This window comes from Gopherus evgoodei, chromosome 13, assembly GCF_007399415.2.
Source record: "Gopherus evgoodei ecotype Sinaloan lineage chromosome 13, rGopEvg1_v1.p, whole genome shotgun sequence".
NCBI classification, from domain to species: domain Eukaryota; kingdom Metazoa; phylum Chordata; order Testudines; family Testudinidae; genus Gopherus; species Gopherus evgoodei.
In genome coordinates this window covers 26,499,043-26,643,221 of record NC_044334.1, presented here as the reverse complement: position 1 = coordinate 26,643,221, position 144,179 = coordinate 26,499,043, and the positions used below count along the sequence as shown (strand labels likewise).

At 47.3% G+C, this 144,179-nt stretch overlaps 1 protein-coding gene across 2 annotated transcripts; it reads right to left on the bottom strand.

Moving 5' to 3' along the window:
* Nucleotides 1–25,739: 25,739 nt before the first annotated feature.
* Nucleotides 25,740–142,352, bottom strand: RBM19 (RNA binding motif protein 19). 2 transcript variants are annotated; one of them, XM_030582731.1, is made up of 25 exons: nucleotides 142,199–142,352; nucleotides 140,668–140,850; nucleotides 139,464–139,595; nucleotides 139,202–139,240; nucleotides 138,377–138,599; nucleotides 137,026–137,297; nucleotides 135,000–135,080; nucleotides 134,564–134,642; nucleotides 133,646–133,717; nucleotides 132,247–132,447; nucleotides 130,213–130,343; nucleotides 129,576–129,697; nucleotides 129,204–129,300; nucleotides 126,145–126,255; nucleotides 124,381–124,581; nucleotides 123,662–123,779; nucleotides 115,707–115,849; nucleotides 113,864–113,924; nucleotides 111,511–111,590; nucleotides 110,979–111,034; nucleotides 109,001–109,117; nucleotides 72,150–72,255; nucleotides 61,585–61,705; nucleotides 44,295–44,415; nucleotides 25,740–26,243 (listed from the first exon to the last, which is right to left on the bottom strand). In XM_030582731.1, the coding sequence occupies exons 1-24, from the start codon at nucleotides 142,232–142,234 to the stop codon at nucleotides 44,327–44,329; spliced, it is 2,871 nt and encodes a 956-aa protein (XP_030438591.1). In that variant the 5' UTR covers nucleotides 142,235–142,352; the 3' UTR covers nucleotides 25,740–26,243; nucleotides 44,295–44,326. The 2 variants fall into 2 exon arrangements, with proteins under 2 accessions (XP_030438591.1, XP_030438592.1); XM_030582732.1 differs by having other exon boundaries at nucleotides 25,740–26,222.
* Between the last annotated feature and the right edge of the window lie 1,827 nt (nucleotides 142,353–144,179).

Sequence of the window (144,179 nt, the reverse complement as noted above, 5' to 3'; positions counted from 1 at the left end):
TTTCCCTGTTATTTTACACAAGAGGCACGATTGCAATCCTACACCAAAGGAAGTAAAATCACAGGTCCGATCCTCAACCAAAGAAAACTAGTGTGAAAATGGATCTTTGATCTATGGCAGCTGGAGCTCTGGCCCGATCTCTCCAAGAATATTGAGTTTGAGAAGCCAGTTACATTACCACAGTGTGACTGCCTCCTTCTCCCCACTCGCTGCACAGTGTTTGCTTTGGCCTCCAGATCCCACTTCGGCTGGCTGGAAAGGTTACTGTAAACTCGCAGGAAGGAGAGGGCAAAAGTAATCAACCCCCTGGCTGACCTTTCACCCCAGCCCTGGCGAAACATGCTGCCGGGGCTAATACACTTGAGCCCAGCTGCTCAGCAGCTGACCCCCCAGAGGTCCCCTTGCTGACAAAAGGCCTATCTTCTCTCCTCCTAAATGATTTAAATTCTAATCAAACATCATTTATAGTACATCTCGGAGCCGTCTCCCGGGAACTGCTCCCACGTGAGCCGTTGCCAGGGCAACCAGGGGGGCTCATTTCAGAAATGTCAGATTGCATTATTGTCTTCACACTTCTCTGATAACCTGGTGTCTCTCTCTTTCTCCACCAGCCCCACAGTTTTCGCTCACTCTCACCTTCTCCCCCATCCCAGCGCCATCCCCACCCCACCTCCCAGGAGAAAATGACTGGCTCTGTTTCATTACGTGCCCCAACCCTACAGGTCCCTGTTGGGGCTCGGCTGTGTGGTCTGGTGTCATTTTGGTAAGCTAGATATGAAAATGAGACAGATTTCTGCCCACAATGGGCTGGTACGGGAGGCCACTTTTGCCCACCCTCCTTTCCCCTGGCGGGGCTGTGTCAGGTGACATCCCTGAGCAGCACAGGGTGAGGGCTGCGGGATGCTGTCAAGCAATGTGACATTTGGATAGTGGCTCACGGCGCCCCTTGTACGACAAGAGGGAACAACAAGAGTTCAGAAGCATGTCCCCCTTTCTGGGTGGGGGGAATGGCAACAGCAGCTATTGTGTGTCCCCACCCCCCCACATAGGCACCCCCTTCTCACTCACACAAGAAGTCTGTCCTGGGGACAACCTTAGGCCTGGTGCTTGAGGCCTCTGGCTCCTGCCCTCTCTTTTCAGGCAAAAGGATGTGGAGAGGGACAAAGTGTTGAAAGAAGTGGTGTAATTGCTTTTAAAATAAATTATTATTTCTGCCCCTGCTCCGTTTTGGGGCCCGGACTGAAACCAGAGGGAGAATATTTTGCCTGGCACCGGCTGTTAATGTAATGTAAATTTTGGCGCTTCAGAGTGATCATGGAGCTGGAGACAGCCAATGAGCAACTAGCTCCTGGGTCTTCGGGGGAACGGGGAGCACGTGGAGTAGGGCAATAGCATCTAAAGGCTGCAGTCAGGGACCCCCCCATTGTGCTAGGTGCTGTACACACACAACAAAAGATGGCCCCTACCCCAACAGTATCAATAGTCATGGGCCTGATTGCTGACTGCACTGCAAGGACCACCCTTCCATGCACATGGATGTTGGAGGGCAAAGCTGATTATTGAAGGCACTTTCATGGGTTCCAAGGTCAGAAGGGACCATTGCAACCATCTAGTCTGACCTCTAATACAACACAGGCCATTGGACTTCCCTGAATTAAAACCCGTTAGAACTAGAGTGTATAGTTTAAAAACAAATCTAGTATAAGAACATAAGAACGGTCATACTGGGTCAGACCAATAGTCCATCTAGCCCAGTATCCTGTCTTCTGACAGTAACCAGTGCCAGATGCCTCCGCGGGAATGAACAGAGCAGGGAAATTATTGAGCGATCCATCCCCAGTGGTCCAATCCCAGCTTCTGGAAGTCAGACGGATACCCACAGCATGAGGCAGCATCCTTGACCATCTTGGCTAATAGCTATTGATGGACCTATCCTCCATGAACTTACTTAATTCTTCTATGAACCCAGTTACACTTTTGGCCTTCACAACATCCTCTGGAAATGAGTTCCACAGGTTGACTGTGCATCGTGTGAAGAAGTTTTTCCTGGTGTTCATTTTAAATCTGCTGCTTATTAATTTCATTGGGTGACTCCTGGTTCTGGTGTTATGTGAAAGGGTAAATAACATTGCACTGTTCATTTTCTCCATACCACTCATGATTTTATAGCCCTCTACCATATCCCCCTCTTAGTCGTCTCTTTTCTACGCTAAACAGTCCCAGTCTGTAGTATAATCTCTGCTTGTATGGAAGCTGTTCCATACCCCTAATCATTTTTGTCACCAATCTTGCGTTAAAAATTGCTCGTGATGGAGAATCCCCAACCTGTGGTAAGTTGTTCCAGCGGTTAATGACTCTCACTGTTAAAAATGTACGCTAATTCTAGTCTGAATTTGGCTTCTCGTGACTACAAACACAGCCTTGCAGCAAAGAGTATGAGGCCTGGGTAATCATACTCCCCTGGACATTTCAATTTGGGGCTAAGGAACCATTGGGGTTAGCCTATAAGCAGCACGGGGAAAGCAGAACACTTATGATCATTGCTTCCCTTCCACTAGAAAAGCTGAAGCCTGTTGGTATGGACTAGGCCAAAAGGCATTTACTAGCATTGCCAGAATCAAGGCATTTTCCACAAAGGTCCTGTCTGCACTGACCTTCGAACCACATTTGAAAAATGACTTGGAATTTGGTTTAAAGTGCTTCCAGCTAACTCAGTTTCAGAATTAGTCTGGCTCTCAGTGCAAACTATTCACCATGCTGGATCCTAAGTTCCTGCCTTTGTCACAATATAAGACATGGACCCTGCAGCGTAGTCAGCAGCCAATCACACAACAGTTTACTGTTGTCCTGTAAACTCTTGACAGCAAAACCATCTCTTCATTATGTATGTGCAGCACCTTGCACAACTGGGCCCTGATGAGAGCTCCTAGATGCTACTGCAATACCAATACAGTATGATAGTATTTAGCCCAAGCCAGGACTTAGGGAGACCCTGTGTGGGTGAAATGAGAGAGCACAGAATACATTAGTCTTTTAACGACAACCATGGGCTCTGATAAAGAACCTCCTTTATTCTCATGACAGTTGAGTACTGTCTCTTCTCAACGAGGAGAAATGCTGCAGACTAGAACCAAATCTCCTGCCCAGAACACCCCTGCACTTGGATCCAGGGGTTGGGCTTTCTCCACTGAATTCAAAATCGGTTTAACTGGAACTGTGCTTAAGTGGAATTCAAACTCATTGTTAATGGGCAGGATGGAAGCACCGAGAGGCCCCAACCAAACCCAACCCCCACTGTGCTAGACACTGCACAAACACACAGAAAGAGACAGTTGCAGTCCTGAAGAGCTCACAGTCAAATAGGTAAGACAGACAAATGGTACAAGAAAGAACAGAGAAGTGACTCACGCAAGATCTCACAGCAGACCAGTAGCAGAAACAGTGCTAGAACGGAGGTCTCCTGAGCAGAGGTGGGCAGGAAATGGAAAAAATTTGGAGATTAAAAAAAAAAATTTCTATCATGAATCAGGATGAAAAGTCAAAATCTCCAAATTTTTCACAAAAAGTTAATCCAGAAAACACCCCCCCCCCAAAAAAACCCCCCAGTTTGGATCCATCTAAATGTTTTGATAATTTTGAAACATTTCATGTCAATGTTGACTTTTATTACTATTATTATTTTTAACTATAAATTAACTTAAATTTTGAAACCAAAAGTCATTTCAAATCGAAACACTGCACTTTTCATTTTGACGATGTCAAAATGGGCTGTTTTGACAATTTCTACCCCCCACACACACCTTTTTTTTTAAATGGGAAATTCATCAAAACCGATGCTTTCCTGCAAAAACAAATCCCCCCCCCCATTTTTTATGAAATGGCATTTTTCAAATGGAGAAATGATTTGCCAAAAAAAATTCAACTTGCTCTACACCTGCATTTTAGTCGAGTGCCCAGTGCACAAGACCGCTCTGTCTCTGGTTGTTTTTCAAACACGGTTCGACAGTATAGACAGGCCTGTTGCTTACCTTTGTCTAGCAGGTATGGAATGTGGCATGAGCCCACTGGTGGGTGTTGTTTGTCTGATCAGCTTTGTATAGATCTGAGCCTTCTTCCATGGAGTTTTAGAAACATACCAGAGGCCTGGTCAGGCATGGCCAGTTTTTCACATGTAAGGTACATTGGGGTGGACGACTGAATTAGATCTTGGGCATGTACCCTTTTTGCCAACAAATGCAAGGTGTAGGGGTTGGCAAAAATGATAATTGTGTTTCAAAACTACCTGTGGCAATACTGAGATGTTCATTAATTTCCCTCTCCTGGATGAAATTTCTTTCTTTGCTTAGTGAAAAAGTCAGTGTCTTTGTTGCTGAAGCTGCAGAAAAAGTTGGTAGGATAAAAAGAAAAAGAAAAAAAGGGGGGTGGGGTGAGGTGGGGTGGGGGAGATTGCTTTTTTCCTCCTATAGCCCCAGACTTTGCAGCCGCGGCTTAAGAGCTCCTAACTAGAGTAGAATGCCTGAGTTCTAACCCCACCTTTACGCTAGATTTGGTGTATGACCTTCAGCAAGTAACTGAGAAGAATTGGTTTGGATTCAGGCCTTGTCTACACTAGAAAGACTTTTCTGGCATAGTTCTATGGGGAAACCCTTCTAGCGGTGAGGCAGCTTGTCCATTGGAAGAGTCCTTTTGCCAGAATAGTTCATACCAGGTCCCCAGATGAAATTAACTATGCTGGCAAAAGGACTGTTTTGCAGATATAGCTGCAGCTACACTAGGGCTTTTGCCAGCACTGCTAGGGGTGATTTTTTCACTCCTGACAAAACATTTAAGTAGGCCAGGCCTCAGCTTGGGACACTGTTTCTGGTTCCACAGACTTCTTCCCTTCAGTTTTGTTTGTCAGCCCTAGGTGGCCTGACCTGGTGATGCTGAGGGGACTGAACCCATAGCGTGGAGAAACGGTTATTACAATGACCCACCAGACCATGGGTGGAGCAGCCTGTTAGCTAAGCAGTGTCCTTCCTCAGCGCCATCTGGCACCAACTCAGTCCCATCACCCTCTCGTAAAAGAGGGAAGCGCCCTGACACCAAAAGCAGAAGGTGGCAGCTGCCAAGCCATGGTAACAAATTTAATCTTGTGCCAGTGGCTCAGGCCCAGGAAGCAGCCAGAGCCTGGGTAGCTCTGTGCTTTGAGCCAGTAGCCAGCTGGGATGGGTGCAGGCTGGTCCCAATGGCCATGAGAGCCTGCGACATCATCCCCAGGGCAATGTGCCACCCAAAGCAAAGGAATGGCTGAGGGAGACAGTGAGAAGTGCATTCTGGCCCCAGCACAGAGACCTGGATGTCAGCTCTAACCCCGTCTCAAGTTACGTTAGGTGCTCAGGCCTCGGCCTGGGAGGCCTCTTGAATTTGAGGTCACAGGCAACTAGCTCAGATGCCCTGATAGGAGACATCTTGGCAAATAGCCGTTTGCTGATGGGGTCTCGAAGGGGTGCAGGTCCCTCCAGAGGGAAGGCGGTCTGTGCTGTCTGTGCCTGGCTATCCACAGCCCAGTACGAAAACTCCCTTCCCAATACAATCCCCTGGGCCACCCCAAAGCATCGCGTTTCTACCCTCCTTCATCATGACAGGCCTCACATGAAGCGGAACCGGGCATCTCCTCCTCCCCCAAGGTGGTCTAGGACTACCTTAGACCAACAAATTCCTGCTACTTCCTCCTTCCACAGGTCCCTCATTTCCCCTGCACATGGGATTGGGCCAAAGATCTACTTTCCCCTTCCTCCTGCCCCTGTCTTCTCACCACACCCCATGGCCTGCAACCAATCCTTCCATGCCCCCCTGAAGCCCACCCAGCCCTCCCCCCACCCCTCCTGCCTCGGCCTGCCCAGCAGCGTCGGCCTGTTTGTGGCGAGCACGGTTCCTCATTGATCCAGCTGTCTGGCAGCGAAGCTATCTGATCAATCCAGGCGGCAGTAATGAACCTCCCAACACGTCTCTTCCCAAAGAATAAACCAGCCCTGGCCAAGGCGGTTAATATTTAACTGAATAAGGGCCATAAATATGGAAAATGGGACTTTTAATTAAATAAGCAGCTTTTAAAAGGCCCCTTGGGCTAGAGAGGCTTTTGTTTAAATATGATTGATTTGACACGTCCTTTTCCTCACGCTATCTCGCTCTCGCCCATTCCTCGGAGTCTAACAAGCAGGGACACTCGGTCCTTGTCACACCGGCTGCTGGGCTTGTTCCCAGAGGCTAGAGCCAGCCCCAGGAGGGGAGGAAGGGGAGCGACCCCACGGCTGCCTGCCTCAGGGCTTTCGCCTTTTACTTGCACCCTGATGGGGAGTTAAGCCGCAAGGAAGCAGCAGAGGAAATCTTTGGGCTTGGGACCATGGGGAGGGTGATAGGGAATGGGGAGCAGGGCCGTGCAAACTGCCCTCATGCCACTGCATCTCAGTCTTGATCCTGTCGCACCCCCTGCTAGTTCAGCCACAGCCCCCTGCTATTCCCTGGCCTCCCACACACGACTCTGCCAGTGGCTCTCAGGCCGGACCGCTGCGACTCCAGGCCAGAGAGCTTTGCTAATGCCCTGCTGCTCCCCGTGGCCTTCTAGCCCCGATCTCCAGCTGTGCACTGTCCATGTACCTGACTCCTGCCCCGAGACACTCGTGCAGTCCTGAGCAAGCTCTGCCAACGTACATCTGCCTGCAACCCGTCTTCCTGCTCCAGGACTGTTCCCACGCACTGTGCTGCTAGATCTGGAGGAGAACACTTGCTTTTCCCATTTGCTGTCCTCCAGGAGAAGGGAGTTCTGCAGTAAAGATGCAGGCCCCATTTCCAATTAGGTTCACTTACTGCTCAGGCATGCACCGTGTGGCAAAGCTTGGTTGCCCCACCCTGGCAGAGCTCAGGCCTGGGTGGCACAAGCAAATATTTGCAGAAGTTCATAGGGAAAGGTCAGATACAGAGCCCATCAGTTCTTAGATGAAAGGGGCTGGAGAAAAACTAACATTCAGTAGTTTGACTGGGGAATCTTCCCTTTATTATCCATCAGCTCCGCACCCTGCAGGCTGGATTTCCCCTCCCTCTTGCCCTCTCCTCCCTGGGTTGCCCAGCCTCTGCAGGGACTTGGGTGCTCCAGGAATTGGACAGAAAGACACCTCCATCCCCTTTGCCTAATTGCTCTGAACTTTCCCCTTCTCCTCACAACAACCTTTTGCTTCAGCCACAAACTCGGAGGGGGCAAAAGGCTAAGGCTTAGGTCCACGGAGGTATTTAGGAGCCTAACTCCCATGGATTGCAGTTGGAATCAGGCTTCTAAATACCTTGGGGAAGCTGGACCCAAGTGTCCAGGAAGGTCTTTGCCATCAGGTCGTTCCCATTGTCCATCAGAGCCCAGAAGTGCAATGTCAGGTGCTTCTTCACCCTTCCCCTTTCCCCAGGAGGGAGGATTGAGCGGGTGAACTCGCTACAGCCCACCAAGGCCCAGCACATGCTGCAGCCACTGATCCATTCCTATGGGTTGCTGCATTAGTGTTATATTGCAGTCAAGTCCAGAGGCCCAGCTGAGATTGGGGTTCACTGTGCTAGCTGCTCGAGAGACAGGCCCTGCCCTAATCAGCTCACAGCGTAAGCGGACAGGACAGACACAGGGTGCATGGGGAGACTGAGGCTCAGAGGGGAAATGATTTGTCCAAGGTCATTTCCTGACCCCCAGACCAGGGCTGTAGCCACTAGACTACACTGCAAGACACAAAATTGCATCGGAGGGGATATTGGAACGAAACCATGGATTCCCTTCATTCTAGCAGTTCTCAGATCATTGCATCAAAGGAAGGAGGGAGGGCAGCCTCTCTCCTTCCTCGCACGCTCCCCAGAGCCCTTGTTCTGTGGTGACACCCCAGCAAACCTGGAGACAACTCCATATCCCAGACCATTCTGCAGCAATGGGCTAAACCATCATAGCCAACAATGACCACAGGACAGCAGCCAGGATGCCTCAGAGACTTGCTCGTGTCATCAGAGAAGCTATAGGAGCAGTGCATGAAAGCCAAGCTGATACCGCAGCTATCCCGGCTCCCTGGGGAGTGAGAGGCAAAGTCAAGACTTGAACACTGCTCCCCATAGTGGTAGGACGCTTCCCGCAGCGCTGTGGTTACATTAAACCACATTTTCTTTAAAGTTGCTTAACATGGAGGCTCATTTAGGCTTCCGGTTGTTTCTATTTTAAAGCTATTTTGTAAATTCCAGTTTATTTCCTATTGGGTCACATTTTTTTGTCTGAAACTTTTTCCTTAAAAAATGCAGATTTGGCAGCACAGAAACATTTCGGAAGTTTATGTCTGGTTCCCAGAACTGTGCCTGCTGGGAAAAAAAAACTAAAAGTAATTTAAAAAAAATCAAAGTGTTTCATTTGGCTGTTTTCAAAACAAAATGTTGGATTTCTTAGGATAAAACTGTTTCATTTTAAAATTGTTTAATTTTTCAATAAAAGCCATCAAAACTGGTTACAAATGCTCAGCATCGAACTCAGATGTTTTGTTGGACCCCAAGCGATTCTTCCCCCAGACTTTTTGATTCGCCAAAACTTTTGAAAAATTTAGTTTTTGGTTCAACCTCAAATGATTTTTCTTTTCTGATTTTTCAGAATTGCCAGTGAATTGAGAATCTGTTATATGCACCTTGTTCTGTGTCACAGATACAGGGCAAGCTGCACCTGGGACCCCTGCTTCCAGTCTCACTGAACAAACCCCACTCAGGCTGGTCTCTGCTGTAATTCCCTGGGCATCAGCTGTGATTGCTCATCAGGATCAACCTTCCCATGAGGAGCTGGAGGTGAGCACAGGGACCTCACACCAAACTTTTCAAAACAAAGTATTTTTAATTTCAAAAGTAGGAACAAGGCATCACCAGAGCAAAGGGTTCTTAACACAATGGAAGGTCTATACACATCTCTATCTTACCTAGATGCTTAGGGAGGCCTAGCTTATCCCAGATACCCCCACCTTCTGGGACTGGGGCTCAGACTGCTTCCATGCAAGTATGTCTGCACTGCAAAACAAGGGATGTTCCTAATTTGGGTTAAAACAGCTATGAAGATACAGCAATGTGGCTTGTAAATGCAATAGGAGCTCAACTCAAGACTATAGTGGGGTTGAACTGGCATTGCTAATGTGAGTTTAAACTAGGCTGATCAGATGTCTAATATTAGGGGCTTTGTCTTATATAGGTTTGACATTCTGCATCTCTGGAGAACACCCTGCACCCCCATGTTCATCCTTATAATATGATTGTGTGGTATCCAATGCAAAGTTTGTCATGTCAGATGTCTTGATGCACAGAGCATTGTTATTGTAGTAATGTTGTAGGTTATAATTTAACGTATATAGTTATGAGGCTGAAAATGTTTCCTCATGGCTTAAAACAAGCCCAGGCAAAACTCCTCTGGAATAGAGCAGCAGTTCACACCTCATCAGGGCACGTATGGGACAAACCCAGCCCAGCCTCACAGGAACAAAGGACACTGGCCTAGCAGAAACAAAGGATCTGTTGGACTCTTGAGTGAGTCATCCCCCTTCCCTTGGTCAGTCAGGGACGACACTGAGGTAATTACTCACCTGATCCTGAAGGGAGGGGGGGGGCAAACCCAAGAGGGAAGAAAGACTATGATAAAAGGGAGAGAGGTTTGCCATGGTCTTCCTCTCTCTTCCACCTCCATCTACAGACATCACCATCAAGCGACTGAAGGGCTGATCAAAGGGGAGAGCCTGGCTGAAGGGCAACCAGCCAGCCTGTGGTGAGAGGCATCTAAGTTTGTAAGGGCACTGAAAGGGTTAAGATCAGCTTAGAATGCATTTTGCTTTTATTTCATTTGACCAAATCTGACTTCTTGTGCTTTGAGTTATAATCACTTAAAATCTGTCTTTTGTAGTTAATACATGTGTTTGTTTATTCTACTTGAAGCAGTGCATTTTGTTTTAAGCGTGTCAGAGACTCCTCTTGGGATAACGAGCCTGGTGCATATCAATTTCTTTGTTAAATTGACAAACTCATATAAACTTGCAGTGTCCAGCGGGCATAACTGGACTCGGCAAGACGGAGGTTCCTAGGGTTGTGTCTGGGACCAGAGATATTGGCTAGTGTCATTCGGCTGCACAATCCAAGCAGCTTACATGCCAGAGGCTGTGTGCAAACAGCCCAGGAGTGGAGGTTCTCACAGCAGAGGAGGGTAAGGCTGGCTCCCAGAGTCAAGGATTGGAGTGACCTTGCAGATCACTGGCCCAGATAACACCAGAAGAACGTCACAATAGGGCCCTATTATGCCACCCCACATAGGACCTTATCACCCCACCTCCCATCCCTGTTTTTCACACTTCCTATTTGGTTACTCTAGTTTAAATCCGAATTGCTGTGTCTTCACTGCTATTTTAACCCAAATTAGCTAACCCAAATGAAGAACACACCTTCGTTTTTTGCAATGAAGACATAATTTCAGTTATTGCCAACTCTCATGACTCTGCCATGGGTCTCAGAATAATCACTGTTTTCCTTAAAGCCCCAGCTCCTGGAGTGATGTGGCGATGGGACCATTTCAGCCTTGGTTCTTAGAGAAACAGTAAGCTTCTGGCTCTCGGGACTGTGGAGAAAGCATCAAAATGTGACCCCAGTGCACCCTAGAACTCAAAAAGCAGAAGGCACCCCCGCAACCCCCCCCATCTAGTATTTTTACATAATCTCACAATTTGAAAGCCAATCTCATGATTGGTGGTGAGCCTGATTCATGATTTTGGAACGTTTGGGGCTGGCAATCCTGTAACTTGACTGTCTCCCCCTGTGCTTCTCTTCCATTCCAAAGTTCTGCAGTTGCCTGCCTGGAGGCCCCCAGCCAGGCAGCCTCAGCATGGACCAAGGCAAACTCTAAGGGGAAAGACTCTTGCATTGTCCTTTAAGTATTGGGAAGCAGGGCACCGTGAAGCTAATTGTCTCCTGGACAGGTGGGCATTAACCCTTTGCACCACCATAACAATCAGACAGATGGAACATATATGATTCATGAAATATTACCAGCATCTCCTATGTCTATAGGTGCCGACTCTGTGGGTGCTCCGGGGCTGGACCACCCATGGGGGAAAAAAAAAAGGGTGCTCAATACCCACCAGCCACAGCTGTTTGGCGGGGCCTCTGATTGGTTGATTGAAGATGCCACAAACAGCTGATGGGAGATGCCACCAAGCAGCTCTTTGGAGGCTGGAAGAGCGGTTTGGGGGAGGGCAGAAAGCAGTGAGTGGGCAGGGGCCTCAAGGACAGTGCAGAATGGGGAGGGTTTGGGTCGATAGGGCCTCAGGGCAGAGCGGGGGTGGAGCACATCTAAGGAAGCTCATACAAGGAAGAAGTGGAGCCAACAGGGCATGCTCTCGCCCCTGCCAGTTTTCTGGGCTGGGGGCCATAGCTGCTGTGGGGCAATGCTTGGGGTGCAGTAGACGGGAACGATGATCCTCTGCGAGAGGCCTTGTGATTCTACCTCAGGCCTCCTGGGTGACTGGAGGCAAGTCACTTACATTTCTGGGGCCTCCACTCTTTACCTGTGAAACAGGGAGAATGATTCCTCCTTTCTGCCCCTCTTTGGCTTGTCTCTTTCAACTGTCAGCTTTTTGGGGCAGGGGTGTAGTCTGGTTGTTACTGGGCTGACCACCAGGAAACTCTGAAGAATCTAGCCTGGGCCTTTGAAGTCCATGGGAGTCCCACTCTCTGCCTTTGATGAAGCCACACTCCATCTTGCCAGTAACCATGCCTGGTTTCTATCAGCCCTCCTCCCACCCCGACATTCAGCCCCTGGAGATCTTCCAAGACAATACCACTGCTGGTGATCCACTTTGCCCCACTTGGAGACCTGGGTGGGAGGGAGGGAATCTGGGTACCAGTACGAGGGTGAGGCAAGAAATCAGGACTGAGAATGAAGCGTTGACTCAAAGAGCCAATGCATCAGGGAACGAACTGCCTTTTATGGCTACAGTCTGTTTCCAGTGTGCACTGAACAAAGGCCCTTTTCTGAATCATAAAGCATTTTACAGTAGCCCCACTTTGTTCAAACCTAGATGCATTCAAAGGGGCCCCTCTCAAGATCAAAATCCTTGATGAGAAGTAACGTCCTGAGCTGAGGCTCTGACAACACTTGCCATTACTCTAGCTCATATAATTTTTTTAATCTATATGAGGACAGAACTCTTCCATCAGCTACACACCGGTGTAGGTCAGCGTAGCTACACCAGCTTTCCCCCAACATCCCCGAGGACAGAATTTGGTCATTCACTTAATGCATACATTTACTTTGTGCATTGAACTCAGCTTGGGCAATGAAACTGGCTGGTTTCGGCACCGTTCATGAGGCATAGCACAGGAGTCCTTCTCCTCCATGCACTGTTGTAAATCAGGAGTAGCGTCGCTGAAATCGGGGGAAAAGTGCTGGCATGTGAGGGGTGTAAGGGAGAAGAGAGTCGGGCTCAGTTTCTAATCCAGTTTCTGACATGCAGTCAGCACACCCTGGGCTGTGGGGGGATGGAGGTGTGTGATTCACAACCTTGTATCAGCCCATATCCTCCTCCTCTTTCAAAGATGTTAAAAATCCTGAATGCACATTTTCATAATAGAGACTAGCACGGCTTACTTTATATACTTACAATAAAGCCTATTATTTGTAAGCATTTATATTACAGTAGCATCTAGAAGCCTTATCTGAGATAGGGGCCCGTTGGCACAGGTGCTGTACACACACAGAGTGCTATGAAAACACACAATCTAAGCAGACAAGCCAAAGGGTGCTCGGGGAAACTGAGGCACGGAGAGGAGAAGTGACTTGCCCAAGATCACCCATCAAATCTGTAGCAGGGCCAGGCATAGAATCCAGTTCTCCTCCATCCCAGATTAGTAGTTAGATGAAACTGCCTCTAAAAAACAACCTTTGAGCTGAAACTTCGGTGAACGAGCAGCGTCCCTTTGAGACACAAAGCGTTTGTGGTTTACAGTCTGCAGACAATAAAAAACAAACAGAAGAGCCCAATAGAAGTGCAGAAAATCCTACCTAACAAAGAGACCAGATTCTGGCTTTGGAGAAGAGACGGTTCCTAGAGCAACGCTCCAGGCAGATAAATGACTTTCACTCCTACAAGTTGGGAGGAAAGGGAGAGAGCAGAAGAGAAGCAGCACGAGGGAAGGAGGGGAAGCGGGAGAGCGGGGAAGGGAAGATAAAGGAGAGGGGTAGGGAATGCTATGCAGCAGGCAGGCGCAGGTCCAAGGTCAGTGCTCCTGCTCTGCTCAGTATGCAGTGCTACCTGCTGACTCCACATGAGCGCACCCTGGCAGCCTGAAGAGATGCATAGCCGTGGCCTCTGTCAAGCACACACCACCTGCAACACAGTCCCCCCCTCCTCCTCCAGCAGAGAGGATAGCGCTGTGCTTCATCTCCGTGTGCCAGCTCCAAGGGCAATTTACAGCTGCCCTCACTGCCCCGCTCCCGGATCCCATTTCATTGCAGGCCGGGCTTTACACGGAAAGCCTTGGGACATATGCTGCCGCCATAATTCACGCCGCCTGTGACACACCACAGCCGCTGCCTTGGCAACAGACTCGGGTGTTACAAGGCACCGGCGCCTCCCCTCTGTGTAAAGCTGGGGGTGGGCTTGTCTCGGGAACCGGGGAACCGTGTCTCAGCAGCCCGGTTACAAGGACCAGCCCGAGTTGTGCTAGGCACTGCCGCTTTTGGCTCTTGCCAGGCTACCTTCACGGCAACAAAACAGAACACGACCGAGCCTGCCTGTTCAGGCAGAGATCTGCAAGGTCTGAGCTGAATCCCCAGGATCGATAAGATCCCTGTCAGGATCCAGGAGGTCAAGGCACTTGCTGGCCTTTTAGCCAAGGTCGAAACATTATGCTGCAGGTCCCAGTGAAATTACCTGAGCTGAAATTTCATCCCCGGCACGTTTGTTAGTTTCATGGAAGCATGGAGTGATGGGGCAGCTGGGCATCGCTGGGACTGTAGGCCCAAGGAGAGCACTAGCAAGGGGGTATTGTAGGTCAGGGCTGAGTGACGGTGGCAGACCTGGTGCTGTGGGTCAGGATGCAGGGGCAGCTGCAGAGCTGATGTGAGACAGCAGGGCTGGGGGGACTCTATCCTGCTCAGGACCAGGCTTCCTACCTTGCTCCAACCAGAGATCACAGCCCTTGCACTGCTATGTCTGGCTCTAGCCAGCAGTTTCAGCTACTTCTCTGAGTACGTACATTTACGTACACCTCACAATAACTCAACCCTAGAGTCCGAATTAGAGGATAAACTGCAGCACTACTGTAATAGATTGCCAGGTGCCCCTTAAAGACTTGAGAGGTGCTGTGTCCTAGTGATCAGTACCTGTGCCTGGGAGTTGGGAGTCCCGCGGCCGAACTTGGTAACTTTCACCCAGCGTCATCAGGAGAGAGAAAATGTCTTGGAGGCTATGGTTACTGCTTCATGGCAGCCCCCTAGCCGCAATAACCCATACACTGCACTGCCAGGCGGTGGACTGCACCAGCTCAGATGTTTTCCATCTCTAACTTCTATGATCCTCTGAGGTGTCAAGTTCAAGGTCTCAGTCCTTCGCTTCAAGGTGCTCAGTGGCCTGGGCCCAGGATACCTAAAGGTCCAGGACAAAGTCGATGATCAACCACTCCGCTCCCCAGACACAACAGAACCTTCTACCGCCAGGGTACAGCTCGTTTTTAGACTATGCAATGATCACAAGCATTGAGGACCATCTCAAACCTGCCCACCTTCTGCTCCAAGGTGGACTTCTCTGACCTGCCTTCTCCACATGCGGAGCAATGTGTCCACTTAAAAAAAATCAAAACCAAATGCTCCACTGCACACCCAATTCTCCCCTCAGAGAAGGGCAAGAGAAAGAATGCACTGCAGGAAGTGCTCAGAGACTGTCGTGATGGGGCGTCTGCCCCACACTAGCCCATAAAGGGTTAATAGGACCCTGGGGAGGCTGCGCAACAGGCAGTCATTTGGAGAAGACCCTAGGGAGGCTGTGCAGGAGACAGCCAATTGGAGAGGGGCTGTGAGGAGCAGCCAATTAGGTCCGGGCAGGCCCATATAAGAAGAGCGCAGGGCAGAGCGGGTCAGTCACTCCCCGGAGCTCAGGGAGGGAGGAGGACTGGCTGCCTTGCAGGCAGAGGTCAGCTAGCACCTTGGACGGAGCAGTGCTGGGCAGGACCAGGGGAGCGAGAGTGAGCTCCCAGCAGACTGCTGGGACAAGAGCAGAGAAGGTGCTGGGGCTGCGGGAAAGTGGCCCAGAGAAGCAGACTAAGCGGTTGGAGGGGATGCTGCACGTGGCTGCCATCTACAGGGATGGGACCCGGAGTAGTGTGCAGGCCTGGATTCCCCCCTTTCCTCCAATCACCACCGAGGAAGTGGCTGGGCAGTGGACTGCCATTCCCCTGGAAATGGGGAGAACCGAGCAAGACACAGCTGGAGGGCTGTGCCCTGAAGAAGACGCCACAGTCCTTGGGGTGACTGGTCCAGGAGCGGAGGTGATGGTGGCAGAGACACCACCAGAAGAGGGCGTACTGACTAGCAGAGCTGATCCCTGGGACATCCAGCAGGAGGCGCCGCAGTGGTGAGCCACACCCCATCACAGGATGTATAAGAACCTACATAGAAGAACACAATAGAAGAGTGAACCTTAGGCCGATATAAGAAAGGACAGGGACATTGCTGGTGAGTTAGATGAAGTTACAATCCCAAAGCCACGGAGACAGCTGCTGCCTGGCGTCCAGGTACTGCTAGAGCCCCACCAAAGAGCATAAGCCATGTGATGATGCAAGTGCCAGTTGATTGGGGTTTGCTGAAGAAGCCATGGGGAAAAAGGTACCTTGGAATCTAGGCTGAGCCTAAGCACAAACCCAGCCAGAAACTCCTGGGCTTTGGGGGTGCATGGATCTATGTCCCATGAAAGATCTGAAGCTCACAGGATGGGCCTGTCTCTGTTGCCAGCAGGAAGAGTAGAGGGGGAGGAAACACCACTGCCAGACCTTCATGTGCCCCCATCCAGCTATGGGATGGGGCGGGAAACTCATCTGATTTCCCCTTCACAATAACTTGAGATCCCACAGACCCCAGGGCTGGCTTGAGTCAGAATCCAAGAGTGGGTTTTACCAAGGCAAGTTGCACACAGACACTGATGCGCACATGGGATACACGCAGATGGAGATGAACCATTGTATGGTGACTAGAGCTGGTTGGGAGTTTTCCAAAGAAATGGTTTTCCATCAGAAAACACAGAGTCATCCAAACCAGAACTGTTCGTGGGAAAGGGCTGGTTCTGACATTCTGTTCGACCCCATATATTTTTGACACCAGTTTCGACGTCAAGGACAGGAAAACCAACCTCATGCAGAGAAGGACCGAGAGAGACAAAGTGCCCTGTGTGGTGAGAGGACAGATGTCCCCTCCCAAGAAGGATGAACTCTGCATGTGATTAACATGGGTCTGTACTGCTCAGTTGCTTTAAAATCATGGACTCTTCCTGCAAATGAATCTAGCCAAAGGGAACGCCATTGCTCTGGCAGAAAGGAGACACACACACAGAGTCCTGCTTCAAATATGCAGTAAAAACACGACTTAATAGCTTTGTTATTGTTTGACATTTGGGTTTTACTCGCTATAGAAAGTGGCACTAATTACTTCTTAGTTACACAGGAGCTGCAGGGTTTTATGGAGTGCTGCCGACTGTAATTGCAAAGCTGTTTTGTGGGCGAGCTGCACACCTCCCAGTCCTGCAATGCACCCCCTGCCTCCAAAGTCAATGCAGTCCTAAGGGTAGCAGAGGCCTCACTGGGACTGCACGGCTGGCATTCACAATGGACACTAGGGACCAAACTCCGGGGTTTAGCTGCCTCTGACAAATACAGAAGTCCTAAGGTGAACAGAGGAGGGAGATGGCTCATACTATCCCCTCAAGCTCTCTCTGCGTGGCAGGCTGTTAACTCATGTGCACAGCTGGCTTTGGCATTTCACTGGGAAGCCACCGGAGTGAAATACAGGTGTGTGCCTGAACTGCTGAGCAAATCTGCCCAGCTCCTGAGATGTACCAATGCAGTGATGTCTGCTGTCTGGTTTGACCAGAGCTCTTCACTGTTTGTTAGGCTGGGGTGCCCCATTCATCAGAATTAAACTGCCGGGAAACAAAAGAAAACATCCCTTTGCCCACTCCTGCCTCTTACTCCGTATATGGCACCCACTGTGTGCTAGGTACTTCACAAGCCAAGTAAGATGACAGGGTCCTGGCCCAGTGCAGCTTAAAATCTAAATCCACCAGGTCCTTCTTACAGACCCATGTTCACTTTCATCCCATGAGAACCTAGCCTCGCCTTGCTTTTTAGTACTGACGGTAAGTCATTTGAAAAATGTCGCTCTCCTGTTCTGATGGTGATTCCTTTGCAAGAGAACACCTTGACTGACAGGGCTTCCAGAGCTGCTGCTCCACACTTTGGACCAGTTGTTGGTTCCCAGCCCCTTGTCTCTGTCCATAGTACTCCAACAGCCTCCTATGAAAAGCATCCAAAGTGGTATTAGTGCTAAGCATTATGACTTAATCAGCCTGGAGATCCCCACAGCCAAGATTCCTACATGCATCTTGCTTGTTTAGATATTTCTGCTGGGAGTGGCAGAGAGTGAAGTGACTTCTGGGAGGTTCCCCACAGTTAGCAGTCCTTCCTCATTCCTTATAGTGGCTTCTAGTGGAGAGGCCTTTGCTGGAGACTGTATGTTGGTGTGGTGAGGTGTGCATGTTTCACTGACGCTGAGAGCTCAGCTGGTAGCAGTTTCCATTTCTGGTAGGGTTATCCAAGCTGGACAGGTCAGAGGATAGGGAGCCAGAGAAAAGCAGCCCACTGGCCGTCCAGATTAGGGGCTGAGTGATAGGCCAACAACCTATCTTTGTGGAAAGGTTACGTTTAGAAACACAACAAACCCGCTGTACTAGCAAACAGCCTGATAGACAGGGATGGTGGAGCCTTGTTTGTGCCATAAATGACATGTGACTGGGCAGGAAGGATTCAGATTCAGTGGGAGAGGCAGAGTTGCAACCATAATACCTCTCAGAACCAACACTCCATGTCTTTGGGAGTCAGATCCAGCTCGTCTAGAAACAATCACCAGATGAAATAAAGCAGAAGAAACCTGGGAAGTGAACACACCAGAGTCAGTCCTCAGCCTGTTTAAAATACAGTTGCTAAGCTTCCTCACCCTTCTAGCCAGATGTTTTCTCAGGGACCTTCACATCTGGGAATGCAAAGCAATACAGTGCAGCACTCAAGGTAACCTCGGTTCGCCAAAGTTCTCGGAGGTGCTGATGGGGAGGAGGAAGAGACAGGGCAGCTGAAGTCTTTGGCTGAAGAAAGGAACTGTTGGAAATGTCCAGGATCTCCATTTTCCATCTCATTTAAATTCAAGCTCTTTGGGTGGGGACTATCTACTACCTTGTGTTTCGACAGTCCCCAGCATGAAGGGCCCTGTTCTAGTTCGGTCCCTAGGCACCCCCATAATAACCACGATTACTAATGTGAAAAAGAGCCTTTCTGGCAGCAGCAAGCAGCTGCACATGGGGTTAGCAGAGGCACTTCGAAGAGTCAGCAGGTCCTGTCTATCCTCCCTGCCTCCACACCTGGAGAGTTTGTGGAGGGGTGGTGAGCTTGCGGGCATAGAATTTCCAACTCATGCACCTCACCTTGTAGTAAGTGAATATGTGCCAAACACAGTGCTGAGAAATCTTGGCATTAAATGCATCTCATTTGAGTATCTCAGGTACTTATCTGGCCTGAGTTACCGCAGTATCTGAGCGCCTCACCATCTGTAATGTACCTGTGAGGCAGGGCCTTGTACAGATAGGGAACTGAGGCACAGAGAGGCTAAGTGACTTGCCCAAGGTCACACAGGAAGTCTGTGGCAGAGCAGGAATTTGAACCCAGGTCTCCCCAGTCCCAGACTAATGCCCTAACTACTGGGCATGCCTTCCTGTGTGTGGTTCAGCCCCACAGGAGAACACCACACACTAAGAAGCCTTTGGCGTGGTGAACAAACAATCAAATATTTTATAAAGGACGTGTTTGCAATTGGCATTTCTGAGGCTGGTGCTCAAGGTGGCCATCTTGCTGAGGAGCAAGGTCACATGACACAGGGCCCAAAGGGAAGGGATGAAACCAATTCACCATCTGCTTTAATACTGGGCTACATACAAGGGGGGCGGTTTTTCTCTTGTGTTGGGTTCAGAGTCCATGAACAAGGAAGGCAGGAGAGTCTGTGACTTCCCAGGGAAGACAGATGCTAGAGGTCCCGCATTAAGAGCCAGATTTCCCAGCTGGCCCCACTGGAATGAAGGAAGCCACTTGAGCACCAAGGAACCACCCAACATGACTAGGGGAGTCCACAGTGGCGATCAGCATCCAAGTGAGGAGGAAGTGTGGTACTGGTCCTCCTGTGCCCAATCCACAAAGGTTAGGATTGTTGTAGCCCCAGCTACGGAGCCTTGCCTCTGAGCTCGGGCTGTAGCAGCTCACGCTTTGGTCCGTGGTTCAATCCCCACTACTCTGGCCAAGATGGCAGCCATCACACATGTATTCTCTTTCCCACCTGACTCAGCAGGGTCTGCTTCTGAAAAGTAACCCAGTTCTGTTGAATTCTCCCATTGTCTTTTCATGACTCTGTTTACCTCCTGGGTACCCTGGTGATATGGCATTAGAAATCTGTAGATCACCCATGGGCAATTCACCTGAGCCTGTCAACCTCCAAAATCCAACAGCCTCCCAAGCACATGATCCCCCAGAAGGTCCCTCACCCACGAAGGAGCGAGGTGGCTCTTGACTGATGTGGCTCAGCCTTTGCTCTTATTGTTACATTTGCTCCATCTCTCTCTCTCCATGCTACCCCCACCTCCTCCTGCAGACAGAGGCCAAGTGAGAATGCATGTGTCCCATAGGGATTATCTTCCCTGCACAACTCCCTGCCCTTGCATTGTCTGGACAAGCCTGGGTGATTCCTAGCGGAAAAAAACCACCACAACAAACCTGGGGGAAAAAATGGTCATTCAGAAAAGCAGAAAGGAGGGGAAACCCCCCCCATCTCCTCATACACTCCCCCTTTGACTGCCTGTCTGCAGAGTGAGAATGAGACACACCTACCTTTCGAGATCCAGGGGAATTTTGCAAATTTCACACTCACTCCCAGTTTAATTTCACACTCAGAAACTGCGCAAAGCTCTCTCGACACTCCCAGCAGCCCAATCTGAATTCTTGCCTATGAAAAGCCACCTTCTCGCTGGCTGACCCCCCTTCGCATTTGCTGCCCGGCCACTAGCACACAGAGCAGGGCAAATTCACTCTGGTTCTGTTTGCCTTTTTGTTTTGCCTGGTTCTGCTCCTGCTTCTGCATGTAATAAACTCCGCTCCAGCTCTGCCTGCAGGGGGGCTGGCCAGAGGGCTCTTTGCAACCACGTTCCCAAGAGAGCTGGAGCCTCTTGCTCAATGGTTGGGCAGAAGGTGGGAGGATCAGGGAGGACAGTTGACACACGAGGAGTGTGGCTGAAGGACCCACCTTGTGCTGGGCCAAGCAGGGTCAGATCTGCCCAGTGCTGAGCTGGTTGACCTCCAAAGAACACAAAGGAGCTCAGAAAGTGGAGCTGGTGGGTTTGTAGACAGCACTATTTTCTTAAGTGATTTAAATACAATGGGACTCGCTTAATCCAGTCCGTGGTAGTAGAGGTACTTTATCCTGGTGTTGGCCATGTAGTAAGGAGGACGGCCTAGTAACGGGCAGCACCCAGCCGGGACTCAAGAAACCCAGGTTCAATTCCCAGCTAAGCCACAGGTTTCCCGTGTGTGTGACCTTGGGCAAATTGCTTGATCTACTTTGTGAGTCCTGGGGAACAATACTGAAGTACTTCACATAAATTTGCTTAGATACTATGGAACAAGAGTACCTAGACTAGACCACAGCTGAAGGGGAGGTGGCCTTGTAGACTCCTGCCAGTCACGAATGCACAGGCTCCTCTGCCCTGTGTCATGGTTCCCTCCTGTCTCGCTCTCTGCGGCAGCCCTAGTGTCACCAGGTGGCAGGTCTCGGCAAACAAAGTAGGTCCAGCTGTGCTGAACCAGCTGTTCCCATCTGGCCAATTCTGAGGGAGGGGCAGCACCTGTTGCTAAAAAGGCCTGGGCCTTCCTGATGGCAACATCGTCAGTAACATTCACCATATTCATGGTAATTGTTTAATTTCCACCTTTTCGTTATGTTTCCTCCACCTATTTACATTTAAGGAGTCCCTGCAGAGGGAGCATGCACTTAACTATCCGCATGAACAAAGCGACGCTAACTATTCCCCGGACTGTGACCTGGTCCCGAATGGAATTGTGTGCGTCCAGTTCCAAAGCAATGAGCGAGCACTAACTTGTTAACAGAGCAGGTTAGGGTTAACTTCCAGGCATTCTGCACTACAAAACCTGGAATGGCGATCCTCTCACTACACTTCCCACAATGCCCCAAGAAGCTTAAGCACACTCTTAAAAACATTTATAAGCTTTTCATTGTGACGGCAGATTGTTACACTCATTTTTCTTTTTTTATTGGAGAAGTTAGAACAATCCTTTCAGCCACGTGTATTTATTAAATAAGGTGAGACATTTAAAAAAAAAAAAAAGTCAACTTTTAAAAGTTAGCCTTACCATTTCCTGTTCCAGTAACTCCATACGCAATTAGCATCGGCTCCACTTCCTGGAAGTCCTGTCAGATGATGCCGCTGCCACACAGCAAACACAGCCCAGCATGAGGAAAAACCCGGATGTTATAACAGCGTTACTTTTTTAGACAAATGTCTGGTTAAATTAAACTGCTACAGAAGCATCAAGAGAACTTACCTTACAATTTTTAATGTCACCCACCTCTTATTAATTCAAATGCTGTCTCAAATGACATCATCAGACTGGACTTCCTGCAGGGAGGATGGCTTCCTCTTGACTTTTTGTGGGGGGGGAAGGGGAAGGGTGTATCTGAATCTGTTTTAGTGACATACTCTTTAATTCATAAACTATATTGATAAAATATATATTTCATATCACCTTGGAGTTTTCCTTTAACTATGGGTTGAAACCACCTATGCACATGTACATGCAATGACCAGTGCTTATATTCCATGTACTATCTATTGAATATAGAGTGGCCTAAATTTTCCAAACTGACTTTGGCTGCCTCAGTATTGGGGGGTGCAGAGTAAGATCTGCACATCCACACTCTGAAAACAAGGATTCTTTAACGCATCTCAAGTTGGGCACTTAACAGTGGAGACAACCGAAGTCTTTGGTCACTTTTGAAAGTTGAGACCAACATATGCCACTGTAATTCCCATCAATACCAACAAACTCCTCAGAAAAGCTCAGCTCCAGGATAGGATTACGAGGAGGTCACTGCAGAATCAAGCTCTTACCTGGTTATGTAGAAGTTGGTAAGAATAGGCTGTGAAATGGATCTAATCGTTATGTACAACTGTCTGCGACCCAAGGATTGCTTTCACTGACATGCTAGTTCACCAGAGTGCCACAGAAGATCTGTACTGAAAGCCTGTTTCACTCTGATCTGCATAATCACTGCAAGATGTAAGTACAGATAATATGTAAAGAGCTATATATATATTCACACACTGAAAACTGTGTTCTTAAGGTACGTAAAACAGGTCAGCAGACAGCAGTAAAGAGGTTCCATGGACAGGAGACATTTCTCTTCTAGGCTGACCATTCTGTACTGTGTCTTACAATAGAAGTTAATTTGCATATGCAGTCACCAGCTAATCAAGACTGCGAAGTCGATAAGAGATCACAAAATCTAGAGGAAGGAACACACAGCAAGAGGGTGACCTGTATGACCAAGATCAAGGAATGAGACTGGTGTAACCAGGAGAACGAAAGGAGATACAGGAGAGCTTTCACGTAGGCAGTAAGCTGCCAGTGGGTTTGCTTCATGAACAAAGGACCACCACAAAGCCTGGCTCTGGGGTGAGCTATGACATAATGTCGTCTTAGTTAAGTTTAGGCTCTAGCAGGCGTTATGATTTTTATTTCTGCTTCCCATCCTCTGAATCAACTCACACACGCTTTTTCTGTAAACAAATTCAGCGCTGTGTGTTAAGCCGAGCTGGGGTCGAAGGGGTAAGCGGGGCTGGTGATTCTGAGTGTGTCAGTAGCACAGGGGCTGGACACCGCAGAGGGATGCTCGGAGGGTTCAGGGGCTGTCAGGCATCTGTCACTAACCTGCAGAGAGACAGCAGAGGCTGCACAGGCTGGTGGGGGAATGCTTGTGCAGTCTTTGGCTAGGGGTGTCTGAGAGATGACAGGCGCAGACGAGGCTTCCTCGCACTAAGGGCAGGTGGTAGCGAGGTGCCTCACACGTGTGGGTATCCCCAGGAACCATAACACTGCCCCTCTCAGGGCTCCAGAGAGGGTTCATTAATGCTTTGAGATCACAGAACAAATAACGCTGGAGAAAAACAAAGCAGTTACTATGTAAGAGATTATTACACACGAGGCTTCTGAATTTGAGTGTTCCACCACCTCCCTAGGGAACCCATTCCGGTGCTTTACCACTCTCCTAGTGAAAAAGTATTTCCTAATATCCAACCTAGACCTTCCCCGCTCTGTAACTTGAGACCATTGCTCCTTGTTCTATCATCTGCCACCACTGAGAACAGTCTAGATCCATCCTCTCTGGAATCCCATTTAGGTAGTTGGAGGCTGCTATCAAATCCTCCCTCACTTTTCTCTTCTGCAGACTGAACAATCCCAGTTCCCTCAGCCTCTCCTCATAAGTCATGTGCCCCAGCCCCCTGACCATTTTTGCTGCCCTCCACTGGATGCTCTCCAATTTATCCATATCCCTTCCGTAGTGGGGGGACCAAAACTGGATGCCATGCCCCAGATGTGGCCTCACCAGTGCCGAATAGAGGGGAATAATCACTTCCCTCTATCTGCTGACAATGCTCCCACTAATGCTCCCAATATGCTGTTAGTCTTCTTGGCAACAAGGGCACACTGCTGACTCAGATCCAGCTTCTTGTCCGCTGTAATCCCCAGGTCCTTTTCTGCAGAACTGCTGCTTAGCCAGTCGGTCCCCAGCCTGTAGCAGTGCATGGGATTCTTCCTTCCTAAGTGCAGGACTCTGCATGTGTCCTTGTTGAACCTCATCAGATTTCTTTTGGTCCAATCCTCTAATTTGTCTAGGTCACTCCGGACTCTATCCCTACCCTCCAGTGTATCTACCTCTCCCTCCAGCTTAGTGTCATCTGCAAAACTACTGAAGGGGCAATTCATCCCATCATCCAGATCATTAATAAAGATGTTGAACAAAACCAGCCCCAGGACCGATCTTCTTGGACTCTACTGAAAAATCTCCACCTAGATTAATATCCACTAAGTCTTCACCACCTCTAGATTGTCTGCTGCGACCTCACTCCTGGATGTGCATCTTTTAGACCGTCAGCTCTTTGGAGCTGGCACTGGGACTTGTTTTGTGAAGTGGGCAGTGCCACATGCACGGTCAATGCTAACCACACCACTATGCCCATCTCTAGTTTAAGCTTTTCATGCCAAGAGTAAATGACCTCCACACAAGTACGACTGATCCGCCAAGCCCAAGAAGTTACCTCTGAGATGACATGGCTCTTTCTAAGATGACACAGTACCTCTGAGTAGAGACTTGGGACAGGATTTTCAAAAAGCACTTGCTCAGCGTTGGCCCAACTCGTACCACTGATTTCAATGGAAGCAAACCACCATCTAAAATTCTCCTTTTGAAACCTGAGCCACCAGCTGTAAGAGTCACCAACTTCTCCCCGGAGCATTCCCATCTAAGAGGGCAGGAAACCACACATCCTGCACTTGAGAAAGGGGCAGTGGTGGGGCTACCACCTCCTGAACTGGAGTCTGCCCTACCTGGCCCAGGTTTGTCCCTGTTCAGGGCTGGGCCATGCCTGGCGTCCTGCAGCTGCTTCCCACTTGATGCTCAGAGCGGGATTTTCAAAAGCATCGTGCATCTGCCTAATGCTGCTTCCCAGTGATCTCAATGACAAAATGCCCATTGCCTTCAATGGAAGCAGAGATAGGCCAATGCTGAGTGCATCAGAAACCCCTTCTCTACAGATGGGAACGAATTAAGACCACATCCCAATCTCTGGGATCATTTTAGGCAGCCACACAATGTAACCTTCCAGGGAAACCTTAAGGCACCTTCCCAGGGAGCAAGCTGACACTGGGACCGGAGATAGTACTCACATCCACTTCCTTGGGAAACCAGGCAAATCTGACCAATAGCAGAGAGGTTTTTTTTTCAAAGCTATGCAGTGATAAAACATATATATAAATAAATTGAAGATTTGCAGCCAACATATATGATCTGTTGAATCCTCTGTTAGCCAGAGCAGTTTTGCCGTAACACAGCAATTCCCAGGGAGAAGGAGGTGACGTGAAAGACTTTTATCAGCGGTGTACATATGTAAACAACTACTCCTGGTTGAAAAGCAAAAGCCTCTTTTCCTTTGAAACCAGGGAAGGGAAGGGCCACTGCTGGCTGCGAGCGTGGACAGAAATGACAGGCACAAAGATGAACACTAATATTTTCACTTTCCTCGTGGGCTCGGATAAACACCCAGTTGTGGTTAATAGAAATAAAAAGAGATTCACCTGCTTTTAGTAACAGTCTTGAATTTTTTTTTTAAATGTACACGGATGTTTTTTAAACGATTCAAGCAGTAGGAACAATCGGTTACAAAAGCGAATGACTGACGTTCCTTTGGGGGGTTGCGTTCTCTGTCTGAAGGGCCAGCTCCCCAGATTGCAATGCTGGTGGGAGTGCATCTTGCTGAGGTGAAGGAGTTAATGTTCTAGCCTGAAATCCTTCTCTGGTTTAACGGGGCCTTCCACAGGCGCACACTACTTGGCATGTGTTGCTCGCAGATGAAAAAGGCTCGCCTTCCATCTGGGGATTGAGGTTTAAAGAGCCTGGCAACCTTTTGGGTTTAAAGAGCCTGGCTACCAGATCTGTGTCTGAAGCAAGAATTGGTCCTCTGGTTTAAAGGTCTGGCATAGCAGGTTCAGATGGCAACAAATGTGCTTCATCTTCTCGGTTGCAGAATACAGAGGTGGATGGATGCCACTTGCTCTCTCTGTGTCCATCAGCAGATGACCTGAAGGAACAGAAAAAACAAAACAAAACAAAAAAACCATGTGGCATTGTTACCTTTCATCACTGTTTAGAAAGCAGGACAGAATGTCCTGCCACCAAAAACACACAATGTGCGAATAGCATGCAGCAGTGTGGAGGTGGGGGGAGTCTGAAAGTGACCAGACCAATGTACCTGAAAGCGACTAGACCAATGCACCTGAAAGCAGCCTGCTCTTGTGCTGGGGGCAAAGAAACAGATCCCTAAGTGAAGTTCCCAAAGCCACAGCCCACTAAGTGAAATGCCCATTAAACATGAACACTGCTGCTCCCCAATTCTAGGGAAAAGTTTTAATCCACACAAGATAAAGGTAAGCAAAAGCGATGGAGGAGGAGAGAGAGACAGAGAATGAGAAAGAAGGGGGAGGGAGTGAAAGCACACACGCGCGTACCCATCTGGGCAATGCATCACATTGAAATTGCCCCGCATTAAAAATTCACCAGCCAGTGAATTTTCAAGGGATTTGTAGTAATTAGATGACAAAATGCTGGCAAATCTCAGGCTTGCCGAAGATGTTACTCAGGGGTCAAAGACTCGACACTTTTGGCTGGGTAATTTGTAAGTGTCAATCACACTCAGCCATCAGAGAGAAAGGAAAGATCTAACGGCTGAATTCTAACTAAGTCCAACGCTCTTGCCTTCAGCCACCCTGTCTGCTATCATCCCCCCTCACTCCCGCCTTTATCTAATGCAACCGCAGCCGCTGCCTCTCGCGAGGGACTCGAGACACAGCAGTTTAAACACAGATTTCTTTTTTTAAACTTCCTGGTTTGATTTTTAAAACCAGGATGCATGGAGTGAGTGAAACCTGCACGGTTATTTTCCACGTGGCTAGAAAGACGACTGCATGGCAGTAGAACGACAGTCCCTGGGCTCCCCGAATCCCAGTGCCATTTCACCTACTGGCGGAAGAACGCATAGCTCCACATCAAAGCTTTCTCTTGCTGACCCTCAATGAGCCCTCGGCCCCGTCTCAATGGCTGGCAAATCGGGATTTTCTCATTTAGTCCCTTGCTATGTTCTTAAAATCACTTTTAAAAAACAGCCTCTTATCCCACTCCTTGTTGTCCCCCTGGCTCCCAGGAGAAAAGAACAAACCAAAACAAAGCATTTGCAGTTTAATTTGCCTCACATGTTACAAAACCAAGGTCTACTCGGGCTGTCACAGAAGACCCAGGCCTCCATCCTGCGATGCACTCCACCTAGGAGTCCCCTTATGCTCATATGCAGCCCCACTGCATCTGAAGGGGATGAGCCTGGATGCAGGGGGTTGGCTGCATTGAGCCCAAGAGGTCTCAGTGAGCAAACCCAGTAATAAGTCCTGAGTGCGGTAATCCAGGGAAAACTGCTGCATGAATGACACTGACCTGACTGAGCGAGCAGGAAAGAGAGGAGAGGATTTACTCCTTTTCTTTACTCACTACCCAGGATGCCCTCCGCTGACACACTCCCTTGCAGGAGGCTTAGACAGAGGTCAGAAGTTTGGGAGTGCAACAGACACGGCAGTTCAGTGGAGAGCAAGATGAGGCTTGTAATGCAGAGTCTTATGAAAAGGTCACCAGCTTTCAGTCACCCAGTTATAGACCCAAAGCCAGAGGATGGGTAAAGCACAGATCTGGGGGACGGGGTTTACTGGGCTCAGTCCTTGGCTCTGTTATAGACTTCCTGAGCCAAACTCTGCTCTCGCTCACACCTGGCTCAATCCAAAGTAACTCCACTTCAACCCACTTTGCAGTGGCTTCCATTTTAGGGTCTTGACTCAAACTTTGACTAACTGGTGCTCTATCCTGCAAGAGGCAGTGAAGCACTTAAGCACATGCTTATCCTCTTTGAAGTCGGCTTCGCTGGATCTAGGCCAGACCTCAGCACCTTGCAGCCTTTGAGCCACACAACATCCCTGAGAGAGAGAAGCTCCATTTTACAGATGTGGAAATGGAGACGCAGAAAGGTTTGAACATTTGGCTTGAATGTGGATGCCTGAAGTTAAGCACCTAAATCCCTATTAGGGCACCAAAATTAAGTGTGAGCTTAGTATATCACTGAAGCTTCCAGCCAAGGTCCCCCATGGAGTCACATTCTAGTCTCATCTACTACTAGCATAACCCCAGAAGCTGCCACTCTCGCCTTGTGAATCATTCCAGGCGCACACACGTTTAAGATCAGAATTTGACCCAAGAAGCCTGTAGCACAGTTGGGCATAGGACTCTTAACTGAAACATCGTCCTCTCTTTCAGGGTACATTGGGATCAATGCATTTCAGATCGGGGCTCTGCTGTACCAAACTTCACTCAAGTTTATGGCAATCACTCAATACTTTCTTTGATGGAACAAATTCATAATTCTATAGCTGCTTATTCACACCACGTTCGAGATACAACAAAAAATGGATTGATTCACAAGAGCATGTGCAAGTTATTTTAGGACTCCAAAAATCACAGGGGCGTGTGTCTAGTTGCATTCACTTCACCCATGTTTTGTGTGTTTAAAGGATGTCATTGCCCACTCTCCAAACCCTGTGGTTCACTTCTGTTTCCAGACTGCCAGCAAGGAAGAAGGAAAAGTGTGAGGAGAGGTAAAGACTGAGGAGGTGAAGGTGTAGGACTGTCATGAAAACCCAATGGCAAGTGGCTAAATCTATCCCTTTCACAAGGCAGAGTCTGGGCGCTGTGGCAAAGACGACACAATCTACGGGAATTGGGCTTATACAGAAGGGACAATTTGGGCACCAAATCACCAAGAATTTTAGTGTGGGTGCGGCTGACCCATCAGACAGATCCCAGGGCAGAGCAGTCCTGCGACAAAGAATTCCCCAAATACTTAAAAAAATCTAAATCTCAGAAAAACAGCCCTCTTCCTCGATCCCTCCTGTGGGCTAAATTTTGTAAGATTCTGCTTGTTACAGAAACACAAGACCAGAAGAAAATGACATTTGAAAAGAAAAGAGACACTTTTACGTAGCAATCTTGCCAAATCTCAGCGTAGGGTGGCATGACCGTTATATCAGTGGTAACTCAGCCAAACAGCATTCTGTTGATCTCGGCCCATAGAAATGCCTTATGTAAGTGACTAAGGGGACTGTTAACATTGCTCTAGGTTTTGCCTCAATTTAAAAAGTAATTTAACAGCTGTGAAATGTTGCCCAATAACAGAGCAGATGAGAGTTGGGGCTATTTTTGCTAGCCAATAGCAGGATTTTAGTTCTATTATAAACATTTAAATAGCATTAATTTTGTGTTAGGGAACCTAGGATGTTGCAAAGGTGTCTTTTTGATTGTTATTTACATTGAAAGACATATAACCGAACATGCAAAGCACACATGCTGGCAGGTAGATGAGGGCAGAGCTAAGGTTTTGTGGGGTATTTTATCTCTGCAGTTTCCATAGTTCCTTCCCCTTTTTAGTAGAACTTTAACTTTGAATTTCTTGGCTTTCAGCCATTTGTGCTTTTTAAACTACAACATCCCACTAAGGGTTTTTCCCCCCTCCCTGTAAATTATTGATAAATATTTACAACTTTAACTCAATGAATTTTTCCCTTGGGAATAGATAAAATATGGATCTGACCCCATATACGCATCCACAGCGAGTGAACGAACCAAGCCACTTGCTGTGATATCCCATTGATGATCTATCAGACCAGATCTCGGTCCCAGGGAGACGCACTCCAGAATTGCAAAGGAGCCGGCCACTGGAATATACTCTGCATTTGAAGTCTTTTAGGCTTCAGTTGAGCAAAACACTCAGGATAAAGTTTTCAAAAGGAAGTAGGTGATTTAGGAGCTTACGCTCTAATGAAAGACTCTTGGAATCTGAATAAGACTCAGGCCTAGTCTACACTACAATGTTGCTCCCACCAGTGTAAGCCCCTCACTAAACCCACTTAATTGCACCAGAGGCGTAGCACTTCTGTTGGCTGTGAGCGACCTAAGGAGCTAGTATGGCCATGCAAAACAATTTTGTAGTGTAGACTTTCCCATAGGCTCTTAAAGTACCTGTGTCACTTTTAAAAATAGGTCTTAAGCTCCTAAGTCACTTAAGTATTTTAGAAAATATTACCCTTAAAACTGTGCTTAACTTTAACTACATGCTAGAGTCACACTGACTTCAAAAAGATTAGTGTGCGTGCTTAAGAAAGTGCTGCACTGAACTGGGACCTTGACCTCTTTGAGAAATATTCATACAGGGAGACAATGGCAGTGTGACTTGCAGCCACGGAATAAGGGCTCAGGATGCATGTTTAGGTGTGGCTAAGTAGGAGTGACCCTCCAGCCTCTTCCTGCAGTCCCAGGAACATACCGATTGCCTCATGGGATCAGCCCTGTGCAGTCTCCTGCCTGACAGTAGCCAGGACCAGCTCTTTCAGAGCACAGTCCCAGAAACCTTGCAGTAGACAACTGCGGAACATCCTGCCTATGGAGGAAGTTCTGCCCTAGTCCCTGCCAGTCAGAGGTCGTTGTATGTCCTGGAACAGGCTGATATCATAAAATCCATTGGTTTTTCAAGGACTCTGTTTAGTCATATTGTACATCATTCACTCTCCCCTTCTTACAACCCTCCTCAAACTTTTCACTTCCTGCACCCTATGGTTCTTGCCATCTGGGCTTGACAAAAGATAATGCAGCAGTGCTTCAATCTAACATTGTGGTCCATCCAATCCAGGAGCTTGTCTCCAGCAGCAGCCAATGCAAAATGTATCAGAGAAATTTCCCAACGCCGCCTATAAACACACTCCCATGTGCCACAATGTACCAAGGGACAAAGTTTCTTCCTAAATTCAATCTGATGATGGTTTTGTAACCTGGGATGAGGATGAAAGCTCATCTAATTGCATCCCCGTGGAAAGCCATATGCTAGTCTTATTCACAGGTCTAACCTTTTATTAGAAATGTCACCCAGAAGTTTGACTCAGCAGAATCCTGCCTCAGTGAGCTCCACAAGTTAAAACGGGAACTAGTTTTATAGGCAGTTATTAGTTTTACATTTATTGCCATTGAATGCCCTCCTTGATTATAATATACGGGCAACAAACCAGCCTTTCTGGGCACAACTCCCTATTATATGTATACTTCATCTCAGCTTCTCCTGCTCAGCTTTCCAGTCACGCATTTATGTTTAGAAGCAGTACTGTGGGCAATCATTGACACAGTACCCAGCCTTAGAGCATTATAGTGAACGGATGGAGACCTGCAGAACAACAGGAGGGTACTGAGAGGCGGCCATACACTCTCGCATTCTGCTGCTGCACACCATCAGCTCAAGCTGCATTGCCATGGGTTGACGCGCTCACAGCCGCTCATGTGAATTACAGCCTCGTGCTCCCAACTCCTTTATTCGTCCTCTGGCTGGTGAAGGTAATGGCAAGAAGAAAGGAGAATTCACGGCTGAGGGGGACAGTGGAGGTCAAAGGTGCTGGAGTTCCAATATATCTTTATCTTCTGGTGTGACGTGGGGAAGAGAACGAGCCCTTTCCAACCTTTACTCCACAGTTCACAGTTCAGATAATTCTGGCCTAGCCTAGCCTGAAAGGACTATACAGTGGGGTTTGAGGAGAGATGGAGATTCCTGGATTACTGGATATCTTCTGTACCTACTCAGAGCTCCGCAGGCTCAACAGACCAGCGTTTCTCTGGGCGCTAAACAACTCAAGGTGAATTGTAACAACTGTACCACACAGGGATAAGAGTCTGGTTGCCATTCCTTTCCTCTGTATCGACAGGTGTGTACATGGCCTCAACTCTAGCTGGAGAGCCAGCGTCACTACCAAGGGCAACCTGGCACACAGTGCAGGATGTGTCCGCTACTCCCTGAACTGATTGCTGAGGCACTCAACCCCAAAGTGGGGCTTCTTAAAGAGCCTAGCAGATTCTACTGGTCCTCCCTGCCCCCAAAACACATGCACCTTGAAATCAGAAAACTATCACTTCATAGGTGTTAAGTCCAGAAGGGACTCAACCAGACAAGGCCGGATCATTTAAAGAGCTAGAGAACGCTCGCTCAGTTTGGTTTAGGATATTTGTTCATTCCCAAGGAATAACACAGGCTGGCTCAAATATGCTTGGAGAGAGCCACAGGACATTTCCCACCTCTCCCTGCCCCTCCACCAAGGCTCCTAACCTCACCACAGAGAATGGCAGCTCCGTTCGAGATCTCACTCCAGAACGCAAAGGGTCATTACATGGAGCTACTGCACCTGCTCCAGCGCAGATGCTGAAGTCAAATACCGAAGGCACTTGCTGCCAGTGCCCTCAGGAGAGATGTTAAGATGTCTGCCTTCCACACTCGCCCCTTCCATTTCCATGCCTTGCTGACAGATTTTTATGCTATTTCGTCCGCGTACGGCACTGGTTTGCATATTTCACCAATTCAGGTCACATCGTATACACGTATGCCTCAGCCAACATTTGTTGATATTCTCGCTACCTCTCTCCTAGTTCCAAGTTTGGGGTGAAAGCCTTCCTTATTAGCCAATTTGGATACCCATTTACTGTGAATTACTGAGCCTGATTATTATTCATGAATGGATAAATCTGAAATCTCAGTCTCTGCCGTGCAATTTTTCTCCCTCTTGAATGCATATATTTAGGGAAAATAGGAGGTAGTGTGTCTCTCTCTCTCTCACACACACACATACTACAGAAGGAAAATCTGGACAGTGGCTTTTCACAGCTCTAATTTACTTTTTAACCAGTGTACCTGGACCTGCCCCTATCAGCACTGATGTTCACTTACATGGGACACAGTATGCAGGTGGACGCTAGCATTCTGTTACCTGCAGGCCTGGAGCGAGTGAGGTGAGGGATGCTTTAAACTGGAGCAGGAATGGAAACTGGAGGTTATGGGACAGACAGCCAACACCACCCAGGAGCTCAGAAAATTGGAGCATTTTTCCTGCTGGGTGCAGAAGGCTTAAGAACACATTCCAGCCCAATGCACACAGCACTGGCTTATGACGCGGAGAGTGAAAGTCCGACGAGGCAGGAATAGTTACGGGCTGCCATGCAATCTTCTATAATTGATGCCATGTTCTCCAGCAGGGTAGGCAGAGGGTTTTTAAAATTTAAAGGGCATAAATAATGATGAAAGAACGTAATTACTAGCTAAGGAAAGAGTCCAAAACGCTACATTTGAGAAAAAAAAAATACCCCAAAAAAATCACAGCGCACCTGCACAAACAGTAGGAACTTGTACTGTGGACTCCACAATAATAATCCCTGGCACTTACTGCATGCGGCCACTTCCAGCCGGAGAGATACAAGGTATTTTATAGATGGGGAAACTGAGACAATGAGGTTAAGCAACTTGACTACCGCCACATTTCCTAGCTGCCCCTGCAGTCAAAGGGAGTGAGGGAGGCAGTGTGGCGTAGTGGGCAGAGCATTGGACTAGACTCAGGAGACTTGTGCGCTATTCCTAGCTCTTCCACCAGCCTGCCAAGTGACCTCGGGCAAGTCACTTCACCCCCGTGCCTGTTTCCTCATCTGTAAAAATGGAGATGACAATCCAGACCTCGTCTGTAAGGTGCTTTGAGATGTACGGGCGATGTAAGGCATTATTAATATTATTCTAAACTAGAGCTCGCTCATGGGTGGGGAATACTGCAGGCTCTTCCATAGCTGATCTTTGAGAGACTTTGGTAACTTCAGCTGAAATGCCAAGTTGCCTGCTTTAACCTGCAATTATTGTGCAGCTACAGGGAACCTGACCGGCTGGGGACCTGGGCTGCACCCCTACATCTGCACACACTGATTGGGGTATTTGCACTTCAGCGGGAGGCATCCTCTCTGGAAAATCTGGCACGTGGTTTGCGATTGCTTTATAATCTAGCGGGACCCAAAATGGAAGAGTGTGTGCATGGGATGTGCGCGCCGCTCAGAGAAGTGCAAAAAGGGCTAAGTCACAGGGAGTGACATGGAGACCTTTTCCTTTGTGGGTTGTTGAGCTGAGCAGGCAGGGTTACAGAGGAGACTGACCATTGGCACTGAAGCACAGGACTAAAGAGCTTACACACACCCTTGCAAGGATCCAGCAGCTGGCTGGAGCTCGGGCGGGGGAAGGCAGGGAGTATGTTGCAACAACGCGGCAAGATGCGAGTTCTTTCTTCATCCCCAGCAAAGGACTGGGAAACAACATTCACCGTGTCCGCTGCACTGGTTTCTTCTTTCAATTCTGCCTAGAGACATAGGTAGGGTCTTGTGACAGAATACACCCCTGCATTCACTGCCCACACAATACTGTAATCATCTTTGTACAAGGTATTTCTTGTAAGGTTTCATTTGAAAACTCATAATTTGCTGCTCAGTATTGTCCTGATCAAATGTGTGTGGCAACACTGTATGTGATGTTATAAGATTCCCCAGCATGATGCTAAGAGTGCATGTTCAAGATCCACATAGCACCAAACTGGTCTAAAAGGCCTGTCTCAAACAAAAGAGCGCACGTTTGCCTTAATTTGCAGGTAAGCAGTAAACAGAGTTATCAAGCAGGAAGGCAAAACAAAGGAGGCTCAGATGGGGGAAAAAACCAGCAGGGAACATCCTTCCACATTGACTCTGTCCCCCAGTTTCCAGATGGAAACTATAAAAAGAGGCAAACACCTCAAGCCACCTCTCTTTCTCTCCCTGCTCACCTCACTCTCTGCATCTAGGAAGACAAAAGGAAACCGCCTCTGAACTCTGGGGGAGGGGTCCTCACCTGAAAGTTTGGTTAGTGATCTGCTGGAGCATGAGGTGCGATAGTTTGCTTTGGAAATGAGATAGTTTTTTAAGTAGACACTAAAAAGCCTTTTATCTTTATTTTTCTTTTAACCATTACTGACTTTTAAGCCTCATGACTTGTACTCACTTAAAATCTTTGTGTGTAGTTAATAAACTTCTTTTACTGTTTTATCTAATCCAGTGGGGTTAAGCATAAGTGTTTGGGTAACTCTCATTAAGATAATAAGCTGGTATAGGATTACCTTAAAGGAATAACAGATTTAAAATATTTGCACTGTCCAGGAGAGAGCTGGGCAGTCCAGGACATACATTTCTGGGAGAAGATCCGGGACTAGGGGTGTGCTGGGGCCACCCTGCAGTATAACCAAGGCTGGTGAGAGGCAGAGTGTAACTGGCAGATACCGACACTCAGGGTGTGGCTTGTATGCTGGAAGGTTGTTTGTAGGCAGCCCAGGTGGTAGCTACTACAGCAAGGCATTGTAAGCCATCCAAGGTTGCAGGGCAGGGATGACACAGCCCTCCGCCCATCTGGATTGTGCCCCAGTATGTCACAGGCCTTTATTCAGTTAGCTAAACAGGTGCTGGGTTATCAGGTTCTCCCTTCTGTAAAGGTACAGCTGGAATAGAGAGTCCAGAGCAGCCAAAACCAACAGCGTATGCTCAGGCCAGGGCAAATGCAGTAGAGATAGGAAGAAATCACTGGATCTAGGTACCAGAGTGATGCAAGGAGACACACACAAACACACGCAGAGATCATCAGGCTTTCCTGAGTAGGCAGCAATACAAGGTGTGATGGAGTCACGGCGCAATGCTCTGGAACTACTCCATACAAAGCCAGTCAGGACTCTGGGGGAGCCTCCTCTCTCTGAGCAGACTGTCGCCAGGGCAAGACGCTTACACAGCTTTGACCTTGCAGGATCTGACCTCAGAGCATCGAGCATCCTCTCCCTCACAGGTGCTTCCTGCAGCGAGTCTGTCTGGGCAGAGCTCCTGGGGAAGCCAGAGGGCCCTGCACCTCAACTCCACAGTGATTCTCAGCCAGCCGGTAAAACAGAAGGCTTATTAGTCAACAGGAACACAGTGTAGAATAGAACTTGTTAGCATAGAAATCAATGACTTTCAGCCAAGTCCATTTTGGGGAGTCCTGTGCTGGACGCCCTGGAATTCCCCTCTTCCAGTCCCCCCAGGCAGACTGCCCAGCTTCCAGCCACCCGAGTTCCAACACACCCATTGCTCCTCCTCCTTGTCTTTATCCTGCTTCCCATCTAGTTGCATCTCCCTCCTGGGTCTCTCAGGTTATGAAGGGCACCGGCCATTGCCTATGTGCAGACAGCTGGGCAGCCTCACCTGCCCTGAGGGCCTCAGCAAAAATCACACACCCAGTTCCTACCACTGAAATATTGGTGCAGTACACAGGGAAACTGAGGTACACACAGGATTAGTATAGGACAGTAAGACTTGCATGCAACATAAGATGAATAAAACCCCAATTCGTCACACCAGGGTACAGGGTGGGAAACAACAGCACAGCAGGCCTGGATGCTGGTTTAACATCTACATGCGGATTGCAGGCTATACCTGCGGTTTCCCTTCTGTCTGGGATATGGGATTGATCAGAGAAACCCCACAGACCCTGGCCAAGATTTTCCAAAAGTGATTTGTATGCGCAATTTAAGTTGATTTTCAGGAAGTGCTGAGCATTTAACATTCATAACCCTTTAAGATGTCCCCAAAATACGGGCACTCAGAATCACTGTTGAAAATCTCGGCTGACAGGTTTATTCCGGTTTGTATTAAGCCGGTATTATTGTTGTCCCATAGTAGGTACTGATGCCACTTAGGCCTTTGGCAATAAGCAGCTATGCATTAAAGCTCAGTTACATTAAACCATATTACTTTATGTAACTCAGTTAAAAAGCTACATTCTAATAAAACCCTGTCCCTGTTCTCTCCACCCTCTCTGTGGTCTTTGGTCTCCAGTTCTCCTCTTCCCAACACACAACTGAGCTGGATTCTTAGCTGGTGGAACTCAGCCAAATTAAATGGATTTATGCCGATTTACAGCACCGGAGGATCTGACTGACAACACTTCATTTAAATATATATTTATTTGTTCTGTGATCCATGACGGGCTGCTAGGTACTACCATAAAACAAATCATAAATAATACTGATAATTCCCAGCCAAAATAACCACATTAAGATGGAGGTCATGTTGAGAATGCACATAAGGCTAAAAATCAGTATAGGGATATTTGGGGAATTAATGATAAGGGAAGTGAGAAGAGTTTGTATTATTCCATCATTAGGTTCATTTGAAACCAAAAATGGTCTTACGATGGGTGCTAAATTTCTTAAAGGACCCATTTACAATTTCATTTCAATTCAAACTAATTAATGGATATACTTGTATGTTGTCAGAAAATCCCTTTTGAGTAAGTGCTGTAATTTCAGAGGCAGGCTTCATGATGTTCTTCGTATATAACAAAGAAGTTGAATCCTTGCTCGAAGAGTAAAAAGTCAACTCAAATTGTACGATGGAGCTGTGATCAGCACCTCCATAATATTCTCTCTCTCTCTCACACACACACACACACACACACACACACACACACACACACACACAAAACACCGTGTAGCTGTAATCAGCGCCTCCATAACAATACACACATACATACACACACACCCACATATATTATATTGTACATACATGTAAAAGCTTCCCCCACCAACATTAAAGAGATTTGTTTGAAACTAAATTGTCTGAAAAATTGGCCAATGCCAACTGCTGAATAAGATAAGTATCATTAAGGGAAAAGAAAGTCTTCATTACTTTCAAAGAGGAAAAGCCTGTACACCAACGGGGAATAACATGTTTTAAAACATATCAAAGGGTTAAATTAATTTTCATTAAAATTTAAATGCGAGAAGGCTCCTTTCCCCCCCTCCCCTGTGCCTTTGAACGTTTGACTGGCAACCATTTCATATTTCAATCTCGGCAGAACAAATTGAATTAGATGTTGAAACCAAACTCTGCTCTGTTCTCTAAAGCCTACATGCTCTGCTTGCGCTAATCCTTTTCGTTGCTGCTACAGAGCACAGAGACTCTCAGCAAGAAATCTGCCCTGCCATAAAAGACAATAAGAAAGGAAGGGGGGGAGAGGAGGGAAACTCAACAAAACCACAACCCCGTCAAGCTTGCTTAAGTTGTCTTCCACGTGTGCTTTAAAAAGGCCGGAGTCAGAACCCCCATTCTGACCCCCACCAGTTGTCATCAGGGTAGAATGGATATCAACTATATGTCATCTTACCACTCCTCTACTCGCTCCCTAGCCATTTTATACAAACCTTTTCAAAAATCATTTAAAAGGAACCAGAATCTTGACTTATCTTTTACATGATTTCCACCCACTCCGACCCAGCCGTCTAGTTTTCATTTCCAAATATGTAAATTCCACCTGCACAAGCCAACTGGAAACTTCCCCATCAAAAGATGCATCTCTATCCAGTCTGTCTTCTCAATTTCATGCCGTGAAATCATCATCATCTCGATGACCTCACAGCAATGAGAGATCAATAATAGGTCTTTCTGTTTGTTTTTCCCTCCCCAAAGGCATAGTAGATGAAGGTAATGCAGACTGAGCGAGATAAGAATGCCACAATGGTTATTAATCACTGATATCACTGTAGCTCTTAGGAGTCTGGTCATGGTCCAGATCCCATTGTGTCAGGAGTTGTACAAACCCAGAGCAAGATGATGATCCCCCTGCCTCAAAGAGCTTCCAATCAGTCTTAACCTCTCCCTTTTACTGACAAGTTGACACACCACTTTAACCTTCTGTGCCTCAGTTTACCGATCTGCAACATGCAGGCAATGTCCATCCTTCCTCTTAAGAGGGTTGGGAGAATCCATGTTTGCATAATGCGAAGCCCTGCGTAAGGGCTGCAGTGACATTTAGTGCACTAGTCTTTATCCACTGCAGAGAGGAACCTAAATCTCGGGCTTAGGTGTCAAGCAAAAGTGAGTTTGCCTATTACCAAGTGGACGTTTGGTCAAGTAACAAAACCACCAATGCAGTTAACAGATTCATCGATTCCAAGACTAGAAGGGACCACTGTGATCATCTCGTCTGACCTCCTGTGTCACGTCGGCCAGAGACCTGCCCCACGAGAATTCCCAGAGCAGAGCTTTCAGAAAAACATCCCATCCTGATTGTAAAAATTGTCAGTAGTGGAGAATCCACCACAACCCTGGGTAAAATGATTCCAGTGGTTAATGATCCTCACTGCTAAAAGTTGACCCCTTATGTCCAGTCTGAATTTGTCCAGCTTTCACTTCCAACCCCTGGATCACATTCGACCTTTGGCTGCTATTTGAAGAGCCCATTATTAAATACTGGTTCCCCATGTAGATACTTAACGGCCCAGTTCAGCGTGACTGGAACAGCAGGGAGCTGCAGACAACATGAAAGGGATGATGGCAGAACCTTTGTTCCCGGTGCCTACAACGGACTGGAAGGGCAGAATGCTATGGATCCGGCCTGAGGTACATGGGGAGAGCTGTGTGTCTACTGCCAACAGACCCTACCCTGCCTGTGCAATTCCCGGCCCTAACCAAGGCTCACCGTCCTTTCCCCTCACGTGGCTCCCTTCCCACCCCCCCGTCTCTCCTCCGGCTCCCTGCTCAAGAGGAAGGTGTTAACAGGAGATGAATCTGGAGGCATCCTTATATTAGAGCCATTCCAAAAGGACAAATGGTCTCTCAAGGCCCTGTACTTATTCCAGATGCACGGCATGGAGCAGACAGTTATTTAACCCAGCTTGGATTATTCCTGTGGTCATGCAGCCACCTTTCCTTTTATCAGCAGAGCCCTGATGCTGCGCGTGCTTCCGTCACAAATGGGAGCCTGGGAAGGCAGACATAGTAGAAAGGTTATTGGTCAGCTGCAGGCCCAGATATGTTTTGAGTCACTATTCAGGAGGCCACCGGTGTTGTGGGTTTAACAAAAGTCCAATAATAAGTAAGGTTACAAGCATCCCACTGCTAGGCATATTGGTAAGAGTCTTACAACAACAGACAGCTATCACAGAGAAAACCAGCCTCTCTCACACTAATACATGTCACACAAAAACAACAGATGCCACTGAGAGCTGGCAGACTAGCTGCACACATAAGGGGCTAGTTTTGAGAACACAGCTAAGACGGAAAGAGGGTGGGGAGGGGGACCCTTTCCTTAGAAATATTAAAACTAGACAGGGCAAAGCAACTGAAAACTAGGGAGCACCCCACGATTGGCAGCGACACCTAGGTAACCTCAAGAGGTTTATGTGCAGGTGCCTTTCCCGACCTGTTCTACTCACACAGTCCACAGAGCAGGTTACATTTTCAAAAGTACGCAGATGACCTGGGAGCCTAATTTTCAACTTAAGTTCCTGGAACTTCGGCCCCCAAGCCATATTGAAAATTGCACCCAGTCTGAGCTCACTCCTTCGTTGGGTTTTGCTTTACCATCACAGAAAACAACTCAGGGTCATGGTTCTGCCTCTTGATTCTGGAAGTCATTCTGGGAATCAGGGGAATTGGCAGAGAGACACTCTTGGTTCCACTACACGAGGAAGAAATTCGGAATGACTCAGGCCTCTTTCGGAGCCAAAGTTCGAACAATATGTGTTGCTCTTGGTGGCTGACTCAGAGGTCTCCACTGTTGGAAGTCGCTTTTGTGATGGATCTGTGCAATGACCATACATGTTGGTCACTAACTGCCTGCTCACAGGTCTGATTTCTGGGAGGTGACGGGCCACTGGGTGTTACCCTGTTCTGATGGCACCCTTTAATGGCTTTGAGGCAGAGGGGTGAGGAGTGGGCACCCCCTTGCTTGTTTATCTAGCACATGGTCATCATGTTCTCTGCGAAGATCACCACAACTGAGTTTTTTGGAGAAGAGGCAGGAACAGCATACAGACCATTCTGACGGCCGAATTCTTGGATGTACACATGCAGCTCCCCGTTGTTTGGGAACCAGGTGACTTGGATCTATAGGTGGTGCAAGTGCGCTCTCCATCCTGTCCCTGACACATCTGTGATGAAGGCCTTTGCTGGGGAGGGGGCTGAGAAGGGGAACCCTTTTCAAGTGTTTGAGGGAGTCAGCCAGCAACTAGTGATATGATACAGTACTATCACCTTCTTGTCTATCAGGGGTTTCACTGGAGAATAGACTGCCCTGAACCAGAGCTGGCAAGTGGCATCATGTATGTGTCAAGGTGGTTGCTGGACTCAGTTGCATCGATGGCCCCAGTGCTGGGTGACTGGCGTCAATGTCATCAGTGCGGACTTCGATGGGGTTTTCTTTCTGCATCCTTATATTAGAGCCATTCCAAAAGGACAAATGGTCTCTCAAGGCCCTGTATTTATTCCAGATGCACGGCATGGAGCAGACAGTTATTTAACCCAGCTTGGATTAAGACCTAGACCCCAGGATGCAGTGTCTGCTCAGAGAAGAACTTGCTGAGGGTCACTCCATGGGTTCCTCAGAGGCAGATGTCTCCTCCGGATTGAGGTGACATGCATCAACTGCTTGAGCAGGTGAAGTCTGAGCCATGTGTCCTTGGGCCCAAATCCTTGACAAGAATGATTTGCACAACAAGTACCTATCAAGGATAAGACCCTCCCGCAGACAGACAGGGCATCAGCTGTGCCCATCGACGAGAGGGATGAGTCTGTTGTAGGTTAGGTAGAGTACAAACCCTGAAGGCTTGGAGTCCACCATGGCAGTTAGAATGAAGCACCCTGCCCTGCTGTGCCCAGGTGGATGTCTCCTGATCTTTTTCTCTCAGTTTTGGAACACCCCGTTTCAAAGAATTAACAATGGAGGAAAGCGATGAAAGACTCTTCACAAAACTAATGAGTTTGAAGCTCACAAAAGAGCAGCGGGTCAGACAGTCGCCAGGATCTGTGTCGCTGCCAAGGGCAGCCAGCTCTTCACGCCCTCCCACGGGAGCATGAGGTAGCATAGGGCACGTGTACGCCCCTGATGGATGCTGCTCCTCAAAAACATCTGATCGAGTGCCTGAGGGGCCAGTGCCCCTACAGCGGGAGCCGCACTGACACATCATTAAGGAAGAAATGAAAGTCATTGCACTTAAATACACTCACAAATTTCTGATTGGTGCAACAATCTTAAACGCTGCCTCATGCATGTCTGCACATGCAGAAGGTGAAAATGCAGCCACGTCTAGCCACCTGTGCTGAAGAGGATTTACGATATATCTACTCAATTAAAAAAAACCTCCAAAAATAAATTTATTCCTAGAAACTCAGCAACCAAAAAACCAACTATATGAATAGAATATTAAGTTAAACCTGAAAATGTGCAGAGGAAGGCTGGGATTCACACTAAGGGTGAAGCGTACCATCTGTATCTGTCCCCTACACCATAAGCAAACGCATGTAAAAAAATCTGTAGCAGCCACTATCCTGCAGCCACTGTCTTGGCACGAGTGCCACTGGTTGCGGGCACTAGTGCTGGGTGTGCAGAATTTGCTGCGGCTGCGCAGGAATGAGTTGGAAGGGGAGCTGTAACCTGCAGGCACAGAAGGGTGCAGCAGGCCTGGCTTATTTATTAGCCAGCAACGGTTTCCACAGAAGCTGTTCCATCCTCCCTAGAGCCTTTGGGACTGTGTCCCCTCCCAGTGCCCCCCACCAGGGAGCAATGCCAATTACCACTCAAGGCAGCATGAACAAGACACTCTAAGTAGCTTACCAGTCAAAGGAAGAAGGCAGTGCAACATCCTGAATCCTATTATATACCACTTTCGGGCTAGGTGGCTTTTGTTTTGTGTCACAGCATTTCATTTCCATCCTATTTTGCCAGCAAATTTAGCCCTGATGAGAAGCATCAGCCTGACAAGGCCTCTCTGCACAGAGCCGGCATACCTGGGCATGATACCCACACACTGGCTCACCAAGAGACACAGACAGAGTGTTCAGCCCCCTGGGTCGGAGGAGCTCACTATGTCCCACTCCATCTCTGGTCACTCCGCTGAGACGGTGAGAGGTCCCAATTGGATTTCATGGCCATGGTGAGGCAGCTACCTGCCCCACTAGAAATGGGACTAAGATCTCAGTCTCGGTTCATACCTGCCAGCCAGCGGCGATGCCTTTGCTCGCTACGAACCCGACTCTAGAGGGGACTGGCTGCATGCTGCGAGCCCTGAGCTAGCCAAACCCCTCCAGTATGACAGCCGTCTAGAGCAGTTTGTAGCAGGTGACTGCAGAAAGTCACAGTGGTGTCTGAACAGCACAGCTGTCACCCAGTCCTGTGGTAGCATCTCAGTGACCTTGAGGCGCCTGGTCCCTGCAGATGGAGCGAGGCGGCGCAAGTCAGCGGTGGCGGCAGGAAAAGGAGATTGCCAAGCTACACATTTTGTGGCAACAGCTGCTGGCTGGTCTCTAGGCAGGCTCTTTTGGCAGCCCATCTGTTTCCTCGAACGGAGCAGGGGCACGTGAGGGAGAATCTGGTATTCTCCAGCTCCACTGCCTTTCCTCTCAAAGCCACGTGAAAGCACATAAAACGAGCAGTCTAGAGACTGATTTCACCCCAAAGCCCAAACGTGGCACCAGAACTGGACCCAGTTCTGATCCACCACCCCAGTATCACGACAAAAAAACTGGTGAGGGGGTGACAGGTTGCACATGGGGGCATCGCAAATCGATCAATAACTGCTTTCAGCTAATGGAACAACCAGCCTTTGAGACAGTGCCATCTGGTAAGTGGGAGTCGAGACTGCTAGGGTCTTCTCTGAGCTCTGCAGCTGACCTGCTTTGAGACCTCAGTCATGACACTTAATACCTGCTGTGGGACTTAATGTTTCTAAAGTGCTTTGGGAAGTTTCGATGAGAGGAGATAGATAACCAGGGAAGAACAGGGACTGATTCTACACTGAAAGGAAACCTGCCCTTTGCTTCTATAAGAGCCGCCAACTGCTGCAGCCAAAAGGCCCACGCACTTGGAAAGGACCAGGCAAGCGGTGGGCTGGGACCTCCGAGTCTCTGCTAAGCTGTTTATTTTACCCTTACTCTGCAACCTTCCCCATCCCCATTTGTCTTTTTGGACCAGCTGCTGCATTCAGTCCGACACGAAGACTGTAACTCTGAGGCAGGGTCTGCTTTCTTTGTACAGCACCAAGCGCAATGGGACCATGATCCTTGACTAGAGCGCCTAGGTGCTACCACAATAGAAATAATAAAACAACTGAATTTTGAGAGGACCTGCCCCTGCCCCTGCCCCGCATGGAACACATACCCTCAGACTCTGAACAGCAGCCGATGAGTCAGCTAGTCGCCTGCATCGTTATCACCATCCTTCTCCAGCTGCTCCAGGATTTCGTCCAAAGCCACAGCACGCTTCTTCTTCTTTGGGGAATCTGTGCAGGCCCAGATGGCAGAGGAGAGAGTGAGGTGAGAGAAGACAGACACAATTAAAGGACATGCATCTGCAGCCAGTTTCTGAGGAGCATTCCCAACCCCTGGCCCGTGCTAAGCAGTGCACAGGGCTGGCAACAACCGCGTTTGAACGCTTCAGAGCCCGGTACTGCCACATCTGGGATTAGAATGAGGGCGTTCCTGGCTCTCGGGCCTGAGCTCTGATCACATTTCTCCACCCCAGGCAAGCTGAAAGGGTCTCCTCTCGTTTAGAGGAGCAGAAGGCCGAGCGAGCCTGCACCCTGGTCTCTGCTGCATGGGGCCTGGGGCAGGATGTGGGGAGGAAGAGGACGGGCTGTGGAAGCTTCCACACTCCTCTGACTCTTGTGGGTTTGTCTCTCTAGCAGTGGGGAGGGCAGGGCAGGAGAGGGCTCCTGGGGAGTCCGTCTCCTTCCACTTGCTGCTCTGCAGGATGAGTGTGTGTTATGGGGGGGATGGGAGGGGACTGCAGATAACCCCCTTTCTTCTCTCTGACAAGAGAGGACACTTGTGCCCTGGGGGGGCAGCCAGATACCATGTGTGCATGCAGAGCCTATCAGAGGGGCTCATCACAGGAAGCAAAGGGGTGAAGAGCAGGATAGGGGGCAGCACACCTGGTCTCAGCGAGAGGAGAGCACATGGAGGGGGATACTGGCAGGGCAGAGGGAGGAGGGGGCAAGGCAACCAGCAGTTTTCCCACCAGGATAATATCCCCTGGACGGTGTGCAGAGGAGGGAAGCGGCTGCCCCGATCCCCCCCGCAGCCACCCCCGGGCTGCGTACGCCATCGTTAGCGCTCTCTCCCCCACTCTAGCTCTCCTGAGCAGCTCGTCTTTAAAGCCCTCAACTATCATTTGCTTCTTTGTAATAATCGGGCTCTGGCAGTGCACAATGGCCTCTGGAAATTGAATTTGCAGGGAGGTAATGGGAGCTGTGGCAGCGTCGGCAGCCGGAAACAGAAGGGCAGGTGCTGCAAAGCATGAACTAAGTGCCTGTCACTCTCTTGGCTGATGTTAACGACGCTGGGGCTGTGCCATGCAGACGCAGCCTGACTTAGACCCGCTCCCCAATAAGGGGCGTTCCCTGGGGCCGGGTGTTCCGGGGGGTGGCGAGCGACAGCTACGACTTACTGCCTCCGAAGCTGGTGAGAGATTTAACTCCTTTCCTGCTGCGGCCTCTCCAAACCCCACATTGCTTTAAAGAAGTATGCAGTGGGATGCCTTGCAGTGCCCACTCCTTTGAGGCACCCTGATCTACTGATTCCATTTATACAGGAATACGTCTCACGGGCATTTAAGCCCCCATGAGGCATTCAAGTCAGGACTGAGGGTCCCCCTGCTATTTGTCATGGAGGAGGACGATGATCCACCCAGGAGAGGGCTACATGCTACATTTGGGGTACGATCCCGTGTGTCCATGGGCCAACAATGTCCACTGTGGATTGATCACGACCGTTACACGAGTGTTAAGCTGTGCTGGCTAGCTAGGATTTCTCATGTAAATCACATGGGGCTTTTCCGTCTCCATGTTGGATCACGGCACCAGCATGTGGGGTGAGCCCTCTTGTGTACACCTTTAACAGTGGCTTTCTTTTGAGGGTGCGACGTTAGGGATAACCTGCCTGAGCAATATGCTTGCCAAGAGTGAACCCAGAGGAGAGTGAGCGTGGCCAGAGTGAATTCATTTCAAGTTCCAGGCGAGCATCCGTGGAAAAATTATCACTCAGCTTAGTGACACCAGTCAAGGTAGACCTTTAGCCCTGCTTGCTGAGGAAAGACAGACAAGCTACCCCCTCCCCCCCATCCTCCTCCCATGAGGAAGCACACCTCCACTCAGAGAACAGCTGTTTAAATCCTGCTCTCAGACATCAAAAGCCTCTCTGGGTTTCTCAAACAAACAAACATACCACAGGACTGCAGAAAGGTGTAAAATAAATAAATGGAACAAGCTGTGCATTTTCTTTGAGTATTACAGCTGCTGCCGAAGATAAACAACAAGGAAATGTCACAAAGCATCAATACAGAAGAAATTAACCTGACAAAAGCTCACACCTCCTCTTTCCCCCTTAAACAATTTTGCATTTCTGGAGTTCCCATCTAATGATTTTATTTTTCAATTAATTCCCTGACAGAATGCCAGAATTGGTCTCCCTCAACTTCTATACTTTAGGAATGCTGTGGGAGACAGGAGAAAGGGAGTAAAGATCGGCACGGGGGGCAGGGCGGGAATTCTCCTCCTATGGCTTCCACTCAGCATCAGACCCCTGGAGACAGGAGGAAGGCTAGAATGATCTATTAAGAGAGCAACCCTCCCATTGTTAAAGTGAGAGATAAGGCTGCAGCTGTGCCTTGCTTAAACATGACAAGGAAATGTGTGAAACAAACATCTGAAAGTCTGGAACCTCACAGCCACCAGTAACCTTAACTCTGCCCTAGAATCCTTACCCGATCGCCATCTATTGCCCCCCTAATGCTACCCATCACACAGTCATCTTTGACTCATCCCAGATCACCTTTCTACTAACTTTCAGGGATGTCAGAATTAGCCCAGTCTCCTACGTGGGTGTTTCCCCAATCTCCCTTTCCTGCGCACACAAAACCCTCTCACCCAAGTGTGGTGGTGGTTTCAACTTAGGCTAGCTGGGGCGGCAGGGTTTTCACTGGGGCTGTAACCCACCTATTTTTCAGTGAGGACACAGGCTAAGCCACTCAAGTGCTGAAAGTCTTCTAATGCCTTCCCTCAATTCATCCTGCGTGCCCAGGACAGAAAAGTTCTACAATTCACTGGGTGCAAAAAACCAAAACCGTACAGCAGCTCAGCTCACCAAAGTGCAAAGAACCCTGGGATGTGAATTCAGAAGTCCTAGTGACACACATGCAACACCGGTGAGGACACTGTAACTTGAGGTCACACTTAACTCTGTTATTGAGAAACGGGATAACATGCTCTCCATGCATGTGCACCAAGTCCAACTGGTACTTTGCGCTACATGATGCACAAAGTGGGAACAGATACGGTTACCCTCCAACCACCATAGATTCATAGATTCTAGGGTCAGAAGGGACCAATGTGATCATCTAGTCCGACCCCCTGCACAAAGCAGGCCACAGAACCCTACCCATCCACTTCTATAACAAACCCCTAACCTATGCCTGAGTTATTGAAATCCTCAAATTGTGGTTTGAAGACCTCAAGCTGCAGAGAATCCACCAGCAAGCGACCCATGCCCCACGCTGCAGGGGAAGGCGAAAAACCTCCAGGGCCTCTTCCAATCTGCCCTGGAGGAAAATTCCCTCCCGACCCCAAATATGGCAATCAGCTAAACCCTGAGCATGTGGGCAAGACTCACCAGCCAGCACTCAGAAAAGAATTCTCTGCAGTAACTCAGATCCCATCCCATCCAACATCCCATCACCAACCACTGGGCATACTTATCTGGCAATAATCAAAGAAAAAATTGCCAAAATTAGGCTCTCCCATCATACCATCCCTTCCATAAATTTATCAAGCTTAATCTTAAAGCCATATATGTCTTTTGCCCCCACTACTCTCCTTGGAAGGCTGTTCCAGAACTTCACTCCTCTAATGGTTAGAAACCTTTGTCTAATTTCAAGTCTAAACTTCCTAGTGTCCAGTTTATACTCATTCATTCTTGTATCTACATTGGTACTAAGCTTAAATAATTCCACTCCCTCGCTAATATTAATCCCTCTGATATATTTATAAAGAGCAAGCATATCCCCCCATAACCTTCTTTTGGCTAGACTAAACAAGCCAATCTCTTTGGGTCTCCTTTCATATGACAGGTTTTTCATTCCTCGGATCATCCTAGTAGCCCGTCTCTGAACCTGTTCCAGTTTGAATTCATCCTTCTTAAACATGGGAGACCAGAACTGCACACAGTATTCCAGGTGGGGTCTCACCAGCGCCTTATATAACGGTACTAACGCCTCCTTATCTTTGCTGGAAATACCTCGCCTGATGCATCCTAAAACCGCATTAGCTTTTTTCACGGCCATATCACATTGGCGGCTCATAGTCATCCTGTGATCTACCAGTACCCCAAGGTCCTTCTCCTCCTCTATTGCTTCCAACTGATGCATCCCCAATCTATATCTAAAGTTCTTATTATTAATCCCTAAGTGCATGACCTTGCACTTTTCACTATTAAATTTCATCCTATTACTATTACTATTACCATCAGAAGCGTTAACTTGTATGTGATAGTCAGCACACAGGGCTGTTTTCAGATTTCAGGGGTGACTCAGGAGTAGCCTGGCTGATGGTAGTGGAGTTATACCAGTGTAAAGGAGATCAGAAGCAAGCTGCATATATCTGGGGGAACCAAGGACTGGAGAGAGATGCCGTCAATCAGAAGGCTGCTGATGGAACCTTAACTATATATATTAACTCCAATTTTCCAAAATTTAAAGAAGCCCTAATCATCCCTGTGTTGCTTTTTGATGCCTAAACGGGTTATACCTTCTATTACAGTTATATTCATAGTGGTAAAGGGTGAGCAACTGACAGGCAGCTGTTTTAAAGTGTCAAAAATTAAACATGTCATTAGGTTGCCTATGACCACGGCTCATCAGTTACACCTTCTATGGATACATTTACCTAACACTTACCACCCGTATCTGCAGACCATATTATCACTTACTGACCCTTTATAAGGTACTCGTTGCAGACAAAAAACGAGTTACAAGAACGTTGAAAAGTCAAACGCTCAAAAAATAGGAACTGCAGGAATCAAGGTTCCACAGGGTAACCCAAACATGGCCCCTTTGTGTGTATTATAACAGCGCAGGGAGTCTGAGGGGTCTCATCTTGCTCTCCTTCAAAAGATCAACACCACTGCTTATCCCTCGAAAATGACAGCCCAGATCTCGGGTTATCGCTTAGCTTGAATAGTTCCTCAGGAGCACAGGATGTTGACAAAGGTCACTGCATCAGGCAGTGTTCAAGTGTTTGTCTAGGCACTTCACATTCACCTCCGGGTCACTCCTCAGCCTGCAATGTGCAGTGAGCCTGGAAGCTTACCAAACCCGGGCCCCAATGCCCCACGCTGGAGAAGGCAGTTCCACCACTCGTGGCTCTCCGTGGTAATGCCACGCTAGGTGTTTGTGCGAGAGGTGCGTTTGAGGGGGGGGGGAAAGGAGGAGCACGGGCAGCAGCTCCACTGTAATGGTGGAGATATAAAAGAAGGAGACAGGTGGTTCTCAGCCTTCCATTTGTCTGAGGAATTTACATGACCGTCATCCTTATGGCATCTGAGCACCACACAGTCTTCACACACACTCCTGTACATTAGAACAGGGCTAATGTTCCCATTGTACAGAGAGGAAACTGAGGCACAGACACACTGTAACCTGCTCAAGGGTACACAAGAAGTGTGTGGGGGAGCAGGGAATTGAATCTGGGTCTCCCAAGTCTCATTGGACCTTCACCCTTCTACATTGTCACTCTAACCTGCTAAAGTGCCTATAAACAGCAGCTGAAACACCATGGGTCTCACTGGCAGGCCTGTGGGCTTTGTAAAATCTGTCCTTAAATACCCAAAGTTACCTCCAGTGCTTTGCATCCCTTCTGCTGTCTAGAAGGGAACTTGCATGGCTTCAAACAGTTTGAATTTTAATTCTGAATAATTAACATCACAGCTGAAAGCTGAAACTCATTGAAACGCCACTCTGCACAAACGCCCAGCATAGAAACAGTCCGATCCTTTGCTGTTTTGCAGACAGAACTGGGATTTGGCCAACATCGCACAGGAAGCTGGTGGCAGAGTCAGGAAGAGAACCCAAGAGTCCTGACTCCCCTGTGGTAGCTACTACAGCTACAGCTCCCCAGAAATGAGTAAGTCCCAAGGTGTACGTAGCTGTAGCAGAGAGATTTCAGCAGCTGGGCATAGACAACTGAAGTGTCTTGAGAGGGGCTGCACAGAGCACTGTGAATGGGACTCTGTCTGGGAGAGAGCTTCTCCACCTCCTGGCAGGGGGACTGGCCAGCTAAGGGGATGAGTGATGGGAATGCAGAGCCTTCCGCCTCTAGGTCACCAGCTGCAATCTAGCTCAGATCACTGTGAATGAACGTTACCACCGCCCGACGGTGATTCGGTTGCCTTTGAAAAATAAGTCAGTAGCCACAGTCCAAGCTCTAATAGGCAAGTGTGCTCACCATGTCCCTTGCAACTGGTAACAACAGGCAGCGTCTGCAGACGTGCTCGGGAACAAAAGGGCCACAGGGAGTCAGCTGCCGTCAAACCATCGGCGAGCTCTACTGTACTGTGCAGGGTGGAGGCAATGCACATTGATGGGTGGGGAGGTGGGTGTGGGACGCTTTCCCATGCCATACTGCTCCATGGGTAGAGGAGTTCAATCTGCAGCGCTGCCAAGACAGCACCTTGGATCAGCATCAAATGAAAACAATGTAATAAAATACAAACTGCCAGTGAGGATCTGCCCACCCCTGCACGCACTTGCCCTGATGCAATGTAGAAGAGATCTGGGTTCGAGTCCTGGCTCTGCCACAGACATCCTGAGTGACTCTGGGCGAGTTTCAACCTCTCTGCCTATTTAGAATGTGAGCTCTTTAGGGCAGGGGCTGCTTCTTCCTATGTGTCTGTACAGCACCCAGCACAATGAGGCCCTAATCTCAGTACGGGGGTCCAGCTGCATACGCTGGAGGCAGGCGCTAACTCCCCACATAAGCAGGCCCTTGCTCTCCAGACTAGGAACTCCCAGAGAGGACGCAGGCAGGCAGCTGCTGGGAACGCACATAACCATTTGCACACCTTCTAAAAAAGGGAAGCAAATTGGTTTGACTTTGGTGCATGCGCCGCTGTTCTGCTGCTCCAAGCTGGTTAAGGTTTGCCTGCTAACTATGCCATTTGCTTCCTTTAGACAATAGCAAAAGCCGACGGGGGCGGGGGCTAACAGGGAATTACCATGGGATTATCACATGGCAGGGTTGAGGCTGTCACACTAATCCGGCAGGGTTTTACTCTCTGGCTACGGCACATGTTTGCATTGGTTACAGACGCTCTGAAAAACAAAACAAAAACAGAGGCACAAAACAGAGGGGAAGGGAGATAGATACTGGTGAAATGAAAACAAACACAGGCTCTGAGGAGCTCTTCAAACACTATTAGAGGTGGGGTCTCTACAATGCACCCAGCAAAAGTGGCCACCGAAAAGCCTCTAAAAACCCTTCCAACGGACTCAAGGATGGCAACACCGGGTTTGATGGTTATAGGAAGTACTACTGGGCCAGATCCCTAGCTGGTGTAAATCGGTGTAGCTCCATTGATGCAGATTGTAAATAATGGGCCAGATCCTCAGTTAGCATCAATGGAGCTACGCTGATTTACACCATTTCGGGATCTGACCCATTATTTACATTAGCCCCACAGCTTTCTGCAGAGGATCTGGCAGGTCATGTCTGTTCACACCACAGCCTCCTGCAGAACGAGAGGAACTGGTTATAAAATGTTGCTGCTTCACTGCCTAGTTTTTTCCTATGCCTCTTTAGCACTGAAACATGAAACAAATCTCCTGCCATGCCACTCTCCCCACCTCCCATGCTTTCCATTTGGACATACCCATCACCCCTATACACACCCATGCTCATCTTTCCAATGAAAAGTCACTCTTTTTCCTGCTCCTAAGCTTAGCGCATAATTCCCCCTCCCCGTCAGTTGAATTCTTTGATCGATGGGGAAGAGCAGGAAAAACGGCCCTGCGCAGCTGGCCTTCCAAGTTACCCCTGGCAGGAGATTGCCGGCCCTGCTGGTGACGGCTGAGTGAAATGTTTGTGGAGCACAGAGAACACATGTCAATAGTAATTTAGCTGGATTGGGAGCAAATACCTTCCCTGCACGGATTGCAGCTCCCGGGAGAGAGGGAGTGTGTGCAGGATATTACCGGCTCGCTCAGAAATAGTCCCAAAACACCACCTGCCAGAGTGAGAGAGGCAGAGGGAGGCTTGCAGGCCGACACTGGCAGTACTGCAGTCTGGAATCGTAAGGGCTACAGAAGGCAAGAGGGGGTTGTGTCTGGTCATAGATGTGTCCCCCTCTCTGAGGCATCACCTCCTCCGGGAACTGACTGGACAGACCAGACTTTATGAAAGCCTCCACAACCCCCATTTTCCAAAGGCCACAGGAGGACTGGAGTGGTGACAGCGAGGTGCACCCCAAAACGAGTCGTGCTCAGCTCCCAGTTCAATCGTGCACTGGTTTGTGTGCAAAGCAGCTCTCAGGCGTAGAAGGAACTTCCCCAATGGAAAAATATTCTAGGAAAATTCTTCTCATCACCCAGCTCCTTCCCTGCAGGAATCCAGAGCCCTGCGTAAGTCCTCGGAGCAGGGTCCAATGGAGCCTCGAGTGGCTGAATGCAGACCAGCTGCCATACAGGCTCACAGGAAATGCCATAAGAGATAACCCCAGTGGGCCACCCAGCCCAGCACGTGTCTGAGAGTGGCAGCGCCAGATGCTTTAGAGGAAAATGGAAGAAACCCCGTAAAAACCTACTCACAGGGGGAAGTTTCTTCCCGACATCCCCCAGTTACGGCATGTCTATACAGTGACTCTCAGGAGAGTTATCCACTTGAAAAAATCATTCGGATTTAATTAAGCCACATTAAACCCGTGTGGATGCATTTGTCAGAAGTCAAGTGGCTTTAATGCAGTCTAGTTTAATTCACTTCAGAAATGAATTAAGCGTTCACGCAGGGGTTTAATACGGTTTAACTAATCCATTTTAAACACATTTTTAGATAATTCGAATGAACTCTCCTCTCTCTCCGTAGACAAGCCCTTAGTGTTTGTTTTATAGACCTGCAACCTGACGCAAACTCAATGGGGACTCAAGTACAAATACCCCCTGGGCCATGGCTGGGTCAGCGCAACTCCTTGCCATGGGATCAGCACAGTGGCAGCCGCATGCCCCGCTCCTGCAGGCACTTCTGCACTGCGGTGCGAGCATGCCAAGGAATTGCAGCATCTCTCACTGCATGGCACACATAGCACAGCAGGGGGCAGTGGATGGCAGAAGCAGGGCACACAGCCGCCGGTGCCAACCCCTGGGGCAGGAGGCATCAGTGTCACCGAATTGGGTTCTGGGGGAAGGGTTGGGACAGGTGAGCTTGGGTTTGGTTCCGGCTTAAAAATCAGACCCGAACAGACCTTTAGCTTGTTTTATGCCCTTAAGCAGAAGAGTTTCTATCCTTTAAAATTGTTTTTTCTTCCCAATGTTCTTTTTGAACATAAAAGCATCTAATACTTTTCTGGAATTCTGCTAAGCTCCTGCCTCAATGCTATCTCATAGCACTGAGTTCCACAGATTAACAGCACGGCATATAAGAAAAAGGATTTAAAACCTTGGCTTGTGTATTAAGAGAAACCGTACACAACCCGAGAGCACCAAAAAGAGCCTATACTGATATATTATGCGAGGGCAAACACAATCCTTGCATGCATGAGCAGGAGACTATCAATTAGGAGGAGGGAGGTGTTGCTGTAGCTGTATATGGCCGTAGTGAGACCATTCCGGAATACTGTGTCCAGTTCTGGTATCCACCTTTCAAAAAGGAAGTTGCAAAAAACACGGAAAGGTTTCAAAAAAAGCTACAAGACGATCTGAGGTCTGAAAAACAAGCAAGAGTCTGAAGACACTATTTATTTAGTTTGCTGAAGAGATGGCTGAGAGATGACTTGATGACAACTGCAAAAACCTACACAGAGAAGACATTTCTGATAGCTGATGGCTCTTTAGTCTGGCAAAAACCAAGTTCCAATGATTGGAGGATGAACTTAGACAAATGCAGATTAGAAATAAGGCGCATACTTTTAACAGTGAGGGAAATTACCCACTGCACCAAATTCTCTAGCAATGGTGGATCCTCTTACCACTTGCCGTCTAGAAGTCAAAACTGGATATCTTTCTAAGAGATCTACAGAAGTCATAGGCTGGATGCAGGAATCAGTTGGTGAGATTCTCTGGCCTGTGCTATCTGGTAGGTCAGACTAGATGAGGATCATGATCCCTTCTGACCTTAAAATCTATTGGTCTAAACTTATTTTGATGTATAGAAATGCTAAAAAGGGCACTCATCCTATGGTCTAAGACAACAGTTCTCAACCCTTTTGACACCAGGGACAGTCTTGCTGCCTTCCTAAACTGCATCAGGGAGATAGCAGCTCTATGGACTGGTCGTTGAGAACCACCCCTCTAAGAGAATCACTATGAAGAGGATGCAACTCAAACATTTACTGAAAGTGAGGGCCGCAGCAGTCTTGGAGAGTGCACCAACATGTCGTCCACTGCTAAAAAAAATGGAGACATTGTTACAAACCCATCTCTCTCCTTGTTGGCACCTTGTCCTATACATGGACACATGAGGGATTAATGCTGGAAACACCTGTACAACCTTGTTGTGGCCACAAAGAAAAAGAAACTGAAAAAAGGTTTTTTAATAATCCCCCCCAGTGTTTCAAAATACTTTTTAAGTTTACTATCAATTAGCATGAAACATAGAACAACAGCATTACAAAAGGGGCATATTCTGAAACCTACGAGGAATATGGAATATCCATCACATTTGTCCTGCCCAGACATTTGCCTTATTCTAGTATCGGCAGAAACTTCCATGACACATTAATTGTTTGCTCACATTTCTGTGCAAGTCTTATTAATAACCAGGAAGAGAGCCAGGTGTACCGTAGTCCTGGCATATGTTCCGCAGTTCTGCCTTCATAGCACCACCAAGGCAGCGTGATACAGATGGGCACCACCTCATTATACCAGTCCTGAGCCTGACATGACCAGAGTCTACAGTCTTATTCAGTGAATACAAATCACTTGCATTTCTGAGGCACTTTTGATCCTAAAGGATCCCAAAGCGCTTTGTAAACTATACAGGCATCACTTCACTGCCCATGGAAAGGCAGCCCATCTGGTGTGGCAGGAGGCAGCTGCTGAACAATGCACAGTAACACTGCATAAGAGTTTAGGGCAGGAAGCAAAGAATGCTCCATCAGTTCAAGGAAGGGACTGCTGTGCTGTCAGTATGCTGAGGACATCGAGCTCTGATTGGCCTTCTCAGCTGTGGACAGTAGAGCAGAAGTAGGGACTGGCATGAAAAGCAGTTCACTCCCGGCAATGCAGAAGTGGGAGCTATTGATGGAAGGGAGCACTTGGAAGAACTGGTAACAATCGTGACCTCACCCTTAATGTAGGATGTCTGATCCCCATGTCTCAGGGTCTTGCTGGACTCCTCTCTGCTCCTGGGCACTCAGCGCTCGGGTGGGCAGAAATGCCTTTTCTGCCTACTTCTCTCTTTCCTCTCAGATGCTACCCTGGTCATGGTGGTCCATGCCTTGGTGCCCCCAAGGCTAGGTTACTGCTGTAGGACTCTGAAAACCACCTGGAAACCATAGCCGATTAGGCAGATATGAAGGGGGGCTGCTAAGCAGTGCTCATGTTGGTCCCCCCAGCGCTGCACGTGCTAGACCAGTGGTTTTCAAACTGCGGAGTGTTTGAGTAGTGGATCGTGGAATGCCAGGCACTGGGTTGTGGCGGCTCTGGTCAGCACCGCCTTCCGGGCCATTAAAAGTCCCGATGGTGGTGCTGCCCAGCTAAGGCAGGATAGTTCCTACCTGTTCTGACACCGCGCTGCGCCCCGGAAGCAGCCAGCAGCAGGTCCAGCTCCTAGGCGGAGGGGACCACGAGGCTCCGTGTGCTACCCCTGCCCGAGCACCGGCTCCGCACTCCCATTGGCTGGTTCCTGGCCAGTCAGAGCTGGAGGGGTGGTACCTTTGGGTGAGAGCTGTGCAGAGCCGCTTGTGTACTTCTGCCTAGGAGCTGGATCTGCTGCTGCTCGCTTCTGGAGCACAGCGCAATCTGCGGTGCCAGGACAGGTAGGAAGCCTGCCTAAGCACCCCTGCTGTGCAGCTGACTGGGAGCTGCCCAAGAAAAGCACGTGCCCCAATCCCCTGCTCTGAGCCATCCCAAACCCGGAGCCCCTTCTAGCACTCCATACCCCTCATCCCCAGCCTAGAACCCTGACTTCCTCCTGCACCCCAACCCCCTGCCCCAGCCCAGAGCCCATACCCCAAACCCCTCATTCCTAGCTCCGCTGGGTCATGAGCATCAACGATTTTCTTCAACTGGGTTGCCAGAAATAAGTTTAAAAACCACTGTGCTAGACTGTCTGTCAGTCGAACTCTCGGTCCATTTCAAGAACACAGCCTCCATTCTTTAAATCCCCAAATGGGCGTGAGCCCGGCTCTCCTGAAGATCATCTCTCACCTGCATCCTGCCCATGCCCACCCTATACCACCGAGGCTGACAGAGCCCGCTTTCAAACTCAGAGCTAGGAAGCAGAATGCTACCTAGGAGAAGGCACCATGTGAGCTCCCTCCCGCTACCATCCTGCCAGCTTTCCCCTACCAGGTAAATGAGACGCAATCATGGCTGTGCACACTGGAGACCACATCTGGATTCCTCCCTGTCAGTGAGCAGCTTTGTTACAGGGACCTGTTCCTCTCTGTCGAGGCAGGTAATCAATTCAGATCACGGTGCCTAGGTACTACGGGGAAGGGACCTCAGAAATGCATGCAACAGAATAACGTTGGGAAGACCACTATGACTGCCACAATAACTGCTACTGGAGACTGGCCAGGGCAACACAGCTGTCACCTCTCTTCTTGTGCCACAGGATCGCCAATGACCACACAAGGTCAGGACCTTGCTTTGACACGTCACTCAAACATAAAACCACCACTACAACACCCCCAGTACCATTAGGCACTATGTCAGTGTTTATCCAGAGCACCAATTACTGTCTCACCAGCACCACGTCCTGCAGCAACTTTGGCTCTTTGGCAGGGTCTCTCAATCCAAGCAACCATCAGCTCTGATCCCATTTCGCTTGTTAAGACAGGACAAGATCACAGCCTGAGTGAGTCTCGGGAGAGGTGGTGGTGGGGTGCTGGCTTGGCTGCCGGCTGCTAGTGATGCAAGCCGTATTTGAACCCAGTTCTTCAGGGAAGAGCATTAACCCACAGCACTGCCCTACCTGCTATTAACAAAAGAACAGGAAGGGGGGCATTTTTAAAAAAAAACAACCTGAGTGTGTAGCCAAACAAAGCCATTTCCCTCCTGCCTGAGAGACCAGCAAACAAAGATTTCTACATCAGATTCTTCTGGCACTATTATATGCGCTCTGCAGAATTCGCAGGCACTGCGGCCTGCAAAAGGACTGAAAGCTTCTCAGCCATGAGCCTGCTGTTTGAACTGCACTCTGGATGAATGAGACACAGCCAGCAGCGTACTTACTCTCTTCCGCTGTGCTTTCACGCTCACTTCTCTTCCTCTCCTGAGCTCCCTCCCACGCACATGTCCGCCAGAGCATCCCCCTCTTTGCCTGCTATGTGGGTTCGCTTTCGAAATCCAATTCAGGGGAGGGGGAGGAGGGACAGAAGATGCTGTACCCAAACAAGCAGAGCTCCCAACCGTCCCTACTGATGCTTTCTGCTCTCTAGTTAACTTGCCTCTAAGGTTGCTGATCTTTGAGGAGACTTATGCTCCTCTTTGAAACGTGCACTGCATTGCAAGGTGCGTGTTCTCCGTCTCTTGGGAGACACGAGGGAAAGAAAACAAGACTATGATCTACACGGCCAAGGGCCCAACCTCCGTGGGTAAAAGCACGATTTAAGCTGCCCTCAAATTCAAAGTAAAGCAGCCAAACTGGGTTGCACATAAAAAACCTGGCTGTCCCACGCATTATTTGGAAGAACCAGGGGTGCACTAAATGCAGGGGAGACCATGTGCTTCAGTGGAAATGTCTTGCTGGGAAGCAGAAAGAAAGGAGGAAAATGGAGCGTGCTCTCTGCAAAGGAGGCGGCGCGGGGCCTCAGCAGAGCAGAGCGGGTTCAGGTGGTGTTTGTATGTTCACAGTACGTGTACCCCCAGCAGGAATTCTCATGGCTGGCAACAAATGAAAAACGTTCCGCTCCATGACTCACTCTCACTCTGCTAATCTAAACCGTGGCCTTGCTCAATGGGTGCTTGTGGTCAGAACAGCTCCCTTATCGGCCGGCACGGAGCAGGAAGCACGGCTGGAGAGATGAACACGTGGGTGGTTATAACAATCTGTGCCACAGTAACAACTAGCTGCGTGGCGAGACGGGATAGAGGAGGTCAGGGGAATAGATGGTGAAGCGGTTTTGGATTACAATCTCATCGTATCTGGCTTCAATCACCAATGACAAGAGTTTGGGGCTCTCAGACACAGACATGTCGACTTTTTATTACAACGATCACTCAGAGGACGGTATTAGAGTCCCAGCACTGGGCTAAATGGGGAGAGTCAGAGAGGTTTCAGAGCAGAATTGCAGTGCATTGGCACAAAGCTGGGTATCGCAGAGCACAGACCCACAATGTGCCTGGCTCCACCAATGGAAAAAATGATCCTCTCCCCACCCCCAGCTAACGTGCTATACTGATCAAAACAACGGTGACAGTGTATCAGAGAGGTTGCTGACGGAAGGGAGAGATGCATTTGCAGTTCACCTATGCTTATTTCTAGCCCTTCCATTTTCTGCATCATTACAGCAATGGTCTATGTCTCCCACACGTTCCAACACCAAAGCCCCACAGAGCTGGTGGAACACATTGCCTATTCAGCTCCCAGTAACACTGTCAGGGTTCCCTTTCGGGGTGGCTCTGCAGTACCATATGCTGGAGTAGAAAATTCCAGGCCACGAGGAAATGAGCTAAGTCCCAGACATGGTCACACATCGGGCAACCACTGAACCCAGGGTGCAGAAGGTGCACTGCTATTAAATGCATATATTTCAGAAGCGCCTACAAGGCCGAATTTGGATCTGGGCGTTGTACAAACACAAGAGGCTTATGATCCAAGTAAAGAAACAAAAGCAGCATCGCCGGAGGGACTGAATCAGTTAACAGCTGAATGCACTTGCTCACTGTCCCACAGAGGGGCTTGGTCACGAACATTCCTTTTAAGTAGATGCCCTTACAGTGGACTCCAGTTCAAGCCCTGAGTCCAGTCCAGTAGGTCCAGCCTCTTACATATCTCCTTGAAAACAGGGCTAAGCACAAAGTAACTGAATGACAACTAAAAGTAACAATTAGCCAGGGGCAGCTGCCAATGTGCATGGAGGGAGGGCAGGGGTGGAAGTCCACTGGATCTGTTTCTTATCTCCCAGCACTCACACACCAAGAAGGATTCCAAGCCAGACACTGCTCTTATTTTCACTTCCAAACAGATGTGGTTTACTGAACTCTCTCTTGCTCCACAGCCAAGATCCTGGGGACATGGTGCCCATCTGGCTTCCAACTTCTATCCACAGCAGATAATACAAATGCTAGGACATTAGGATCCCCAGGATTCAGGGAAGACAAAACCAGAGAGAGAACAAGTGCACAGAAATCAGGGCACCAGCTGGAGGCCAGTGTGACCCGTTGGCAGAGCTGGCTAAGGGGCAGGTTGACACAGCAGGGGGAGCAGTCTGCATTTTTGTAAGATCTGCAGTCACCAAGGAAAGTCGAGATCAGTTTTTAAAATGACTCCCCGAGGTGGCACAGGGGCTCCGGAGACTGCGAAAACAGAGGGGGAGGCAATTCTAAATATAATAGGGACAAATCGTCTTGCAACTCCCTTCTCCTCTAGGGTCACCACCTTACACCCCCAACTCCACGTGCCATGTCTGGAGCCATTTATGTGCACAATTCCTCCCTCATGGTGCACTGACACCCCCGGCAGGCATTTCCACACACCCGGTCTCCCTTGTGATATCTAGGTCACACGAGTGGCTCAGCTATTATTTCACTTGCTTTCCAGCCTCTCACCAACAGCTGACTGTCACCTTTCACATTCACCTCTTCACATCCAGCCACATCCATTTCACTGGAGACTGTCTTCCCAACCTGAATGTCTGTCAAGAACCACTGCCCATGCAGTCCCCTATTCCAGGGAGGGGGAGAAGTGAGCTTTGCGTCTCATCGCCATGTACGTTAACTGTTGCTTTCAGCGCTTTCCTGGAATGAATTGCTCATCTCAACCTTTTTTTCTGGAGGCAGCTGGCGTGTCTGTTGGGGCAGGCTGCGTTGCAAAGCTGAAGGAGGAGCATTGATCTCCACCATAGTTCTTGAACCCAGGGGAGAGCTTCTTACACAAATATTTGCCAACCAAGGCATTAGCACTTGTCAATGGGTGTCAATACAAGTCTGCAGCAGGGTTATCTATGGAAATGTCGGCTTCTGGAATCTGATCCAAATAAGTCTGTTCAACTCTCAACTTCTTCTCTGTTCCAGTTTTACCTGGACTTCATCATCCTCCTTCAGGAGGCCTGTATCTCTTGTAAATTAGCCATTCCAGGCACTGAACATGCTACCTTAACACACAGCATGTGAGGATGTGGCATTTCAGCGTGTCAAAGCACATAATATCATGCTCTAATGTAGAACTTTTCATCAGTAGATCACAAAGGTGATCAGTAGGACTAGCCCCATTTTACAGAGGGGGGACTGAGGCTTGGCAGACCACTGGCTGGGCCAGGAATAGAACCCAGTGTCTCCTAAGTTCCAGTTCAATGCTCTATCCACTAGGCCATACTGTACAGTACCACTGCCTTATTACTCAGAGCCATGGGTATCACCTCACCTCCTGTTTGGGATGCCTAAATATTTGGAACTACCCACAGCAATGTCAGACTAGTGAACCAATATGGACTGCAGAAAATCATTTCATGGATTGACTGCTCCAGCAAGTACATAAATGGTTAACATATAGATGCATACAGGCAGGAATGAGCAAAAGAATAGTCAGGATGTTCCCTGCCACCTTTCCTTGGCACAACCTGTATTACCAGGGCATGGCTTCCCTCCATTGCTCCTCGGTGCGCTTTACTCTCAAAGCACAGGAGACACCCTTGGTTTCCACACCCACTACGCAATACACCTTGCAGTTATGTTCCCAGGTTCCACCATCCATTTACCAACCCATGAGAACAGACAGCTCCTGGGAAAGAACTAGTCTGACCCATGCCAGATAGGGACACACTAGTCTCAGATGTGTTTACCATTTGTCTGGATGCTGCTACATTACCGTGAAAATGCTCAGCTGTTTTCCGCCTCAGGGTCTCCACTGTTTCCTCCGTATCAGCCCACTCCAAGACCAGCCTCCTGCCGTACAAGTGCGTGCTGTGGCACAGAGCGTTGAAGGCTTTCTGAAGGTTTAAAGAGGGGTGGGGAAAAAGAAATTGCATGTAAGGAAACACACTTAATATCTGTACGAGTTAAGTAATAGACACTGCCCTCCCTTCACCTCAAAAAAAAAAAATCTACAGGGACTCCTGGAACCCCAAAGCATCCAATTGTGGGGGAAGCGAGGTTACATAAGAACGCCATACTGGGTCAGACCAAAGGTCCATCTAGCCCAGTATCCTGTCTTCTGACAGTGGCCACTGCCACGTGCTTCAGAGGGAGTGAACAGAGCAGGTAATCATCAAGTGATCCATCCCCCAGTGCCCATTCCCACCTCATGATCCAGACAGGGTGCTGATGTTCCTAAACACCTTCATTATGGACTCTTTCCCTTGAAATCCAGCTACTCAAGGGGTTCAGCTACACTGGAATAAAAGTCCTGTGGCACAGCCACAACTGGCCTGGTCAGCTGACTCAGCTTCAATGGACTCGGGCTGCGGGGCTAAAAATTGCAGTGTGGACATTTGGGCTCAGGCTTGAGCCTGGCCTCTGGGACCCTCCTGCTTTGCGGGATCCCCGAGCTCAGGCTCCAGGACGAATGTGAACATCTAGACAACAGTTTTACAGCCCTACAACCCGAGCCACAAGAGCCCGAGCCAGCTGACCGGGCCAGCCACAGGTGTTTAATTGCTGTGTAGATGTACCCTTGAGGACCGCTCTCTCTCCTGGGAAGAGCAGTCTTCTTCAGCATGGTCTCTTACGAATGCATTTGGTGGGGGCGGGGGGGAGGAGACATAAAACGGGGTGCGGCTGAGAAACATTGGCACAGGTTGGACGTGCCATTCCGCACTGCCTCCAGGCGTACGCTTAGCACAACACAACAGCGGTACAACCTGGAGTGGTCGTCTACTTAGAACGGGAGCAGTCATCTAAGCCTCTCAGGCCAGGAAAGGTCAGATTAGATGACCACAGTCGTCCCTTCTGGCCATGGAATCTATGACACCACCACAGACCATGTCACTCTCCTGGTATGTCGAAGTGAGAGTGTGAATCACAAGCATGATTCAAGAGCACAGTTTTATGATTAAGTAGGTCCACTGAGGCAATGCATTTTGAGAACTCCAGCTACTGCGGGTAAGAAGTCTTCCCTTCTATTAAATTCTAGTGATTGCATAAGTCACGGGAGCAAATCCGGATGCACCAGAACCCCAAAATGGAATTGCTTCCTATTTCATTGTTGTGGTTTTGTTTCTCACACAATCAAAAGGTCTGAATGTTTCTCTATTGTTTGCTATTGCTAAAGAACGTTAGGAAGGCCATAACCTCACATTGACATTGAAGGCACACGTGCCGGCAGTACCATTAACACAACAGACTTTCTGTATTCTCAGCTGATCAATGGGAATGCTCAGGAAACACTGGCTTGATCCTCGGAGTTGTGCTCGGGACATTGCAGGAGTGGGCCCCATTATGCAAACACACAGAGCCAGCACTTCTATAGCACCATTCATTCCAAGGGACTGCAAAGTGCTTCAGAACAAGCCCAGACACTGTCAGGGCTAGACAGGAAGACTAAAATGTTCTCTTAAATGTGTCAGATAAGGCTGAAATAAAATGTGTTTATAAGGTTTGTAAACTGACTTCTATGGAACACCCAGGGCTGACACTTCCATTCAGGTGATCTAGGCGGCAATTCGGCGGCGGGGGGTCCATCCGCGCTCTGGGTCGTCATCGGCAATTCTGTGGCGGGTCCTTCACTCGCTCCGGGACCCACCGCCGAAGTGCCCCGAAGACCGGGAGCGCAGAAGGACCCCCCTACCGCAGAATTGCCACCAAGGACCAGGAGCGTGGAAGGACCCCCGCCTAGGGTACCAAAAACCCTGGTGCCGCTCCTGGGAACACCTACAGTGACTTACATTTATGTAGAGTGAAAAACAAATCAATTCACCAGGAAGTGAAACGAAGACTGGGGTGCAACACAAGAGCTGTTTAACAGCATACAGTAACACTACACAACTATTCAGGACAGGAGTTGAACAGCATATGCAATTAAAACAAGGACAATTTAGACAGACAGTATTGTATGTAGTTACTCAGACTGGCACTGGGTCAGGATACCAGAATTAACCTAGTCTGACTCCTGTCTCCAACAGTGACCAGTCTTATATGCTTTAGAGGAAGTTGCAAGAAGGGCAAGGACAGGTTATGTCTATTTGAACCCAACTCCCCTTTCCATCCACTCACAAATCAACCTGACTCGGCTCAGTAAACACTCAGGAACCAGGTCTTAAGACCCTGCTGAGGGACGGGTCACAGTCTGAGTCCCTCTAAGTTCTGTCATTTTGCAGTATGGATGCAGCTCAAGCTACTGACCCGAGGTGGCAGGTCTGCAAAGTGCAGTGTGGATGTGTGAGCACGGCTGAGAGACCTGGATCCAGCAATCATTAATCCAAGTTTATCATGCAGAATGGAAATACCGAGGCTTGGAAATACCGAGTCTGCAAGCCTGGGTCCCGCAGATGCGGGTTTACAATGCAGTGTAGACAAACCCTTAGGGACTAACCTGCCAAAGGGGGAGAGGGGGAGTATTATTTTTCTTACTGGCCCTACTCTGTTGATGGCTGGTTTATACTTTGAAGCAAGGCAACTTTATAACTTTATATATGTTTATCCAGACATAACCATGGATGTTCTTATCCATATAAATGTCTAATCCTTTTGTGTGACTCCTACAAAGCTCCTGAAGCAATGAATTCCACGAGTTAAGTATCTGTTGCATTAAAAAAATTGCTATTTCAATATATTGCCTGTTTCAGTGAATGTCTCCCCCATTTTAACATTAAAAAAAAAAAAGTGTGAACAGGAGTTCCTGACTTGCCTGCCCTCTCCCATTCATTATTTTATTGACCTCTCATCTCTCTCTCTCTTTCTCCTCCTCCTCTCTAAACTATATGATCCTAAACTGGAAAAGGAAGGATGCATTAATTTTCAGCTGGGTGTATTTTCTCCTCCTAGTACTTTTGCAGCTACAGCTGTTTTTATTTGTCGCCGCTGTTGTTTTAAAGGCCTATTTTCACATGGAATGTTACCCAATTAGCAGAGCAATGTGTTGGCTTAAACAAATAGTCGAGGGGTAGGGGGAGCACTCGGGAGCAGGAAATTGTGATGGCTGTTTACATTAGCAAAAAGAGCAATTCCACCCCCGGCAAACAACTGCAGCTCTAATCACTAGGTTTCATTTGTTAATTTATACTTTTTAATTTCTTACTTCCCACAACCTGAAGACAAGAAAGGCTGTATTGAGAACAGTCAGGAATGAGAATATATTGCCAGGACAGCCACATTTTGCCTTACTGGGGGCTCCAGCTGGTCGCTTGCCTGGCAACTGGGCACTGCATCTATATCAAATGAACCTATTTGCAGCCACCTATATTGTTAATGGAGGATGCTGCCCATAAAGACCACAGGTCCCAGCATGCTGGGATGTTCCACCCAGTCCGTCTGAACACGTTAACCCAACATTGCATGTTGGGAACTGTAGTGTCTGTGGGACCACCTTCAAGATGACCTCCAAAAGAAGGTGCAGGGGAAGGGAAGATATGTTTGTGCCATTTTTTAATTTCTTTAGGAGATATGAAGAAGGTCTACTAGGATTTTTTTTCTTCTTTGTTTTTAATCCTCCCTGTTCCTTTTTTAAAAAACATTAGAAATTCAGGTCATGTCTATACAGGAAGAATCTATGGACAACCAGCGAACAAGATATTGCGAAGTCACCAGAGAAATCATAATTGTATAGACGGAGAGTGATTTTTTTCTATTCAGACTGTTTACATCTCAAGAGCCGAGAAGGCTCCTCCCAAGCCCTCACCTCTGGAATTTTTCCAAAAGAACATAGGCAAGAGGAGACTTGACATTCCCAATATCATTAATATAAACCGAGAAAAAAAATCTGATGTTCTTTATACATCATAAAGGAAATGAGCAGAAACTCAACTCTCTCTCTCCTTTTCAGGTCACCTTCTGAGAGGAGGCTGGGTGAATTTGATCCTCAGGATCACAATTTATCCCCATCCAACCTACTGGCTGATAACCAGAGCTATGGCCAGCTGCTCATCCAAGACTGAAACTCATTGGAAGAGACTTCTAACCGTCCACTTACTAGTGTCTCATTACAGCGATACACCTTTAAAAGCTCTTGGTGCCCTTGATTGTTGAAAAATGCAAATCAAAAAGGAACTCCACCACAACCTAGCAGAAGCAACCATGGGAGGCAAGTTTGTAGAAATTTTGGTGGTGCCCAGAACCAGCCCCCCCAACTCCGCCCCCTCAAACTCCACCTCCACCTGCCTAAGGCTCTGGGTGGGGTTTCAGGGGGGAAGGCCTGGGGTGCAGGTCCTGAGCTGGGGATTAGGGTGCAGGAGGGGTGCAGGCTTTGAGAAGGAGTTTGGGTGCTGGGTGCAGGCTCTGGGCTGGGGCAGGGGGTGGGTGTGCAGGAGGGGGTGAGGACTGCAGGCTTTGGGATAGAGTTCGGGTGCAGGCTCTGGGCTGATGGTGGGGGTGTAGGAAAGGGTGAGGGGTGCAGGCTCTGGGCTGATGGTGGGGGTGTAGGAAGGGGGAGGTGCTGCATGCTGGGGCAGAGGATCAGGCTGCAGGGGAATGAGGGCTTGGGCTGAGGATGAGGGGTTTGTGCTGCGGGGGGGCTCAGAGCTGGGGCAGAGGATTCGGGTGCAGGGGGATGAGGGCTCTGGCTGGGGCAGAGGATCAGGGTGCAGGGGAATGAGGGCTCTGGCTGGAGATGAGGATTCGGGTGCAGGGGGATGAGGGCTCTGGCTGGGGATGAGGATTAGGGTGCAGGGGAATGAGGGCTCTGGCTGGGGATGAGGATCAGGGTGCGGAGGGATGAGGGCTCTGGCTGGGGATGAGGATCAGGGTGCAGGGGGATGAGGGCTCTGGCTGGAGATGAGGATTCGGGTGCAGGGGGATGAGGGCTCTGGCTGGGGCAGAGGATCAGGGTGCAGGGGGATGAGGGCTCTGGCTGGAGATGAGGATTCAGGTGCAGAGGGATGAAGGCTCTGGCTGGGGATGAGGATCAGGGTGCAGGGGGATGATGGCTCTCATTTGGGTGCAGGGGGATGAGGGCTCTGGCTGGAGATGAGGATTAGGGTGCAGGGGAATGAGGGCTCTGGCTGGGGATGAGGATCAGGGTGCAGGGGAATGAGGGCTCTGGCTGGGGATGAGGATCAGGGTGCGGAGGGATGAGGGCTCTGGCTGGGGATGAGGATCAGAGTGCAGGGGGATGAGGGCTCTGGCTGGAGATGAGGATTCAGGTGCAGAGGGATGAGGGCTCTGGCTGGGGATGAGGATCAGGGTGCAGGGGGATGATGGCTCTCATTCGGGTGCAGGGGGATGAGGGCTCTGGCTGGAGATGAGGATTCGGGTGCAGGGGGATGAGGGCTCTGGCTGGGGATGAGGATCAGGGTGCAGGGGAATGAGGGCTCTGGCTGGGGATGAGGATCAGGGTGCAGGGGAATGAGGGCTCTGGCTGGGGATGAGGATCAGGGTGCGGAGGGATGAGGGCTCTGGCTGGGGATGAGGATCAGGGTGCAGGGGGATGATGGCTCTCATTCGGGTGCAGGGGGATGAGGGCTCTGGCTGGAGATGAGGATTCGGGTGCAGGGGGATGAGGGCTCTGGCTGGGGATGAGGATCAGGGTGCGGAGGGATGAGGGCTCTGGCTGGGGATGAGGATCAGGGTGCAGGGGGATGAGGGCTCTGGCTGGGGCAGAGGATTCGGGTGCAGGGGGATGAGGGCTCTGGCTGGGGCAGAGGATTCGGGTGCAGGGGGATGAGGGCTCTGGCTGGGGATGAGGGTTCGGGTGCAGGGGGATGACGGCTCTGGCTGGGGCAGAGGATCAGGGTGCAGGGGGATGAGGGCTCTGGCTGGGGATGAGGATCAGGGTGCAGGGGGATGAGGGCTCTGGCTGGGAATGAGGGGTTTAGGGTGTTGGAGAGGCTCAGGGCTAGGGCAGAAGAGCAAGGTAAGGGCAGCCTGCCTTGCCATTAGCGGACGGCAGGCGCTAGGATCCTGGGGCAGCAGATAGCAGTTCTGCCGGGAGCAGATCTCTGGCAGCATGAGCAGGCAGGGATGCAGCAGAGGGGGGGACACAGGGGGAGGGGTTGCAGGCGGAGGCCGGGACCCGCTGCAGGCAGGGACACGGCGGGGCGGTGTGGTGGGGGGAGACCCGCCAGGGCTGGGACCCGATCCAGGCAGGGCCGGGGGAGAGACCCAGCTCCAAATATTGCTGGAGCAGGGCCCCCAGCCCTGAATATTCCTGGCGCCCGGGCACCTCGAGCCCATATAACCTGCCGCCTATGGCAGCAACCTCTGCTAGTACAACCCGAGCCAGGTAAATGAAAATCCCAAGCGGCATCCTTCCCTCTCCAACTCTCCACCACCCTTACAATTCTCCCGATTTCAAAATGTCTTAGGGCTTGCATGAAAACTACAGACCTAGTTTCCAAGGAAAAAAGGACATGCTCATGCTTAAAACCTTGCTTCTGAACCCTTGTGGATCTGATTTTACATTGTTTGGTTTAGCTTAATGTAACAGCTCACTATGGCAGGAATTCTTTGCTAGCTAACTGCCACTTACAGAGTTCTAAAATAACAATATGGCTTTGGGAGAGTCAGCCAGCTGAGTTAGCGATGGCTGCTCCATGTGCTGTGAATAGACTAAATCAGCCTAATGCAGTTTTCATTTGCAAATTTAAGCAAACTGCACCCCAAAATGCTTTGCAAAGTTCAGTAATAAATTCAATGTTGCTTATTTGTAATCCATTTCCAGGGCGCTCATTAAAAGGCATCTAGAGCCCATGCAGATGTGAACCAACAGCATACAAAACATTTCCAAAAAAGCCTCAAGAAAACCAGCCAGCTAAATCCAGAACACAGCCAGGAAGCATCACACACATGTTCAAAATGTGCTTTCTGATGAGCCATTGAACTGTGGTGCTGCCGGGAGCACTGGTAGCCAGGTCCTGGGAACGGCTAGAGAGGAGGCAGATGCTGGGTAAGCCAAAATGAACAGGGAAAGGTAGAGAGAGGAAGAGGTGGCCTAGAGGTGGGGTGGGACAAGTTGATGGAAGGTGTTTTGAAAGTCAGAAGGGCAATTCTGCGACGGATTCCAAAACCAAGGGGCAGCTAGTCAAGCTGTTTGAGGATTGGGCTGTGCAGATGGAAGAGACAATCTGCTTGTAATGGTGTCTGATGGCCTGGGGATTTGGAAAGTCATAGATCAAGAGACTGGACCGCTCAGTTAATCTCCCTTGAGTGCTATGGCTCACCATCTCCAAATGCTGTTTTAATTTTGGGGACACTGCTGCTTTGCCTCTTCATTCCCCATTGCCATATTAAACACTCAAGCATAAGAGCCTTAGGGCCAGCGTCATTAGAGGGACAAAGGGTTGATAACATTAGACTGCTGACAAATTTCTTTTCTGTCCTAAAAAAAAACAGTTCCAGTTGAGGACATTCCCTACCATGCCAGCTGAGCTCAAGTTTGTTTTAAAGGGTTGAATGTCTTTCCTGAATGGGCAATTTCTATTTGGAGACCAGATGTATTTTTATATCAGCAGGGGGGAAAGAAAGCACAAACTCTGCTTGCAGTATGAGTGGAAAAACAACCCAGTTCTCTGCAGTGAGTACTCTAGGAAACATACAAATAAGTTAGTGCTGCTTTAATCAGAATCAATGTGCTTAGCAACACTGATCTATGCAAAACAAATTCCTCCATGCAGTCACAAAACCAGTTCCCTTTAAACTTGACATCCATCTTTCAGAAGAGATGTAAACCAAGGACCTGGCCTGCAGTTTTAAAATCCAAGGGTACTTTTTTACAAGAGTTAGGATGTTAAAAACAGTTGCCCTGGCTACATTCCAATGCTGATCATTATATCATTCCTCACTTTCAGTTACTAGAGGTGATACCTTCAGTTCCTGTTCTAATGTGTCTAGAGCTGCTGTGTTCTGCAGTTGTGTCATACACCAGAGGTGGTTGCATTTCAGTAGTGGATTATTAATCTTACTACAGGAGCATCTTGAGGCAATCATGGCCCCACTGGACCAGCAGCCGTATTAACAAGAGTTGGCTATCACAGGCTACTTGTGGAATAATGTCCTACTCAACGTGAGCAAGGGGATCAGAATCTGGTTCTAAAAGACCCATTTGAAACACAATGGATTCTGAGAGACACTTCGGTGCCCAGTTCCTTTAGGCTGTTATGAAAATTCCAGTTCACTCACTCGGAGTCATTGTAATCGCCTTGCAAAACGGGTGGACAAGGCAGTTCACAGGAACTAAAAGTGCTTTTATCACACAACAAACATTTTACGTTTACAAAATGTTTCCATGTTACCCCTTACAATAGGTTCTTCTTTCACAATCCACAACAATTCAGCTCAGAGGTCTCTCAGCCTGCCTCCCCCGCTCTCGTTCACATAGCACTGAACTGGGAGCCAGTTATGCAAGTGTGTACAATATTCAGAATCCTACCCATCAATATGTGGTTCATTCTTTTCTAGATGGCCAACAGAATGAACTTGGTGTGCACTTTATTAAGACAATTAAATCCCTCAAAGAAACAGAAAACAAAGCTACTTTGCTTTGTGCTTTCCTGCTTTTTAAGGAATCTCTCGATGGGTGGCACACTTACCGTACGCTCGGATTCTTAGCAAGACCAGGCAGAACAATGTTCCAGCACAACAGAATCTGTGCCCTCGAGAGTTACTGCTACGTCAGTGTCCATTGACAAACAAAGTCACAAACGGGACTACAGATCTGAGGAATGATGCCCAGGTGAAACGTGTAACAGAGAACTCTGCTCCTTTAGGGGCAGGGGGTCTGCGGACAGCCAGCCCTGTTTTGAGGCAGGTCCTCTTTAAGAGCAAGTGTTTGGGCCTGGGAGAGGAAGCAGAGTGGTTCTGGTGGCAGGCCCTAGAAAAGAGGGACTTCCAGGTCTCTGGGGGAAGACTGGAGATGAACTGCCAGGGGCAGGGAGTTGGATTTACATTGAACTGTTTTCATGTTGGGGCTTGTTAAAGATTGTCAGTGCAGCCAGTAAGTGGTGCCATGGAGAAAGGGCCTGAACAGACTCTGGGGGTACGCCTATACTACCCACCGGATTGGCAGGCAGCGATCGATCCAGTGGGGGTCGATGTATCGCGTCTTGACGCCCGAGCGCTTTCCTGTACTCCACCGTTGCGAGAGGCGCAGGCGGAGTTGACGGGGGGAGCGGCAGCAGTCGACGTACCGCAGTGAAGACACCGCGGTGAGTAGATCTAAGTATGCCGACTTGCGTAATTTAGATCGATTCCCCCCCACCCCACCCACTGTAGACCAGGCCTGGGAGAAGGCATTTACTCTTTCCTGGGCCATGGAGACAAACGGACAGCCTAGGATGCCTCTCTAAAGCATCTGTCCCCCTTACAGGCATAGGTGGCGGGAAGGGGAGCAGCAGAGCATGAAAAACCAAAACCTTTATTTTGAGTCTTGCTGCTTTTCCCTGCCACAAGTCCTAACCTCTGCGCCTCAGGGTATGGGATGCAGCAACTCATTCGAGACAGAGACAAGTTATAAACACATACAACAGCCAGTAGAGGGTGCTGAGGTGGACGGGCTCTGTACATGTTATCTCCAGCCCCAATCAGGACCCCTTTGACTGGAACCAGGCTGTCATCTGCCATACAGTTGGGATCCAGGAACTCCTTGGATTATTCTTATATGTGTAAGAATAGTATTTGCTGAGATCGGGGCTCCGCTGTGCTAGCCACTGTACACACACATAGTGGGAGACAATCCCTGCCCTAAAGAATTTAAATTAAACAGACAAGACAGACAAAGGGTGGGACTAGGGAAGCATCTTTATCCCCATTTTATGAATGGGAAATGGTGGCTCAAAGTTGGGAATAACTTGCCCAGTTAGAGTCAACCAGTGACAAAACCAAAACTGGAACGAGGAATCTTTCTAACTTCCAAACCTGTGTCCATTCCACCTGTGATGCTATTCAAGCCACACAATACCATTTGGTGGGTTTTTACACGACAGCTTCTCTGGCCAGTCAGAAACGCTAGTCCTAGATTTATAGATTCCAAGCCCTAAAGGGACCATTGTGATCATTCAATCAGATTCCTCTGTATGTGAAGACCTTAGACGAAAACTCTATAGTTTAGGCCTCGCCTACATTGGGAAATAGCAAACAGCCCAACTATTGCAGGCCAAGCACTCAGGAAGATGCACCACTGCAAAATCCAAGTGCAGCCAAGGAAAGCCACAATAAAGTAAGCTACTGATTGCTGAAATCCTACCTTAGACAAGGCCACTGTTCTTTAAGTGAAAGGCCAGAAAGCAGACAACATTTGAGGGCTGGAAGAGGGAGGGATAGGGAGAGAGACTATGCTGCTGAGCTCACCTTGGCATCCTGTTTGGTGAGGAAATCCACAAATCCAAAGCCACGGTGAGATCCTGTCCCAGCCACTTTCTTTGGCAGGCGGACGGTCTTCAGCTCTCCAAAGGTGCTGTGAATAAGAGACAGGGAAACAAAACTTTGATAAAAACCCACCTCATTTATGAGCCAAGGCAGTGTCATTACAGGCAGGGCCGGCTCCAGGTCTCCAGCTTATCAAGCAGGTGCTTCGGGCAGCAACTCGGGAGCAGGGCAGCACATTCAGGTATTCGGCGGCAATTCAGGGGAGGGTCCTTCACTCCTGCTCGGAGTGAAGGACCTCCTGATGAATTGCCGCAGATCGCAATGGCGATTGTGCCTTTTTTTTTATTTTTTTGGGCTGCTTGGGGCGGCACAACCCCTGGAGCCGGCCCTGATTACAGGGATGTCCCCTTTCATGTACGCCTTGCAGGCATGACAGCTACAGAATGACCACTGCAGGCAAATGCTGTACCATTTCTCTAGGCCACATTTAGTGACGGATCTTGGTTACTAAGAGTCTTCCAACCAGACACTCCCGAACACAGCAGAAGACGTCTTTGCAGTATTTGGCATGTTTCTTCTCTGCTGGGAAGAAAGTAAGGATTTGCGCTGTACCACTGTACACAGTGCTGAACGCACAAGTACATCTCCTCGGTAATAGTTTAATATTAGGCAGCAGCACCCGGCCTCAATCTATGGTGAACTCTCCATTCCTTTCAGGCGGTATTTAAAATCAGCCGCTGCACACAGGGCACTGATGTGAACCAGGAAAGGACAGGAGCCTATGGGGATAGAAGCCAAGCCAGGAAGGCCCACAGTGCTAGCATGTCTTTCCGGGAACAGCTCCCCCATCTCCCACAGGTTCCACTCCTCACTCCCCGTGGACGCGAGTATCCTCTTAGCAGCATCCTAACTTGTAAAGCATTAAAGAATCAGGCAGCTGACTAGTTATTTCCCAATCCTGTCCGATGGGCTTCTCTTTTCAAGCTATTCTCTTACTTCAGAGCCCTTGATGGGCTGGGGCAGAGGGAAACGGAGCTTGTGAGAGCCAAAGGATGATTTTGAATACTTTACCTTCCCCACAACCCCCAGAGAGAAAGAGAGAGATGCTGCCATTTTAGAAATTCCACAAGAGGCCACCTTTCTCTGCAGCTGAGCTCCAGCTCCCTTTCTTTTCTTTTTTTTTTTTAGATGTCCAGTTATCATACACACATGCACCAATTGCAGACAATAAATATTTAATGTGGACTGGGTTTGAATAGATATGTTATTTTATTTGAAAATCTACACACACACAAAGGAGTTGGAGATGCTACAATGCCAAAGAGCGACCGAGACTAAACACAGTAAAGGCCGTAAATGCTCTCGTGAAATGATATAAGCTAAATCCAGAGAGTTAACCCGCTGCACTGGCAGCATGACCAGGCATTCATCTATCCAATTTCCTCAGGCGGTGCAGTGTATAAATGTAGCATTATGAATCCTCACAATGAATCTGCACGTCTGCTCCTCGTAGCTATTCCAGCCTCCCAACCCCCCCGCCCCTTTGAGATGGTGCTAAGGAAACAAACAAACAGAATAAAACAGAAGAGGCGCAACAGCCTTGGAGAGCAGGAGTGCTCAAGTCTAAACACAGTGGAAACACGACATTGTTTTCGGTGGGGAACCAGTATCCCACAAGGCGGCTAGGGGGAACTGAGACTGCAAGAACTCTATATACTTCTCTATTATTATCTGTATTAGAGTGGTGCCTGGGTGAGCTAACCAAGACTGGGGCCCTGCTGGTCTATGCACACCTAGTAAGAGATAGACCCTGCCCCAAAGAGATTATAGTCTGAAGGGGCAAGACAAAGAGCGGGAGGGGAAAAGAAGCAGACAGAGAGGAAGTGACGTGACTAAGCCACCCCAGCAGGTCAATGGTCAGATTAGAACAGGTCTCCTGGCTCTCAGACCAGCGCTCAAACTACTAGACAACATCAGGTCATGCTTCCAACAGGGGAATGTTGCAGGGTGGATAAAAATCAATGATTTTAAAAAAAAATCAAAAGAATTGGATTTTTCTGATAAAATACTTTTTGAGGAAAAATCTTTTCTAAAGAGTTTTAATTAAGATATATTATAGCTCAAAGATATCTCATCATGGAATAGGGATCATAAATTCTAATTCTATAATATGAGACAACATATTCATGTAATGTTTAAGAAAAAGATTTGTAAATGAGTTCCAATAGTTCATAGATTAGGAACCCAATGTTATGAGGTTCCACAGGCTTCTGTATAGATTATTTGGGTTAATCTTTCTATCCACCCAATGGGACTCAGTGCTCAGTGTAGAAGATACCATCAGAGATGCTTAGTTTTGTAGTTTTCAAACTGTGGATTTGTCTCCCCAGAGGTAACATGCTTGTTAACAAACGTTTTAAAATAAATAAATAATATATAGAGGTGAGAAATAACAGATCTCAACTCTATTGTCCCTTTGCAAATTTGTGTACACAGAGTCAATCCCTTACCTCTCTTGAAAAGTGAAAAGTTTCAAAAAGTTCAATGAATAGAAGATTGTTGGGGACTGAATAGATCTGGACAAGGAGAAGAAGTCTGAAGATTAATGTGAGAAGCGAGGGACATATGCTTTTTTGTTAAAATATTATGTTTGTTGTTGAAAAAAAACATCCAGAATACTTAATGTTGTTGTTTTAGTTAAATAAAACAATTTAAATGTCTGTCTGGTGATGTTCTCCTCCTAATACAGCCTGGCAAGAAAATCCTCCAAATATTAATAATTAACCTGTTGATTGGAGATAGTTCACTTCCCAATTTACCTTTGGTAAATGAAATAACCAAACAATCATTCATTTTCTGATACAGCTGGAAAACTCATCTGAAAAGTTTTCACAATAAATCAGTTTGAAAAGTATAGTGTGTACCTTCTAAAAATGAAACCTACATCTATCTCTGAGTTGTGAAGAATATGTATTTAGGTTATAACAACCAACAAGAATGCACTTTTATGTAGAAAACCAGCTTAAATCAAGTCTTCCTGACTAGTGATTTAAATCAAATCCACTCTGGAATGTTGCTTCTTTGGTGGCACTGCCTGGTGTGGAGAGCATGAAGAAGTGCCTTTGACATGGGACATGCACACAAAGGAATATGAATTATACTTTGACCTTATATGATATTCCTCTCAATGGAAGAAATCTCTCACTGCCACGTACAACCCTGATGGGAAGTCCCACAACCCTAATGTGAGATAGGTGGGCATCACCCCCGTTATAACAAAGGGCAAACTGAGGCACGAAGGGCCAGATTTTTAAATGTATTTTGGTACACTGCCATTGATTTTCAATGAGAGAGACTTCTAAATCAGGTGTTAGAACAATGAGAAGAAGAACACTTACATACCTGTGAAAATCTGGGTCAAAAAGCTTGAGTGACTTGACCCAGGTTACACACACAGGCTGTGACAGAGATGGGAAAAGAACACTATTCTTCTGCCTCTCAGTCCTGTGCCTTGCCCACAAGAAGCCCAGGGAAGAGGTCAGTGAGGGAAATATGCTGAACTCCACCTGTAGCTCTCCTGCTGTTATTATCACCACGTTATTATAATCACTCATACTGACCCCTGGGGATTGTTTGTTTGGAGAGATGACCTGAAAATCCACTGATGTTCAGACTCACCCGAAGTGCATAAAATCAGCTAAGAGCATGAGGTGGGCATACCCACAACCCGGGCGGCAGGCCAGATTTAACACACCTGGAGGGGCTCTGGGAAAGCAAGTGACACCATCAAGGGAGCTGAGCACGTTTGAGTCCCTTGGGCCTAGGGGACGGAGAGGACTGGAGGGCATAGACACCAGCTCCACCAGACTTGAGCTACTTGACAGTGGTATCCATGGAGCAGTTGACGAGGGGCTCAGAAGGGAACTCCATGCAAGCTTCTTCAGCGAGAGACCTGGCCTGGGTAGAAGATAGGGTGACAAAATGTAGGGACAGTCCCGATATTTGGGGCTTTTTCTTATATAGACTCCTATTACCTCCCACCTTGTGTCCTGATTTGTCCCATACGCTATATGGTCACCCTAGTAGAAAGGGATACACTGGGACTCCCAATAGAAGCACAGATGACCCCGCTGGGGCTAGGGAGAAGAGCCACCCTACAGTGTTGATAATTAGAAACCATAACACAGCAATTATCATACGAGCAGCTGTGAATGAAGTGGAGAGACTGGGCCTTTAATGTTCCCCTTGCCACCTCGGTGGAGAAACTCACACCTCATGCATGCAATTATTCTTTCATCCAGCTATTGGGGGGGAGAGGGCGGAAGCAATTACCCTCTCCTGAATGGGATATCCCTTATCCAGGGAAGATAGTTTATGCTCTGAACAAAGGGAGGTGGTCTCACATTTCTAATTTGTTTGAAGGGGTGTGCTATGCATTCACACGTACAAAGAGGGAGGTGTGCTTTATGGCAGCTCAGATCAATGACATTCCCCCCCTCCCTTCCCTATAACCAACTCTGATGTACACAAATCCCACTTGCCCACAGGTGTAAGTATGAAAATGCAGCTCTCTCTCTGCGGGATAGTTCCCTGATGAGTGTGTGGCAAACTGGACTCATCAACCAGAGGGTTGGCGAGGAACCTTGCTGCCGGAGCTAACACAAAGCGACGCACTGTGCGACCCACACCCTCTCCTCCTCTGTACAGATGAAGGAAAAAACCAGTGAGACTCAGAAATGGCAACTGACCCTTTCTTCATGGGACACTCGTGGGCAGGACCAGAGCTCTGACTCTCTGAAGTAACTAATGACTGAACTGAGATGTTGGGAAGGGAATTGGAATTCCCTCATTTGTACTGTGCTACATACCTGCCAATGGAGCAGAGTAAAAAAGAACAGTTGTTCTGGCATTACAATTCAGTGAGAGCCAAAAGGATCCTCACACACAGAATACCAGCCTTCCTTCCCTAGTGCATCAGTGCTAGGGTTCATACACAGCCTGAGAGCGCGACAGGACTCTCACGGCCATCGGTGCATCACCGCTCACTCCGTAAAAGACGCAGAGGTGACTTTGCTTCATACCGAACAATATTCACACAAAGACAACAGCACGTTGGCCCTACTGGGGTGAATCATCTCTATGGATTCAGGAAGAGAGGGTCACATACGTCTCCCCAATTGCGCACAAGCCCCAATCTGCGCCTCTACAACCCACAAATTGCAGGAGGATTCACCGAGGCAAACCAAAAGTCACAGGTGGCAAATGAGCAAGATGAGCAGATTTCCTGTGCAAGACCCCAGCTAGTGGGACACATCAGTGCTCCCCCTGAAACATACACAGCAGCACAAGGTTTGCAGATTGTCTGCATGGCTATCCTGATGTCAATAATATTCCCACCACACCATCAAATCTTCCAGCAGTTGGGTGGATTTCCTCTTAACCAACTGGGTGAACAGAGAGAGAAGCAGACGGAAGCCGCTAGACTCCCCATCAGCTGGGAACAGGTGATTTGGAAGAAGGAGCCCATGGCCTGCTGACTGTGAGGATGCTATGTTACTATTAAATGGACTGAGATCCTTGGTTTAGTTTGGTGGATAACAAAAAAGCCTATTTGGCACCTCTCAGCACAGGAAGGCCCCAGATACTTGGTGTTAGCACTTGAGCTCCTTTAATGGTGAACATGAAGGAGAATACAAATAAATATGGCAGCACGTGCGCCTCCTCAACACACACATTTCCCTGTGGTGCCTGCTGCTGTTGCCAATAAGCACCATCCTCCCTGTCACTGAAGTCTGTAACCTAGGGACCATCACTGACCTCTCCCCCTTCTTTTGCCTTACACAACCCAGGCCATGTCTAAATCCTGCTTCCATTAACACCTCGAGGTCTATCACCATCTTGCTGTCCATGCCCCCAGAAGTCCTTTCCAGGCCCTCATCTCAATTACTGTACCCTCTTCCTCATTGACACCCCTTGCCCCTCCCTCTTCCCCCCACCAGTGTCCATACTCTTCACTCCGGCTCCATCATCCCATACCTGGATACCTCCACTGGTGTCCTCGCTCTCCAACCTGTTTAGTTCAAGCTTTTTGTCCTCATCATCAAACTCCTTTGTATTCCTCCTGCACTTATTGACCTGTTCTTTTCTATAATTGTGTTGCCCCTGTGACCTGCAGTCACTGCTGAACCAAATTCAGCCTCGATGACCTGTCTGTCCACATCTCCCACAACTATCTCTATGCTTTCTTCCACAGCTGCCCCTGCACACTGTCCCTAGGCCCCTCCTTTTCCTCTTTCAAATTCCCTTCAAGACCTACTTCTGCTGTGATGCCCACAAGAAAATCAGCCAAGCAATGCTGGCTCCGCAAGACATGTTCTAACCCTGACTGCTCTGCATCTTTGCTGTGTCCTTTCATCCCATTCTCCGTCTGAATAATATCTATTTCGATTGTAAGTTCTTCAGGGCAGGGAGCTTCTCTTCCTCTTTGTAAAGTGTCCAGCATGCCTCTGGCACTACATAAATAATAATGATTGTACTAGATGCTTCCATAATTTAGCCCATTCACATTATATATTTCTGAAACGGCGTCATTATTCTTAGACCCAAGACACTGAGCAAAGATCAATCAGAATTAGCGTGATAAGCTGTTAGTCACTAGCTAATCAAAGGAAACTCCGCTGAAAGACTCCAAAAAGGAAAGGGAGAGCATAATTTCAAAACTGATCTATACAAATGGTCACACAAGACACTATATACAGTGCATCCCAAGAACAAGATGGTTCATCTAACTGTTGCAAGGAATCACCCCTGAGACACGCCCCCCAAATATATAAGCTAGAAAGCCCATCTCCCATTTCAAGCAAATCCAGCACCAATTACACTGCAAAGTCTAGTCGAGAAAAGATTTAACAGTTTGCCAGTAACACTGGGCGTTCTGGGCAATGAATGCAAAGTTCCCAAGCAGACACAAGCGCAGTGTAGCTTCTCCCTTCACTGACCTGCAAAATGCTGTCTACAGCATCAGGCCTAAATTCTGCATCATCTGAGCAAAATTTAGTTTTTGCTTGGCAATGATTTTCTTTATTACTTTTTTTTTTTAATAAATCATCCCCAAATAGCAATTCGCCAACAAACTGTTCTGCCAGTCTCTGCTCCTACACCGATTTACTGATTACAGAGGAATAATGGCCTCTTTTCTTTTTCCTCCTCCTTTTGGAACGAAGGACCCTGCCAAATAGGTTTGCCCCTGGGCTGAGTCGTGGTCAGTTCCACCCCCTACATGAGAGAGTTAATGAAATACACAGCAGAATATTCCTCCCCCTCAGGTCTTCAGCTGACTCCGGTACAGCTAATCCCATTACAAGAAAATAACGTGGATAATTCAAGCTAATGAAATCATTACAAGAATGTGGACAGCCAGAGGTGGACATTCAGAACCAATTTAACACTCTTTGGTGTCGTTATCCCCAGCACAGGAAAAATCTGAAAGGAGGAAGAAGAAAAAAGCCCTCCTCTCTTGTTAGCTTAAATCCTGTTAGAGAGTTCAGGAATTAATCTGCCACATATCTTCCCTATTACTATTATCATCATCATCAATAATGTCTCCTCAGTAACTTCAGAAAATTAATGAATGAATGCGCGGGAAGGAGGGCAGGAATGGAGTAAAGCCTTCTGACATGCTGAAACAAGTCTATCGCTCTTACTGCCAGCAGCCCTGACTGAGAAATAAGGCAGGAGAAGGTTGTTGGAGGTCCTTTCCAGCAGAACAGGCATTGGTTTGCAGAGGTAAAGCAATCTTAAGAAGGGGCTACTCCCACAATAACCTGCCAAGGGACGAATGTGAACACAAGGTTAATGCAGTAGCTTCTCACCGATTGACTTTGTCTGCACTAGGTAATCCTGTTGGACAGGACACTAAATATCGATCACCACCTTTCACTGCCCCTAAACCAGTGTTACAAGCAAGTGTCCTCTTAGCGTGGATGAGAAGAACCCAGACTAGTGTGCATCCCATGATTTATTAGATAGCACCTTTGTCTTCAAACTTGGTTGGCTCTTTGCTCACCCTACACTACAAGGCTTGTTTGGAGGCCTCTCAAACTAGTGCTGTGGAAAGGACTGTGGCAGGAGTCCAGAAATAGGGGGTATGCCTTGTGGAAGAAGGAAACGCTGGACACAAAGCAAACAGATCCCCCCTTTATACAGGAGCATCTTTACTAAGGAAGGAAGAGGCAAGAGAAGTCTAGAACGACTGCACATGCTGTCTAAAACTGTGATCTCGCATGCTAAGCATGGCCGGTATGTGGATGAGAGATCTGCAAAGGAAGTCAGGAGTTCTGCAAGACATGGTGATGCTGATTTTGCATGGGGCACTCTTTCTTCCGAGTCAGCACTAAGCAAATGCCCTGCAACGGTGTTGGGAGGCACTATGTTCTGGAGGTTCCATATTATCGGTGTCATGGAAAATAGATGGCCTCGCCTACTTATGGTCATTTATAGCCTATGGCGCTTTTAACAGGAGTAGAATTGTTAGCCTTGGTGTCCAGGCCAAATTCCATCTTGCATAACAATTCTCTGCCTATTTAATCCCTTCCGTAGTTTCAAATGGAGATGGTACTTAACTTTTCTCCATTTCCAGACCTACACCGTTGGTTAGTGTTGGTGTGCCCTATTGGACAATTGCCATGTTCCACCCCAGAAGGAGCTGCACTTCAGCACTGTGTTAAATGATCCTGACTTATGCTGTATGTGCTTTGCAATCTCATTCAACATATTTAGCTCATTTCCCTGAAGATTATATGACTAGATTCAGAATAACAGAGAAGTAGAATTAGAAAACACAAATATTTTAGCTCTCAAGGCAACACCAAGCTTTCCAGGTAGGCAGACTACTCTGTGAAATAATAGTAGCAGCTTGGAATGCTGTTTGGCTGGACCCTATTTAAACATCCCATGAAAATCAAGAGTGGCTGTCTTTAAAAGCCAGAGCTAACCCTTATGGGTAGAGCTCAAGCAGATGCCAGTATTTAGAGCTCGGCTAACCCTTAATCAGCTGCTTGATCTGTTAAATAATCCAATAGTTATAACATGAGAATGGACTTGTGGGTTCTATTCTAGACTCAGCAGATCTGCTGTATGACCTTGGGAAAGTCACAACAGCCCTGTTGTTGGAGTCTGCCACCTGCAAAATAGGGATAATATTTACCAACCTCATGGAGCGGTGTGAGGCTTAATTCCTTAATTAATTAGTGCTAGCAGAGTGCATTGAGATTAAAAAAAAAAAGGTGCAATGCAAATGCAAATATTTTCAAGGGGTAAAGAAAAATAATGAAACACTCGAAATGGTCTGATGAGTTTTAAGACACAAGAGAGTGATTTTGGTTTGCAAACAAGGCAAACTGCCTCAAGCCCTGTGTGACTGACAGAGAGAAAGGCTTCAAAATCAGCTGGTCAACTGGGGTTTTGCAGCCAAAGGGTACCTAACAGTTATTCTGTGGCGCACACGTGGTCCAAACTAACACAGAAGCAAGCCAGCAGGAGGACTTTCCTTTCCACAGTAAAAGGAGAAGTGCCAGAGAGGGAGAGGGAGAGGGAGAGGGGGTGGGTGGCATGGCCCATGGGAAGTGCCCAGAATGAATGCCACGGTTAGATTTCTCAGGGCACTCTCTTGAGAACATGTCTAATTACATCCAGACGGCACTTTCGGCACACCTGCCGCAGCAACTGTTTATCTCGCCGACGAGTTAAAGAGCATCATTTGCAAAGTTCGCTAGGAAGGAAAGCCAATTATCATGTCGCCGGCTAGGCACAAAGCACGCTCTCGTTTTATCTCCCCGCTCGCTCTCCACAGCATGGCAGAGGAGCCTTTCATGCTAATTTCTGCTGACTCCCTGCCACCACCCCCGCTGCAAACACTTTCTTACACATTGCCTCCCCCCCCCCCCCCGCCCGCTTCGCTCCTCCATTTGGAAAACGATTCTAAAGCCTTTCTGAGAACTGGCCCACCAGCGAACCTATGATACAGCAGAAGAGGGAGCAGGGCAGTAGGCGGAAACAACCAAGTGTTGCTGCTAAAACCCAGACCTGCTCTCCCGTGGTCACTCTTTCACCCCGGACCCACTCCCTTTTCATCGCAAAAATTTCCAAACATCCCCTGATCCAATGAGATGTCAAAAGGCAACTGGATTAGGCAGCCCCTGAAGGATATCTGTGCGATATCATAATTAGAGTGGTCATTAGCGACACACACAGCAGAAGGACCTGCAAATGAAGTGCGGCTTTTTCTCTCTCTTTTGAGCTTACTGTGACTATAGGAAGAGGTGGGGATTAGTCAATGGGACCTGCTTCAAGTGGTAAAATAAAACAACATGTTGTGAACAGGTACAAAAAAGAAAAAAAAAAGATGCTGGTGAAGTGAGCAGGATGCAGGGAGCGAAGCTCCTGGAGTGGGCGCTCTCTGCAGCTCTTCCAAAATCTCTCTTCAGCCACTGCATAGGAGTGGCACATTGCCAGTCACATCTATCCCAGCACACCCCCTCACTGCCGCTTTGCTGAGCTCAGACCAGCCAGCAACTGTTGCCTTATCATTCTCACTTCTCTCCTTTTAAGGTACTGTCCCAAACCTACCTTTCCCGCCTCCTCACTCCCCCAGCATGGCGCTCACACCCCTTCAGGCACTTTCCTTCTGTGATTCAGGATTCTAGCACCAGGGCTAAGAACCTTGGCTTAGCTCTTCTAGCGCTAACTCTCTGCATGTCTAGCCCTCTTGTCTTCTGACTGTCACATCAAATCCCTTCTTTTCTTAATGCTCCTGCTAATGTCCTCCTCTCACTCAGGACCACCAGTTGACTGGTTTGTTTCCATTGTTGATTGAAGTTTTATTGCTGGGTCCTGCTACCCCTTCCCACACATTTGAGATTAAAAGCATCTGTATAGATCACGTGATGTCATGGTTGCGGGAAGAATGGAGCAACCCCAGAGCTCAGGTTCAGGATCCAGGCAGAGCTAGGAAGCGTGGTATACAGCAGAAGAAATGCATAGTGCATCTACTATTAACAGAGGGAAAGTAGCTGCTTAGAGGATTAAGCATCAGTTTTTGTAGACCTGGACTCCCCCAAACCACAAGCAAAATCCCACCAGAATAATTTATATCCCAAGAGAAATAAGTCCAAGGTGGCTTTCAGTATTTGTTTAACACGTGCATTATCATTAAGGCCTTACTTGAATCGTAGGATTATTGTCAAATAATTGCTGCTGAGTTGCAGACAAGCCAGGGAAAATCATGGAAAGTAATAACAGATCTGTTATCTGCAGTAATTTGGAAAAGCTGACAACAGCGGGAGCCCTGCCATGTGTGGGGCTGACAGTGGGAGCTCCTACTGTCAGCCACCTGGGGCAGAGAGTGGGAGCCCAGGGCTGAGAGTGGGGTCTCCTGCTATCAGCTGTTTGTGGCTGACAGCTGGATCCTGGGGCTAAGAGTAGGAGCTCCGCCGTGTGTGGGGCTCAGAGTGGGTGCTCCCACAGTCGGCTGCCCAGGGTGGCAGAGGCTTCTCCTGTCACCCCCACACACAGCTGGGTTCCCGCTGTCAAAACTGCGATGGAAGTCTAATGTTGCAAGATCCGCAATATCGCAAATTAAGGGAGGCCTTAATCATCCTCCTAAAGGACTCAACACAGGAGAAACAAATACAATTCAAAATTGAAACATACAACCCTAGCACACTGTCCGTATCTCACCAGTTTTAGCCTCTCTGCCTCTAGCCAGCCCCCTTCTCAGGCCCTTCTCACAGCTGTATGGAGAGGGGAGGATTGACACTAGGTACAGTGCTGCAGGTGAGGTAGCTACGGTGTTATCTGATTATAACTCACAAAGTGTCCCCTCTGCTTTTCAATAATACATGACACATACGGGGTAGAAAGCTGTGTGTAGTTCTGCCTAATATACGACTCCACTGAAGTCAGTCTCGCCCATTTCCTAAATCTCCCTCCCTTCACATGATCCTACAAGTTCAGAGCCCATCAGTATCTGAGAAAAGTTTTCGGGGGTGGGGAACTGTAATATACATTTTCAGTATATTAATCCACATATTTCGCCTCTCATCCTCCTGCTCTGTTCTCCCAGAGAGATTTAAACCCATCTGGGCATGGGCTCCATTGTTGTTTTGCTCTGTGAATTAAACTTGGCATCTCTCCACCACCACCTCACTGTATAATCACCTTTCAAATCGTTAGCACAGAGAAACCCTACTGTCCCAATACCCACTGTGACAGACCCAGGCCAGAGGGGTACAGGATTCTGGTAGAGGGCAAATATACTGGTCACTGGATGAGCAGTTTTCTGTTCCCTGAGTGACCAGAGCAGGGGCTGCACTAGCATAATCAAGAACCTACTAGAACCAATTAAGGCAGACAGGCTGATTAGAACAGCTGCAGCCAATCAAGGCAGGCTAATCACGGCACCTGGGTTTAAAAAGCTCACTCCAGTCAGGTGAGGGGGAGCCAGAGGAGAGAAAGTGTGTGTGAGGAGCTGGGAGCAAAAGGTGCAAGGAGCTGAGAGGGTGTGCTGCTGGAGGACTAAGGAGTACAAGCGTTATCAGACACCAGGAGGAAGGTCCTGTGGTGAGGATAAAGAAGGTGTTTGGAGGAGGCCATGGGGAAGTAGCCCAGGGAGGTGTAGCTGTCATGCAGCTCTTACAGGAGGCACTATAGACAGACAGCTGCAAGCCACGAGGCCCTGGGCTGAAACCTGGAGTAGAGAGTGGGCTTGGGTTCCCCCAAACCTCCCAACTCCTGTTCAGACACAGAAGAAGTTGACCCAGATTGTGGGGAAGATCACTGAGGTGAGCAAATCTGCCAATAAGCGCAGGACCCACCAAGGTAGAAGAGGAACTTTGTCACACCACTTATCCATGTTAACTGAATTTTCTGTGGTGCTCAGGCACCACCAAATGTGCTTCTTTTGAGTACTTATCAATTTGCCCTCAACACTCATATGAAATAGGTAGCAATTATCCTCTTTTATAGAGGGGGAAACTGAGGCTGACATTTACCAAAGGCCACACAGGGGGTTTGAGGCAAAGCCAGAATCAGGACCCTGGTCTTCTTAGTACTAGTCCAGAACCCTCCCCACAAACCCATCCTTCCCCTCCCAAGAGCCCTCAAAGACACTATTCACTAGCACCATTTCCCCTTGCTTAGACTGTTTTCAGAAATGGAACAACGTTTTGCCCCTTACTCAGTTTATTTTCCTTCATGGTTGCTTATAAGGGATCTTATCAAAAGCTTTCTGAAATTCCCAGTAAATTAGTAATTATGTAGGTTTTCAGAATAATTATGTCCTTCCATGCCCCCTGATGTATTATTTACCTGAGATGTACATAATTAGGGCTCTTCTTTATAACTGGTATTACGGGCACTAAATTCTACTCCAGTCTATCGTGTAATTACACAGTTAGGCTGCGTGCTAAACAGAATAAGCATAATTCCAAAAACTGGGCAAAAAAAATCCCCTTTCAGCAGCACAGTGAAGGGGTTTAAAATTTCAATATCCCTCCATTTAACTCATTTTTAAACAGGTGCTCGTATCAGGTTTGGCTTCTTAATTTTGTTGTATTTAATCCCACTTTGCAAGGTTTAATGTTGTGCAAGATACTAAATTCCGTAAAGAGATTTACTTTAAAGCTAGTGTTAAAAGGGCATTTCCTTTCCCAGGTCTGCACAGATTTGCAAGTGATTGTAGAAGCAGAATTGTATTGTCTTAAATTCTGTCTCTTTTCTCCTTCCCCGCACCCTCCTTCTACCTTCCAAATAATGATTATTTTTCGACAGCTTCTCAGCTGCAGCTAGAGAATGACAGACATAGACAGGTACAGTTGCCATGGTACAACTGTCACAGTACTTTAGTTCTACTGTGCTGGCTCCTGCAGAATAATTTAACTAGCCCTAGTGGCAGTAGGGGAGGTGGAGAATGCTGGGTGGCTGAGCCCAGATAATCTAACTTCACCTGCAGGAGAACCTAGTTCAAGCCCCATCTCGGAAGATGCATGTTGGTGCTCTCTGCTAGGTCCACAGAGATAATGATTAAGAGATCCCCACTGGAATGTCTTTGGAATTAGAGAATTACAGAAATGCATTAAATTGGAAGAGCTGTAAAGTCTAGCAAGCTCCACTGCTTGATCTTCTGGGAATGCACTCTGCAAACATATTCAGTCTGTTCCCCCCAAAATTATTAAGTCCACAATAACCTCAAATTCTTTTATGCTTCCCTCCCTGCAGCATTTAACTGCTTGATCAGAGTGTTGATCAGTGACAGGTATCTGCTTAATGTCTACATTTATTCTTGTACTTTAAAACTCTAATCACAAATTACACAACTGAAGCAAGAAACAATCTTGCCCTGAAACTTTATTTATGCTTACACACTGAGAGTTTTCCAAAGCCACTTAGGGGGCTTTGACACTGAATCTCCGTTCATTTTAATTTTAACGGGAACTGAGCATCCAACTCCATTAGGTGGCTTGAAAATCCCAGTGTAATCTCCTTTAGATCAATCAGTTACATCTCCCCTCTCAAAATGGGTGACCATACTCATGAGCACAGGCCTTGGGAACTAAGAGTCTTTCTATCTCAGTACCACCTTTGAGTCTTCATAGCACACTTTTTAAAAAGACACTGGTATTTATACTAGGTGAATAATCCTCATTCCATTGATGACTAACAAAGCCCTTGGTTCGTGGAACTGTTAATACCAAGGCAGAATGGGTTACCCATCCTAACAAAGGCAGTGCTGTTACATATTGCTTTGTTGCAGCTTAGATAAGTTATTTGGGGGAGGGCGTTGTATCAGAGCACATGTGGAAACTAACAGCTTGGTTTCACACTGAGAGGTGTGTGTGAGAGTGAGAGAGAGAGAAGGAATTGATCCACCACCGAATTTTTGCATGTGGTGATTGTTTACTTTCATGGCACCACTCATGAATGCTGTAGTTTATCCTATATGGGTCACTTTCTACTCTAGTTCATTCAGGCCTCCACCCGGGTTTTGTGCAATAGAAATTAGCGTAGAATCTCTCTGAAAAGGCTTTTTGTAAACAGAGGAGGTTGCCCCTTGTGGGACTTGCAGCGTACTTTGCACAGTTTTACAGCCTAGTATGTCAGTATCCTCACTTCTAAAAATTACACCACACAACAAACTCCAAAGGTGTGTCTACCCTGCAATTAAATACCTGCAGCTTCCCCATGTCAGCTGACTCGGGCAGTAACATTGCACTGTAGACACTCGGGCTGAAGGCCAAGCTCTGGGACCCTAGAAGGGAGGAGGGTCCCAAAGCCCGAGCATCTACACTGCAATGTTACAGCCCCGCAGCCTGGGTCAGCTGAGAACAGCCAGTCACAGGTGTTTAACTGCAGTGCAGACATACCCCTAGGTGCCAAGTTCTGCCCTCTGATACTCAGATGCAACTCCTACTGGGGGTCACTAGGTGGTACCTACATGTATCAACAGGAAGATCTATGATCTACTGCCCCAAACCATGCAAGACACTGTGTGGCTGAAACCATGTGAGAACTCCATCCAGGCAGAGCACCACATGAGCTAGGGCTCTAGACTGTAATTCTACTTGTGCAGATCACCTTGCAGGAGCAGGCCTGAGTTCAAAAGCACCAAGTCACCATTGTGGTGACACAAAAGCTGGAATTTCAAAATAGCCCACGGCTTGGCCAGGCCTGAGATCTAGGTGCCCAACTCCCTTAGAAAACCCTCCTCTTGAAAATCCCACTCTAAATGTTTAAATTACAGCTATGGTCAAAAATAATTTAAACTAAAAAAATAGTAATTCCCGGAGAGCCCACTACAACTCCATTCTCCCAGATCCTCCTTCTGAATCAGTTTCAAAGCCAGATATTTAAATTCTCAGCTCCATGGAGGACTTAAGTAACTGAGGAGACATTCTATTGTGCCTTGCGTGTCATCAAGCAAAGCCCCAACTATTTAGCCAGTGTGCTACATAGGAAAACAGAGTATCTGTTAGATACCAGGCTGAGATTATGGTGCTAGCAGCTGAAAGACATTAATTTCAGGTTCAGTTTTAGCAGACTACATCTGATCTTATGGAGAATAAATACAGAAGCACTAGATATTATTTTTAGGCAGACACCTATCTGAACATAGCTACAATTTAAGAGAATTTCTATTCCTGTAAAGCTGCAAAAGAACTTCAAAAGTAATCAGATTTTAATCAGAACAGAGAAGCACACGTAGATTAAAAAATGCAAATATATTAAAAACGAAGTTCACATTAAGTGCCTCTGTTCTCATTATCTGAGTACAACAACAATCACGAGATCTGACAGTGTGGCATGGACTCCAAAGAAGAGAAACTTCCCCACCCATCTCTCAGGTCTTCTTAAAATTGGGAATGGACATAGCATTAGTACATGGAGTTAACATACCCACTCAGAATCTGATGAAATGGGAAAAACAACAACTGTTTTTGGTATGTGAAGCTTAAATTTGGGTGTCTGTTTCTGTTCAACAACACAAAGCCTCGTGTCTGAGTATCTATTGGCTGTAGGTTGTCTCTCTTTATAAGCATCTTGTTAAGCATACAACTGCAGCATACAAGAAAATGTTATTTTTACAGTTTTTTTTTTCAAGACACCTTTATTGTATTTCTGCAAACATCTGGCTACTTATCCACAGTTCTCAAAGGGTAGGTCTGCACTACCCGCCGGATCAGCGGGTAGCAACTGATCTACCGGGGATCGATTTATCGTGTGTAGTGTAGACGTGATAAAACGATCCCCGATCACTCTCTCGTTGACTGCTGAACTCCAGCTCGGCGAGAGGCGGAAGCAAAGTTGACGGGGAAGTGGCGGCTGTTGATCCCGGGCTGTGAGGACGTGAAGTAAGTGATTCTAAGTTGATCTAAGATGCGTCGACTTCAGCTACGCTATTCTCATAGCTGAAGTTGCATATCTTAGATTGATTTCTCCCTCCCCTCCAGTGTAGACGAGGCCAAAAAGTGTTGGGTAAGCCTCCCAAAAGAGTTGCTCTTTTAGTTTACTTCGTTATTTGCGCATCAGCCCAAGGAATGATGATAGCAGAAGCGTGTACAGCCTTAGAAATAACAGTACTGCAGACAACAGAGCAGCTCAGCCTTCTTTTGTCAAATGGACACTGCAAATCTAGTAGTTTTCTTTTACTTTCCTGTAGATATGCTTTGCAATCGATGTAGTGATTCTCAAACTTTCATACTGGTGACCTCTGAGTGCAACCCCCCAACCCCTTATAAATTAAAAACATTTTATATTTAAAATTATAATAAATGCTGGAGGTGAAGCGGTTTAGGGTTGGAGGCTGACAGCTTACGACTCCCCATGTAACAACCTCGTGATGCCCTGAGGGGTCATGACCCCAGTTTGAGAACCCCCTGATCTATGGTATATATTCAGAATTTAAACATGCCATACCAACTTAAATCAGTTTTAAAGTAAAGTGAATACTTTTGTCCATATGTTCTATAACAAAACTTAGTTTTAAGAGTCTGTTTGCATTTGTAATGACCAGTTGATGTTGCGTTAGTATAAAAGAACTAGCTCATCCTTTTAAGCGGCCTCTCGTGTGTATTATGTACACATATATGACATGACCATGGTACAGGCATATACAGACAAAAGCCATCAGGAAAAATTCTGCAGAAATCTTTATTATCAGGCAAGAAAACATGGATGGTCTTCTGGTTTTAGCACTAGACTGGGACTCTGAAGATGTTTCAGTTTCTAGCCTTGCCACCAACTTCCTGTGTGACCTTGGGCAAGCCACATGTGTACCTCAGTTTCCCATCTATAGACAGGGAAGAGTATTTGCTTTCTCCTCACTTTGTGCACTCTTCAGAGGGGGGACTGTGTCACTGTATGCATGTACAGTGGCAAGCACCATGGAGTCCTGATTTTTAAGTGGAACAATACAGTAATACAAAGGAATAAACAATGCTTACTAGCATGAGTGGTCCTCATTTACACTACACTGCTGTGCGGGGGTAAAAGGGTTTTACATATAATTTATGCTACTATTAAGGGCCCTTTACATACCAGAGTAGTGTTAGTGGGCCTTTATATATAGGAGAATAAGACCCAGTTTGAAGGATAGTATCCTACATTTTAAACTATGATCACTCTAATAAACTGTTGCAAATTGACATTGCCATTTAATGTTTAGAGTAATCACATGATAAAAACATAGCTTAACTGCACCACCAAAATTGTGTTCTTTGCATTTTTGTGTTTACTAGGGTTCCTGCGTGCTTTGAATTTGGTACACAGGAAGTCCATCCACTTTGCTCTTGTAACACTAGATTGTAAGCTACACTAAAACATTTTTCATACTGTCTGGAGGGGAAGAGGAAAAATAGTTTATTCCTCGATCAGGTATTAATTTAGTAAGATTCTACAGTATTTCAGTACAGATTTCAAGAATGTACAAATGGGATTTACTCAAGCAAAGCTGTACTTATCCACAGTTCTCTTAAATATGGTCCCATTTTATTGGCATGCAATATATTGTAAGCAGAGTGAGCCCGTGTAATAGTAGCTGTGAACCCTGGCTACGTAACCTCACTAATTTAATAAACAGACATTGACAAGACTAAGTGGCTGCTTAGATGGCTTTACTATCCTCTTCCATTTCTCCCCCTCCCAACTAAAAGCCTCTTAAATAAAACAAATTAAACCACACACACACACACGACCCACCACACTGCCTGAGCATTTTACTGCTTCATTCTTCAGCGGGAGCCAGAAAAATGCAAATGAATCCAGAGACCACAGAACGGCTCACTGAAGACTCAGAACGTAGTATGGGAACGTGTGTGTTTTGCTTCCCCCTCTCCCCACCACCGCTAAAACATCTGTAATACTACTCAGCACAATGCCATAGGTGTCTGCAACCAATCAGAGGCGATGGCAGACGCTTGTACCTTGCTGACAGATGCTGTCAAAATAGCCTTGCAGTCACGGGCTGGATGATAACATGAAAATGATATACAAACAAGGGGCGGGATCATTATTCTACTCAGTCCACTGGCACTGCACACTCAGAGAGATGCAACACACCCAAGTCCTATAAGAAGTTAGGAAAGGAAATGATACCCTAAAATAACCTGCCATTACCAAATGTTTTAAAGAGACCTGTCTATAAACAGAGAGTGGAATTCACCTTTTCTAAGCAGCAACTATTTCTATTAAATTCACCTTGTTTTTATAAGCTGCATTTTCAGACCCAAAAGTACTAAAAGCTAGTATATGCTACGGAGATCTTTTCCCTTGCTGAAATGCAGCAACTTCTGGGGTGGGACAAAACAGCTGTTTTGTGCCAGGAATGCATTTATACTGTTTTGAGAGTCAGGAGGGAGAATAACTTCTCCCAAATGAAATTGCAGGGAAAATGTAGGGAAATAGGATGCAATTACCCAAAGCTATAATTGGACTAAGTCAACATGGGGCTCCCATTCCTACAGCTGTGAAAGGGTAAAGACGTCTTCAGGCTTACATTTTCAAAATATAGGAACCTACACAGATGCTCACAAAATATGCATGCACCTAGGTAAGAATCTGCCTGTGCACCTGGTTGCCAAGGCTGCAGGCAAGAGTTACATTTTAGATTTTAAAGATCACAAGCAGTCGTGGTCTAGGTTTTACATTTCACCTAAACACAGACCTTGACTAACGTGTCAGAAATAGGCTGACTCAGAGCAGAACAGATTCAAAGATTACAGGGCCAGAAGGGATCATTGTGATCATCTAGTCTGACCTCCTGTTACTCCTGGGAGAATTTGCACGCACAGAATTTTTTCTTGTCTGTAGGAAATACATTCTACTGGAGAGATGCTGCAGTTACACCTTTCACCCAGCAGGGGCTGCTGTGGCATCAGGACAGAGGGCAGGTGGTCCAGGGCAGAAGCAGCCCCTGCTTCAGATAGGGAAGAGAAGAGGCTGCATTCTTCACAGCGCCCTGCCTGTGGGGCCATGTCAGGAGGCATGACGCATGCGGGGACGGCCAGCGTGGGGCACATGGCTTTGAGGGTGGGCAGGTGTCACAGACTGGGGTCCAGAAGAGCTAGGGGGGCGAGGGGGAATGGGGCGGGAGCTGATTGGGAGTTGGGATGCAGACACAAATGAAAGTGGATGGCTGAAGGGGGGTGCAGGACCACATGAGGCATAGGGGTGGCTGAGTAGGGGGGTACAGAAAATATGTTTCTGTATTGTAGTTTAAATAATTACTCAAAGTTCTGTATTAATATGCCTAATAAGGAATCTATTTGTCAAAAAAACATTTCCTGAAACACTTTTGTTGTCTGCATTGTTACAGACATACTTGCTGACAGGTATTTTGAAATAAAATTACCAGAATAACTGAAACTGGTGTAATTATACTGTGCTATTTTGGCAAATAAAAACATGCATAAAAGTTTGCAGAATTTTAAAATATTGTGCACAGAATTTTTATTTTTTTTGGCACATAATTCCCTCAGGAATATCCCGTGCAACAGCCCCCAGCACTTCCCTGAACTAATTCCTCTTTGAACTGGAGCATCTCTTTCAGAATAGTCAAACTTGATTTTAAAATTGCCAGCGATGAAGAATCCATCACAAGATCAAGTTGTTCCAATGGCTAATTACCCACCTCTGTTAAAAATCTGTATCTTACTTCCACTCTGAGTACATGAGGTTTCCCCATGAAGATTGGTTTTAGGTTTGAACCAGTGTGGTTGGCCCTTTGAAATAAATTCACAGTATTGCACTAACAAAGAGATCCTTAAGCAAACATTCAGAACTTCAGCTGGAGAAGACCTAGACCAGGGATGACTTCAGGAAGCAGTGTATCTTCTTGTTATTTCAGTTCTAAACCTATGTGCTGCATATGATAAACTGGATCACAACTAGGGGTCCCCACACAGCGTACAAACACATTGTACACAGATGAAGAGCTTGCAATCTAAAGAAAGCAGGCAAGTCTTCTTGGAGCAGTCTAAGTCATATGAAAAGTGCTTGGGGGAGGGGACCCACAATCCTAGATGCTTGGAGCAACAGGGTAGTAGTGTTTGTCACTTATGTAGGGCTTTTTTCATAGACCTCAAAGCATTTTACAGAAGTGCATATTCTCATGTCACAAATGGGGAAACTGAGGCACAGGGTTGTGATGTGACTTGTCCAGTAAAGTAGAAAGTCAGTGACAAAGCGAGGAACAGAACTTGGGTCTCCCAACACCCAGTTTGGCATATCAACTGGACAATGCTACCTCCCTAATATACATAACATCTGCTCACGATGTCTAGGGAAAGAGGGACTGAAGACAGTAACTTGTTATCTTTTAAGAGGAGGCTTTTTAGAGGAATGGCACATGCACGGAGGAGCAGCGAGGCAGAAAGGCTGAATCTTTTCAAGCAGAGTATCTTTAAGGTTGGACAGTTCCCTTAATCGTCATCTGGAAATAGTCCCACAGTTTTGTTCACACAATAAGAGAAGTAAGACAGCAAGAGCTGGCAGCCTCACACAGTTCAAATGTAACCCTGCAAACCTGGCTGATGAGTTTTGATACGGTATTCCTGCAAATCGTCACTGCTCAAAGAATTAACAATAAGCACAGTGCACCAACAAACGTCTCTTACTAGGGTATTATTTGGAGCAACTGTACCTATACTGGGGGGCCAACTTTCACTGTACCCGTGAAAATCCAGATTCAGAGCCAGGGAGATCAACAAGAGATCAAAAAGGAACAGAAGGCAAAAAGCCGCTGGGCTCCATTTCCAAAGAAACTGAGCACTTGCAGCTACAGTTGGAGATCTGGGAGCTCAACACCTCTAAAAGAAATATCTGGTCTGGTGAGTCTACATGCAACTCCTCTAATCTCTCAAAGCTGACCATTTTACATCACATCTTCACTGCGTAGAACCTCAGACACAAGCTTTACAAAGGGTTTTTTTAAACACAGGATAAAAACAAAAGGGAGAAGAACGTTAAACAGCATTAGCAAGAGAGGCAGGTTTGCAGGTGAGGCCAAGGGGATAGCGGAGTGGTCTAAGCTCCAGCTGAAGTCCACAGAGTCACAACCCAGAAAGGGTTAAGCAGTCCTTTCTTCTTCTGACATAGGTAAACTGAAGTTTCCCAGGAAAGGCTCTTTTCAGACGGTAAAAGGACAAGGCCATGATCTTTGCTTCGATGGACGTGAAGATCTCACGCACTTGAGAATTTTGGACTCAATTTTTCATCTCCTTGACTGTTGTACAGCACGCTGCAAGATTGGCTGCTGCCCTCTGCCCCAGATGTGGCTCCACCCCCTCAGTGCTGTTAAATATACAGTTAGGATCCCACAGCACTTTCCTTTCAAGATGAAAAAGGTATTACATAAAACACAAGACAGCATATTAGGAGAGAAGATGAAGACTCAAAGGCAGAGATCCAGCTCCAGATGACGGGAAGGTGAAGCTCTTGCACCAACAGAGCTGGACTGGGTGAAGGGACAAAAAGGAGGTAAACAGGGGACAGGTCCGTGGAAGATTTCTAAAATGGGAGAGTAATTTACGGACACCGCCTGACTGCACATCTGCCCCCTGCCATTTCAAGCATCCTCCCAGCCACAGATTGCAATTGCATGTAAAGAAGGTTTTTACCAAAGTCCAATGTGTAACAGCTTCCTCATTCCCTACAGATAGTGCCATTTCCTCCCGCCCTTCTCCTGGGCCGTCGGTTTGCAGAGTAGACCTGCCTGCTGCAGTACACCTCATTTCATGAGGCTTTTGTGCAAGAAGCGGGGTGGAAAATGATCATCAGGAGCCATCATGTGGAGACGTGCCCCTCCCATTTCCGAGATTCAGCCTCCCTCCCCCAGAACCCAGGCAGCCTGAACATGCTGGGCCGGTGGTGTAGCAGAGAGGCTACCAATGATCTTTCCAAATACCAGCAGTTCTGAAGTGAGAGTGCACTCTTTTCCCATCCCACCGCAGCTCCCGCCTTCCCAGATACTGATGAGCAAGGCAGCACAGTCCTGCGTGACAGCGTGAAATTAATACAACTTTGGGGAAAGCTGGCAATGAATAATGAGCATCTGAAATACCTTGGTTCCACCCCTTGCTTCCACTATAACCCCTCCAATGCTAGCATGCCACTCTGGCTCAAACGCAGCAGTATGTATATGGGCTTTAGGTGCAAACACCGGCAATTCTGCAGGAAAGCCGCTCTGAAGATGCAGTTGGCTCCATGTAAGCAATTGTATTGCAGAGTAATTTTTTTCAAAGGCCAGATTATGCTAGAAGCAGCTGGGCCTGGTATGGGGAGGTGCTCTGATTGCACCCTGGGCTTTGGAATACAGGAGTCCCTGAACTGACCTCTCCTTCCAGCCTAAGTGGTGGACCTCAGATGAATCACACAAAGGAATCCCCACATGAGGGCGCTAGAAACAATGAGCCATTTTGCCCCTTCTTCCAACTCCCCAGTCAAGTCAGAAAATGCAGCTGCTAGACTGTTCAGAATAAAGGGTTCGATCATTGCCTCATATCGTAAAGGATAGCAGAAAAGACTTCAGAGCTGGAACACAGGGATGAAGCAATGGTGCAAAAGCCAAGAAGGGCCCCAGACCAGGCGGAGTGGAGAGGATATTCTGTGCCCAGATACCATTTGCTTGCAGACTAGTCTGTGGGAGCTCTTGTGATCAAGGCTACTAAACAGAAAAAGAGGCCACTGAAATCTGACAAGGTGAGTGGGATCAACTATGAGGAGGAAGAGCTTTTAATTCTAAAACACCCCCCCTCTTATCTAGAGCTTTTCATTGATAGATCTCAAAGCACTTTACAAAAGAGGTCGGTATCTTTATTCCCATTTTACAGAGGGGAAAACTGAGGCAAAAAGAGGGGAAGGGACTTGCTCAAAGTCACCCAGCAGGCCAGCGGCATGGCCAGGAATAGGTCTCTCAAGACCTAGTGCAATTCTCTATCCACTAGACCACCCTGTCTCACTCTTTCCTCTAAACAGCAAATTTGTGCGGTTCCACCGGCAGGCACTGGCTGTTGCATACCCTTATCCACCCGCATTTATATTCCTTGCTTATAAATGGGAGCAGTTGGTGAATTGCCATCTGACGTCCAGAGAGCCAGCCCTAAGAGGCTACGACAGAACCAGCTTAACTTTTCCAGCCAAAGACAGAAATGGATGCTGCAGCTTCCTTTTGGTTCACAACTTCCAGTCGGGTCAGGTGACCCCTAATCTCATCGCTCTCAACAAGGTCTCTCCTAGTGCAAGAGTCAGGCTGGCTTCTAATTTCATCCATGCGACAGAAGGATGGGTCTCAATTCCATCTGACTTGTCTTTTTCACTGTGAGGGCTTTGGGCAGGAGGTGGAGGAGCGTTTCTGCTGCTGCCCGATTCCCCCTCATGCTAAATCAAACACTGAACATTCCAACTGCTCCTCCTGGTTTTTCGAGGGCTCCATTCCTCAAACCACTCTCGTAAGAGGCAAAAAATAAGTAAAAGCTATGCGTCTGTTCACCTGCAAGGCTGGGAGGAAAGGACAACTTACAAGCTGTTTATAAAACCATACTGTCTCTTTTCACAAGCATGGAGAGGGAAGACTTGCTAAAAGATCTGAATTTTAAAATCCACTGGACTGAAAGAAACACCAACAACATCAGTCCAATGATGCAGCTTGTTAAAACAATGCAAAGTATGGATTTTGCAAGTGTCAACATGAATGTAAAGCATTTGGGTGTCAAATAGAATGTGAAGTTGTTTAAGACATTCCCATGAAGGGAGGAAGACTGAAAAATAAAATACACTATGTACTACTGAAAAAAAGAGTGAAATTGACCTGTCTAGCTTCATGGTGAAAGTGCAAAAAACTTAAAGTGCTTTTCATTCTCAACATTTCAAGAAATCTAAAAATAGAAATGGATTTTTTTTTTAATTGTTCTTTTCAATCCTGATTGTTCCTTGAATTACAAACTTAGGGCTGGTCTACACTAGGGGAGCGGATCAATCTAAGATACGCAACTTCAGCTACATGAATAACGTAGTTGAAGTTGAAGTATCTTAGATCGATTTACCTACTGTCCTCACGGCGTGGGATCGATGTTTGTGGCTCCCCCTGTCAACTCCGCTACTGCCGTTCGTGTTGGTGGAGTTCCGGAGTCGACAGCAGCGCGTTCGGGGATCGCTATATCGCATCTCGATGAGACGCAATATATCGATCCTCGAGAAATCGATTGCTACCCGATACGGCAGGTAGTGAAGACGTAGCCTTAGAGGCAATCAGCTTTAGATGTCAAGCAACTACAATTTCTATATAGCAGCGTCTAAAAACCCTTATGGTCAACTTGAAAGCCATATTAATAGTCAAGCATGCACCTTAGAAACATGCATGCTTTGCCCCTGCCTGACGACAAAAATATTATTTTTAACAGGTCAGACAAAAGACCACCACCTTGTAATGTGAATAGCACTGAATGGGTATCCAACAGAGATGTTGGACTAGATTACTGGGGCTCAGCAAGTTGCTTCCTATGAAGAAGAAACTTAAAAAGCATCCATTCACACGCACACGAACCTTAGAGTCACCAATCAGAACAGATACGGTGCGGGGCTGGTGGTGGTGGTGGTGGGGAGATTGCCAGAGGGTAACCTGTTTGAACATGGCATTTCAAACAAAAAAACCAGAAAAGCACTGATGAAAAAGAAGGAATGGGGTGTAGGAAACTAATTAAGCCCCGTCACTAGGTTCAGCTTAGAGCATCAGTGAGAGCCCCATCAGCAAAAATCACGAGGGACCCTGGAAATCCTTAGTTTGCATTAGACCAGGGGTAGGCAACCTATGGCACGGGTGCCGAAGGCGGCACACGAGCTGATTTTCAGTGGCACTCAGACTGCCTGGGTCTGGCGACCAGTCTGGGGGGCTCTGCATTTTAATTTAATGTTAAATGAAGCGTCTTAAACATTTGAAAAGCCTTATTTACTTTACATACAACAGCAGTTTAATTATATATTACAGACTTATAGAAAGAGACCTTCTAAAAATGTTAACATGTATTACCGGCACCCAAATCCTTAAATTAGAGTGAATAAATGAAGATTCGGCACACCACTTCTGAAAGGTTGCCGATCCCTGCATTAGACGATCTGCCGGAGTAAAAACAGGCAGTTGAAAATGGCTCAGCAGAGAGGTTTAGGGGAGCAATGAGGAGACTCACGATCTGGATTGCTAGCAACACACTAAAACCAACTACTGTGATTGATAGTCAGCCTTCAGAAAGGGAAGATACACTGAAGTAACGCTGTCAAGACAGCGTTAAAAAAATTCTTCTGTTAAGCACTTTTCAGTTTCAGTTTTTCAAAAAGAACATTGAAAACCCATTGAACCGATTCCTACATGGCTCATCTTGGACAGTGAAACTAGACTGGTCAGTTTCATTTGCGGGTTCTCATGCACTAGTCCAATACCGCTGATAGGGTTTCCAGCACTGCAAGAGCAGACCTCAAGAAGGAAGAAAATCTTCATTTAAAAAAAAACAAAAAAAAAAACACTTTTATGATGTGGCGACAGACACAGACGTGCACAATCCCTGCATTTGCATCTGAAAGTAGGTACTAGTATCTCTTGAATCTGCATCTGCAATTTGATTTCAATAAAAGCACTTCAATGGAAAGCACAATTTCCTATTGTCAGAGGTAACCTGGTGTTTTGAAGCTGGTGTGTGGAACTATTAGTAAATCCCCTGGGTTAGGCCTTGTTATAAGCATGCACTAGGGGTAGACTGTTAAGGCCCTGACAACAGCAACACAAACACCGCAAGTTACAAGACTGTTCTAGTATTCTTTATACTGCAACAGCCTCAACAGGCCTCAATCAGGGATGGACACCCTAATGTGCTAGGCGCTGTAAAAACATAAGATATTCCCTGCCCCATCAACTAGTGCAGATTCGGTGTCCCTGAAATGTGCAAAAGCCTTGGATATGCGCAAGGGCTGAGTGCTGTCTACACTACAGAATGGAACCAGACATGACCCCAACTGAAGCGTACACAGGCCCGAAGAATGGAGGCTAAAACCAGTGCTTAATCTTTAGTCATTTCCATCACAAAGATCACGCAGAAGTACAACAGGTGAGGTCACTGCAGCCCAACCCACACACTGTTAATGAATGCCTCTTCCCACCTGTTGGGAACGCTGCCATTCACTCTCCTAGCAGGAGGCTCACACCTACAGGAAGGAACAATTCCCAGAGATGCTCTGGAGGAGGGGGGAAGTGCAGCCGAGCAGAGAAACTTCATCCCTTTAGGATTGTGAGGCAATGTGGAAAGACACTTACAGTGCAGAGGTTCTCAGTCCAGAAGGGTGAGGGCAAGTAGCTGGGACAAAGGCACTGATGAAAAAGCATCAAGGAATTGCTTTTTTAAAAGCACTTCCTATCAGTGTTCCCCAGCCTGCCCCCCACAAACCCCACCTACTCAGGGATAGGATGCATGGAAGGGCTAGAAGTGCAATATTTCTAAGATAAAATTCCAGTTTAAATTCTACATTCCAATTCTTCAACCTGTGGAATTGCAGAGCACACAAGGGTTGGTCATAGTAGCAACACTTTGTTTGTTCAGACCTGAGGATCCCAAATGACAGATACAGGATCCTAAATAGGAAGCTAAAATCTAGAGTTAAACACTAAAGGGTAAATCCTCAGTTGGCATAAAGTGTAACTACTCTGAGTTATGCCAGTTTAGGATCTGGCCCTAAATGGTACATCAAAGATTATTTTAATTCACCTATAAGAAATGTCCAGGTATAGGTGTGATGAAGTGGGACTGTTAATATTTCCTCTGAATATTGTAAAGGTGCCTCAGTTTCCCCTATGCATTTCTTAAGTCTCTTGTGGTGGAATAAGGGGGTGTAATTATTGCAGAGCAAAGGGTCAGTGTAAATAAACGGCTGACACTCTGTCTCCTGGCAACTAATGGCCAAGGCCCTTCCCCCCTGCAAGGTGATAGCTAAAGGTGTTGGAGAACAAAGGAATTAGGTGACCTCCTGGCCCAGGGAAAGGAATAAAGCAAAGGAGGAGGAGCTGGAGAGTCAGTTTGGAGCTGACTGGGGACGTGGAGTGAAGTGCAGACATGGGTGTCTGGCTCACTGCCCCCCAAAATGGACCCTGCTGAGGGGTCCTGTTCTCTGTACCTACAAGCTCTGTTTTAGACTGTGTTCCTGTCATATAATAAACCTCTGTTTTACTGGCTGGCTAAGAGTCACGTCTGACTGCGAAGTGGGGGTGCAGGACCTGGTGGCTTCCCCAGAACCCAGTCTGAGCAGACTCGCTGTGGGAAGCACACGGAGGGGCAGAGGATGCTGAATGCTCCAAGGTCAGATCCAGGAAGGTGAAGCTGTGTGAGCTTTTTACCCTGAAGACAGTCTGCTCAGTGAGGAGACTTCACCAGAGTCCTGACTGGCTTCAATGGGAGCAGTTCCAAAGTATCACCTGGGGACTCTGTGACAATAGGATCTGCACATTGTATTTAGCTGCCGCCTTTGAAACTGGGCCTCCAGAATAGAGGCTTTCCACTAGTGAATGTACAGACTGAGCAACAGAAACCCACACAAAAGATTACACACACATGAATTCATGTGTAGTGTAGACACACCATACACATGCATCTCAGATGTATTTTAGTCTAGCTCTACCATCTACAGATAGACCCAATGAAATCAGCTCTGCAGTCAGTTAAGTAGACGATAGGATCCTCCTGCACCAAATCTTATCAATTCTTCCTCAGCATCTTTAAAATCCATCCTTATCTCTTCATACCTATTCCTAAAATACATGTGTCCATGTCCTGGTCCTCACTTGCCTTGATTACTGCAATCTCCTCCCTTCTTTGCTTCTCACCTTGCTCCTGGTCCCCTCCATCTTACGAGCACTGCCGTTTGGCCTACATGACTCCATCTCAAATCCTCTCACTGGCTTCCTCTCCTCTTCCTGAGGAAGTTCAAGCACCTGATTCACATTCATAATCCTGGACAACCCTACTGCTCATGTCCCTCTTGCACCAACCAACCCTTCCTCATCATTGACCCTTTTGTCTTCTGTGGCTGGCCCACTCGGGTCCTCATGCTTACAGACCCTGCTTTACAAAGAACCACTGTTTCCTTTCTTCTTCAACCACCTTCTAACCTACTGACAAAAATATGGGTAGGAAAGAGGATTTCAGCTCCACTTCAAAATTAGACATTTGCCTGGTTATCAGGCGTATCATTTGGACTGCATTATCTATGTGCCTTCTTTAAGCAGGCACAGCACCTAGCTGCTCTCAGATAAACCAATGCCCACATTAATCATGCTTCCTTCCCACTCTAGCACAAGCAGGTCATTCCAGCTAGCTTCAGCACTGTGATCGTTACAGGAAATACACCAACGAGACTGAGATAGTAACATTATCCACCTCGTAAGAGGCCAACATTCAGATGAGCATTCAGTACATGGGTCTCTTTGGAAAATCCAAGAGGCAAATCTGTTGCATATTCAACCACCTAATTATTTCCTTCCTCAGTCTGAACATGCTCTAACAAAAAAGTAAGAGAATTTTATAGCTTTCAGCACCAGGAGAAATAGCAGCGTCTTTACATTTTAATTTACTCCCTGGGCAGTCCAATGTTCCCCAAGAGACAAAGGGTACTTGTGTGTCTTCGTACATAAATATGATTATTCAAACAATTCTAGCCAAAAGCTGACAAGTGGTAGTAGCATTTGGTCATTCGAGGATTACCAAGTTTTCCTGTGCTTTTTCTGCTCACGCATACTAAGTTTTTTGCATTGGTACATTGCTAATCCTGACCTGCTGCACCAATGCAGTTTCACTGAAACCTAAACATCTCATGGTGACATGTCAAATTTAACAAAGTTTTTGATAGGGGAAATGTCTAAACAATTTGTTTAGACTTTCATTTCAACAAAGTAAAAGTGTTTCATTGTGACTACTTGATTCAGTTTGTTTCAAATTTATATTAAAATATTTTATGTATATATTGCATACAACGCTTACTATGTTAACATAATATAAAAGCGAAACAATATGAATCAAAACATTTTGACATTAAAGTATTTTGATAGTCCTAAACTGAAGTGTCCTGAAATTTTCATTTTATGGGAAATTTCAAAATTTCAGCTTTTCAGTCAGACTCAGAATAAAGTATTTCAGAACTTCCTCACAGAATGGAAATTCCAGGTCCCAACCAGCGCTAATTATGGATCTTCGGTGTCACAGACACCAAGTCTTTGACAAAACAGACAGAGTCCTATGGCACCTTATAGACTAACAGACGTATTGGAGCATGAGCTTTCGTGGATGAATACAGTCTTTGACAACATTTATTAATATTTTACTGTCCTGAACAAATCTGAAAAAGCAGTCTGGTCCTTAGGTGAAATTGAGGGCCTGGTCTACATTAGAAAATTAAAGTCAGCTTAATTATATCACTAAGAGGTGTAAAAAATCCACATCCGAGTGGCGTAGTTAAACCAATCTATCTCCCCCTATAGACATTGCTAGGTCGACTGAAAGATTCTTTCATTGACCTCGCTACCATTTCTTGGGGAGGTGGATTAACTACCTCAACTGGAGAATCCCTCCCAGCGGCTTAGGTGGCATCTACAATGAAGTACTACAGGGGCACTGCTACACCAGTGCAGCTGCACCACTACAGTGTTTTAAATGTAGACAAGCTGATTATCTGTGTTGTCGCCTTCCACTGATTTTGTATTTTAGTTCACTCAAACTTGACACATCCCACAATAATTTTAGTTGGCATAATATTACCATATGTGCTGATCTGTTTTTGCTTCTGTTTTACAGGGGTAATAAATATAACAAATAGAAAGCATTATATTAGCATTAATAGCAATCCTTTCTGGTAATGCACATATATGTCTGCCTAGTCTTTGTTTCCAGAGGTTGTGTGGAGGATTCTTCTATGGCACAACATTTTGAACTGTTGAAGAGTGAAAATAATTTGATCAGAAAGATTTGTACTGGGTATTAAGCTGCTATAAGGATTTAACAATACATTTGAAACTAAAAATATTTAAAATAACCATTTTTAAAATAACCACTTAAAATTGCAGCCACAGTACAATAATCGGTGTCAGGTGCTTAGCTATCTATGCATTTTTTGTATGTCATATAGCCAAGCATACAGGAGCTGAATGTACCAATTAATACCACCTAGCTCTTATATGGGTAAAACCTCACTGTCCATTAATCGATAATTTTCAATCTCCTGCCTTTGGTTAGTGAAAATTTCTGTGGATTCAAGGGCAGGAAGATATCTTGGGGAAGGGAAAATTTTCACCAGTCATGTAGCCTCCCTTACTTGGAGAAAGGTGTGAACATGGAGTGTGTCTTGCACTAGGCTTCATTATATCTCAGTGTTCCTTTATAATGAGAAATGAAGAGCTCATTCTGGTAACAACTCTTATTTTCATAGGTCATTCCAAGCTTTGAAGAAATGGATAATGACGTAAGAATTACTTTAGAAAAAGACTCAGTTAAACAAAAATAATAAAAAAAAATGACCTATTTTATCAACTGAATCCTTCACCCATACTTTTTTCTTCTAGAAGCACAGATCCAATTTCCAAATCTTGCCCCCTGTAATATAGTTTTAGATTCATGACCATGTCTTCTACTTCGGTCAGAGGGAGCTTCTGTCCTGGCTAGTGTGGCTACATTGCTCCTCTAAAAGCACTATGCAGTGAGTTGTGGTTATTCAGTGGGGGGGAGGGGGTTGGTTGGTTTTAAAAAAAGTGAACAACAACAAAGCCTTTAAAAATAATAAAATGGACAGACTGTTTTTAGTACATTAAACCTGTCCAGTATCATATTCCAATCTTTAATCCCACTGGTTTCTCTAAAACAGAATGTTACTTTCACATAGCACTGTGATATGCTATATTTATTCCTAGGAACCATAACCATGTTCTGGTACTATTTTCAGCTGTGTCCCCCCACCCCAACCAATAGCTGTAACCTTATTTCTGTTAAGGGTGAGATCCATACACATTTTGTAACCAGAAAGCCTTACTAAATTTGCATGAATTAGACTCCTATAGGTAGAATATGGAGGTGATCAGATGTACAATAATGTAATCTTCATATAAAGCTATATAACTTCTTGTTTAGACTGGAAGTAAATCTTGAACTTTGGGATTTTCTCAATTTTATTTTATTTTTTTAAACAGACTGAAGGCAAATAATGAGGCTAGTGGGCCGCCTGGTTTTCTTCCTCTGCTCATCTGGAAGCATGAGACAGTGACAGATAGTTCTGATTTTAGAAAAGGGTTTATACATCTTGCCAAATTTACATGCAAGTTCCCCAAAACCATGTTTCCTCCAGAAAGAAGCCCGAGTAGACCCCATCATAAGCTTTTTCTGAATCTGATTTTATGACAGCTCTTATTCCCTTATTTGGTGGAGTGTGCACCATGTGAACTTATAATTCTACGAAGGCAGCCTACAGGGTTTACCCTTCAACACGTCTTATTTGATCTAGAGAAAATGGAAAGGACTTTTTTCCATTTAGTTGCTCCTATTTTAGGAGGGGAAAAATCTTTGTAACTTCATGTTCAGTGATGTGAGTCTGTACAATAATGCCTTCATTTTTTATGCTCTCTAAGTTAGGGTAGGAAGTGATATGGCTATGAAACAAAGCATTAAGATCAAGACTTCTGACGGGAAGTGGTGATTATGTGGGACCAGCACGACACATTTTAAAGAAACCTAATTTTCAGAAATTGCTCAGGAGCTGCCCTCTGAAAAATAAGGGCTTTTCACAGGTCTCAAATTAGACATCCAAATTCATTAATCATTTTTGAAAATATCAGCTTAAGAGCTCTCAATATAGTATCAAAGAATTAAAAGGACAGTTATAAATTGATGAACTACATAACTAGCAGCCTCAGCAAAGAGAGCAGACAGACTGAAATACCCTCATTATTAGAGATAGTCCCTCCAGGCCAGGATTCAAGTATGGCAACAGATACAGTATGAGGAAAACTTATTCCAGTGTTGTCCATGCTTAGAAAAAGGATTCAGACTCCAGGACTGCCAATCCAGGAGTGTTCACCATCACCAAATGCACATGAAGAAAATGAAATACCTTCACTTTCCAACATACTCCCTATGGATTACAAGCTTATTCCCAAACCTCTGAAACCACAGACATGGCACCTTGAATCCCCTGCAAGCTACAGGTTTGGGAAAGCAATACTAATTTAATACCCATGCATGGATTTTCCGAAAGTGTTTTTCTTCATTCTCCCTCTTCCTATGAAAGTTTTGTTAAAGTGATCCAAAATCCACCACTACCGCAACCAGGGTGCAGGTCTTCAAGATTAGCTTGATTTGGCTAGAGGAGAGCAACAACACAGGAGTGCAGGAACAAGGCAGGCTTTTATACACATCTTAGGTTGCTAATATTGCATCCTAAACCATAATCCTCATTCCACAGAGAGGCTATGCACTGTGATGATGGATCTTTGAATCGACAAAACACTAGAGGAGAAAGATGAACAGGGTAAGCTGCAACTCTGAACAATCCATGAACGGAAGACTCCAAAAGTCTGCACCGTTGAAACAAATCAATCATTGTCCATTTCAAACAGCTAGCATTGCTAACACCTATTCTTGGGTAGATTTAAAAGGGAGAGCTCACGTGACAAAGCTTGAAAGGTGAAGACATTTTTATAGAATAAAAAGAATTTTAACCTTCTGTGTTTCACATCCTGCCCAGACAATAATTCAGAAGTGGAATAAAGGAAGTGGGTTATAGGACGACATCACTTGGGTGGCTGGAAAGTGGCTTTTGAACATGTGAAACAATAGAGAAGAGGCTTGTCCCACAAAGCCTTTAACCTCCACAGGCAGAGCTACCACTGGCCTGCAGCGTCATTGTCTGTGAGCAACAACTGCAGCTCTTCTGGTCCTTTATTTCCTGGGAAGATTAAGAGTGCCCCCTGCTGCCTTGCTGAGGGAAATGCCTCTGGTTCCAAAGAATTGTTTTAAAACTAAAAAATTATTATTATTAAAAAGAAACCCACCAAAGGATCTAAATCTATGGCCAAAGCGTACAATTTTAAACAAAGCCCCAAAAGAATGCCTGGCATTAAATAATGTTCAATGTGTGCAAATTTTTAGTCCTTCTGAAAAATAAGCAGAGACATTATTAAATCAGCTCAGTTCTCTCAATGCCGCCTTTTGTTCTGAAGATAAATAATGTGTTCCTAAATATATTGTGTAACTAAGTGAAACTGACATTTTGGTGGAACACTGCTTCCTGATTAACATGCATTGTTCTTAATACGCTTTTGATAATGGGCTATAGAAGCCTCATGTTCCTTAAAACAGACACTATCAAACTGCTCCCATATCCCAGTCTTCTCAACCATGCACGGTTTTTCAACACCCTTTTAATAATGTGAAACAAAACATCTCTCTGTACTGATCTTTTATCTTTTGGACAAGTACAGATTCCTTGTTCCCCTGAATATATTACAGAGCCGAAAGCCAACCTGGCTCTGTTTATTATTTGGTCTGGTGGCCAGTAAACTGCGGATATCAGCTGAGCACTGGCAATTTGACGCAGCAAGTTGGTTGATCTACAACTGGCAGGAAGAGTTAAGTTTGGGACTTGAAGGGTCTCGTATGATTAGAAATCCGGGTGCAATTTTCCTCCCCATCCTAGGTAGTTTGAATAGCATTAAGATCCAAATTTGGGTCCAGACCATTTCCACAGACTTTATCACTATACAGTCAAAGTACAAGCATACAAGATATAAGAGCCTTTAAACAGACAAAGACTTCTGGCCAGAAGAGCCCTCGCTATTCTAGATAGGTTCTTTTACTGGGCTCATCACCACAGCATCTGAGCAGCTTCCTGTCATAAACAATGTGACTAACATACTTCTAACACATGGTTACCTCAGCCTAGTTCCAATTAAATAGATACAACATCCCTAGCCCGCCCCCACCCCATGCACAGAAGAATTCTCCAACAAGCAGTGAAGACACAGGATCACACTTTCCTCCAACAGAGGCCTAAGTATTTTGTCTCTTATGCCGTGGCAACACTTCTACAACATTTCATGCTAATACAGTATTTAGAAACCCATGAATAAAATCTCCAGGGGCCTCTGGTTTTGCTCACCCTCAACATGTCATTGCAGGATTGTTCTTCAGGGCACAATATTGGTTTTCTTTGAGTGGGTTAAGCAACTGGATTCCCCCCCAGGTCCCTCGGGGAATGAACCTACAATCTCACATGGTTCATTGTTAGGAAAGTTAAAACACATTCAGCCTAACCCCAGAAGGCCTGAAGAAGTCCTCTCTATACCCTTTCCAAACACTGACACGGTGAACTCACACTCTAAAAGACTTTGTTCTTATATAGCTATTTGCGTCAATATACCTCAAGGCGGGTTAGCCTCATTATTCTCCGAGACACAGAGGGGAAGTGACCTGCCCACAGTCACCCTGCAGGTCAGGGCAGAGCTGAAAACAGAACCTAGGAGGTCACACTAGATGATCTGATATTCCCTTGTGTCTGTAAACTCTATGACTCTCTCAGTTCACTCTAGTATCCGAGCAGCAGCACAATCAAACAAGGTTGGTTGGGGTAGGAAATGTGCCTTATTCGATATTATGCAAAGCATCCCAGATTTGTGATGGTTTATCAACACTTAAAAAGCCGACACCCAAATGAGTAACGTTGTGGATGCAGTCAGTGAACACGCATCTACAAGTATCACTTTAACAAATGTAAAGTCACCCCCCATTTTCCTTTGCAGCAGGTGGGACTCCCTGAAGTTTTAAAGCACTCCATGCTTAGCTACCAGTGTCATCCCACGTAGTTTTCAATACGGAGGATTCTTGCCGAAATAAGTGTTCTCTCAAAAATAATTCCTATTTGTTTCATCTATGCCGACCTTGAGGCAACCCTTACCCCGTACAAAGTACTTTACATGCACAAACCATTTTATGTGAGGTTAATTGTTGCTAGAGAACCAAGCTTTAGGAGCTCCTTAAAGGGTATGCACAAACCCTGGTGCCACGTGAATAGGACCAGTGAGGAATTTGGTTAGTTGTATGTAAAACAATCCTATCTGCTGTCTGGCTAATTCGTTGGTGCTCGTCACACCTCGCTTTCTTGGGAAAGCCACCGAACACATTCTGGACAAGGAGAGATTTGAAGCCAGATTCTCCGTTATGATCTGAACACTTTGCACTGCTTAAGAGGTGCAAAGGAGCCAGATTCTGTCTGTTACCCACCAGCTGAGAACTGCCCCAGTCAAGAAGAGTTGGGGTAAGAACTCAGCTCCTGCACCAACTGTACCAACGCAGAACAGGGAACATGTCAGAAGAGATAGGGATGTATTGGGGCATCTCAGTGTGGATCCTTAGTGGGCACATGGTCCCTAGAGGACCAGACACTGCTGGTGTACATTAGTGCAGCCCCGGGTTGCTCTAATTCAGGCAGAGGCTGGTGCAGTTTGGCCCTCAGGATGAAGACACGATGACCCACTCGCTGATGCGCCTCCCCTTCCCTCCATACATGCTCCTGCTCCAAGTGGAGCTCAGACACAGGAGTAATCTGCTTATTTCATGTCATGTGTCCATATCTACATTACATACAAGTCTCACTTACCCCGTAAGTTCCGTACTATTTATGATCAGACAGCAAGGTCATCTACCAAAAGCAGCCGCCAATGCCCCAGTGAGTAACTACCCACTGAGCAGATGAGCAGCAGCAGATTTCTTTACCTGAACAGCTCTCTGATTTCCCTCACGGTTGCCTGGAATGGGATATTTCGGACCAAAATCTTGGAGCTCTTTTGCTTCTTGAGCGTTTGTTTTTTTCGGGATTGTGTCACAGTGGGCCTGGTAAATCAATGGAGACACGATAAGTTGCACTGTAGAGCAACACAACACAGACCTCTCTCTTTCTGGTTCCTTCCAGCTTACGAATCTAGACATTCTGGAGTCCAGTTTCCTGATCGATATGCTCAATGGCTTCTTATTTGAATCAATGGACACTTCACAGATCAGGTGGGAGAACAGGACAGTCTGATTAGTTATGCTTGGAATATATAAAAATCTGCCTCACTATTTTAAAAAGGTCGCAGTCTTCCTATGTGTCTGTGCATTATCTTGCAGACAGGACCTCAAATCCTGACAGGGGTCCTACTTCAAGACAAGTAAATAAAGCACTACCTAGGGATGACCATTCTGGAACAGACCAATCCTTCTGTTGGTTTGCTCACCTGCTCTGGTACAACAGGGAGAAGTTTGCAACGCTGGCTAAATTAGTGTAAGTGAAGCACAGCCTGTGCCTTTAGTTTTACTTTTAACTGTTCTCTGAAAGGCTGTAAATAGCAGGAACAGGTAATGCTACTGTGTAAAGCCATCAGGTTTGATTCCAAGACATGGATTCTGGCTGTCCAAGCCAGCAGAAGGTGGAAGCAATTCTTGGGCCTCAATGTACAGAGCGGTGCATTACCCCACAGCAGCCGAAGAGCTGTACTGATGGGCCTTTAAGGGAAGTCCCATGCAGCTCCCTTTGGTCTAACAAAGATGACTTCAGCATGAGGGAAGAGGCACAGAACAATACCATCTACAGGACAGATGAAGATGACAGTGGAAAGATGCTTTTCTTAAAGGAGTTGGGAGAATAGCAAATTAACCCAAGGAGACCCTTGAGACAACTTTTCCAGTATAGTTCACCTTAGATCTAGCTTCTCTCACTTAAGCGATGAAATTATTTAGTGTTGCTTTACGTTCTTCTGATTCCCAGAAGCTCAGTGATTCCTTTATTTTTTACTTAGTCTAATAAAAACAGATCGCCACCTCAAATTTCATTTATTCCTATCCACTTGTTGGCCAAAAATACCCCATATTAATAGGTATTATGCACACAGTATTAATATAATATACATCGGTGATGGAAAATTATCTTAACTGAATGTATTATGCTCTTCCCATAATTCTGTTCACCTACGTCACACATCCCACAACACTATGCAAAGCTGAAAATTAGCTTTGGCATTAGAAAATAGGAAACTTGTCAAAGCAAGGATGCAGGAATCCTTTGTACCAAGTACACTTTGGGAGTATTTTCATGGCTCATCAACACTTGGAATGCTGCAATTCAACCCAAGATATGGGAAAATATAGGGAGGTACTAAGGACAAAGCTGGCATAAACCAGTGGGTTAAACTTAAACTTCAAGTGATATGCAAAGTACTCTGGAACTTGTAAAAAGTCATACTATAAATACTACTTGTTGCAACGTGTATCTTTGAAGCACAACTTGTGCGTAAGGTGAACGTGCTGTGAGATAAGGATTGCTTCCCAGAGGGAAGGTATGTAGGTTTCCTTTTTATATTGTTCTGCTTTGCCTTTAGACAATACATTTAGCTAAGATTAGTTATTTGGTCTCTAAAATTTTTAAGAACTAACAGCGAATGCAGTCAAACAACTGGCTACACCTTTGAGTTAATACACTGGACTAACACTATCACAACTACTATTTTTGAAGATCTGATCATCTGAAAGACCCCAGGAAAAACATTTGTTCCATCATACCGGGTAAATGTGTATTTAAGACTGGCACTATTCACCACCTGAATTACAAAGGGCCACCAGCAACCACATTGTAAAAAGGAAGAGCCATTCTGGGCAATCTGTTGCTGCTTAAGTCTATTTGGTGCAGAGAAGTCAGACAGGAATCAGGCAGACTTACTTGATGGCCCTTTCGGAGATCTTCACGTCCAGCCGATGGCCATCTACTAAGCAACCCTAAAAAAACAAATTACAAAGTCTGCAAAAAGAAAGAGACCTTAAAAACGGATGAGTTTTACATCTCAGTTCTCCTTCCCCCACCTCTCCTTCACCCAAAGCTCTTCTCTTTCTAAGCGCAGCTAATACAGGTGAAGAGTACACAATACAGATGGGGAAGCTGTATGGTCTAGTGGCCAGGGCACTGGCATAGGAGTCAAGACACCTGAGTTAATCCCAACTGTGCCACTGATGTGATGTTGGGCAAGTGACTTCCCCTCCCTGTGCAACTATTTCCACTCCCAGCCTTTGTCTCTAGTTTGTAGGCCTTTTGGCGCAGGGACCGTCTCACTAGGGGTATGCTCAGCACTCAGCACAATGGGACTCTGACCTCAGTTGCAGCCTGTAGGTAACTACTGAAAAACAAATATTAGAGGGGTTCTTGATGCCTCAGAAGCCACCCACTCCTCCCTTTTGCCTGCGTCACCCATGGTTACCTGGAGCTGTTTGAGGGCTTTCTGAGCATGCTCTGGTTTCTTGTACTCCACAAATCCAAAGCCCATAGGAAGTAAAGTGCCTGCCAGAAAGGGAAGGAAAGAGCCTCGTAAACGATTTGGCGAAAATCATTCGGTAGTGGCCTGTACAATGGATAGGCCCTTGTGACTGGTTAATGACAGACAACGAAAAAGTGAATCAACACTGCTAGAAATAGGGTGAGCTGTGCTGGACTAAACCTGCCCCAAAGGAGAATTAAACAACAACCTGCCCCATGGGGAATTAAACAACTAAATGATATTGTGACATTTCAAGATACAGTCACCCTGGGGATGATGCAAAGGAAGTTGTACAACACCTGTGTATAGTGGAAATCCATTTCATATGTAACTTTTGTGAACGCAACTAAACAAAACACTAACCATCGGTCCTGCAGACATGATAGCTATGCGCAGAAAAGGTCAGTGATCATACTGCTTACATACAAATGTGTTCATGCACAGGGTTTTCCTGCACTGCTGCAGTGGTAAACTTTTGGAATGAAGTTTTCACCATAATCCAGACACAGGCATTCTATGGGCATTCCTAACGCGCCTGATTCAGACAAAGTTACCCCCCACAATAATTTATGCTTCCTTTTAGATGGATGTAAAATCTGAGTCTTGAGTTTGACTGTATTTTTCATCTGAAACCCACCTAACAGTTCACTCTGGCCATAAAGGAGGAAATATGTTGCACAAGCCAATAAAACCAGTTATAAATGGACCCTTAAATTGATCTGCCATATAGGTAGATCCCTCGGCAGAAAGGAAGGGCTTTTGGGTAGAGCCCTGGTCTAAGAGTCAGAAGAGAATTGGCTCTGCCACAAAAATCGCATGTATCCATAGGCAGCTCATTTAAACTGCGTGTGCTCTTTGACTATTTATGAAGTGGAGACAATATGTCCTTTGTCATATTTATAGGGGAAGCTCTTTGGGGTGAGAAACTGTCTCTGCATACATTCAGTGCCCAGCATACAGGGGCCTGAACTCTCGTCCTATATATGTGAATGGAAACTGCTTGTTAAATAATTCCAAACCTGGAGTTCAATTAATTTGGGAAAGGGAACCAACAATTTCATGCTCTCCATTCTCCCACTGGTTAATGTAAAAACAGTGTCAGCCCTTTAGGGTGGCCCTATCCCCACTTGCCAGGCATAGACTTCTCCCTTTATTTCCAAAGGCCTCAGCAGCTGACAGAATGACTATTCATCCCTTGCTGGTTATCCACATCACTGGGGATGTCAGCAGTACAGCAAGTGCACAGATACAGAAGCAGCTAACTAACTGCTGCTACAGAACCAGGAGCATAGGGCTCATACATATTTGGTCTTCTCCAAACCACTGTGCAAATGTCTTAGCAAGGGACTGAAGGATTGAGATCTATTTACAAGACAGAGAACATTATGTGCTGTCTTTCACTTTATCACCTAGATTGTGCCCTAAATTTCACTTGTCCCTCTGAGCGCCACAGAAGAGATGCAAACTAGCATAGTCCCTATATGGTCACTTATCAGTTCGAGGTTCTACAGCCCTTTAATTATCTCCTTATTCAGCAAAAGTTTTCAACACTCAAGGTCATGCAATGCTTTTAGGAAACCGGCCCATAGGATCACAACTTCAGAGATCCATAAGCAAGGCCCTCAGCAGCAAATACAATGGCAAGTTTCCAAACTTGGATGGTACTATGCTACAGAAGTCCTTCTTCAGTGACAGAAGTTGATTGCCCTGGAAGGTAGAGTGAAACTGGACATGGTTCTGTTCTTAAACCAGATCATGTGTGTGAGCATTGGCCTGCTAAACCCGGGATTGTGAGCTCAATCCTTGAGGGGGCCACTTAAGGATCTGGGGCAAAAATCAGTACTTGGTCCTGCTAGTGAAGGCAGAGGGCTGGACTTGATGACCTTTCAAAGGTCCCTTCCAGCTCTAGGAAACAGGTATATCTCCAATTGTTGTTATTTATTATTTTATGAGCAAACATGAGGCTGGGCAGGCAGATGTGCCTGTGAGGTTTCTTTTTAAAATTGACTGAACTCTTCACAAGCCCATGGCATGAAGTAGAGTTTATGACATTTTTACAGAGCCTTAAGCTGACCCACTATGAGTCCCACTTACTTACCTTTGGTGCACGACCTTCCCGGTTTAATCAGAACTTGATTTTTAGTGCTTACGTTTTCAGTCATTTCAACATATGCATTTCTGGGCACATGAAGATTTTTTTAACATCAGCTATCCAACTGCCCAGAAAGACGAACGTGGAAGGCATCACCACAACCAACCCAAGCAGAAGGAAATGCACAGCGATTCATAGGAGTACCTGCTTTATCCATCTTCCTTGAGATCGTGCAGCTCTTCAAAGCTCCCACTTTGGAAAACGTCTGCAAAGAATTTTACATGGTCTTTAGTTCTCTTTGTAATTAAAGTGTAACCCTTTGACAACGTTCCCCTTTTGTAGCAACTGAAACAGACAAAGTCAACCCACAGAGAGCTGCGCACACTGAACAAGGAAAAGACACACGTCATGCATTCTATTGTGACAGCCTTTATTTAAAACACTCTCAGTAATTATCCAACACACTGCACTATGGCTACAGAAAGCTGCAGTGGTTTAGATCATTGCTACAGAATACCGAAGTACTTAAAAGAATGCTTCCACCCAGACACTGGCTCCTTCAAAGCTGTCTAACAATTGCCAATTCATTACAATATCCTTAGACTATTTCTCTTTCCAGGATCGCATGGGAGGTACCAAAATGTGCCTGTGGCAGCCCGGCTGTGTTATATGTAGGCTTGGAAGGATGTGATTTTTATTGGCAAATGTCAAACGTGGATTTCACCATGTGTACACACACACACACACACACACAAATTTCTATCAATGACAATCAAAATTGAAACAGGCAATGAAAAATGCTGCTTGAGAAGTACAGTTTAAGGACTTTTACTTTGTATATTTTGATGTGTGATGTTGACAGTATATTTTCATGGTTAGAAAGCTTTAATTTTTTGAATCTCAACATCTACTGTAATTAAACAACTGTCTGACACTACCGCCGCCCCCCTGGTCTAACTCCTATAATTTTCCACAACTGTGAAAGTTTAAAACAAAAAAATGCTAGCAATAACCATTGCTATTATCCATCAAAATTATAAAAAATAAAAACTGAATTCTGCCAAGCTTAATTATATGCAGTGCAGCCCTAATGTAAATAAATACAAGGTATGGTGAAGGGATTGGACCTAACTAGGTACCGGTGAATCTACAGGAGTTTGTGGTTCCCTTAAACACATCAATTCTACAAACTCAAGGCCTTCAGGTTCATTATATACAGGAAGGAAACATAGGGCAGTAAAAAGGAGGATGGATAAGTTTCCTCCAATTTTGACTACTTGTATGGGAGATTATTGAAACATTTGGTGTTTCAACAGTGAGCGAGGCATGAAAGAGAAGGGAAATGGGGCACCTCTACTGGGACACAGGATGGGATAACATGCTGTAGTCTGGAGATGGATTGTTAGAGATGTCTGAGCAATTAAGTTAGCCTTTGAAAAGTGCCTGGGCTGGGGTAAACTTTCCAGGTAGACAGTCTACTCGACTGCCTTCTAACATGACAATTGATGTGAATGAAAAAACCCAACTGAATGATTCTCTGGGCATTCAAAGTTAGTTACCACCAGCCATAATCTGGGCAGGATAATATTTTCACAACCAAGCTGGAGAACAGCTCTAGCATGGTCTATAGCTACACCTACTGTCTCCAACCAGTAAAAGGGAGAGTTGCTTAGTGGCTGGGAAAGGAAACAGAAGGAACTTCAGGTTACTCTTCCTGGCTCTGCCACTGACTTACTGTATGTCCTTAGGAAAGCTACCTCACCTGTCTACTACTTTTTACCCTGGCAAAACGGCTATGAGACCTTCCTCATAAGGGCCAGAGGAGACTCAATGTTTGCAGAGGCTCGGATGGAAGCCTTGTACTGACAAATGCTTTATCAATAGCTTTAAAACACCAAAGAGTAGAGCAGCTGAAGGACTTAAGTCCAGGCTGTGCCACAAACTCACTGTTTGACCCTGACCAAGCCACTCAAACCGAGTTGCTCCATCTAAACAGAACATTGCTGGAGACATGCAACACCCAGTCCCACCACCTCTCTTTGTTCACCTCCTTCAGTGTATCTTCTGTGGTGGCAAAGTTGAGGTTTTTGATGAACAGTGTACATCCTGGAACACTCTCCTCGTCCTCCTCCTCCTCATCTACTGCTGTATCTTCTGAGCCCTTTTTAGCTTCCTCAGTTTCATCACCAGCTGTAAAGCAAGCGAACAAATTATAAACACCATAAAACGTAACTAACTCCAGACAGTTCAGGTGACTGAAGGGATGTATTATATTTTGACCCCACCGTCGGAGCCATCAACACCCAGACTACAATGACTCATCCCTCCAGCTGCATTCAGTAACAGTTTTGTGGGTGAACTTGAGGGTCTTGGACACGCAGCCACAGTATGGAGAGCTAGTGTAAGCCATGTACTGTTCTTCTAACACCCTTGAATTCTGACCTACGCCATCCTACTTCCCAGGAGACCAGACACTATGGTCACAATCCTAGGTAGATACTTGCTCCAACCCTGGGCTCTTGCACAGCTCTACAAGTATCCCTCAACCATGGCCTGAAATACCCACTGTTAGTTTATTTTACATGATCTATAGACCTTACTCAGCTGAACTGAAAAACAGATCGTAGCATTTGGGAATCAACACACAATTGTACAGCTCTTCTGAAATACCACAATTAATGACAACTCTACCGTAGCGTTCCCCGGCACTCACCATACTACAGAGTAGCACCTGGGAGCCACTGTCACTAACACAACTGCATCTCCTCAGCTACAGTTCAGTGCACCACAGAGGAGCCTCCAGCACAGAGAGACAACAGCATCCCCTCTGCACAACATCCTGGAATCAACAGGGTAGCAAATGCTGGGTCTCATTTTTTAATAGTTTATGGGCCAATCTTCAGTCACGTTCGTTGTGCCAACACATTCCCTTCGTGAAGAGCTTCTGCATCATTCTATTTTGTTGAGGGCTGTAATCAGGTTTTAAAGAATGTGTACATGAAAGGGATCTTCACAGGTTTTCGTCTGTACTCGTTCGACTCGCTCACCCCAGCGAGTGCCACAAAGACTCCCCCGGCCTTTCTCCACTTTCAAAAAACAAACCGAATGTATTAAACTTCTAATTAATCTTCAAGAGCTCTGGCATGAAATGGCCCTTTTATGCTTTAATGGAAATGGCAACAATGATAACGCTGTCCTTTTAACATCAGTGGAACATGCAGCTGTCCTATCTCTGCCTCAAAGAGAAAAGAAAAAGGAAAGGAAAGGGGAAAAGAACGTCACATTTTTCTGAGGAAGGCCCTTTCACACCCATTGTTCAACAACAGAGGAAGTTGGAGAGGCTGTCCAGAAAGGAGGTGGAGAGGAGTGAGAAAGGGAAAGGCAGGCTCAGGAGAGATGCACAATGCAGAGCGTATGCCTAATATCAGAATCTAAACTGGAGATTTGCCTTGTGCCCCAAACTTCCCAGAAAATAATGTACATGCAGAGTGGGGAACTCCAACATCTCCATCCGCCACCTTCTCCCACCTCCATTTCAAATGCTGTTGTTAGTGAACAACCCATGGTTGGCTTCTGGTATTATCAGCAACTCAAAACCACATGCTGTCCTCCTTCCGACTCGGCACCAAGGCAAGGCAGAAGAGTGACTGAAACTCTTCCACCCAGAGAGGAAGATATTGCCAACACAGCCAGGCTCCTGGGCTCCCTTCTCTGCAGAAAAGCTGGGGTGCAAAACCAAAGGCAGCTCCAGAAACAGAGAGCCATGAAGCAGTCATACAGCTATCACTATACCCCCAATCTCTCTAAATGCTCACCTAGCCCTCCACTATCATCATATCCGAGCACCAAATGTGGTGTTTCCCCTAAGTACCCAGCCTAGTTCCTTATTCCTTGGCTTTAGTGCCTACCCTTGGCACCTCCACTGCTGACTGCAATTCCCCTCTCTCACCGCAGCATGGCATGTATCATAACCTTATTCCCAGATTTTGGACCTTAGCGTCCAAAATATGGGGGTTAGCATGAAAACCTCCAAGCTTAGTCACCAGCTTGGACCTGGTACCTGCTGCCACCACCCAAAAAATTAGAGTGTTTTGGGGCACTCTGGTCCCCCTGAAAAACCTTCCCTGGGGACCCCAAGACCCAAATCCCTTGAGTCTCACAACAAAGGGAAATAATCCTTTTCCCCTTCCCCCCTCCAGGTGCTCCTGGAGAGATACACAGACACAAGCTCTGTGAAACTACACCGAGACTCCCCCCTCTCTGTTCCCGATCCTGGAAACAGAAAGTACTTTCCTATTCCCCCCAGAGGGAATGCAAAATCAGGCTAGCAATCCAACACACAGCTCTCCCCTGATTTCTTCCTCCCACCAATTCCCTGGTGAGTACAGACTCAATTTCCCTGAAGTAAAGAAAAACTCCAACAGGTCTTAAAAGAAAGCTTTATATAAAAAGAAAGAAAAATACATACAAATGCGCTCTCTGTATTTAGATGATACAACACAGGGTCAATTGCTTAAAAGAATATTGAATAAACAGCCTTATTCAAAAAGAATACAAATCAAAGCACTTCAGCACTTATATTCATGCAAATACCAAAGAAAAGAAACCATAGAACTTACTATCTGATCTCTTTGTCCTTACACTTAGAAACAGAAGACTAGAAAATAGAACTACTTCTCCAAAGCTCAGAGGAAAACAGGCAGACAGACAAAAGACCTCTTACACAAACTTCCCTCCACCCAAAGTTGAAAAAATCCGGTTTCCTGATTGGTCCTCTGGTCAGGTGCTTTAGGTGAAAGAGACATTAACCCTTAGCTATCTGTTTATGACAGCATGCACCAGCACTGGGCACGAACAGCTCTCTCCAGGCCTCACCACATATGCACAAGTTGCCAAACCACATCACCTCAGTGATCAGCATAAGATGCTTCAGAGGAAGGTGCAAGATCCCTTGTAGCATTTGGGCCTCATCCAAAGCACACTGAAATTAACAGGGATCTTGACACTGACTGCAGGGGGCTTTGGGTCAGCCTTATCTCGCCCTACAATTCATGGGAGGTGGTTGGAGTTTTTATTGTCTCCAAGAGGAGCAGGATCTGATTCATTCCAGTAGAAAGGTGCTGGAAGGCGTACGTGGTGCCACAGACATATGCCTAGCTTGGCCTTCTTACTGCATCTCCCCTTTGTACTGAGCCCTTCCAAAACTGCTGGTCATCTGCTAAGCTGCTGAATAAGAATGTTCTGCTGAGACAATAGGGCCATGAGCTGGGTTGGTTCCAGAGTGTATCCAAATCTCTGCTTTGGTTAAAGAACTGCTCAGAACCAGACAAGTCAGGGCCATAAATGATCAACTGTAAATTTCTTCTGCCCTGGGAAAAAAAAAAAAGTCTTTTTTTTTTTGGGCCAAGCACTTTCAACCTTAATTGCAAGAGAAACTTTTAGTAATTGCTGGAAATCAGCAAACTTGAGCAGAAAATTCATTGGTTTTGAAGACAAATGGGTTGGAAGAGAGGAAAGATTTAAGGGGTGGGGGAAAGGTGCCTCCATCTGCGGTTAGCACAACAGTCACACACAGCCACAAGGGGCTCTGCTGTAATCAGACTAAGGAATTTACTGCTGCCTTCCTCCCACACCTTCCCGCAGGCTTACGGTGCCAGAGGCTGACAGCGAAGACCATTATCAAACCGAAGCAGCTTTCCCGGAGCTCCTGGGCTTAAAGCCCTTTATCTGGAGGTGAGGGTCTCGGTTATGGGGAGATAAAGCAGCTGCCTCTATCTTTGTCCCTCCCCCAGGACCTGGAATGGGAAAAGCTTTTCATCAGCTCCCTCCACCTCCCTGATGGTCTTGAAAAGGCTTCCAGGGAAAAAAATAAATACCAATAATAAACCCTCAGCTATCCAACCTCCTTCCATACTGGTTTTAAAAGTGTTTAAGGCCCTAAATATGCAAGAGCAATGCTAAAAGTCCCAGGGATGGGGAGGGGAAAAACATAAAAAAGGTCACGTCCTTACCATAAGAGCAGTGGGAATTCACTCACACAAGGCGTGCAGCGGGGCTTGAAATTAACACAGGCAAGCACACAAATGCACACGCTGCTCCACGACCTGCCAGCCAGGCGATCAGCTGGTCTGGTGCTACCTTCATTGTTCAATCAGAGCTGGGATTCTCAGGCCTGGCCCTTCAGTTAGGCTAGTTAGACCCTTAGAGGAGGGCACCATGAAACACATGCAGATAACAGGCATGTGCTCAGCTGTGTCGATTCCCTCTCTGATGGGGAAATTCTGTCAATAACTGGCTTCGTTATAAAGTTTGGGGGAGGGGTGGATCTGCTTTCATGTCATGTAGTCTATAACAGTGCTTCTCAAAGCCGGGCCGCCGCTTGTTCAGGGAAAGCCCCTGGCGGGCCAGCCTGGTCTGTTTACCTGCCACGTCCGCAGGTTCGACCGATCGCGGCTCCCACTGCCCATGGTTCGCAGCTCCAGGCCAATGGGGGCAGCAGGAAGGGCGGCCAGCACATCCCTTGGCCGCGCTGCTTCCAGCAGCCCCCATTGGCCTAGAGCGGTGAACCGCAGTAGCAATCAGCTGAACCTGCGGACGCGGTAGGTAAACAAACCTGCCTGGCCCGCCAGGGGCTTTCCCTGAACAAGCAGTGGCCGACTTTGAGAAGAACTGCTCTATACTAAAACAACAAGGAGTCCGGTAGCACCTTAAAGACTAACAGATTTATTTGGGCATAAGCTTTGTGGATAAAATAAACCCACTTCTTCAGATGGATACGGACTAAACGGCTACCTCCTGATACTTGTCTATACTAAAGCGCCCCATTACAGCTACTATTGGTGTTACATCATCCTTCCTTCCAATCTCAGTACTGATAGGGCCCCTCATCACCATGGTATCTCATCATCCCGAAGTCACAGGGGGATTTAATCCTCAACACCTCTGTGGGGTAGGAAAGCACTGGCCCCAATTTACAGATGGGGAAACTGAGGCACTGGGTAGATTCAGGGGCTCATCCAGGGAGGCTGCGGCAGAGTCAGGAATTGAACTCAACTCTCCCAAGCCTTAGTCAGATGCTGTAACAACGATCTAATCCTTCCCCCAAAACCATTCCTTTCATCCACCTCATCTGTCTTGCCTTTCAGACCAACTTTTCTAGGGCAGGGCCTGTAATTGCTGTATGTTCACACGGCACTTGGCACAATGGGGACCTTACCTGGTTGAGACCCACAGGCACAGCTGCATGTTAAGTAAAAGCAGCAGACTGGCCTTGCTCATCCTTTTGTTCTGGGACTGCTTCTCCTACCTTCTTTGTAGAGCTCAGTCTCCATTTACACCAACTGTGCACAAAGAGAGAACTCTCTAGTCAGGGTGGTGGCCTGTACAGAGTCCCTGTAAGCTATTGATGCTGCCTCTTGGAATAATTGAGACACACGATGGGTGAGGTAATATCTTTTACTGGACCAACTTCTGTTGGTGAAGGAGACGAGCTTCTGAAGAGCTCTCCTTCAGGTCTGGACTATCATAATGTTCATCATAATACCATTTCTAACGCAGAAATACTACCCATCAGCTGTCACTTCAGTATCTAAGCGCCAGTGAGGCCACCTCTCAAGTCACCAGATTTGACAGTCTCAGGAGTGCCTCAACTAATGGCAAGATCCTAGACAGTATGATCATCTCCACTGCAAGTGGAGTTAGTCCCATCCACCAAGACATTTAAAAATGGTCTACACTGAGCACCAGAGACTGCTGTATCAAGAACAATCCTGAGCATCTCAAGGCACTGAACATGCCCTAACTCCAAGGTGTAGAAAGTGAGGACTTCTCTCTTCTGGGGCAATAGAGCTGCTCAAGATCAGAAGCTCCAACAGAAGCCACCACAGACCCTCGCACAAAGCCAGAAACATTCACTAGTTTCAAAGTTTTGCCACTGGTTGGGCTTCATGGACACAAAGCTGAGACTGGCAATGAGACTAGCACAACTGCTACATTGTTCAGCCTTGGGCATGAGTGTCATCTTCTAGCAATGTGTGTGTTTCAGGAGCAGGAAAAAAGGTCTTCAGCCAGACACTTCCTGCCTTTTTTGGCCTGACTTTAATGTCGTCTGCCTAGTTTTCCTGAAATTCCTCAAATCTACCCTCCTTCAACAAAGGAATTTGCATATTTTTGGAACTGACACCAGTACTGATACTAAAGCACACGAAGCATAAAAATTATTGCAACCAAGCAAGACGTGCGTTTTCTGGGTCCACATTGCATTTGTGTTAAGGGTGAATAAGGGGAAAGTCTAAGCAAGCAATTTCTTTTTGCATCTCTTCACTGGCTCCCTCTTCTCTATCCTATCAAATTTTTCATCCTCATCCTTCTCGATCTGGCAGCCATCTCTGACGCAGTCATCTGTGCTCTTCTTGAAGTCTTGTCCTCCCTTGGCTTCCGTGACTCTGTCCTCTCCTACCTCTCTAATCGCTCCTTTAGCGTGTTCCTTGGGGGAATCCTCCTCTTCCACCCTTCAACTCCCCGTGGGGGTTCTTTAGGGCTGTCTTTGGTCCTCTCCTCCTCTCTCTTTGCACCTCATCTCTGGGTAATCTCATTGGCAAACACAAATTCAACACCTACCTCTGTGCTGACAACTCAGAGATACCTCTTCATTCCAGACCAGTCTCCTGTCCAGACTAAAAATTCAGCCTGCCAATGACGCTGCCTCATGAATCTCTAGACACCAGCTCAAGCTAAACATGGCTAAGCCCAAGATCCTAATCTTCCCCTGCAAGCCCTCCCTGCTACCTCCTTTCTCAACGACAAGAGACCACCATCCAGACCTGCAACCTGAGCGTCATCTTCGACTCAGACCTCTCTCAAGATCCTTGCATCCAGGCTGCATCTAAATCTTGCCTATTCTTTGGGCATAACTTCTCTACCATACGGCCCCTCTTATCCATGCACAAAGCTACAAAATTCTCATCACCAAGCGGCTCAGTTCCTAGAGCATCCTTCTCTGGCCTTGATGAATCCCCGCTCGGGTCATTCACAGTGCAGCTTCAAAGATCATTTCCCTAGCCCATCGCTTTGACTCTGTCAGCCCTCTCTGCATCCTTCCACTGGCTCCCCCTTCTCTGTTGCATCAAAGACAAGCATCACTTTCAAGGTCCTTCATAGGATCTCATTTGCTGCTGAGTTGGCGATACTTGGCCCATAAGGCCATCCTCCACTGCGCGCTTTTTAAATTTTCATACCCCTCTATGCTTTCTCCTGCACTGTTATATATGCTTGGGAGGCGCTGCCATAAACATCGGCTCACTTACCTCATTATCCTTCTCCAGATCCCTCCTCTATCAGGATGCCTACGCAAAACATGGCAATAGTCAGGCTGTTGGTGTGCATGGACCTCTAACTCTCACGCTGCCCAACACTGTCTCACTGTTCACTTGTACACCCCAGCACGTCAATACTCATCTGTTGCTTCTTATGTTGTACTTCGATTGTAAGCCACTTGTGTCAGGAACCGTATTTTTGTTGTGCACTTGTCCAGCACCTAGCACAATGTGGTCCTGGTCTGTGACGAGGGCCCCTGGGTGCTATGGTAACACAAATTAATAATGCTGCCCCTGCATTTCTGAGCCACAATCATTCTCCCGCACTGCTTAATAGCTTGGCTCTATTCACCCGTCTGACCTCACACCAACTGAACCCCCCTAGTGCACCAAATCTTAACCCCATTTCCAACACCAGCACTGGCTTCCAAAAACCCAAGGGAGAGAATGGCAGCAGCAAGCAAGTGCACTGCTGTATTGCTTAGATCTAGAGATGGCTGCTTTCCCACGTCAGCAGTCGAGAATGATGGGGGAAGAGAAGCTCTGCTCATCTCTAGACACAAAATCCTCAAAGCAACTTCAAGAGGGGACTTCAAGTAAGGCAGAGGTTCTCATCCACTGCTCCACAGGAAGAGCAGGATCACGCACACTACAGTAAATACCTCCTCCCCCAAGTCAAAATTCTTACCAGTTCCCAGCCTGGCTTCTCCTTCCTCTCCTGAAATCTCAGGCTGTTTCTTCTCAGGGGGTGGGCAGGAAAAGACACCCATGGGAGCCCACTCAAGATACAGAGGGACGTGCTGAAACTGCAAGGGTGACAGATACAAGGGATGTCTACAAGACAGGGAAGAAGTGACTTTGGGGATGGGGAGGCATAAATTCAAATCTCAGCTCTACCTTCTCAGGGGACATATTACAGGAGGAGGGAGCTGTTTGGCGGTTAAAGGCACAGGTGCATGCTCTCCTCACAGGATGTGTTCTCACTAGGGGTTCAGCAGCCTTCTCTAGGGCTGAGTTTCAACAGTGCCGAAGGCCCAGGAAACAGCGGAGATTTTTATAACTTCACTTTACGTTGCACGTTGCTAACAGCGGTGACTTTTGCTAGCAACATGGGGGGATTTTATTCTCCTAAAAGTGCCCTGATCCTCTCCCCACTTCTAGAGATTGCTTCCTTCAGCCCCTCCACATTAAGCAACAACAGGCACCCTTCTGAATTTGATTACTAACGATTACATCTGAGGCTTTAAGATACTGATCCCTGATCTAATTATCCCTACCTGGCTTCTCAAAGTGCCAACGCTGGGACAGAGAAGAGGGCGGATTTGCATTAGCCTGCCTAGCCTGGATCGCTTATCCAGAAATGTGAGTTCCACATTAGACGATGCACGTTGCTATTCCCAGGCTTACCTTGGAGTAGGCCAGCTTGGTGAAGGCTCGCTTGGCCTCCGTGGGCTCCAAGAATTCCACAATGGCTGTGATCCCGCCTTCCGGGAGCAGCACTCGCCCGAGGCTGCCATATGGGCCAAAGACCTCCTCCAGCTCCACCACTTTAGTGCCGACAGGGAGGTTCTTCACTAGGATCACAGTTTTACTCCGTTCTCCAGCAGCCTGAAAGGGTGGGGAGGGGGAACAACACAGAGGAGGATTCTTATAAGGGGTCTGAGACTTTGGGGCCCCCCTGCTCCATTTCATATGCTTCCAGGATACAGTGCAAAGCCACAAAGAGACGTGTAAAATGCCTTTCCTGACATCTGAAATGCAGGCCCAACAGACAAACTCCATTCACTCACGGGCCAGGCATCAGTTCCCAACAGTACAACACATTCACACCCACTGCTGCTCTCCATTTGCAGCTCAGCTAGCTTCGTACCGCTGCATGCATTCAAACAGCTGCCACATCCCACTCCAGGCTGGGCGCATTTCTGTGGTGGGTGAATCTAGTCCTGTACATTTAGGGTTCAGTCCTGCAAGGTGCTAAGCAATCTCAGCAACTGACTTCAATGAGAGTTGAGGGGATCATGATCAAACCCCCATCATTTGAGATACTGGGGTGGGGAGAAGATAATACATAACCCTAAACTGATTATTTAACACTTACACATGGATATTAAGGGCTGGAGAGGGAAGGATGAGAACTATTCATGAGCTGTGATCGTTCAGCTTGTCCTGCACCAGCCGTCAGTCAGGAAACCATATCCTTGGAGCTGTGCTGCTGAGATCTGTGCACAGGGACGTTTAGCATGCAAAGATGCTGTGCCGGTTATTCTAGTCTAGCACCAATTTCAGACATGGCTGTTTTTACTCTACTCAAAACTGGACCAAAAAAAAAAAATAAAAAAACAAACAAAATCGGTATCTATGAAACAGAAAACCAGAAAAAAATGGAGTAGGGATTTTGTAGTTTACATTTTTACACTCAAGCATCTGAGAATCTCTTTGAGATTATCCTGAGGCTTCTGATGGAGCTGCAGAATCATAGAATCTCAGGGTTGGAAGGGACCTCAGGAGGTATCTAGTCCAATCCCCTGCTCAAAGCAGGACTGATCCCCAGACAGATTTTTGCCCCAGATCCCTACCTCAACCCTGGGTTTAGTAGGCCAATGGTCAAACCACTGAGCTATCCCTACCCCACAAGACCTCCCGGAGGAGAACACAAGCAGACTGAAAAGCCCTGAAGAGAGATTTCTAGAGACAGGAGGCTGAAGGGAACCAGGTCAAATGTGTTCACCTTCCCTGGAAGTTGGAGAAGAAACATCCCAAATCCTAATGCCACTGACTCCAACGTTTAGAGTTTTCCTCAGCATCCAGCCATGGCACTGGAAGGACTAAGCACTAGGAAACAATGGGATGTCAGGCAGGGAAGGAGCCTCACGCTTCATGTGCGTTGTGCACTATGTGATCAAGAGAGCTGAAAGGCCAATGTTCCCAATCCTCTTCGCACTCAGCTTGCCCACTAAGCCAGGAGCAGACTGCCAACGTACAGACCGTTCTCTCTGCTGTTCACCGTTCAAATTTTTAATAGACGAGTGACCCAGCCCTACACAGAGAGCACCCCCACGCCACTACCCTGCAACACTCTCTCCTGAACGCCCGACCCTTTGAGAAGAAATAAGCCATCTGCGCTGCAGAGAGCAGGGTCTCTGCTGAGCCGGAGCTACTGAAGTGCCTCACCTGACTGAAGGAATCCAGGCTGATTCCATTGTCGATCAGGAACTGGCGGACGTCCTGGACTAGCTGGGTTTCGCCCAGAGCTACCCTCACGGCCACGCTGCCTTTGCCTTCCTGCAAACGAGGGCAACAGTGGTTAAATCCACAGAGTGACAAAGTCGGGAGCATAAACTACGCTGGTAATAAAAGGTCTAAACTACAGAGGTATCGAGCACTTGCAATACCCAGGCCACTCAGACTCTGACTTAACTGGAGGTTTGCATACAGACAGAGGATGAAATCTTGGCTCCTCTGACTTCAGTCAAGCCAGGATGTCATCCTGAGGTTAGCTGATGACTCATAGGCCATAATTCAGCTTTTAGGTCCCCATTCCACGCTGTTACGCAGATGCAACTCCCATGCGAATTCCACCCCTTGTAACAAGGGCACGATTCAATCCTCAGCGAGTGAAAAGAATGGGGCTGAATGCAGCAGTAAAGTGTTATGTAGGGTGGTTTTAGGAGCACACCTGTTTCAGCTGGTGTCTACTTGGCCACTTGTGTGTAGATATGAGCACACAACTGCAGTAACTGTGAAGCAAATGAGACACATGCAATACAGCCTGGATTTTACGAACACCGGGGTTATGAATGACCAGTTGTAGGAACCATTTTTCCTCATGGGGCAAAAATAAAATTTTTTTTTAATCACACACCAAAAATGATGTTAATGAAGAAAAAGTCGACATCACTGCACATTCTGATGCTGTCAATGCACTGAAAATTGCTTTGCACTGTACAAACTGCAACTTTGAGATCTTCCGTTTTATGCACTCCTCAACCCCCAATTAGTTCAAATAGGGATTCTACTATACTTAGGCACTTAGGTTATCTGACTATCTGCCCTTTGATCTCTCATTAGGTTTCAGAGTTAACATGTGAATATAGTGACCTGAGCAGGGCACACCTTGAAATGTGTGTCATGCTCCTAAACCAACATTACATCCATCACATCCAACAGGCTCTCTTCCTCACACAAGAGCTAGGAGCTACTTGCATATTAAATAAAAGCAGTCAGATTCTACAGAATGCAAGTCACGTGGTTTGGACAATGTGCATACAGGGATCAGACCCAGCCCAGCCACTGGGTGCTTGGTACCACTGCTCCATAGTAACAAGATGGAGACTTCACACGCATGTCACTTCTGACCTCAGTGGGCTATACTGCAGATCTTCCAAGGTGAAAGACTGGCACACGTGAATACTGCTCCAATTATGCAGGAAGAGCCAGGAAACATACTTGCTCCTTTTAAAGCCTGAGACACTCGCTTTAAGACTCGTTAACTCCTCCCCAATATGCCCTCATTTAGCCTAGAGATGAGGGTAGAAACCACATGCCACCTGCTTGAGAGAGGGGGCTCTTGCTTCCTGAACCGGAGTCTGATCCATCTGGCCCAAGCTTGCCTGTTACCCCTGTTCACCACTGGGACCTGTCTAGCACCCTGCTGCAACCTCCCACTTACCACTCACAGTGGGATTTTCAAACGCACCAAGCATCCACCTAACTCGGCTTCCCATCCACCACAATGATAAAACTCCCACTGAAGTCAATGGGAGCAGCGATAGGCCAATGCTGAGTGCTAGTGAAACCCCCGCCCCAGAGAACAGGAAGGAATGTCGGGCATTGCTGAGTGAAAAGAGCCGCCTTGGATGAACCAGATGCCTGGACATACCTTGTATTCCATTTAGCACTCTGCAAGAGACCCCCATCCACAGGAACTCCCAGATCCCGCCCACATCTAGTTGTTAGTGCTGAGTTACGACAGCAGTACTTGGGTTCACACTATGACGGCTCTATGCAGCCAAAAGAGCTAAGAGTCTAGATAAAACTGAGATGCAGCAAAAGCCACTCCATCAGGGTGAATAAAAATCAATGATTAAAAAAAAATTGTATTTAAATCATTGATTTTTTTTTTGATAAAATGCTTTGAGGGAAAAAACCTATCTAAAGATCATTTTAATTAAGATACAATATAGCTCAAAAGTATCTCACCATGGAATCGGGATTATAAATTCTATAGTATATATTCATATAATGTTTAAGAAAAGTTTTGTAAATGAATTCCAATAGTTCATGGATTAGGGACCCAATCTTATAGAGTTCCAGGGGCTTCTTTAGGTTAATCTTTCTATCTACCCAATGGGACTCAGTGCTCAGTCTAGAAGACACCATCCGAGATGCTTAGTTTTGCAGTTCTCAAAATATGGATTTCTGTCTCCAGAGACAACACGCTTGTTAAAAGCAAAAATGGTGGTAGGTGTTTTTTTAAAAAAAAATTGTTTTTTTTTTTAAATATTTCATTTAGCTATTTTAGTTAAAAACAATTTAAACAAAAATAAACCTGATTTAAAAAAACTTGAATGTTTAAATTCAAAAATTCATATGCTTGTTTTGTTAAAATATTATGTTTGTTGTTAAAAAAAATCCAGAATACATAACATTGTTGTTTTAGTTAAACAAAACAATTGAAATGTCTCTCTGGTGATGATCTCCTAGTAATACAGCCTGGCAAGAAAATCCTCCAAATATTAATGATTAACCTGTTGAATTGGAGATAGTTTTACCTCCCAGTGACTACATAAATATCTGCTTCAATTGCCTTTGGTAAATGAAATAACCAATCATTTATTTTCTGATATAGCTGTAAAACTGATCTGAAAAGTTTTCAAAATAAATCACTTGAAAAATGTATGTGTACCTTCTAAAAATGAACCCCTACATCTCTCTGAGTTTTGAAGACTATGTTAATTGTTATAATTTTAATACAAGAATGCACTTTTATGTAGAAATCCATGATTAAATCGAGTCTTCCTAACTAGTGATTTAAATCGATTTAAATCAAATCCACCCTACATTCCACCCTGCATTAGGATACATGTACTAAGGGGAATGTAGTTCGTGGTACCAAGTGGTGTGCTAAGACCCTTCAAAGAAAGACACCCAAAGCAGCAGCCTTTAAGCTGCAGGCCACATGCTTCCATCCACAGACTGAAACGCTGCTCCCCAGCTAGAATCCAACTCACATCATCAAGCACTTGGCTCTTGGTGGCATTGTACTTCTGTGCGATTGCATCTGCCACAGCATTCGTGCCCATGAACAGCGTGTTCCAGTTGTGAGAGCTAGAGGCAGAGAAAGAGGAAATAAAATAAGATGCCTAAATCGTAAGATCATTCACATCATCCAACCGTCATCTGCCTCAGAGTGAGAGAGAAGATGCGAGGACACTTAGAGTCAAGGAAGGGGCAACGTAACAAGTAATTTTTTGGCCCTGTTCCTTAATACACCCTCTAGAGAAGCCACACACATTTCAGTTCTGGTCCCAAAGAGGAATTCTGCAGTTAGTGCCATATTAAAAGAAAAGGCCCCTGCTGCGTGACCCTGCTCCCCTCTATACCTGGCACTGTTTGCTTTGTCCTTGGACTCTTTCTGCTTCTTGTAGGAAGAGGATCCTTCAGCATTTAGGTTCTCCCCTTCTTCCTTCTTTATGGTGGAGGGTAACACATGCAGCATCCTGCCCTATGAGACAGACAGCATAAAACCTAGTGCCTCTGACTCCACATTCACGAAAGCGTCTCGCTGCCTCAAGGTTAGCTGAACTACAGTCAGTGCAACACTCCCATGCAACGTCCTCCCACAATGGCCTTTCAACCTGACCTGGGAGGACCTCCCCTTCCTTCTCGGCCGCTCCAGGCTGGCATCAGTGCAATGCACCAGAGCAGCCCAACAGGGAGTTTGAAAGATCAATGAACTCCAAACTCTTTCCCTCTGGTAACAGCATATGATCTCTGCACGGCACCGAGCTAGCAGCAGCCTGGATTTTTCGGAACCCACTAGCCCACGCAAACTGGTGCTGCTACACTGCTGGCCTAGCCCTTCCCATCTTAACAGCACTCCATTCCCCAGTGCGCTGGGCATCCCATTGAGCGGTGCACAGTGGAACCATCAGCATTTGACCTTCTGGCAATAATCCTGATGAACCAACATCCCCTCCCCAGCAACCTAACCATGCAGGCAAGTTAGTGTCACTGTACCTGAAACACCTGCCCGTCCACCTCTGCAAAGGCCTTCACTGCATGCTCCGGGATCATGTAGGTGATGAAGGCAAAGCCCTTGGGTTTTTTGGTCAGACTGTCTATGGGGAAATGTATCTCTGACAGGGGACCTGAAAAAGGCAAATCCTTTCCATGAGACATGCCCCCTTCTCAGGCACTGCAGAGCAGGGTTCTGAGCTGGTGTCCTCTGTAGGAGCCCAGCTGATGGAACAAAGCCATGAAAGTTGGATCAGCTTAGCACGTGCAAGGAGATATGTGTTCAGGGAATCTGGACCTGCTCAAGGGTAGACTGCATGGATACGGAAACCTTTATTTACCAAGTTGGTACAAGCCAGCAGGAATACCAACTTCCCCCACATCCTACTCCTGAGGGCATTCTTTGCCAAAAATTAAAAATTCTGCACACAGTGTTTTAAAATTCTGCAAATTTGTCAAAGAAATGGGGAGACTCCAGCATGGCACTGAGGAGCACAGGCCACTGGCTGCCCAGAGGTGGGAGATCACTGTACATCTCCGCCCCCGCTCCCTCAGGACACAGACTCAGCAATGAGGCTGCACCCAACCCATACAGTGCAAGGACCAGGCCTGCCCCAGAAACACCCCAGGGCCCTGCCCCTCCTTGCCAGGTGCACCAGGTGCGAGCAGGCAGGCTCAGCAAGGCAGGATTCAATTGTGGAAGGACTTAGTGTGGGGGGATCCAGGTGTGGGATGAGAGGGTTCTGTGTGGGGCAATCTGGGTGTGCGGGGGGATCAGGATGAACAGGGGTTTGTTGGAGCTTTTGGATGCCATGGTAATAGGACTCTGCAGGGGGGTCCAGGTGAAGGTGGTTGGGACTCAGCGGGGGGTGGGCACTCTGGGGGTAGGGGGGAGAGGGCTTGGCAGGGAGGTGGGGGGGGCTCAGATGCTAGGGGAGTGGGACTCGGAGTGGGGATCCAGGTGCAACTGGTGGGGATACGGCTGGCTTGTCGGGGTGGTGGAGGTGCAGGGGGAGTGGGGCTCATCACAGGGGTTCTGAGTGCAGGGGAGTGAGGCTCAGCAGGTGGGTTTGGGTATGAGGGGGTCTGGATGCATGGGGGTTGGGCAGATGGGGGAGCAGCTCCCTGTACAGGGAACCCCCTTCCCTGCAGCTGAGGTGCAATGGATACAGAAAGCAAGGGGGGCAAGAGAGTTTGCAGAGCTTCCTGCAACCAGGGGAGAAATCTAGGGGTGAGTCTGACCTGGCCCCAGATGCTAAGCAGGAAAAGAGGAAGTCTCGTCCTCTCCAGACCAGACCAGCCGCTGAGCCAGGTGCAGGGTAGAAGCCACCAGCTAGATCTTCCCCAGTCCCACTTCCTGCCCCCCAGAGATTTACTTCTCTGCCAGCTGCCCTGGGCACCCAAAACACACTGCTGGGGAAAGTCACATGACCACTCTTGTGGCTTCCTTTTGCTTCCCCATTAGAAAGTCATTTTTCTGCAGGGAAGCAAAGAAATCTGCAGGGGACATAAATTCTGCACACACGCAATGGTACAGAATTCCCCCAGGAGTAACATCCCCACTAGCAATGTGCCTTGATTCCCCAGGCATCTAAACTGGGCAGCTTGATGCCCTACATAGACTAGGCAACTTACAGACCAGCCAGATCTATCTGGGGCCAGAAGGGGAGGCAGTTCATCACCCAATCTTCTCTCTTCCAGTGGCACACTGAGGCTCCATAAATCCTACTCAACCCTGAGCTAGGAGGAGATGTCCTGGAGGTGGAAGGGAATTCAGCCTCCTCTATAACTGGCCTCCATACAGACATTGCCAACCAGGAGGCCAAACATGACAGAGAGTTTTGAAATGGGTTCCACTTGTAAAGATTTAGTTTTAAAATGGTGCCCATCCCTGTAGTATCTGGGCATCTGCAGGCTGAGCGAATGCCACAGCCAACTCCTTCCCTGCATCCAAATGAGCACTGAGAGCCAGGCAAGATGATTAGCCCTCAGACTGCCAGGGGGAAGCTGGAAGCTGAGTGGCGCTCCATTACCTACCATATTTTGAAAATATTTGCTCCAAGTCCTCCTCGGTGCTGGTGTAAGGGAGATTCCTGACAAAGAGCCTTCCTGACTCCGAGAGGTCCTCCTCTTCCTCATCAGCCTTCTTCCTCCTTTGCCAGGGCTGGTCTTCGCTCTTCCGGGTGAGCTTCATCTTCAACCCACTCTCCTCTCGGAACACCTCAATGTAGCGCCCACCTGCCACACACAAGATAGAGGGGAACATTACATCTCAGGCATTTCCAAAGGCCTCCGCCAAACCTGAGCCCAGAAATTGAAAACATATGGTCACCTCTAACAGATACTGGGCCAAATGTACTGCCGATGTAAGCTGGCAAAACTCCACTGACCACCTGTGGAATGTCCACCCCCTCCCAATGATTTCAGCCCACTCCATCTCTGTGAGAAGGATGTTAATGATGTTTTGGGGACAGCATGGTGCTCCTCAAAATGAGAGCAACACCACTGGCCAGACGCCTCACAGAGTCAGGGAAGCACGTTCCAGTTCTCATGACCCCTCTCCATTCCAGTCCTAGGCATCCACGCAAAAATGGTTTTGCAATACAGGACCAGCTTTCACTGAGGACTGGGATAAGAGCAGTATTTGAACACAGGGCTTCAGCACTAAGCCACTGTGCCATCCCAGCCAGGTTTAAATAATAGCTTTTAGGTTTAAGACAAATGGAACGACCAAGACACTTCTTCCAGGTGCGTAACAGAGCTTTGGCCTAACACTAGGAGCTACAAAAGTGCTGCATGTTAACAAGTCAGTTCTACTGTAGCTGCTTCTATGGTACCCATCTCAGTGTCATTTAGCATGAGAAGACAGAATTCCTCATTTCTTGCCCATTGCTTCTGATCACAGAGCACTGAAGTTTTTGAGATACCAGTGAAGGGACTTTGAGAGTGAGCTTGTTGCATTTGGCAAGAGAAAAACCCTCTAGACCCAGCCAATCCTTGACCTCTCTGCTCAGACTCCCAACTGAGAGAGCGGGTTTTGTGCTGAGGCTACTGGACTGAAATGCACTAACTTGGTTCACAGAGGCTAGCCAGTCAGCAGATGATGACAGCTTTCAGCCAATACCAACGTGGGCCAGAGTCCGACAGCTTATTTATGACACGCCCTGCTCTCCTAACCCCATACTACTTGGTTTGGTTGTGACAGTTTAGCGTTTGGTTCTTTAATGAACCTGAGCAACAGACTCAGGGCTGTAGATCATGCTGCTCTCTGCTTTTGGCCTGCGAGTATGATCGACATCATTTCCTGCCAGAACAAAATCAAGAGACCGACCAGAATCCTCTTGACACTTTAGCAGCAAACAGGGCCTACAGCAGAGCATCACAACATCCACAGACCCATGAGAGTCCGTAACAAGGACCTACAATCTGCCCTTACCCATGTATTCCTTGTTTTGTTTCAAGGCTTTCTGTACTTCTTCCTCGCTGTTGAAATCAACAAAGACGTAACCTGGAAGGAAATCAGATTCAACTGAGCACCACATAGGGTATGCAGATGCGCGTACGTACACACACACTGGCACTAACTAGCCAGTTAAGCACAACCTAATGATGCCAGCTTTTTCTGTATTAGCTCTCCATAACACGTGTGTAGCTCCCATTACAAATTGACTCTGGCTGAAAACAACTATCAGATCTGAGACAGGAAGAGAGCTTTCATTAAAAAAAAATGATTGTTTAAGATGACTTTTGTTCTTGCTTGCGTGCATGTAAATGGTCTTAAACTGATTTGGCAGCATGTGTTTTTACATGCCTCGAATTAATGATGGGATAGAAGATGCACCCCCCTAAGGTTATGAAACGAAAACAATACACATTGAACACACACTAGTAGCCCTGGACTCATTTTGTGTCCCTTCTGGTCCATGCACCATCACCAATAATCATGACCCAACTCGGTTCCAGGTGTGGTTAAGAGCTGAACCTCAAGGTTAAGGACCTCTGATTGGAATTTAGTTAACAGTTCTACTGAAGATGCATGAACCAGAACAGAAGCCATCTCCCATTTGGCTCTGCAGAGCTTGGAGTTGTAGAAAGCAATAAATTCTACTGGTTAGCAAAGCAAACCAAAGTGGCTCATTGCACCCAAGGAACAGAGCTGTAGGACACCATTTTTATGGGTCACTCCTCATAACTCCATTCTAAGGTAAGGAGACTGGAGCAACTCAAAGGAACTTGATGTATGAGAAATGGGGCAATTCATAGCGATTTGGAACCACAGGTACAGGAGACAGCAAAGGAAAAACATCTCTGCTGTTTCCTGCACCCACAACGCACAACCCCCTGCAGCCAGTACCTGTCTTATTCCCATGTACGTTTCTTGCTATCCTGATCGCAACCGGCTTCAGGGGCAGGAGGAATTCTCTAACGTTTTGCTGCAAAGCGGAAAACAAGAACTTTAGCAAGTCAGGCAGATTTCGAGGGCCTACTTTTGTAAATGTTACAAATGCTGAGTAGACCCTACAAAAAGCTTTCATAAACAGAGTCAAGGACAGACTTAGAGTCCAAGGGACCCTCTACAGTCTGAACATACCAAGCCAGATTCCATTCTCATAACTAACCCATTAACTTGCAGATACCCAGAAGCCCCTGCACAATACGTGCTAGTTTAAGTTGCTGGCTGCTGAATGGTAGACCTTGGGAATCCAAGGACAATCGTTCTCTTCCCTGTTGCAAGCACGATTTAAGCCCTAAATGAGGGAGCAGCAAGGCCGAGATGGCAAAGAACATACCTCAGTGACATTGAAAGGGGCACCGCGCAGCTTCACCGTATACGGCGTGGTGGCTACATTGGGGTTGGCCTGATTCTTCAGCTGGACAGAGGAAAAAGTGAGACAACATCTGAAAAGTCATCCTTGGCAAGAGGTTTGAGCTGGAACAGTTTCCAGACCAACAGACAACCGTGGCCAGCAGCACAGTGTATAAAGATGGGAGAGTTGGAGGCCTGATGCCACGGAACTAGTCTTACCAGCAAGCAGGAGGCTGGGGAAAGGACTGAGTAACAGATGACTCACTCTCACCCTTCACATACAGAGTCAGGAGACTTGGATAGGGTGGAAACAGAGAGGGACAGCGCTTCAGCCCTTCCAACAGCCGGAGGTGGGGTAGAGGGTTCAGTTAGGCACTGAGATACTACAGTGATGGGCACACATGGGATATGAAAGACAGACGAACACCCCTTCCACCCTTGGACAGCAATCGGGGACTCCCAGAAGCTTGGAGAAGAAAGGGCTGGGACTCACATAAATCGGTTACCCCTGGATCTCCACCTCACCTTTTATATCCGCTTCTGACAAGTAGATGTGGCTAGTTGGCAGGCCAGTAGGTTTTTCAAGCCCTGCCTTAGAGAGCCTCAAGCTTTCAGCCCTCCAGTGGGTCTAACAGATCCCACATATACACAGCACCTGCCCTAGTTTGGTCTGCAGCTCTGTTATTCCATGAAGTTCCTACCTCATTTAGGGTCAAAGGCCTGAGCCTGCATGCAGAGAACTAGTTCCCAGTTTCTGCCTGTTCCTTGCTCGGGTACTTAGAGAGACAGCCCCAAGAGTCAGGGAAAGTCACCGGTGCCACAGTGTTCATAAAACAGCCGGGATTCCACGTGGCCAATCATATGTGAGACATCTTAAAGGGCTCCAAATTTCAGAGCGCATCCTCTAAAACTCAGGCCCCTTCAAGGTCGGTCAAGTCAGGCACCCAAAATCTCTAGTCATTTTTCAAAGTTTTGGCTAGCATATCTAGTCAGTTACAGTGCAACCTGGGCGAGACGGTAACACACAGGATTAATCACTACCAAGGGTAGTAATCCTGACCATATGTCCTTTAGTAGTACAATGCCCTAACGAGGCAGACTAGGCAAGGGCAGCCAGTAAGATGGCTCCAACTACATCCCCAAAGACTTCAGAGCATCTGACCCAGCCTAAGGAGGTAACAGTAAGGGAATGTAGCATTAAATTCCCTTCAACGGTCAAATCATTTAATCTGCTTTCATGTTTCTCCATGCGCTGCCCCACAACTTGACCACCAAGGGCACTGATTTTGAGACAGCACTATGGAAAACTGCCCCTTTGAAACAAAACACTAAACGAGGAGACATAAAATACAAAAGTGTGGGTATTTATATGCCCCCCCCACCATTGTATTGTCAGAGCACCTCATAATACCCCTTCGAGGTAGGTAACTATTATCCCCATGGTACAGTGGAGGAACTGAGCCAGACACACTAAGTGATTAGCCCAAGTTTGCACAGGAGGTCTGTGGCACAGAAGGGAGCTGAACCCAAAACACAAACTGTCCATACACTGTGTTATATCTGGGTTTGAGTAAAATCAGGTGTAGGCCCAAAACTTCTCGTCTGTGTCTGCTGCATCTCGAATGGCTGCTACTACGGTGTTTGCCTTTATGAGATCGCTTAAATGAACAGGGACCTTGCTCACCTCTCCCCGTGATGTTCCTGTTCATTCCTATGTTTCCTGGCAGCATCTTGTGCAGAGAAGGCACGTGAACCCATTTCTCCCAAGTCCCTAGTCACCTGGCCATCCTCCCCCTCTCACAAATGCATCTATTTAGAATAGATACAGTGATTATTCATTGCAAACCCAGAGTTACGAGAGGGACAGGAGGACACAGACCATTAGATTTGGAAATCTCTCCCCGTAGGAATGGAGATGAACCAAGCTGCCAAGTTCAACTCCAGAGCCAAGCTGCAGGGGAGCTGGCACCTAAGGTTACAACTCAGGCTCATCTCTAATTCGGTTTTACCTCCAATTTTGCTCCTTTCTTCTTCTTCCTCTCCACCACTGTCCCCTGCCCTTTGATCTGTCCTGCCAGCTCTATCCCTTTTTCCCCCTGGGCACCGATAGTTTCCAAGCTGCTGGGCTCCTTCTCATCCTCGCTTCCCCCCTCATGCTGCTCACTGTCCAACTGGTCCTCCTCGGATGAGGAAGACGAGGAATCTTTCACTTTAGATTTCAGGTAATCCATATCGGAGAGGTCTGTCCTGGCAGCTGCCTTTGATCTGGGGCTCTTCTTTACTGCCAGAAAGGAGAGAAATGGGCATTAGATATTGAGCATGCACACACACCCTTCTTCCCCAGTGGGGTAAACAGCCCATAGCCCCACAAGCCCTTTGCCCAGCTGGGCTACTGCAAGAACAGATGCCCTATATGCACAGGAGGCACCAGAGGATGGCTCAGGTTTTACATCCCAGTACCAATCCCCTTTCCTCTTCTCAGGTCAGGTGATCAAATCCAGCCACAGCTGGTAAGGATGAGAAGCTGTTACTATCCAATGAGCTACTGGGTGATATTAGATGGGCTGGCGATTCCCAGCAGGGGGGTCCCATCACAAAAATCACAGGTGCAACTGGCATTACACTCTCTCAGTGGACAGGCCAAGGTCTAAACAGGCCATGGATGTGAACACCTCCTTCCTACCACTGAGGTTTTAAATACAGCGGGGAGAATCCTGCTCTGCTAATGTTCATCCTACAGGGATCAACAGAAGACTTTGGCTTTCCAGGCTGTCGGCCTTTCCCTGGCACTAAAAACACTCTGCTATTTAAAAAGTTGGATCAGCAATACACAAGGACATGGAAACACACACTACTCTGGAGATCCACGCTCTGCATGTTAACGGGTTCTTCATTACTAGTTATCCATATCACAACAGCACCCAAGGCACTGAAGTGCTAGGCATTATACAGGCATAAGACACACGCACAATCCCTGACCCAAAGAGCTCACAATTTAAACAGACAACATGGACAAAGGGGAGGGGAAACTGAGGCATGTGAGAGAGTCACTTGGGCAGATGAAGCAGGGAGTCTGCAGTTCAGATTGTTCAGGCTCAGTGGAGGGGGACTGAGGGCCTCACCCTTTGTTACCCACACTGACAAAACATGCTGAAACCATAGTTACTATGCAGTTTGTGTCTCCTCTTTTGGGATATAGGGCTCGATCCTGTGAGGGGCTGAACTATTGCAATTCCCACCACCTCCAACGAGATCTGAAGGCACACAGCGTTTTCCAGGAGCTGCTCGGCATGTCTCAGGATCAGGCCCCGTATCAGTACACCACTGAAGAGACGGATGAACAGAGCAGGAGAAATTTACTTTTGGTGCCTGTGGTTTCTTGCTCCTCATGGGGCTTGCCCCTGCCCTCCTCCTCTTCGCTGAGCTCCTCTGACTCATCCGAGTCAAAGTTCAGATAATCATCTGCTGGCTTTGATTTCCCAGTCTTGGGCTCCTCCGCCAACATGTCATTAGCCCAAGTGGCCACTTGAGTCCGTTTTTGATGAACCACCAAAAATTCTCTGAATGCCTCATCTCCTTCCAGCTGTTGGAAAAAAACAACACACATGAGCAGTGAAGACAGACACTGGGGCAAGTGGCCAATCACTCTGTAATTCCTCGCAGCTATGATCTCAAGGGAAGGAGTCTGCTTTTCACCTGCCAGGGCTGATTTCCCTTCCATGAGATGCGGACAATTATGCTCCATTCATGAATTTACATCCAGTGTTACAGGCTACGTCATAGTTAAACCACCTGTCTCACCTGAATTAACAGCTTTGGAAGCAGCACTCCTCCCTAATTATAATGCTACTAATTAAACACAAGTGCAGATGGTAACTCTGAGGCAACAAGTGAAATTTGTAATGGTCTAATAAGTATTTTGCATTTCTATAAAGCCCCTTTAACCTGAGGATGTCAAAGCACTTTAAGCACGCAACAGAGACAACTACAAAGTTCACTATTTTACAGATGAGGAAACAGATGCAGAAAGGTCAAGTGACTGGCTCAAGCTGGGAACAGAATCCAGAAGTCCTGGCTCCGAGAACAGGATCGATGCAGAGACTACTCAGCAATTTCTACCCCATGCTTTCTATATCAAACCCTTCTCAAATGGCCAATTTTCACATGCTGCTTTTCTCAACTCACCTCTTTTAAGTTTTCTGTTGTATTTTTCTTCTTTTTATCCTGAAAGAAGCAAACACATACTTTTCAGATAGCCATGAACCACATGATACAGATCAGGAAAAAGGGAGAAAGCACTCACTAAGATCACAAGTGAATGGTAAACCAGGAATAGGACACAGGAGCCCCGAATTCCAGACCCCTGCTGCAGCCACCAGGGTGCACTTCCCCACACAAAGTCACTGATGTACATGTGGCATACCCGAGGAAAGTGAGTGTGACTTACTTTCTTTGTCTCTGTGGCAGCTGGACTTGTTTTGGGCTTATCGGTGGGTTTCTCTGGTGCAGAAGGCTGCCGGGAGTGTTTGCTCCAAGCTCTGGGTTTTGATGGGTCACCGAATGATTTACATAACTCTACCTGAAAAGAGCCACCAACAAGAAGCCTCGTTTTAACAAGTCCTACTTTTTATTATTTCAGTTGCATTTCAAGCAGAAAGGCTTAGACACTACCATGCTAAGGGCCCATTCAGAACCATCTGTTTATTGCTCTTCAGTGGAGGGAAGTTTATAATTATATTAATCATTTTTGGACATATTCAAACAAGCTGTTCTGTTCTTCATTGTCATCCAGTGCTTTGTCTCCACAGAACAAGAGAAAATGCAAATTTCTTAAATAACGTTAAGAAGCGTACATACAACTCCAGCCCGGAGATCTGAGACTTTACATGAGCTTAGCCTGGACCAGCACTGCTGGAGCAAAGAATAGAGCAGACTAATTCAATTGATTCAATTTGTATTGCACACCTGAGTCTGACGGCTCCCCATACCATCAATCTGACCAAAATTAAGAAGATTTTCACCTGCCTTCCTCTGCTCGAAGATCAAATGTTGCAGACCATGCCCTACCGCTGCAGTGGTTCCCCTTGGCAGAGGAACTGATATGGTCCCACTGAGTGCAGGGAAATAGGATGCTGGGGAAATGCCATGTTGATCACGTTGCAGTACCCACACGGCAGATCCTCCTGTCCCCAACCCCTGTATGGAGCCTGAGAACATATTCCAGCTACTGGGCCCAAGTAGCCAACAGCTGCTCTGCGGCTCGCAGGGACAGAGGAAGGGAAGGATTTTATCTCCCACATATTTGCCCAGCACATGGCCTGCTTATTCAGGCCGGACACTGGGCAAAGGACTCTTTCGTTAGCGTGTAGCTTCCAGAGTACTCCTAGCCCTTGCCGAAGAGGGAGGCGGGGGGGAGGGAAGCAAGAGACTAGGAATCAAACCTGGCTCCATGAACAGGAGCAGGGATAATTACTAACACAAGTCACTGGGATGCCTGAGAATCAGTCCGTAAACAAGACTCCACCACTGAAGTATAGCCAGTTGTGTTTAGTGAAGCTCCCCTCCTTCTTTACATACACAAACACGATTAGTTCATCCTAAAGAGTAAAATAATATCAAGTAGCAAACATTTCACTTTAAGGCCAACTCACCGTGATTCTGGCCATGTCTATGAAACTTTTGTTGAAATGATTCATTGCCATTTTGGCTTCATCTTCAGACTTAAAGCCAATAAATCCAAACTTGCGGAACTTGCCATCCTTGGTGAATTTCAGGCTGCAATCAGTCAGCGTGCCAAAGGCTGCAAACAGCTTCCGGAAGCGATCTTCCTTCATCTGCAAAAAAAGAGGATAGGCATCAGGGAGGCAAATTATTTATAGCACATCAAACAGGTGGAAAGTGGTTTATAGACAAGTCTTTGCACTGAAAAGCTCACAGTTGAAGTACACTTTATGATGACTCAGAAACACAATGTTTAGGGCACCACTGCTGTAGCCCTCATCACCTTAATATTAAAGCACAGGTTATATTGATAATAGTCAAATTCCCTCTCAGTTTGCAAGCCAGTCCTGTTGTCTCTATATCTGTCTGTCAGACGCAAGATCTTCAGAGCAGGGGCTCTGCATTGGTGCCTTGTAAAGTACAAGTCTGTTACTGACCCAGAATAAACGGCAACCACCACATGACTTCCACAACTCAGCCTAAGAAGTAGGCTCCCCCTTGCCCATGGTAAGGATCCTAGCATAAGGGTCAGTGAGAGGGAGACTCTTCAGAGCAATCTCCAACCTGGGCCCCCTAGTCCTGCCATTTAGGGGCAGCCCCTAGCTCTTGTCCCTCCAGCCCAAACAACTCACCTTAAAGCTGGCCTCAAACTCTCCTTGCCCTTCTCCAATATGAGATACCCCAACTCACCTCTCCCCCTCATCCCCACGGCTACAGTCTACACACTGCAACCCATGGGACACCCCCCCCACTGTATCCTACTCTCTTCCTCCTTGCCAACTGCAACCCCCAATTTACCTCTACTCCCCCACAGGACCCCAACCATCCCTCCCCAAGTTGGACCCTTCCCCCGCTTCACCTCTCGTCCCCAGGGCTACATCCTACCGTCCTCTGCATGTGGGACCACCACCCGAGACTATGTCCACCCCTTCCCCACAATCCACCTCGGACTACAGCCATCCTTCCTCCTCACCCAACCCCCCTTCCCAAATTTCTCTCTCCCTCCCAGAGGAGACTCCCCCCTCGGGGCGATGCCCGTCCCCCGCCTCCCTCCAGCCAGGGGGGACCCCCTCGGGGCGATGCCCGTCCCCCGCCTCCCTCCAGCCAGGGGGGACCCCCTCGGGGCGATGCCCGTCCCCCGCCTCCCCCCAGCCAGGGGGGACCCCCTCGAGGCGATGCCCGTCCCCCGCCTCCCCCCAGCCAGGGGGGACCCCCTCGAGGCGATGCCCGTCCCCCGCCTCCCCCCAGCCAGGGGGGACCCCCTGGGGCGATGCCCGTCCCCCGCCTCCCCCCAGCCAGGGGGGACCCCCTGGGGCGATGCCCGTCCCCCGCCTCCCCCCAGCCAGGGGGGACCCCCTCGGGGCGATGCCCGTCCCCCGCCTTCCCCCAGCCAGGGGGGACCCCGCGGCTGGCCCCTCCCAGGCGGATCACAGCCATTCACCGCCCCCGCCCCGGACTCACCCCGCTCGGCAGGTTCTTCACGATGAGACGCGACATGGCGGGGAGGGGCCCCGGGCCCGCCCGTTCCCCGCTCAGAGACGGAGCCCCGCGCACTCAGAGCCGCTCACGCCTCCCGCTGGCCGCCGCCATCTTGGCCGCCGCGAGTCACGTGATCGCGCTAACGGCAGTACAGCACGCACGTGCGCGGAGGCTAAGGGACGGAGAACGCTGCGGGAGGGGGAGGGTCGTTCGTTCCACTTCCGGGTAGCTAATGCGCACGCGCGAATCTGGGAAGGGGGCTGCCTCCTCTTGTGGGTGCAGTGCGGATGTGCGGTCAGCAGGGGGCGCTGGCATCTCTGAGCTGCTTAGCGGGGCGGGAACGGATCCAGCCCTGCTCGGCTTGGAGCCTCAGTCCAGGCGTGCGGCGCTTGGGCCCCGCAAACCGGAGCAGCGGTGCATGAAAACCCCGGGCTGGGCTAGGGGGAGCGTGCAGGGCTGGGGGGCACAGGCTGGGGGGAGCGTGCAGAGCCGGGCTGGGGGGGCACAGGCTGGGCTGCGGGGAGCGTGCAGGGCTGGGGGGCACAGGATGGGGGGGAGCGTGCAGGGCTGGGAACACGGCAGGGCTGGGGGGAGCGGGTGGGGCTGGGCTGCAGGGAGTGTGCAGGGCTGGGGGCACAGGTTGGGCTGGGAGGGCACAGGCTGGGCTTGGGGGGGGGGAACATGCAGCCAGGGCTGGCAGAGCGGTGAGGATATCCAGGCAGGCACTGGTGGGAGGGGGGGGCTTGCCTTGCACATGTCTGCATAACAGCCTGCCACTCTCCTGTGCACTGAAATTCACTAAAACTAACCCTCGCTGCCCTTTGCTTTGTCTCTGTTAAGTTACTTCCCCAGAAACGTCCCTTGCCCTATCCTGGGGCAGGCAACCTATGGCACGTGTGCCAAAGGCAGCACGCGAGCTGGTTTTCAATGGCACTCACACTGCCCAGGTCCTGGCCACCGGTCTGGGGGGCTCTGCAGTTTAATTTAAACATTTTAAAAACCTTATTTACTGTAAATACAACAATAGTTTAGTTATATATTATAGACTTATGGGGAAAACTTTCTAAAAAATGTTAAAATGTGTGACTGGCACGTGAAACCTTAAATTAGAGTGAATAAATGAAGACTCAGTACAACACTTCTGAAAGGTTGCCGACCCTTGGTCTGTCCAGGCCCTGGTGCTGTGGACAGAGGCTGGGGCCGGTTCGCTGGAGTCAGCCCCCCACACATGAGGGGTGTTTCCAGGGAAGGGGTGGGAAACACAGCAAAGAAGTGTCTCCTTGTCCCAATAGGCCTTTCCATCTTCCTCCCACTGATTGCCTCCCTCTCTTTCTTCTCCCATCCTCCCTCCCTCCCTCATAAAGATGCAGAGGTAACTTCTCAACTGGTGTAAATTGGCATAGCTCCATTGACTGCCAAGCTACCTCCACTCAGTCTGACCCTGCACTGGATGACTGGTTGGTGGTCCTCTTCCCCTGACTTCTGGATCCATCCTTGGGTTGGGAGCTCTCAGGCACAGCCCGCCTGTCCTTGAACGTCAGGAAGGCACCGAGCTCATTGTGGGCGCTCCCATAAACAGAACGTCTTTGGAACCAGGACGCTTGGTTTAGCTGCTGGGAGGGGGAGGCCCAGCCAACAGGCCTGGTTAATTCTGCCCAACCTAGACTCCTTCGTTCTCCAGCTTCTCACATCTCTTCCCTCATCTTGTTCACAGCCAGACGAGAGCCAGCAGTGGCCTCCCATTTCTGAGCTGCTGGCCATGCTGCTGGCCATGGACTGGTACCAAATGAGAAGGCGGCTGTGAAGGGGAGAAATATCCTGTACCTTTGCTCTCAGCTTTCTTGGCTCTGTGGCCTTATCACAGCTCCAGCCATGCTACTTGAAACAGTATATGTCCTTGGACAGCAGGCTCTCAGGAGACTATTAAGCAGAGTGTCCTTTATGCCCATGCACGGCTTGGGTT

Excerpts from the sequence above, each read along its gene's own strand:
- RBM19 (XM_030582731.1), bottom strand. The coding sequence starts at position 142,234 with ATGTCGCGTCTCATCGTGAAGAACCTGCCGAGCGGG. Across the intron at positions 124,582-126,144 it reads GCCTGGATTCCTTCAGTCAG|GCTGCTGGAGAACGGAGTAA; the intron begins GTGAGGCACTTC and ends CCACCCTTTCAG. Across the intron at positions 111,591-113,863 it reads AAGGAAGATGGATAAAGCAG|GCACTTTACTTCCTATGGGC; the intron begins GTACTCCTATGA and ends CCTTTCTGGCAG.